Here is a 144,179-nt window from a genome sequence, read left to right on the forward strand (position 1 = left end):
TGACGAGTTGACTATATCAGGTGTCTATTTTAACCAGGTGCTGATTTGTCCAGGTGCCAATTTAACTAAGTGCCGGTTTGACTAGAATTCTTTGACAAATGTTTGAAATTATCTGAGTTTCATTAGACCTTTGATAACAGTAACAAAAAGATTATTTACTTAATATTTTGTGGTAGAAGGGGGTTAAGACTATGTGGTATCAGGTCTGTTTGTGCCCAATACATTTTCGCACCCTACACGTTCGCACATTTGCACCCAAGGTCCGTTCGCACTCTACTCATTTGCGCCCAATTTTAATTCAAATTCAAGTTGAATAATTGGAAAATCATGGTTGTTGTTTTAAATTGCTTTGGTGTAAATACTGAATGTATTTATAGCTTGGTATGAGTAAAACATTGAAGATTTTAAAGGAAAAAAACAATAGATAATTGTTTTTTTAACAGCTTGGTCCCTTTGATCTGAAACAACGAAACAATAAAACATAGAAACCAAAATATAGCAATCCACTAATATAACCAAAACATGATAAAATTTATTCAACACACAGAAACAAACATAGTAAGAATCTCACTTCATTTTGAAACAAGTCAATGAAACAAAGTTATAGCAATACACTTACCAAAACATGATGAAGAGTTATTCAACACAAAATAAAACGTTGACAAATACCACTTTATTTAGAAAGGATTATTATTATTTTTAAACATAAGCTATCCAAAACATGATTAAGATTTATTCAACACAAAAAAAAAGCTGTCTCACTTTATTTTGAGACAATGACAACAATTATACTTATAAGAAAACACTTGCTTACAGAGTTATTAAACGCAAAACCAATTAAGATTGGGTGCGAACATGTAGGGTGTGAAAGTGAACGGGGTGAAAATGAGTGGGCTCAAACGTGAATGGAAGCGAACGGACCCGGATTCAGACTATGTACCAGTGAGAAATATACAAGCCTTTCTTCGGTATTTATTTGTACAATTCAGGTAGTCTTGACCTATTCATTTGTCTTAAAAAAACCAGCCAGTTGTCACCTTCACTTCACACACACACACACACATATACGAATATCAATTATATGCTTACGATACATGTTGCATTGTTAAACAAATTACGGTATGTGAAAATCAAGACTTGCATAAAAACTATCACAATATTAGAGACAGTGGCGTCATTTTTCTTCAGAGCTTTCAGCTCTTTGATTTAAAGGAAAAGGGGGGGGGGGGTATAAAAAGAATGAAAAGCATTAGAGAAACTGATTCTTCCACTTAAAATTGTGTACGACGATATTTCTCAACTCTCAACAGTTAAATTTTAATTATTTTAAAAGCTTGGCAAGCCTTGCTCCTTAAATATTAAACTTAACTGTCTTGAGTGGAGATATATCATGACACACTTATTGCAGTGATGAGATCTATATTTAATCAATGCTTTTTGAAAAAAATGTGAATTCAAATGTCCAATCAAAAATGTTTGAAGGGCTATTGTCAATTTAAAAAAATATTTAAGGAATGACTGAAATATTTTTCTGTCTATTGTAGCGCAGGTTATTTAAAAGTGTGCACCACATGTTTTATGTTATTTCTAATAGACAGAAAAAATATTAGTCATTTCTTATAATTTATTTCTAAATTCCATTTTAAACCGAAGAAAAAAAAACATGAAAAAACGTTGATGATGTCATGGTCACATGACTAAGTTATGTCTATGGGTGGATAACAAAATAATGTCAGCCAATCAGAAGACACTTTACATCCAAAATTAAATTATTTAAATATATCAGTATTGTTCAATTTGTAGGAGGCTTTTTTATGTCAATAATAACACGAAAAGGTACTTTACAATGATATAGGAATACTTCTTATTCAATTTTAAATACATGTGTACCAATAAAGAAACGAAAATGTGAGAAAAATTGCCTGAATTTCAAACAAGCAACTGGTCCAAGGACACCGTTATCGTCCTTTGGTTTTCGTTGTCTACGAATATAGTCCCTAGTGTAAACAGTGTATAACTTGCATGTTTTATTTAATACACTTTCCCAATTTATTTCTTTATAATAAACACATGAAATATTAAGTAGGGGGATGTAATTACATGTCAAAAAAATTTGAATGCTGAAACTTTATGTTAAGTAGTGAATTGGTCCAGTTCTAAAAGGTCAAATTTTATCACGTCTGAAGCTATCAAACTGAATTTTACACCCCCTTAACACAAAAATGTCAATATTTTGAGTTAGAGGTGGTAGAAGTTTCTATAATTTTGATATTATTTGTCTCACTGGTAGTACACTACACTGTAAAAATATTTTTGAGAAAGAGCAGGTGCAATTTTTTTAATTTGAATTTATTGTCTAAAAGAAATGCACTACGAAATAACTGTTCTCGGGCCTAAGAGATGGATTCCTGAAATCTAGATTCTGTACTTTGGGAACTTTCCTGAATGATTTGCTGGTTTCAATTTGTCAAACTCAATAAAAGTAAAGGATTTACATCTTTGGTTTACAGAAATTCTGTTAAAAAGTGCCATTTTGGCATTCTACGGCTATAAGAAGCATTTTAAAGCAGTTTACATTTTATGCCTAAGAGGCATGCAGACTTTCTATCTGACAGCTTTTTTGTTCCTGATATTTGTGTTTCTATGCTTAAATCAAATTATTAATCAAATTAAATTAATCATTTGTGAACTCTGAATAAAGAGAAAAGTAGATTATCACAGAAAAAAGTGCAGTATATTTTGTATTCATGGCCCTGGTTAAATGGCCTAACTGATGTATGTAAAATGTAAAGCGCTTTGTACATCAAATCTGTAGTCCATCACAAATATTTCACTAAATCTGTAAAAAAAATATTTAACTATATTCAGTACACCTTACTCCTTTAAAGGCCACCATATTTTCCCCCCTGTATGATAGTAAGTCACGTCAAAATTTATGCCTATTGAGACTAAAACTAAATGCAAGTTTTCCATCGAAAAGTGAAAAAAATGGCCGTCAGACCATACTGTCTTTCAAAAATTTTAAATGCAAGAGTCCTTTTGCATTTAGACTTCTTGTATCATAACACCTTAGCATAAAAATGAACAAAAAGTAACACATTTTCACTTCTGATAGCTTCTGTGTGCATTTTTATATGTCAATATGGACTACCGCCTAAATTGACTCTAAATAATTCTCAGTACTACATGCTCCAAGACCATTTTATACTCATGTGGTATACTTGTTGTAACTTTTCTATACATTTAAAGTACATTTAATATATATGAAAGAATAATTTAAGCTTAAAAAACTTCAAAAACTTCAAATTGGCTGAGAAAAATGCATATTTATATAAGGCTTCCCTGAACTGGAAAATCTCTATTTTCAGGCATAGGTGCATATAAATTTGACTTTGGAATAAATACAATACATCTGATAAATAAAATGAGTATGCAAATGCTTTTAATACTTAATATCTAATATTCAAGAGCATTTAAAAAGCAAATTTTTGCATAATTTCAAGTTTTTAGGCCAAAATCTTGACAGTTGAAGATATTTAATTTATACATCAAAAATAAACATCCAAATGTCAATACTAAAATGACCATAGTTTCTGTTATATATGACATATGGCCATGAAACTTGGCAAACTATCTCATTATTGCCTAAGCTTAGGTTATGCAAAGTTTTATTATGATTGGTCAAGTCTTTCTGTCCTATTAGGTCCAAGGACACAGTTTTCGTCCTTTGGTTTTCGTAGTCTACGAATATAGTCCCTAGTGTAAACAGTGTATAACTTGCATGTTTTATTTAATACACTTTCCCAATTTATTTCTTTATAATAAATGCATGAAATATTAAGTAGGGGGATGTAATTACATGTCAAAAAAATTTGGGTGCTGAAACTTTATGTTAATAGATATAGGAAGATGTGGTGTGAGTGCCAATGAGACAACTCTCCATCCAAATAACAATTTAAAAATTAAACCATTATAGGTTAAAGTACGGCCTTCAACACGGAGCCTTGGCTCACACCGAACAACAAGCTATAAAGGGCCCCAAAATTACTAGTGTAAAACCATTCAAACGGGAAAACCAACGGTCTAATCTATATAAACAAAACGAGAAACGAGAAAGTAGTGAATTGGTCCAGTTCTAAAAGGTCAAATTTTATCATGTCTGAAGCTGTCAAACTGAATTTTACACCCCCTTAACACAGAATTGTCAATATTTTGAGTTAGAGCTGGTAAAAGTTTCTATAATTTTGATATTATTTAATTTGTCTCACTGGTAGTACACTACACTGTAAAAATATTTTTGAGAAAGAGCAGGTGCAATTTTTTTAATTTGAATTTATTGTCTAAAAGAAATGCACTACGAAATAACTGTGTTCTCGGGCCAACTGCTCTCTTTTAACATCCTGTCTTATCCAAAGAGGGGTAGTTTGAACATTATTTAAAAATAACAAAAATGAGACTTGATGCATCAATATCATATGATCAGTATATCCTGCTATGTGTGCATCACCTCCCATGAGATTAATTGAAGTAGGGAAGTGTATCAGTATAAAGAAGTTGATTTAATATAAATAAAAAAAATCAGTAAAAAGAGAGAAAAAAAACCAGTGAATAGTCACTAATTTCCAAATTTGTTTATTCAGAACATTGCTGCCAAGCCTTCTGAAAACACAAGATGATGCTGAAATTGTTGGTGACCTATTTACAGAAAGGGTAGGTATTTTAGATAAGTGTTCCATAGGAAACATCGGGAGATCATGGGACATATAATTATTGTTAATTTAAGTATTGCCTGTTTAATGTATGTGTACTCAGTCTGGGCAGTTACACTCTATTGATAAGTTTCTATAGATGTAATTTGAGTTAGAATTATTGCCCTTGATCTCCAAGATAGTGGGCAAAATAGCTGATTTGTTTATTTGACTAAAAACTATTTGACTTTAGTATGTCATATAAGAGATCCTAACTTCTTTTTACATGGAAAAACTGTTCAGAAAACAAGTTTTTATCAAGTCTAGGCGTTTGTTTAACAATTTGAATTTGGTTGATTTATAAACTGTAAAATCAATCCTGAAAAAATTCTTAAAAAATATATATTTGAATGATAAATAATTTCCTTTCAGCGTGGAAGTTTCTGTGAGTATGTACCATTTGTCTCTGACCATGACAAGGCAATGGACGATACTGACACAGATCAGTTAGCAGCATTGATGGAGGTAGGAAATTGTCAGATAATATTTACAATAAAATATATTTTTCTGACTTCATAGCAAAATAAAGACTGAATTAGTTGACTTTTAATTGATAATTAAGATATAGATTTTTTTCAATGGAGTTGAATTCTTTTCATGAAGGAGTATTGTTTGTATTTCATATTTATTTGAGGGGGTAGTTCAGGTTTGTGGCATAAATTACTTCTGTTTGCAAAATTAAAAATTTTGAATTGATGTACATTGTATCTATAAAAAAATGCAAAAAAGATATTTACACATCACTGGTTATACAATGAAAAAGTGAAATTTAATGAAGAAGTTTACTTTTAAACAGTTTAACATCAACTTGCAAAGAACTATTTAAAGATCAACCCTCTCATAAAAACATATATTAAAACAAGAATGTGTCCATAGTACACGGATGCCCCACTCTCACTATCATTTTCTATGTTAAGTGGACCATGAAATTGGGGTCAAAACTATAATTTGGCATTAGAATTAGAAAGATCATATCATGGGGAACAGATGTACTAAGTTTCAAGTTGATGTAACTTTAACTTCATCAAAAACTACCTTAACCAAAAACTTTAACCTGAAGCGAACGGACGCACAGACGGAGGGACGAACGAACGAACTGACGGACGAACAGAGACTCAGACCAGAAAACATAATGCCCCTCTACTATCTTAGGTGGGGCATAACTAGGTGTGCAGTAAGTTCTTTACTGATGGCTGTTAGATTATGTCAAATGTGACCTGTAATTAAGAGAGTGTGGTTTGTTTCAGTGTTACATATTTGGTTTTCTTTCATGTTTATGCCCACCTAGGATAGTAGAGGGGCATTATGTTTTCTGGGCTGCGTCCATTCATCTGTCCATCCAGGTTTAAGTTTTTGGTTGAGGTATAATGATTTTAAAGATACCTTTATAAATATACTATATATATATATGTGTGTGCATTAAAACATAAAATGACCAAAAATCTTTCTTAAAAGATAAAATAAAAGTAAATTAGATTACTTACCCTATTTTTCTATCCAGAGGGGGAAAACAAGTATTTGAACATATTTTTGGTCTCAAAAATATTTAAAATATATTAAAGGCATTCAGTTTACTCCTTGGAGATCCTGCTACTGCTTTTGAAGATTTGATGAACAGACCACTGGAAAGAATTCATGAATACATAGAACTTTTAAAGGTAGGAAATACATAGAATTTCTCAAGGTAGGAAGAATACATAGAACTTCTAAAGGTAGGAAGAATACATAGAAATTCTCAAGGTAGGAAATACATAGAACTTCTAAAGGTAGGAAATACATAGAATTTCTCAAGGTAGGAAGAATACATAGAACTTCTAAAGGTAGGAAGAATACATAGAAATTCTCAAGGTAGGAAATACATAGAACTTCTCAAGGTAGGAAATCCATAGAACTTCTCAAGGTAGGAAGAATACATAGAACTTCTCAAGGTAGGAAATACATAGAACTTTTAAAGGTAGGAAATACATAGAATTTCTCAAGGTAGGAAGAATACATAGAACTTCTAAAGGTAGGAAGAATACATAGAACTTCTCAAGGTAGGAAATACATAGAACTTTTCAAGGAAGAAAGAATACATAGAACTTTTCAAGGTAGGAAATACATAGAACTTCTCAAGGTAGGAAAAACATAGAACTTCTCAAGGTAGGAAATACATAGCACTTCTCAAGGTAGGAAATACATAGAACTTCTCAAGGTAGGAAAAACATAGAACTTTTCAAGGTAAGAAATACATAGAACTTCTCAAGGTAGGAAATACATAGAACTTCTCAAGGTATGAAATACATGGAACATCTTAAGGGAGAAAATACATAGAACTTCTCAAGGTAGGAAATACATAGAACTTCTCAAGGTAGGAAGAATACATAGAACTTCTCAAGGTAGGAAATACATAGAACTTCTCAAGGTAGGAAACACATAGAACTTCTCAAGGTAGGAAGAATACATAGAACTTCTCAAGGTAGGAAATACATAGAACTTCTCAAGGTAGGAAAAACATAGAACTTTTCAAGGTAAGAAATACATAGAACTTCTCAAGGTAGGAAATACATAGAACTTCTCAAGGTAGGAAATACATAGAACTTCTCAAGGTATGAAATACATGGAACATCTTAAGGGAGAAAATACATAGAACTTCTCAAGGTAGGAAATACATAGAACTTCTCAGGGTAGGAAATACATAGAACTTCTCAAGGTAGGAAGAATAACTTAGGCAAAACTGTTCTATTTAGATATGAGATACTACGCAAAAATAAGTGATTGATAGTTCTTGTCAGGAAGTGCATTGGAAAATCTAATTGAATAATCTAATATAATTTTAAATAGCATGTATATATATGATTGCAAATTTTCTCAAAATGCCTGATTTTCAAGAAATTTCTTGGGGTCAAATGAGTTAATATAATCAAGGACCATCAAAGTCTATTGAAGTGATTAAAATGTTCTAGTTATAAAGATACTTTAGTTATTAGAGATTCTGCAGTAAATAATTTTCAAAGCAGAGACCTGAAAAATATTCATCAATCTGGAAACCAAAAAACTTTTGTACTATGTTTATTATAAATGAAACTTCGGAATCCTTAAATTTCTGTCAACAGACCCTGATAAAACTGACCGCCCAGTCTGGTGGAGATTGTTCAGGGTTGATGGCTGCTGTACAGATGTTGACAGAGATCTGCAGAACTATGGAAGACATTGTCTTATTGGATAAAATTGAAGGTTACCAAGGTGATGTCAAACAACTTGGACCTGTCCTTAAACATGTAAGTTTAAAGGACTTAACTACAGTAATTTTCATGTTATTGATTATAATAAACATTACTATCATAAGTGAAAGCCTTCAGTTATCAATAAAAGTTTTAAAAAAATCAAAAAAAAATCATGGATTTTGTGGGTACAGGTTAACCATGAATTAAGATTCCAACAAATTACACATTTTCTATTTGGTTGTATGCAGACTTTTGGAAAACTTCAAAATTAAATGTCCACGGAAATGCAGATTTTCTTCAATCCACATAAACTTCAACCCACCAACAAAAAAATAAATGCACAGTAAATAAGTTATAGGTTTAATATTTTACAGTAACAAATATACTTTTGTTTCATTTAATAAATAGGAAGATGTCAAAGTCAAAGTAGACAAAGACTCTGAATCTGAAGGTCAAAGACATGTCATACTATTTCAAGACAAGATTATGGTTACCAAGCCAATGACCTCAGACCCAAAGGGCAAGCTAGAATTTGAAAAGATTATTGAGGTGAGACATTTTTTTTTATGAAAAATTATATTTAGCATGTGACCTAGATATACAGAACATCAAGTTGTTTCCCTTATACCAATTTTGATAGCAATAAGACATTGCATTGAAGTCAGTCAGCCAGTGAGTTTTAGCGATTTTCAAAACTTGGTAGGAGCCAGGACCTGTTTCTCCTCAATGGAATCAAAAAGTGAAACATTAATCAATGCTGATTCCAGTGAAAGCATCATTGTCAACAATGTATAAGTTTGTGATTAGGTTAGTTCATGGTGAACCATTTATGGAATTTCAAAGATATTTGGTATGCACTTGTAAAAATTAAAATATAAAGCACATCTCATTTCCTAGGAGACAATTTGGGAGATCCGTTTGCGCCAAAAATGCGTCCTTTTGCACCACAACTTATTTCCTCCAATGCTACATTTGCACCACCTGTTTTAAAAATTGCATGGTATCATTTGCACCAAAAATAAAACATATGATTGCACCTCTTAGAAGAAAAATAACTTCCTTCCTACTTTATTCTGCAAATGTTTTCTTTTCTGAAACATACTTTCTTCTTACTTCTGCTGCATGGGTACTTCCCAATTTAATGTATGTAGTAGCTTGTAACTTCATTTTATTGTCCAAAAAGACAAACATTTAAGGATGAAGTGCATAAAAACAGTTCATAATAATTCCTGTGGAATGCTTCTGCTCAAATACTGGTGCGTCTTGTTGTAAATAGAGATTCAGTCCATACAGATTGTATGCAAGTGGAAGGAGCACTGTGTCATAAACATATGTGGCTAAAACATAATCAGCAAAATCTTCTATTTTCTTCTCTTTTGGCATATCTTGTATTAAATATTCAGCAAAGCAATAAGTTTTCTTCTCTCTCTGTACATGGACTGTCTAATGCATTTCAAGTCATTTCACTTCAGATGCTCATCCTCAATAGCAAAAAAAAAAGTAGAAAAATTAATCATTAATATTTATGATAGGTATATATGTGTACAGGTAAATTGGCGCAATTGATACATTTAAAAACATATTTTTTTGGTGGAAATGATACCCCTGAAAAACAGTAATTGGTGCAAAAGGACTGCTGCAGATAATTTAGCCCTGTCCTTGAGTCATGGTCTATTGATTTTGATGAATGTTTTTCATAATCAACATGTTAAGTTTGGGATTAGATCAGTTTAAGATGAACCACAAATGTTAAGTCAGAGATATATGGTATGCAAGTAAATTTATATAGCCTCACTCCCTCATCATGGTTCTTTAACCTTGAAACTTTAACAAAGTTTACAAGTTAATGCATGTTTAAAGGGAAGGAGTAATGATAGGTCAATGGATTTTAGTATGCAGTTTTCTTAGCATTTGCACTTCTCATTTCTATGGTAGAGATCTGTACCTTCTGTCAAAGTAAATTAACTATGATGTTTTGCATAACTTACATGTTAAAGTATTATTATCTTTATTTCAACATTTGCATTATCAAAATAATAAAAAGGCCAGGAAACTCTGTGTAAACAGTTAATTTAAGATTGTTTTATTGATATTTAAACACTTTCCATGAAATTTATTCAATGCTTCAAACATGTTTACATATGATTCCTTTTACTGTCAACCTACTAATTTCCCCAGACACTTTATTTTCCGTTGAGTTGTTCCTAGCCCATTTAGCAGTGATTTATTTTCCTGTTTTTTTTTAAATTCACTAAATGTAATTAAATGGAGACTGATCTAAGTTTTACATGTTTATGACAATGTATATTTGTATTATTTTTCTACTCACTAAAGTCGCAAAAAATAAATCACTCGTGAAAATTTGGTGGTTTACAGTATTTCCAAAATTATTGTGTGCACTTATTCCTGCAATTGACAAACAATGGATACAAATTGGAGAAACATTATAGTAATTTAAGAAAATGCTGCATACAAATATTGGCATCCAAATTTAAGATCAAAGTTTTAATTTTTGCAAACAGATCCTGTCACATATTTGTAAGGATAAAAACATCGCAATAATTTCTGAATTTACACTTAAAAATTATTTTCTATTTTATCTCTTAAAATACCATTTACTTTTTCTCATGGTTCCTCTTAAGAAAAATTCACCATTGGATATTATTGCATAGCAATATAATATTTCCCACAGAAAGTAACCAAAAGTTAGCATGCAATAAATTCTGATATTGCACTAGTGCAATAAATCTTCAAAATTCATAAGGTTATCAACAGCAAAATCTTAGTTTAAACCAATTTTTACTTTCAAATATTGTATTGCTATACAATAAAAGGGTTATTGCATGAATATTGGGGAATATTGTCCCTCGTAGAACATATATTGCACTCGCAAGCTCGTGCAATATAAAATTCTACTCCGGACAATATTCCCCAATATTCATGCAATAACCTATATTATTTTTGTTTGAGTACTTTTGTAATTTAGAAGACAGTTTATACTGCAGCAAAAGATTATGATTTAAACTTATTGGAAAGTATATAGAATTGAGTTATCTTCCATTGAATATTTAAGAAGGTTTAACATAGCTTTTCATATATATGACTTTTTTTTTAAAACAACTAATTGTCCATTTGTTCTGAATAAAATTATTTTCTGACATTATGATAAAATATGGGTGGAAATTCTTGCGTTACAAAGAAGGAAATATATTACGAAATAAAATAAGTCAAATTTTATGGTGTTCTAATTTTCACTTTTTTCATCTATACATACATAGGCTTAAAACATGGTTACAATACAACCAAATGTGAAAAGTTGTGAACTTATTTTCTGAAAACCCAGACAAATTTTTAATTTATATTGTTTAGATTATAAGAAAAAACTGAGCACAAAAAATGTTTGTAAATTTTTAAGGTTTTGTTGAGAGATTTTTGTTTAAAATTCAGTGGCAATCATTTCTTGCACATTTAGGGGAAAAGACACTTGAAACAATTACTCTTTTATGAAGGTTTTACAAAATTGGGTTAGTTTACTTTGTTGAAGTATGCAATTTTTACTGTCACATGATAAACTATTGACCACTCATTAAGAAAATAAATGCTTTCACAAACAGGAAGCAATGGCAGTCTTCCAATTTAGTCATCAGATAAACACTTTTTTATTAACCAGACACTGGTAATCAAATAAAAATATTTATTCTCATTTCCTTTATATTTATAAATAAATGTTTATTCTTTATCTACCTTTAGCCAATCACTGTATCTGATCTCAGTTAAGATAATAAGGATTACACTGTAAACAGAAGTTTAGATAATTATGATTTTACTGTATATCAGCATTCCTTATCTCTCTTGCTCATATGCCAGAATTTCTAACAGGTATATCTTATGATTTGTGTGTGCTACTTTATCTCAGATTCTTGCTGCATGTCTTCAACTATTTCGTAAAATATTTTTGATTCCGCCTTCTTAGCGTTATTATGTCATAAAAATCTATTTTTAAACAGCTAAAAGACTTAACTGTTGGTAAACAAGAGGATACAGATGGATCGTCATCATGTACTATTGAATTGTGGGAAGACAAATCGTTGGAATTAAGTGCATCACCATCGCTAAAGCTACAAGTACAAGATATTCATGCAAAACAAGCTTGGGTGAGAGACATACGAGAGGCAAAGAAAAAACTAGGTATGTTTTATTGAGATTTATCTGATAGGGGTAACATAATCTCTGCATGTAGATTGAGGGGGTAAAGATATAAGGGATTAAAAAAGGGGGGATGAGAGATATAGAGGTAAAAAAGAGACATTGGAAAGGCAAAGAAACAACTAGGTAAGTTTATTGAAATTTTTTTGACAGAGTAACAATACACTCTTTGAATGTAGATGAAGCGGGTAAAAAAGTATAGCTAGGGGATATATAGGATTAAAAAAAGGGGGTGAGATATAGTGGTTTAAAAGCTGGATCTGAGATAAAAAAAAAAAAAAAGGAAAAAAATGGAAATTGGGGAAAAATCTAAAAATAAGCAGTTTTGGGGAAATGGGCACCTTTATGTAACCCTCTCCCTCTCTTATTAAGGGGTATATAGGCAAATCATAATTATTTTAAGTTTTGAACTAAAAATATTTTATTTTAAGATTGTTTCAATTAAAGAAATTGATGAACTACTTGTATATCAATATTTTGATAGACCACTACTATAAAAAAAATTTAAAAAAAAAATTAACCTATAACCACCTGTTGAGTGTCAACAATACTGTTTTACCCTTGACCTGTTGCATCCTCCATCTGAGTAGGCATTACTGAGAAAGTTCATTGACACTATAACATAAGACTAATAAATTGAGATCCTATAAAAACAAATTATTATTTAGAACTAAAGTACTGTTTTTGACATAGAATCCTGACATGGCTTGCATTAATATTATTGATGTGCAAAGTCTATGTTACAGTCTACATCAGTTATACCACCATTTATTCATAGGAATGTTAAGTGTAAAATCTGAAAATGCTCAGATCTAACTCTGGTGTTGTTACATCTTATAAATATTTAATTATACTTTAAACCTTATAATTTTTGGAAAGCTCTTGGGTTAAGAATTCAAACTGGACTGATTATTTTAAACTCATTATTATTTGTTGAATACCAACTTTGTGTTTTAAGTGTCTACAATTGAACCACAAATATAGTCTGCACCAAAAAATTTCCTGACAACTAGTCCAAAGACTAATACTCTGACATTTTCTTCTTAGATCTAAACAAAGTCTTGTAAATACTAACTAGTCCCTAAATTTTTTTAATAGTCTTGGGCATGGAAGTAGTAAGTAACAGACAAAACTGCAAATTTAAAATACCAACAAAGTACAAATGTTTTTAAAGGTTTGTATTAGTCTTGTATTATTTTAATTTTAGTTTCTTGTGTACAATTTGGAAATTAGTATGGCGTTCATTATCACTGAACTAGTATATATTTGTTTAGGGGCCAGCTGAAGGACGCCTCCGGGTGCGGGAATTTCTCGTTACATTGAAGACCTGTTGGTGACCTCTGCTGTTGTTTTTTCTATGGTTGGGTTGTTGTCTCTTTGACACATTCCCCATTTCCATTCTCAATTGTATTGTATGCAGAGTTTGGTAAAATAATGATATCAAATATCCACAATAATGTAAATTAATTTTTTTCAATCCACTGCAGAATTAGGTAGAAAATTGAACTGGTTTGTTGGTAGGAAATTGGTAAATGAATGTTTAATTTTGGATGTAAAAGAATGCAAATAAATATCAAACAGATACCTTCCATTATTACACACCCATAATCATTATAGAACTATTAGTTTTATGCTATGATCAGTTGGTATTAATCAAACACAACTATTAAAAACATATGGTCTAAATATTTAAAAACATATGGTCTAAATATTATGCAATTAATTTATGTGCCAATATATTCTATGTATAAACAAATCTAAGTTACATCAAGTAAAAATGAAAACAATTTTGTCTGATAGTCTTTGCAATTTATTTTGAAGTTATTAATACATTTATGATGATTACCGAAATTGAATTTTAGTTAAGCAGTAGATCTAAGATGAGTAGATTAATTGCTAAAGTAGTCTCGTCTGGTAAGATCACTCTATTGGTGTCTGAAACATAAAACTGGTTTCCTGTCAGTGGATGTCTGACTTGGAGGATTGTATCAATGGCATGCATTTTACCTAGACTAGATTAAAATCGTTAAAACGCTGCCCTATTCATAATCTACATTTTCTTCTCCCTGAAGATTTCATTGCTCATTTATTTGATCATGGATTCATGATGTATCTACCAGTGCATGTTCACAGTGACACCCATAGTCGAATGACAGAGTTGGGTCCTTTAAATTCTTAAAAATGATTGAATGCAATTAAAGTCATCTTGTTGACGCCTAATGAAATCAATAAAATGCAGAGTTTAGATCCCTTATTTGTGTCCCCAGACTCCCCAACCCCTCTTTTGAAAAAAACCTTGTTAAAAAATATAAGAGGATGAAAAATCTCAATTCAAATAAATATGGAAATCGTCACTATTTGTGAGTATCATCCCTTTTCCTTAAGATGAAATACTCAGGCAATGATGAGGGGGGATAGGAGGGGTCCTGATCCAGAAATCCCGGGCTTAAAAACACGAGATCCTGAGGTCCCGCATTTAAATAAAGTTAATCCCGACGTCCCAAAATTTAAAAAAAAGAATGTCCGAATCCCGAAAGGGTCAATCCTGAAATCCCAAGCTTAAAAACGACCGATCCTGGAGTCCCGATAAAGGTCCTATCCCCCCCTAATGATAACCGTGTCATTAATGTAGAATTTCTCCACATTTCTGTACATACATGTATGACTGGTACATGTATTTCTAGAAATAAGTATGTGATCAATCACATTATAGAAATGGAGTAGGAACAGGGTAAATGGCACAAATTGAAGGCTGTACAATGACATGTAATGCTATAATGTATTCGTCATTTGAACTCTGGTGGAATAATTAGTTGTCTCATTGGTAATCCATCATACCACATCGCCTTTTTTTATATTGAACAATTCTGTACTTATACTAGATCAAGAGATAAGACAGTATTGTTACAATGAACTGTTAGTTTCTTAAAACATACTTTATGGAAACTCCTCTAGATTTGAAATAACATAAAGATACTTGGTAATTGTTAAAGACAGCATAGTTCATACCTGCCAACTTTTCAAAATGCCCATTGGGGTTTTGGTGCAAGATGACTATCACAGTCCTATAAAACCTTCAAGTGGGCCATCAAATACTTATTTGCTTCTTCATACTTTTATATAAAGCCTATAGTCATTGTAAAATCAATTGTTTTGATTAAAATTGAGGACAAAATTGCTCTTTAAAAATTTCAATTTGGGAACCTCCATAGGGGGAAATCCCCCACAAATAGTGACAGTTGGCAGGTATGATAGTTTTTTGGCTGGGATGCACAAAGTGCAAAACTTACACCAGGTGGGTAAAAGTGGGTACCTATTTTGTGTAAAAATTCTCTTACAGTTTTCAACCCAGATTCCACTGGCGGATCCAGAAATTTTCAAAATGGGAGGCCCGATGACTGCCTAAGAGGCCTTCTCTAGACATGCTCCAGTGTTTCCTTTTATAATAAACACAAAGGGGGGTAACGTGGGGGGGGGGGACTGGGCCCCTTGCCTCCTCTCAATCCTCCTCTGGATTCCTTAAATTTACTGACAGATGGCACATATATCTTAAGTTGTGCACCGGCTACTATGGAATGGTTTTAAAAAAACAAACTTTTCCCCTACCTCCAGTGGTAAACTTTTACAAAAATCTTCCCATTTGAACATAATTTCAAAATTTGATAGATTTGTTTGAGGTAATATTATTTTGCTTAGAAGCTGTATATATCATTGACATATTACCCTCTGGGGGATCCAGGATTTTTGAAAGGGGGCATATTTGTTGATAATTGAATTTTTTCAGCAGAGCAATTCAAGTTGAAAAAAGTTCTGGATAAAAAAAAAAATGGCCATGAAGGTGTATTAAATGTAGCTTACACTCTCTTTCTCATCCGTTCCTATCGATGGAAAGTAAAAAACTCCAGGGTGATTATAGCCTATAACAGTTTAGTAAGTTTAATCTTTAAAAAAAAAATTTTTGGCAACTTTTAGTAAAATTACTAAAAGCAAATTATAACCGAAAAAAAAAACGGTTGAGAAAATGTCAAACTTTTAAACTGTGATCTTCTCATGTCATAAAATACATATACATCTATATCTAGTCAAAAAATTAGGAAAATGCTAAAATGAAGATCATTCGCTCGTTAAATTGAGATTAGGAGCTTATTCAATTAATAAAGTTATTACAAATTAAAGTTGGTCATGCATAATTCTATCTTATTATAAACTTCAAATTAGAAATAGAAATTTTCAAGTCTTTTGTCATTTCTTTTGAATGCCATTGGCATCATCAATCAATTATCTCATTGGCAGTGATACCACATCTTCTTATTTTTATGTTACCACACCTACATATTGATGTTTCATTGTTTAGGAATTTAAAAGAAATTGTGGAATTCGATCATGATGATAGATGTATCATCTGTTTCCATGGTAACTGTTTTGATATCTTTTCAGATCATTGATAAGTTCCAATATACAACTTATTATCAGTGTAAACATCAATTATATAATTTGATGTAGATGGATTTTGGTTAACCCATGGTTATAAGTGTACCTGAAGCAAACTTTGAACATAGAATCAGAATAACATTTATTGCATCAGAGTTATTAAAATTTCAAAAAGTGATTTCAGACAAAATTTTCTACATTGCATGTTTCTTTCAAAGTGTTTTTTTCTGTGTTTATTGAATTTTATTTTTTTTGAAAACGGCAATGTTTAAATTAAGGCCTTAAATGTATTCTACAGCTGAACAAAAAAAAAATACAAATTTCAATAGGAACAATGCTAAAACAAACAGTATGAACCACAAACATCTGACCCCTCAGTTAAAAAATAGACAGCAAAGACATTCACAAATTCAGACTTTGCACAGACACAAAATTAAGTGGGATTAGAACATGACAATTCTCTTACTCCAAAACTTTCCATTTTGCCTATCTAAACCTTTTTTATGTATCAAACTAAAACATAGAATATGAAAACATGCACATTGCAGTTTCAAACATGATCATATCAGATCACTAAATTGAGCAAAGAAAATAGGGCATAACTTATAAAGCAGGATCAAAATGTTCTTTCTGCATTTTGTCAAAATGATTGATTGTTTAGGTTTAGAAAAAAACCCAATAAATATGAATAATTTGAAAAATGCAACAAACACAGAATATAAATATGAGGGGGGATAGGACCTTTATCGAGACTCCGGGATCAGGTGTTTTTAAGCTCGGGATTTCGGGATTGACCCTTTCAGGATCTGGGAATTCTTTTTTTCGGATTTCGGTACGTCTGGATTTACTTTATTTAAATTTGGGACCTCAGATTTCGATTTTTTTAGTCTGGGATTTCGGGATCAGGACCCCTCCTATCCCCCCTCAAATATATGATCTATTTTGCTAATCAAATCCCCTGGTTTTATTAGCAATTAATAACACAGGGAGAAACCTTCACATCGTTGTTGTAGCGCTAAGGGACATTGTTCACAACTATTAGTGCGATAAATATTTAAAGTTGAAAAAAAGGTGAAAAAAAACCAAAAAATATACCATTGATAGATTTAGAGACTAAATTGAACCTGAATCATTGCAAGATGAAGTCAGCCATATAGAACTCAAGTGGTGAATTAATTAGGCTACTGTAACCATAATCAAATGATTCATTACATCTATTTGGGTCACATATTTTGGGAGACAAGTCATTTTAATGATTAATATGTCTAATTTAGTTACTTATAAATATTCAGGTTGTAAAAAAATCTTATAAAATGATGCATTTGATCAGATCTGACTTTGTGGAATCTCAAAATTTAGTATGACATGGCTGTATCATTGAAGCTTTATATTACTGTAAAGCGGGTTATTTTTGCGGGTGTAAAATTTAGTGATTCACATTGAATAATGATATATACGAAATATTTTGGCGGATATTATTTTGGCAGATTCAAAACATTCATCAATACATTTGCATGTTCACTTTCAAGTTGGCGGAATTCATTTTGGCCATTTTGTTATATCCACGAAATTAAGCAAAAATTTACATCCGGCTAAAATAACCTGCTATACGATATACTACATGCAAACTGAAAGTTTCAAATTCAAGTCCTGATTCAACTACTTGCTGCTGTACTTAAAAACTTTTAAGTGATGCAAAATTACTCTATGTTAAGTCACTCTTACTTGAAAAAAATAAAATTAGGGGGACATGCACATTACAAATATTTATGATGATTGTTCTGATAAATTTACATGAAAAGTTTAACCTTGAGTAACTTGTGCATATACCACATCAATTACCTAATTATCAGTGATTGTCTTAATTTAAATTATATCATGCCATAGTAATTTTTGTTATTTAAGAAATTTGAAATTTCTGCTTTAATTATTAAAAATGATAAGAACCATTATCATGTGTATGAAATTGCAAAAAATAGTAAAATAACTCAAGTCAGTGGTTGTCTTAGGCTCGTCTTAGGTCATGCCTAAATGTTTTTTTATTCAGAGGATTCTGTGTTGAAGTCAGATATCTGATAATTAAAAAGAACTGCTATTTTGTGTGTAAAATTGCAAAAATAGTAAAAATACTCAAGCTTTTCAAAATAACATTAATTCTATTGATAAATGAATGTTAAGAAGCAAAAGAATATTTACATTGAATAACCTTGACAAGGTCAAAAGAATTCCTAATCACACCTCTCTGTCTTACAAGCTACAATTAGTGATGATTACTTGTTATGATTTCTCTGATCAGCTGCTGCATGGGGCTCCATAAGGATGATTGGAAATTTATAAGTAGCACAATGTTTAATAACTTTTCATCTCATATTTAAAGATAAGAAATTAAACTAAATTACTATAATCATAGGCCAGAACTTATATTTTGAGGCATTCTTGAAATGAATGAACTTGATAGGTTTCCTCAGTGTTGGTTCTTAAAATGAATGGACTTGAGGTTTTACTCATTGTTGAAGGCTGTACAGTATAGTTGTTCATTTTCTATGTCATTTTGTCTCTTGTGGAGAGTTATCTCATTGGCAATCATACCGCACATTTTTGTTTTTATATTGCTATGTAGTTTTGCTTTGGATGAAAATTTAGTTTTGCTTTGTATGAAAAAAATGTCTTCATATAGATTCAGTAGTTGATAAATTTAAAATCAGCAATTTATAAGGAAGTTATTCATTTGACTATTAACTGCTTACTCGGTTTAATGCACATTCAGGGATCTGACATAGGACCTTTATAATGAGTTAGAATTGTAATTTAAAGGGTTTTTTGGAATACAATTCAGATACAGGGTTATAAAAATTTCATGTTTTCTGGTTACACATATAACCTTATTTGTTTTTGTTAAACCCGTACAACTTGTTTTATTTAAAAAAAAATATAAATTGAAAACTGGATAAATTTAAGAAAATTTACATTCACAATTATTTATTAATTTTTCATCTCAAAATATTCAGTTTAAGAAACTTAGAATCAATAATTTTTTTAAGAACAGCAGCTTTTAATATAATAGAAAAGAATTGTAAAGACATTCTGCTGTTCTTTTAAAAAATGCTATTAGGCAATATTTCTCGTATTTTGACTTAGGGATTAGAATTAAGTAATAGAAAGATTGCATTAAAACAGTAGCAGTTAGCTACTGATATAAGCTCTATCCTACAAAATGTATAATTCACTTTGACAATGAGGTATGATACTAATGTTAAGGTGAGCTATACATCATAGGTAACAGGTAGGTAAAGGTATCAGGTACTCTTATAGAAAACCTGTCTTCATTATTCTACATAATTCATATAGTAAGAACAGACAAACAATTGTGTTCAGCTGAGGAATAAGGAATGCAGAGAATTAAAATTCAAGGAATCTTAATTTTTAATTATTTTTTTTTGTCTTTTATATACAAGTCTGCCAAAGTGGTTCATTTCCACCCAGATTTTTTATAAAAAAAATTGTCAATTGATGTTGAATCATTTCCTGCAGAAATCATGGTTTATTGATAATTGTTGGCTGACACTCCTAGGCTTATAGTTAAAAGAAAAATAGAAGTTCTTTCCATTAGAAATAATCACAAAAAAACATGGTATTATAAATTTTTGAATTTTGAAAATATCATTTATTGGAAGTTTTAAGTTTCGTTAAAGATCACAATGCACTCAGTTTTTACATAGAAAAAATAGAAATTTTCTAGACTTAAATTTTTCTCATTTATAATGGAAAAAAGAGTGTCTATGAAAAACTTAAAAGTTATTTTTAAATTGTTCAATTTTAATGAGAATAAAATTTCACCTCATGTCCCATTGTAAATTGCTTAGAGATACCATGCTCAAAGGAGGTTGTTTTGATTTACAAGGCATTAACCTGCTGGGTAAACAGGTATCTAGGAGGACAATTAATGTCTCATTATAAATCATTAAGATGTGTAAGAGTTACCAGGATGTTATTTTGATTTACAAGACATTCACCAGCACATATTCAAGGCTTTGAACTATTTTTGGTGAAGACAATTTGTTTGTTGAAGTAGATTTTTATCTTTTCTATCTGTTGTACTGATATTCTGAAGTTTATGTCTTGATGTTTTGGCATAAACTTTGATTATGGGTGTATTGTTTTCATTCTGATGATGTACATGTTGCTATGGTTACAAAGTATTTTCCAAATTGAGATTATGATTACACAGACAGTGCAATGTAATTTGTACAGTGAAAACTCTGCTAGTCTGGTCTTCATTCATGTTTACATGTTGAGGCTCTGATAAGGGTAATTTTTAGCTATTCCCATTCATGTACGGTATAGTCAGTAATCAGAGGTTCTTAAGAGTAACTTACGCTATGGGATGTGTATAAGTATTATAGCTGTGTGTTCATGAATATGGTAAGCCCAACTGCTCTATCAAGGATTATTACACTTTTATTCTTTGAATAGAATATTTAGAAACTAACTATGAAGAAAATACAGAAATTCATATCTGAAATTGTTTTTGCTGCAGTCACGTTAGATTTTTGGTACAGTATTTGCTCATGTTTTTTTCCATATTGGACCAGCATGAAAAAACATATTAACTCTTGATTTATATTTGCAGGGCAAAGTCATCAGTACTGCACATGCTGATTTATCTGTTTATAAGGGCTGATTTATTCATATCATTTGATAAATATAAATATGAAATTTTGTTTATCTCTTTCAGAGCTACAAGAAGAAACTATAACCATGCCAGAATTCAAACAGAAACTAAAGGGGAAGAACCTAACATCCACACCAAAAAAATCCAAACTGGTAAAAAATATTGACTCAGTGGAAGTTGAATCAGACAGAAGCTCTGATGGTTGGTATTTTATTTATACTGAGTTTATTTGATCAAACTTGTAAACAAGGTTTAATTAATTGAGGGGAGACTATCCCGATTTTACTTGAGGGAGGTCTAAATCTTAAGGGAGGTCTAAATCTTGATTGAACAAAATGTCTTCAGTTATCCTTCAATATGGATAGATTAAAAAATTCATGGTTCTATAGAATTGATTGCCATGATTACTGTGAATTCATTTATTTTTAAAGAAAGCTTGCATGTTCGTTATATTTAATTTCAGGGTTAAGCCAAGCTCTGCATACAAGCCTTTGAAAAAATTATTGGTTGAACATCTAATTTCTCAGTGTTACTGTTCACAAAATCCTTGAAAAATTGATATCCAACTACAAAAAGCATATTCTGTTAAATTGGTGACTGAATTTCTGGATTTTTGGACTTTTGAAGATTTAAAATGCCTGCTGTTAGCATGAATACAGCAGAACAATGATTTAGGGTCCTTTTGGCTGCTTTTGTGCTAGCCTACTAACACAGGATTATTTGATTGAGTTTTTGTTTAATATGGACTGTTTCATTATATAATTAGAGACCTGCACCAGGATGAACCTAGTTTGAGTTTTGTGGATATAATGACTATTTATATTTTCAGATTTCAACATACTAGGGACCACAAGGAAAGACTTAGTTAGAGACTGATGTATAAAACATGTTTAACCCAGCCGCTTTTTCGGCTTGTCCTAAGTCCGAAGCCTCTGGCCTTTGTTAGTCCTGTATCATTTTAACCTTCTGCTGTTGTTTTTTCTATGGTTGGGTTGTTGTCTCTTTGAAACATTCCCCATTTCCATTCTCAATTTTAGTTTATATTTTCAGATTTCAACATACTAGGGACCACAAGAAAGGACTGTGGTAATAAAGGGACTGTTTATATTTTCAGATTTTAACATACTAGGGACCACAAGGAAGGACTGTGGTATAAAGGGACTGTTTATATTTTCAGATTTTAACATACTAGGGACCACAAGGAAGGACTGTGGTAATAAAGGGACTGTTTATATTTTTAGATTTTAACATACTAGGGACCACAAGGAAGGACTGTGGTAATAAAGGGACTATTTATATTTTCAGATTTTAACATGCTAGGGACCACAAGGAAGGACTGTGGTAATAAAGGGACTGTTTATATTTTCAGATTTTAACATACTAGGGACCACAAGGAAGGACTGTGGTAATAAAGGGACTATTTATAATTTCAGATTTTAACATACTAGGGACCACAAGGAAGGACTGTGGTAATAAAGGGACTGTTTATTTTTTCAGATTTTAACATACTAGGGACCACAAGGAAGGACTGTGGTAATAAAGGGACTGTTTATTTTTTCAGATTTTAACATACTAGGGACCACAAGGAAGGACTGTGGTAATAAAGGGACTGTTTATATTTTCAGATTTTAACATACTAGGGACCACAAGGAAGGACTGTGGTAATAAAGGGACTGTTTATATTTTCAGATTTTAACATACTAGGGACCACAAGGAAGGACTGTGGTAATAAAGGGACTATTTATATTTTCAGATTTTAACATACTAGGGACCACAAGGAAGGACTGTGGTAATAAAGGGACTATTTATATTTTCAGATTTTAACATACTAGGGACCACAAGGAAGGCCTGTGGTAATAATGGGACTATTTATATTTTCAGATTTTAACATACTAGGGACCACAAGGAAGGACTGTGGTAATAAAGGGACTATTTATATTTTCAGATTTTAACATACTAGGGACCACAAGGAAGGACTGTGGTAATAAAGGGACTATTTATATTTTCAGATTTTAACATACTAGGGACCACATGGAAGGACTGTGGTAATAAAGGGACTGTTTATATTTTCAGATTTTAACATACTAGGGACCACAAGGAAGGACTGTGGTAATAAAGGGACTGTTTATATTTTCAGATTTTAACATACTAGGGACCACAAGGAAGGACTGTGGTAATAAAGGGACTATTTATATTTTTCAGATTTTAACATACTAGGGACCACAAGGAAGGACTGTGGTAATAAAGTGACTATTTATCTTTTCAGATTTTAACATACTAGGGACCACAAGGAAGGACTGTGGTAATAAAGGGACTGTTTATCTTTTCAGATTTTAACATACTAGGGACCACAAGGAAGGACTGTGGTAATAAAGGGACTATTTATATTTTCAGATTTTAACATACTAGGGACCACAAGGAAGGACTGTGGTAATAAAGGGACTATTTATATTTTCAGATTTTAACATACTAGGGACCACAAGGAAGGCCTGTGGTAATAATGGGACTATTTATATTTTCAGATTTTAACATACTAGGGACCACAAGGAAGGACTGTGGTAATAAAGGGACTATTTATATTTTCAGATTTTAACATACTAGGGACCACAAGGAAGGACTGTGGTAATAAAGGGACTATTTATATTTTCAGATTTTAACATACTAGGGACCACAAGGAAGGACCTAGTTGGAGACAGATATGTAGCAGCTGAATTTGAGGATGGAACAACAAGACCTTTATTCAAAAGGAAACTACAAAAAACTATTGTAGAAGGTTTGTTAATTTCAGATATAAAATGAGAAGATGTGGTATGATTGTTGATGAGATTTAACTATCCAACTATAAATGAATTGGAAGGAAACAACTCTAGGTCACACAACAACCTTCAGCAATGAACAAAAACCATATCATATAATAAACTATAAATAGCACCAAATGTTAAACAAATCAAGTGAAAAAACTACCAGCCTAATTAATGATAAAAAAGAAACAACAGACAACATATTGTAAACCAAATTATTTTTCGTGACTGTGGCAAGTACTTAAACAACGTGAATTTAAATCAGTGCAAATATGAAGTTAGCTAGAAAGAATTTAACATGAAAAAATATGCATGAAAATTAGTTTGTAAATGGTATACTCTAGTTCCCTCATATGTAATTTTTGAAATTTTGTTTGGAACTATATCCATCTGCAAATAACTATTAAAATAATGTATTGTGATATTTATTAGAGCCTATTTAAAAAGATGAAAACATATCTTTTCTTCATAACAGTTTCTTAACTTTTTTTTAAAGAGATGACCATGCAGCTAAAAAGAAATAATGACCAGATATAGTCTAAAAGTTCTATAAACTGCAAATTAAGTTGATTTCTTTAGATAAACTATAATGAAATAACTGAATACATTTGTATTAAAGGAATATTTCTTTGATTTTAATCAATGGTATTTGACAATTATCATTTAACACTTTTACCATACTTTTTTATGGTTTTTGCAGAAAGCTCCACAGCGAAACTAGAATGTGAAGTAGCTGGAATACCCCAACCAAAAGTCCTCTGGTTGAAGAATAACCGACCATTGTTTGAATCAGACCATTGTAAGGTCGTATCAGATGGGGCCACACACACACTTGAGTTTACAGACATCAGGAAAGGGGACACAGGTCTATATACGGCTAGAGCTATGAATGTTAATGGGTCCACAATCAGCACAGCAGAATTATATGTTGGAGAAGGTATGTCAATTAATATATAGGAAAATAGCATGGAATGCAATCAAAACCAGTAAGTCATTGTCTTGATATAGACATCTATAATACTGAGCTTAATGATTACTTTTGCGAGTTCAAATATTCTATTACATTGCCATTGAGATGAACATTTTTCAGGTCATATTTACTATACTTGTAAACTATTTTATCAAACATTACATAAGCTAAGCATGAAATAAGATTCTATCAGTTCTTTAATAATCAAATTGATTTTAACTACAATTATAGATAAAGCAAGATAACTCCAATCTAGAAAAAAATGCGTTAGGGAGTTGCAACCTTAAATTTCCAAAATTTAGTACCTTTAATCCAACCAATATATGGAAACCATTAATTAATTTATGAACCCTGTCTTCCTGGAAAAAATAATGATGAGTTATGTTTGTACTTTTTAGTCCAACCAGCCTTGCTGAACAAATATAAAGAAGGACTATCAGACTCCAAGTACCAGACCCCAGCTTACTTCTTCCAGATGAACAGTTGTCAAGTAGAAGAAGGGCGCTTAGCTCGCTTTGATTGTCGTGTGGTAGCTTACCCTAAACCAGAAATTGTATGGTAAGAATATACTTTTTGAAAGCCATCATATTTTTTATGTTTTTCTTTATAATTCTATATGTTATCAAATTTTTTCATGAATTTTGACATTCTATTATGCTCTTTGGTCAGTTGTTGTCTCTTTGACATGATCCCCATTTCCATTGTCAAATTTGTTTATACATCCTATCACGCAAGTCCTGACAACAAATTGCTACACAAATTTATTTGTTAGAAAAATATGTTTGTCTTTAATTCAATAGAAATATTATGAAGTTTAAAGTCAAATTTGTCATATCATTATACAATTATTGTAATAAAATGAAATACACTATTGCACTATGAGAATTTTGTTATAAGCTTTGTCTATTGGGTTGAGGTAAATTGTATTTTCATGGATATTTAATTTCATTAATTTGCTAAATCTACGGACAAACCCATAGAAATTTTGTACTTTGTTAAACATTATACATGAGGTTAACTTTTTAATACCCTGGAAATCCATAAACCAGCAAATAATATTGAATCCATAGTAGAGGGAATGTAGGGGGGGGGGGTCCTGATCCCGAAATTTTAGGCTTTAAAACACCCAATCCTGAGGTCCCAAATTTAAATAAATTGAAATCCCAACACCCCCAAGGTCGAAAAAAGAATTCCTGAATCCTGAAAGGGTCAATCCCAAAATCAATAGCCTAAAAACACCTGATCCCGGAGTCCTGATAAAGGTCCTACCCATAGTATTTAACATTAGATGACATCAATATCAATATATTTTACAGGATGAAGGATGGAAAGGTAGTAGAACCAAACGACAGATACAAACTACTAAACTTTAACAATGAGATCTACTCCCTTCTGATACAGAATGTGGTCAAGGAAGACATGGGAAGATACACATGCTGGGCTCACAACAAATATGGCGAGGCCATGACAGAAGCTTATCTAAATGTTATTGGTAAGTAATTAGTATCATTGGCTGATTCTGGTCAGTGGTTCACTGTGGGTCTCATTGGGGTGTGGCGATTTTTTGTAAGTGTAAAACGTGAAAGTCAAATTATTGTGGCGTGAAAATGGGAAATGAGGTCTTGTGGGACCCGGGAAATGACAAAAAAATGAGAATTGCTTACGTACATAGTGTAAGTGGGATACGGGAATCTGACAAAACAGTAAACAGGATCCGGGATCGTAACCCCCCCCCCCCCCCCCCCCCAATGAGACCCCCTTCACTGTGCGCTCGGTATAAGTTGGCCACCACTATATAGCCAATAATGCTGTAATAGCCTTTAAGGATGTTTGCTCCTCTGTTTTTTTATTTTTTGCCAGATTTTTGGAATCCTCTGGTTTTATCAATGTATTGCCATTACAAAAATTTGCCCACTAATCCCTACTTTTCTTTTCATAATTTTATTACATATAGTTTAAAAGCCATAGTTCAAAATCTTATAAAATTCTTGTTATTTTTTCATAGTTTTTGACACAAAAAAGGTGCCAATGTTAATTGTTTGAAAACTCTAGAGAGAATTATTTCCCGCCAAATTTTATATGGCTTATATCTCGTAAACAAGCATACGGACCCTCCATTTTTTTCTGCTTTTATTGTTTCTTTAATTATACACTATCAATTCATAACAGTCTTTTAAAAAGCTTGTTATTTTAAAACAGAGTAGCGAACATAAAAATTAGAAGATGAGGTATGTTTGCCAAAGAGACAACTCTCAATCTGAAATCAACTGACATGCAAGTTAAAAGTATTGTTAGGTCATCATAGGACATTTAACAAAGTGCGAAACCCATACAGCAAAGTCAGCTATAAAAGGCCCCATGTCTATTTGATAAAAAAAATCTCAAATAAATGGTCACCTTAGAGGAAAATATCGAGTACATGTTTAAAAGGGAATTGAAGTACATGTTTGAAACGGCCATATTTTGGCAACTGCATATGAGATTTTTGCAATTAAGTGCTTAAAATGTTTCTTTTAACCATCTTTTGTTTTCTTCATTTTACAGCTTTTCATGATCAACAAGAAGAAGGTGACATTTCACCACAGTTCCTAACAAGATTTTATGACCAAACATTGACCGAAGGCGTGCCTGCCGAATTACAGTGCCTCATTGATGGTCGTCCATTTCCCACGATCAAATGGCTGTTTAATGACTGTGAAATCATACCAAATGATAATGTTCACATTTTACAAGAGAAAAACTTGATTGGTCTATGTATAAAGGAAGTGACCTCAAACGACCTTGGCACATATACTTGTAACCTGAAAAATGCCCTTGGAGAGGCCAAATGCAGCGCTGGATTAAATGTTCTCAGTGAAAAGATCAAGAATGTCCCTGTATTGCCAAAGTTTTTAAGGAAATTATCTGACCAAAATGTTAGAACCGGAGAGGGTGTAACATTTGAAGTTGTTGTGATAGGTGAACCACCACCAAAAGTGACATGGTTATTTAATCATAAGCCAATATCAGTAAGTAGAAATTTTCAAGCATATTTTTAATTCAGCCAGTTTACTGGATTGGTGAAAAATTGTAATTTTGAAGATTGCTGGTTTCATTCTTATGGCAAATTTCATCTTTGGATAAGTACATATTTTTGAAAATTGTGAAAATTACATATTTTAAAAAAAATTGGAAATGACCTATGAAACTGACTTTTTTTTTACTATTTGATATTAAATTTTTGAATATTTTTTTCATATTTCTTGTATCTGCATCAAGAAATTATAAAAGTAAGTTTTGATAAATAATATTAGAAAAATTGCTTTAAAGTCTAAAAGTATTTTCTTTAAATTCATATTTGCCATTTTGCTTCAATAAGTCATTCAAATATTGTTTGTAGGAAACTCGAAGAAGATTTAAAATAAGCCAGGACGGAGATGTCTATAGACTGACCATTGAAGATTTGATACTGGACGATGATGGTAAGATCACATGTAAAGCCGTCAACAGTGAGGGGGAAGTTTACACAAGCGGAAACCTCCTCGTTAGAGAGTCCAGAAAGGGATCGGAAAAACCAGAAGAACCAAAGTAAGTTTATGTAAGAAGTAGAAGATGTGGCATGATTGCCAATTATACAACTCTCCACAAGTGACCAAATTAACAACTTTAGATCACTGTTCATTCTTCAACAATAAGCCCATACAGAAAAGTCAGCTCAATAATAACAGCTGTTTAGTTTATTTATCAGCACAAACTAAACTTGAGATAACCTTTCTGAAATATTGTATATGACAACGTGTCTCTTTTATAAACCATTACCTAAAACATTTCCTTACTTTACTATAATAATAGATTAACTATTACTCTTACCCCTATTAATGTAAAGGGACACTTAAAGTAAAACAACGCCAGTTATATGGCTGAATATATTTTCAATTTTGAGTTTTTAAAAAGGTAATCATAGCTTTCAAATCAGAACATTAATATTGAGTAATATCTTAGAGGTGATATGATGTCATTAACAAATTAACATCTGCTGGGACTAAGACTAATAGTCCAAGACATTGCTGACAAATTTTAATTGTTTATGCAATTACCTTTATTTCCAGATTCACACAGAAAGACTTTGATGCTAAATATGGCTATTTACCAACGTTTATAAAGAAAATAGAAGATACTTCCATTCCAACAGGAAAAGATGGAAAGTTTGAATGCAGAGTGATGGGAATACCCGAACCAACAGTCACATGGTAAGCTGGGAATTATGGGATTAAATATCCAATTGGTTTTTATTGCCTCAGTGGTCATTTGGTAGGAAGTGCTGGATGTTCGATCACTGGCCATTTTAACCAAAGACTTGGTATTTGCTGTTTCTCCAGTAGGCATGCAGCATTTAGAAGTAATTGAATAGAATCTGGGAAACAACAAACTTTGACTATTCAGAGATAAATGTTAATTAAAAAAATTGAAAATATGTTTTAGAACTGTCAAAGAACCTAGTTTGATTGATTGTTGATGCTTAAGGACAGGTTTAGCAATGCCCACATTAACAGTGGTCAGTCTTAATTTGGAAAAAAATAAAGGACTCTTTCATGATGAAAATAAAGCAGTGAGGTTAGCCGGTATTATTGTGAAGATCTTATCATTGTTTTTTAAGGTGTAATAAATAAATTTGGTGTTTTTACTGTCTTCTGATTGGTTAAAATTATTAGTTTTATCTTCAATGTTGTCAGTTTTGATAGCGACACGCCCTTACGTTGTATATTCATACGCCAACACGCATGTATGTTGTTATTGTAAGTAACATAAAAAGTTCTTTGAGCCTTATTTTTTATAGAAATGTATTTATAATGAATGGCAATAATTTATTTTGATTTTATTGAACCATAAAACTAATTTTTGACTCTACACATTTTACATAATCAGATCGCGGATTATTCAATGTAAAGAGTCAAAAATTAGTTTTATGGTTCAATGAATTCAAAATAATAGCCATTCATTAAGTGAATATAGTTGAATACCTAATTATCTTATTTTAGGAAAAAAGACGGCAGAAATCTGACAAATGATGGTCATTACTTAATATCACAAGATGGTGGTACCTGTTACTTGACCATTAGGGGTGCTAAAGATCTTGACCAGGGGCTTTATACATGTATTGTTGCCAATGCTGCTGGAGAAAACACATGTACAGCTTACATGAAACTAACTGAAGGTAAATATTGCAATAAATAAACTTGTTATAGATACCAGGACTAAATTTTGTATTTTCACCAAATATATTTTTAGTAAGATCTAAATAATAAAATAATAAAAATTGTTTATCGGGTCAAGATCTATCTGCCCTGAAATTTTCAGATGAATCAGACAACCTGTTGTTGGGTTGCTGCCCCTGAATAGGTTATTTTAAGGAAATTTTGCTGTTTTAGGTTATTATCTTGAATATTATTATAGATAGAGATATAAACTGTAAACAGCAATAATGTACAGCAAAGTAAGACCCAAAATGGTCAATTGACCCCTAAGGAGTTATTGCCCTTTATATAGTCATTTTTTTTAACAATTTTCACAAAATTTTACTAACATTTTCCACTGTAACTACTGGGCCAAGTTCATTATAGATAGAGATCATTGTAAGCAGCAAGAATGTTCAGTAAAGTAAGATTTACAAACACATCACCATCACCAAACCGTAATTTTGTCTTGGATCCATCTGTGTTCTTTGTTTAGTATTCACATAGACCAAGGTGAGCGACACCGGCTCTTTAGAGCCTCTAGTTTGTTATTATCTTGAATATTATTATAAATAGAGTTTAAAATGTAAAGAGCAATAATGTTCAGTAAAATAAGATCTATAAATAAGTCAACATGACCAAAATTGTCAATTGACCCCTTAAGGAGTTATTGCCCTTTATAGTAAATTTTTTACATTTTTCATAAATTGTTTCTACTGTAATTACTGGACCAAGTTCATTATAGATAGAGATAATTGTAGCAACAAGAGTGTTCAGTAAAATAAGATCTACATACACATCACCATCACCAAAACACTATTTTGTCATGAATTTATCTGTGTCCATTGTTTAATAAGCACATCACATAGACCAAGGTGAGCAACACAGGCACTTGAGAGCCTCTAGTTTAAAATGACATTTTGTTTCATTTTGCAAGGAGATTATGTGACCCAAATTTTATAAAACTGTAAATAGCGCATTTTTTTTAATAATTTTGATAAACATGCAGCCAAAAATGACGTTTTTTTCCTCTATTCATGAACATTTGATCAATAGGAGTTATTTTTCAATAAAAATTGCATAATTTTTAATGATACTTATAAAATGCAGAAATTACCGATTATTTAACAGAAACCAATTTGTGTTTATATTTTAAAACAAAGTAGTTATGTCTTTCTTTCGAAAAAGAAAATACGGCCACAAATCTGAATTTTGAGCAAATATCCAAAATTTCGACCTCATTTTACTCAAGAAGTAGCATATAAAAGTATATTATTTATTACATAATTGATTTAAACAGGTAAAACATAGCCTATATGCAAATTTTCATCAACTTGTAAATACAGGTTCAAAACTGTATTGTATGCCCTTAAATGCTGATATTGCATTCATAAAACATGATCAATTTATGTGATTTTTTTAATTTTTAGCTTTGAAACCAGGAGAACATTTTGATAGGGAGTCATCTCTTACACCACTTATAAGAAAAGCAACAGGAGAAGGTTAGTCTATTTATAAATATTGAAATTTGGGTAGTCTATCTTTTTCCAAATGGTATTAATCAAACCAGGTATACATATGTGCATGCAGGCAATGAATTAACTTTCTTTGATTAAGATGGATTATCCATGTATGTATTAAAAATAATGCAATGATTACAAGATATTAACTGTATGAATATATTTCAAAAACATTGAAGTCCATATCTAAAAGTTAGGCTATATAACACAATCTGGAACAACACAAGTGACAGGTTCAACTTTACTCTGAATTCATGAAAATCTTAAAAAACTATCCTCTTCTCTGTCCATCAGTTTGTCCAACATGCATTCTCAAACATAAGTGAAAAATGATATATTTTGATAATTTCTGATAATTTAAAGGTTGTGTGTCTTGTGTACACCCATACCATTCCTTTCTTTACAATTGGACATTTTTATTTTCAGTTCCAACAATGCCATATGAAAAACCAACCATTAGCGATATTAGACCAGAATCCACCAGGTTGACATGGCAACCAGTATTGACATCTGCTCTCTCACCTGACAGCAAAAATATCAAATACCTCATTGAAGGGAGAGAACTGCCTGATGCTGATTGGAGGAAATTGGCCTCTGGTATCCATGGAAACACTCATCTGCTGAGAAACCTCAGACCACAGAGAGACTATGATTTCCGAGTGAGAGCTGAGAACCAGTTTGGGGTCAGTGATGCCACGACACCAGCCATGTTAGAAAGACCAAGAACAGGTATAAATAACACTAAGCTTTTTCTTGTAATTTTCATGAAAATTAAAGTACTAATAAAAGGAAAGATCATCTGAGACTGAGTGGTTTAAGTATAGATCAAAAACAAATGAACAGCACTTGCATTGGGCGGATCCAGTGGGTTCCGGGGGTTGGAACCCCCCTTATTTTGGCCGATCAATGCATTTGAATGGGGACATATAGCTGGAACCCCCCCTTTGTTCTGGGTTGGGAACCCCCTTTTTAAAATGGCTGGATCGCCTCCTGACTTGTATTGTGTTTCCTTATCTCAATTTCACAGTAAGCTTAAATCTTACAAGTCAATGATAGTTCAAGATGGCCTATAGCACCCTTCATTGAAATGTCCAAATGGCCTTTAGTATCAGATTAATCTGTACGCTAAATAATTAATACGACACCTTTTATAAAATCCTCACAATAGTTTCTAAATTTTTCAGTTATGGTCTTAATTTCATCGTAGAATAAAAAAATTCTTCCACTGCTATTTCTTGTTTTATTTCAGAAGTTGATGACTTTGCTGACAGCATGAAATCAAAGGTACCCCAGTTTAGGAGTAAGTAACATTCCAATATATCTACATACTGAGTGGCAGATTTATTTTTTCAGCTATCTTCTTTGGATATTTATATTTTGATTTTTACCGATTAGATTTAAGCATAACTAACATATTTAAAAAGAGACAGGAACCTAGCAGCACAATATAAACATAAAGCAAGATCTAATATTTCAACATGATTTAATTATTTATTGAAAAAGGTATGCCACAGCAATTGGTAATGTGTTGAAGTTTCCTCAAAATAAATATACAATTTAAGAAAATTGTTAAAAAAATGGTTGTCAAATTTGATTATTGCCAGTCTATTTTTTTTAAGCAGGATTTTACATTGAATTTAATATTTCCATGTTGGGTTAAAATACCTTTTAAACTACCAGTCTATGGAAGAAGCGTATCGATAAAAACTTTTCTTATATCAATGAGCGATATTGTCTAATATCAATTGTAAACATGCAGACATTTCATGCGGAAAATGTTGTTTTTGGCAACGAAAAATTAAGTAAATACTAACTTTTAAACTTATTGTTCAAATTTAAACAACAATTGAGTCTAAATATACATTCAGAAGTTAGCTAAACGCTAACGTTTATGTCCATGTAAAATTTGAAGTGCTGTGTTTTTCTTATATACATATATAAGCAATGCGATACTTTTAAAATATCAATGCGATATTTTTAAAATATCATAGCGGTGTTTTTGTTATATCAATATTAGCACTTATTAGTATCAATATTTGACTGCTGTACCCATATTTTTACAATTTTACCCATTATGTCTGTTTTGTTTACGCAACGTTGTAAATATGACAGAATTTGATGAGACTGTCATACACGTGAGAGGTTAAGCGCTATAAAACCAGGTTCAATCCACCATTTTCAAAATGTAAAAATGCCAGTACCAATGTGGTTTAATAAACAATATCGTAATCAAATAGCTATCAAATTATTGTTCACATACTATATAACATTAAGTTTTAGCAATTTTATAATGAACGCATCGAAATAATATATATCTGATATGCTCGCAATGCATGCATGTAAGACTTTCTTTATTGATAAAAATGAAACTAACTTGCTATAAAGATGAATCATACTGTTCTCGTTCAGATTGATTCGACAAAATCTGACCTGTACTTTTGAATCTCCTTTTTTTATACAAATTAGACCGTTGGTTTTCCTGTTTGAATGGTTTAACACTAGTATTTTTTTTTTGTTCCTATATAGCGTGGTGCTTGCTGTGAGCCAAGGCTCCGTGTTTAAGGCCCTACTTTGATCTATAATTGTTTACTTGAAACAAATCATTATACTTTGTGGAAAGTTGTCTCATTCGAACTCATGCACCATCTTCTTATATCTATAAATCTTTAAAATATCCCTTTATAAATAACTGCTCTCTAGACCTCCAAAAACGTCATTTGGGTGCTGAATCTTTTGTACAGTGCAATATAAACTAGTACACTTCTTAATCTTTAACGGTAACGACAGTTATGATGGTACAAGAACGATTACGTCAATAAAAATACCAAATAAACAGCACTGAAAGATCAAAATTTATAATTCTAGTATGACGTCGATTTGTGAACAACACTGTGACAAAATTCTCGATAGATCTAAACTTAGCGCAGACTCAGAGGTATACATAATAATTGCTGTTATGTACAATATACTTTCCGCGTAAATATACATGCATTGGAACCTATTTGCAGACCCTTTGCCGATTTTATTGTTTTAAAATGTGCAATTAAAAAAAAAATAACTATTATTCTTATTTGGATGCATAATAAAAAGAAGTAATGCAGACTCGGACTTCTCTTGAACTGAATTTTAATGTGCGTATTGTTATGCGTTTACTTTTCTACATTGGTTAGAGGTATAGGGGAGGGTTGAGATCTCACAAACATGTTTAACCCGCCGCATTTTTGCGCCTGTCCCAAGTCAGGAGCCTCTTGCCTTTGTTAGTCTTGTATTATTTTAATTTTAGTTTCTTGTGGACAATTTGGAAATTAGTATGGCGTTCATAATCACTGAACTAGTATATATTTGTTTAGGGGCCAGCTGAAGGACGCCTCCGGGTGCAGGAATTTCTCGCTACATTGAAGACCTGTTGGTGACCTTCTGCTGTTGTTTTTTTAAATGGTCGGGTTGTTGTCTCTTTGACACATTCCCCATTTCCATTCTCAATTTTACTTGTAAGAGCTCGGAGAATTATTTCTAAAATATAGAAAATACGTATACACATTTGGATTCGAGCGTCACTGATGAGTCTTTTGTAGACGAAACGCGCGTTTGGCGTTTACATCTTATCTATTTGTTTTCTAAACAAATTTTTTAGCATTCATTGTAGAAATGAATTTATAACAAGCGATACGGATTGTTATTTTGCACTAAGAAATGTAAGCGTATTTATATGATCGGTTACTAGTCAAAAACTAAGGTCAAATCTCTGGTAACAATACAGCGAATGTCCTCGCGGTTGTCGCGATGTAAAAACATTAACGGTACCAATTTTCCTGCACCAGATGCGCATTTCGACAATACACGTCTCTTCAGCGATGCTCGTAGCCAAAATATTTGAAATCCAAAGCTTATATAAAAGATGAAGAGCTATAATCCAAAAGGTTCAAAAAGTATAGCCAAATCCGTGAAAGGAATCAGAGCTTTGCATGAGGGAGATACATTCCATAATTTATAATAATTTCTAAAAATTTGCTACCGAAAATTTAAATAACACAAAAAAATCCGTATTTACATGCCAGTACCAGTACCAAGGTACTGGCTACTAGGCTGGTGATATCCCCGGGAACTAACCGTCCACCAACAAAAACATCGACCCAGTGGAAGTAATAACATTAACGGTCCCAATTTTCATGCACTAGATGCGCATTTCGACAATACAGTGTCTTTGAAGTGATGCTCGTTGCCAAAATATTTGAAATCCAAAGCTTATATAAAAGAGGGAGAGCTATAATCCAAGGTCCAAAATATATAGCTAAATTTGTAAATAAGCGTACATGGTGATAATAAATACAGTTTCTGTTTCACAAGATTTTTGATTTTCGTTCGATCTGAAGTTGTTCAATTTATAGTCTGAGGCTACTCAGTTGGTATCTTCAAAGATCGGGACAACAGCATTTGTACATTTTAATTTGTTTGGAATATTTATTTTACCATTTGAATATTCATTGCTGTATTGAATTGGATTGTTTGAATGAATGTTTTTTTTCTTTTAAGTAATGATTTTTTTTAATTTCGATGTTACCCATGTGGATAGGCTATAGGAGTGTGACCTCAAGGGCGGATTCAGCCGTTTCTAAAAGGGGGGTTTCAAACCCAGGATAAAGGGTATCAACCATATATCCCCATTCAAATGCATTGATCGGCCAAAAAAGGGGGTTTCAACCCCCGCCCCCCTCCGGATTCGCCACTGGACCTTTATTAGAATCGAATAGGTCGGTAGACTATTTACAACCGCATTCAAATTCCGCCATTGCATCATCACTTCAAATATAATTTGTCGGTTAAAGCATGTGATTGCAAAACAATAGACTGAACAGGTTGTTAACACTTTCAAATATCAATAGGGTCAAGCAACATTTTAAAAATGAAAGATCGTTTAAGTGTTAATTTTGTTACAGAAACGAAATTTTAGTGGTATTTATCATCAAACATTAAGCCGGTCATGAAATAAGTTTGTGAATTATGTTTGCGGTTCTTTTGACATGCATTGTGACGTGTCATCGTATTAATTCTATATTAGAAAACTATAGCAGTTATATTAGAAAAGTATCACATTCATAAATTTTTGATATTAAAAAAATATCGCTATGATATAAGACAAATATCGCATTGATATTTTAAAATATAGCAGTATTTTTGACTTATAGGCGATTTTGGCTTATCCAACAATTTAATTCATTTCGATTGCATTCCACATAATTTGCTACATGACATTAATTGAATTTGTACATCTACAAAATGATAAATCGTGCATTTACGTCTCATTTATTCAACAATTCAATTTTCTCGTTTAAATACATCTTGCTTGGTATAACTTTAAAATAATTCATGGAAATTATACAGCAGACGTATGTCTTGTTAAACGTCAGCCTGTTTTAAGAAAAGAATCGTTACTTTATACAGAGAAATCTTCGTTCCTTCATAAAAATGTAAACATTCGTCTGAGATTTCCCACAATGCAACTCGTTGATATAAGACAATATCGCTCATTGATATAAGAAAAGTTTTTATCGTATCGCACCTTCCATAGACTGACTACTGTAAATTCAGAAATTAATGCGAGGTTTTTATTATTGCGAAAAATGCGACTGAGTTGTAAATGCAATAATTTAAACTCGCATTTTGAAATATTTTATATGAATTTAACAAGATTTTTCTCAAAATCGTAAAAATTAAAATCGCATTTAAGTCTAAAATGACAAAATCGCAATAATAAATGCACGCAATAATTTCTGAATTTACACTATATGTGTGACCTTAAAACTTCTTGGTCATAGGTAGCCAAATATGGCACTATAAATAGATACTGTGAGTTTGATAAAATAGCAACTTTTTGTTAAATAGGGAAAACATTTTTTTTAACTCATTTATACATATTTGATTTGTAGGACCTCCAGAACTTCCAAAATCCAAACCATTGATAGCTGACTTTGGAACAGATTCAGTCAAGTTGGCATGGCAACCAGCTTATGTACCCCCTGCAATAAAGACTGCACCTCCAGTGTCATACCGACTGGAAGCCCAAGAATTACCAGCCACTGATTGGCTGCCTCTAAGTAGCAGACTAACAGACACCAGTCATTATTTATCAGACCTCCTATCGGACAGGGACTACAATATTAGGGTCCGTGCTGAGAATAAATATGGTCTCAGTGAACCTACAGACTCTATTTGGATTCCAAGGGCAAAAGGTAAGCTATGATATTGTTATGAAATATTCTTCTAAAATAAATTTTTATGCTACAGTTAATCTTCTGTAAATCAGCCAAATTGAGTGGACACTTCTTTAGTCAATTCTATTTAACTTCACAGTGCTTCTTTTTCACAATTTTGTCTCATATGTGATGTGTTTATATAAGAATAAAATATGAGTTTTACATGTTTGCAACAATTTTTATTGATTGTATTTTTCTCTCACAAAAATTAGTTGGTTGAAAGACAGTTATTATCACATGGTTGTCAAATTTTGAATGTAACAATGTTTTTTTTCACATGATGAAGAAATAAATGTACCTGGTGAGTTAAAGGATTTTGAATTCAAATAAATTGAATAAATGAACTAGAGGCATTCTACAATCACATTCATTAAAGACTTATAATACTCCATATAAACATTTCCTCTCAAAATTCAAGCAATTTCAAGATCACTAAATTTAATAATTATTTATTCAAACAGACAAAAATTTGGATCCGTCATTATTTCATTTTGCATTTTTCAATTTAAGCTTTCCCAGGTGTCCCCATTTCAAGACCAGAGATAACAGAAATTGAACCACACATGGTCAAATTACGATGGGAACGAGTTGACGTGCCATCATTCTCAGCCAATGACAAAGACCTAATGTACATGATAGAAATGCAGGCGCCACCTGTCAGGGACTGGTCCACTGTTGCAAGAGACATACCAGGAACGGTCTATGTTGTGTCAGACTTAGAACCAGGCCAGGACTATAAATTTAGGGTCAGGGCCCGTACTCCGTTGGGTAAGATGTCTGAGCCTTCACCAGTGACATCAGTATACAGAACTATTGGTAAGTTAAGAGTTGAAAATGGTCATTTATATGTTAATCTTATTTTAAGGTGTCAGCATTATCTAGGTTTTTAAAAAGTTTTAACTTTCTCAAATAAAAATTTCTAGGTTTAGAAATATAGATTTTATCACTGCAACAAGAGTGTTACAATATTTCTGCACTCCTGACAGTTAAATTTTAATATTTACAGCACGAGGCATAGTGGCCTTTTTAAAGAATTAAAATTTAACTGTTGAGAGTGGAGAAATATCGTAATACATGATCAGTTATAGTGGTGGAATCTGTTTCTCTAATTATTTTTATCCATCCTTTTCATAGATTTGAGGAAAGTTGTGTACTTTTTTAATGACGTCATCAGACATTGTCCGCTTTTTTCATGACGTAACAACAGGAAAATTCAGAAGAAAACAAAAAAAATTTAAAGACACAATTAAATTTTGATCAATCATTTGCTAAGAACAGATTTTTCACTAGTGAGGAGAAACATTTTTCCCAACTGATTAAAAAATGTGAAAATAGCGCGAAAATTAGAGAAATAACATTTTCCATTTTGAATTGCTGAAATGTAAAATAAAGAGATTCAGGATGAGAATTTGGTAAACATTTTTCTTCCTTCAGTATGCCATGAATTTGTTTTTAAAAAAAAATAGAGCAATTGCTGAGAAGAAAATTTGTATAAATGGTAACTGTACAAAAATTTTTGGGTCAAAATTTAAACAAACTGTGATACATGAAAGATGAAAATGTTGTTTTTGATACAGATAATAAAATTTGAGACTCCTGAATTTCTGTCAACGAAAAATCTTATGATAAGCATTGAAGTTATACTATAGTATTTATGATAACAATTACTTTATATCTTGTTAGATTTTTTGTGATGTTGACCGGTAAAAGGAGTAGGTCCGGTAAGGGCCAATTTTGGCCTCAAATTTCAGGTTAAGTGTCTATTTCAATTGATTTGATTTGTTTTTGTGAAAGTTTTTAACTGATTTAGTAATTAACAACGCTCCAATTCAAGCTTAAATATGAAAAATCTAGCAAATATGCCAAAAAACGTCACTTTTCAGATTGTTTTGGACAAAAATGAAAGTGGCCACATCCGTGTTCATCCTCAACCTTTATATATGTTATGTATGATTATTAAATACAATTTACATTTCAATATTATGAATGAACACGAATGTGGCCACTTTCATTTCAGACGGAAACCGTATAAAATTTAACTAAAATGCTAAAATTGTGAAGATTTCAGTAATTTAGCATGACTTAATGATGCTAGTACCCAATATATGTACACTGTATTGTCAAAAACAGCCTATATTTATGTAGCAGAAGCATTCTTCTTTCCAATAAATAGCTAAAAGATAACAATTTCATAATTTTGTAAAACTGCTATATTTTGTGGCCAAAAAGGGGTCTAACTGAACCTACTCCTTTATACCATGCATAATTATATTTCAGCAACTTCAAGGGCACCAATTGACTCATTTGAACTTGAAGACCAGGATGTTGACTTTGACGGAATACGTTTGAAATGGAACAGAGTAGAAATACCACCCTACGGTGCTGACGAACAACCTCTTCTCTATATGATCGAGATGAATGAACCACCATTGGATGAGTGGCGTCCAATCGTAAGTGGGCTACCAACTACCAGATATAGAGTGACGGACCTTATACCAGATAGAGACTATCATTTCAGGGTCCGAGCTCTCAGCTCTTATGGAGTTAGTCCACCATCATACACATTACCAGTTTCTTATCGTAGACCTCTACCAGGTAAATTAATAAGTGGTACAATTTTTTTCTATAACTTTTAATTTTTTTATTGGCTTTATGATTCCCATTTTATTTTATATGCTTGAAAGCTCTCTATAGAAAAAGGGTGTTTGTTATAGTATTTTAAAAAAAAATATTTCTTTTATTTACTAATAGCCAGTCATAATGTTTGTGTTTCTAAAAAAAACAAAACATGTTTGTTTGTAAATATCACATTCTACATCTTTTTGTAAATGTTGATGTTTCGATTATAGCAATTTTTTTTCCTCACTATCACCTAACTAATTAACATTTTGTACCTGACTAAGATTTTTTTTTCCCCATAGGTCCAAACCGTGTTTTGTCAGAATATCCACAGATTGTGTATGATGAAAGTGATGCACTACAGTTGGCATGGCAACCACCAAAGATCAGCAGTCATGAGCCAATCAGATACAGAGTTGAGCTTCAAGCTCCACCCAGTTTGGCATGGAAACCATTGGCTACTGGTATCCCTGACACTAGATATCCAATCAGAGGACTTGGACCCAGCAGGGACTACATGTTCAGAGTTGTTCCAGAAACCAGAGCAGGAACCTTGGAACCCTTGCCTCCAGTGTCTCTCACCTCCCTGCCAGGTATGTGGACTATATTCAGAAGAAAATGAGTCAGATTAACTTTTGAATACATGACTTCAAGGACGATTCTTCAATATATAAAGGAATTTAAGGTCTCAATGTTAATTTTACTTCCTGCGGCACTGTTCTACTTTTCTGTGTTATGAGCATGTACTTTTATCCTTGACAAAATTCTCTACTGTGCCTGTCATATGCAGTTTTCCATGTTTGAAGGCAAAATAACAAATACTTGTATGAAATTGGTATTTTGCCATACAGTACATTGTCCTTTTTGTGTATCCTTTAAACTAAAAATGTAGAATCTTTAAAACTGCAAACCAACTTATTTTCGCGACTTTCGCGAGTAGAAAATTAACACGAATTTAAATCATCGAGAATATGTCAAACTTAGATCATTCCTTATTAAACTATACCCAGAAATAAGAAAATCGCGAAATTAAAAAGCCTTAAAATAGTTTACAAATAGTAAAATGCAAAATAAAGTATCTGCGAAAATAAGTTGGTTTACAGTAATCAAGAAACAAGTTCTGCATACTTTTTATAAGAAATCTGAAATTATTTATATAACTAGTGCTATTGTTTAAAAAAAAAAAAAATATTGTGTTTATCTGAAGAATTGAACATTATCTTTATGCATGATCTGTTTTGAAATCCTTTGACATGAGTTGTCTCCCATCCTTTCAGCTCCTAGAACTTTCCTTCCCAGTCGACCAGAAATCCTTGATTACAAACCAGACTCTTTCATGTTGTCATGGAGACGACCTTATGTTGACACACACTTACCTGTTATGTACCGTATTGAAATGCAAGAACCTCCCAGTGTGGATTGGCGCCCTCTTGTGTCAGATGTTGCAGATACCAGATATCATGTGACAGGGTTACAACCCAGCAGAGATTATAGTTTCAGAATTGTTCCTTACTCAGGTTCTGATTACTGGGAACCACTGCCACCTGTTACACTTACCTCTATGCCAAGTAAGATCCCTGTCTATAGTGAACAAACTTCTCCCAGCAGAGGTTTTCATATGCACTTTGAAAATGAAAAATGAAAGGACTAAATTGTCAGAAATTTACAAATTGATTTTCTTATATTTTTGTCAGGAATAGAATATTAAGAATAGACAAATTTAGACAGACATCAGATGTATTCAAATACTAAGACAAAATCATTTCAGCAAAATAAATTTTTAATGGTTATGGTATCAACTTACCTTTTGAAAAGTAGACTGTAAAGTTTACCCTCTGAAATCAAGTTTAAAGAACTTTTAAATTGAAATTGTGGTTTTACAAATTGAAACTGTGATTACTAAGTCTTATTAGGATATACATGTAACAAAAGAAATTTGTAAGACCAACACATATATTTCTATTATTTATATAATATATATCTTGCAGTAAAACCAAGGTTCAGACCACATGAACCAACTATTACTCCCTTCGGAGATGACTCAATCAAGTTGTCATGGAAACCAGCAGATATCCCAATGTACCAAAGGACGCCAGTACCAATACGTTACATCGTTGACATGAGGACACTCCCAAGCTACGACTGGACCCCACTTACACGTAACATCTTGGACACATCGTACATTGTGAAGGGGCTGAGTCCACTGAAAGAGTATCAGTTTCGTGTTAGACCTCAGACTGACTATGGCATTGGGGAACCTACCATGCCTGTTACATTTTATAGGAAACCTGGTAAAGATTACAATCTGAATCAGTAAAAGTTTAAACAAACTAAGGAATAGGGAAATATTGTATTGTATCTTAAGATTTGCAAGGGTAAATTGTAGATTTAATATGACAAACTGGAATAATTATATTGTATATGATATTGCTTGCCATCAATTTTTTTTAATGAATTTGAAATAAAATCTTGCATTTGTTCATTTGGAAGTCGAAGTACCTGAAAGAAAAATATCTATAATTAAGCATTTATGTATATCTTGGTTGTTGTCTGCTCTATGGTTGGGTTGTTGTCGCTTTGACACATTCCCCATTTCCTTTCTCAATTTTAGCAAGTTTAATCGTAAGAATAACATGGCTAGAACAAATCTACCCACAGTTTTAGAAAAGTATTAAAAGTATAGACAAACTGTAACAGTATGACCTTGAAAGTTTGTTCTTGTAATAATAATAAAATTGTGCTTATCGTAGATTCTTCATTCTTCTTATTATCAGTGTCAGATTTTATAGTGAGAAAAATCAATGGTTTAAACCATCTTAAATTCAGATTTTAGATTATTTGTGAAACTTTCAAAATAACATATAAAAGGTCTTAAAATTACTTGACAAACACAAAGTGTCTATGATTTTGATAAACTAATTATTCATGCTTTACAGTGCCAATGCTTAGACGTGAGCCAATTATTTCGAACATCTATGGTGATTCTGTTTTGTTGTCATGGCAACCTGCAGAGATTCAAGGTGACTTCAAATTTCCACCAAAGGTGACTTACAGCATAGAGCTGCAAGACAGGCCAGGAGTCGGTCCATGGACTCCATTTTTGACTGGTATCACTGGAACAAATTACCAAGTGACTGGACTAAGACCTGATAGGGAGTATTTTTTCAGGGTCAGAGGTCACGTTGGTGATGTTTTCGGTGAACCATCAGCACCCGTGTACTTGACACACAGAGCTGGTAATTATTAGGATTTTCATATGTAAATATGAATTACTGTAGATTAAACACCAATTCAGTAACACCTGATTTCAAGGTCAACATTATTCCACAAAAGTTTGTCTTGTTCTGCTGTAGAAATACTTATGGAGTTTTAACCTCATTTTTTTTAATGCGAAAGATACCAGAGACACATTCAAATTTACAAGTCGAAAGAAAACTGGCAAATGGACAAAAATTGAAAAAGACAAAAAAAGTCTTATAAGGTCTGTTTTCTCTGGTCTCATTAACGTGGGCTTTACATATACACTGCAATCAATTTATCAATATTTTCAATGTTTGACCTATAAACATATAGAAAAACCAACAATATGTGGGATAAATTTAGACACATTCAGAAGAACCAAGTTTTATTATATATTAGATAGAACCTAAACTAGTATTTTCAATATTTTCCTGTTTAATGTTTGTAGGACTTTCAAAGAGGCAGATGAACCTACCTTTAATACATGAGTGATAGACCTTAAAATATTTTTTTCAATATTTTCATGTTTCATGTTTTTAGGACCACCAAAGATGCCAAATGAACAGCCCTACATATCAGAAATGAATCCTAACTCTGTCCATCTACAATGGCGAGCTGTTCAGTTACCATCAAAGATAACAGACTATGCTCCTGTCACCTACCGACTAGAAGTCCAGGAGCTCCCTCGATCTGATTGGGTAATCCTGGTCGATGGTATACCACACACTGACTTCCATGTGACAAACCTACATCCCGATCGGGAGTATAACTTCCGTGTCAGAGCCATTAACAAGTATGGTTATAGTGAGCCTACACCATTGGTACAAATCAGAAGGCGTGCTGGTAGGTGTTCTTTCATCTTGGAGGCCCCTCATGGGGGGGTCCTAGTAATCACATAATCACCATTTTTTTGCCAATATAATCACATAATCATTAAATATTTGCTTATCTTTAGTAATCAAATAATCATAAACTAAAAATACAGTCCTAGGTAATCAAATAATCATGAAATATTTGGCTTAATAATCAAATAATCATTAAAAATACGGCCAAGTAATCACATAATCAAAAACCCCATGAGGGCCCTCATCTTGTGCAACATACAACTGTTGACTGTTTTCTTTTATTGTTGATGTGTTCTTGTCCTGAACATGCATAAAATATTTGCCACCAGACATCAAGCAACCAACAATAAATAATCTATTAATATTTTATTTCATACCATATCGAAGGTTACTGTTTACTGTGGATTCATTTATTTTCGTGGGTATCAATTTTCATGGATTGATGGAAACTTCTATTTTAGTGGATATTTGATTTCGTGGTCTTGCCAATATCTATATAAAAAATCAATTGAAAAGTTGTTATTCGTTGAACATTTGAATTTGTGGTTCACCTGTACCTATGAAACCCACAAAAATTTATATCCAAGGAATATTAAAGAATCCACAGTATTTGTGTTTTCTGACACCTTACATAACATATTGTTTTGATTATGATTCATTGATGTTTGTTATCCATTGAGTACATATTCATAATGAGAACATAACACTAAAAGATCCATCCGGGATTTTCTCTAAATATGCCTCTAGGGTGGAACTAAAATTCTCAAAACAACAAAATGACAAAAATACTAAACATCAACAATTTCTTATGTTAGGACTTATTACAAAATCTAGTTTACACAGAATAAAAACAATTTGAAAAAATAAAATATTGGGAACACTGCATTATGGCTGTACGGTTACCTATAGTTGCTAATGTTTGTGTCATTTTGGTCTCTTGTGGACAGTTGTCTCATTGGCAATCATACTACATCTTCTTTTTTATATAAACTTCATTAAAACAGCAATAATACAATACAAAAGCAAATTAGACTTCAACACCAAATTCATGATTAATTTCATAAATTTTTTGATTGAAACAAAGTAAAACTTCCTCAAATTTCTTTGGACAGCTGCTTTTTCAGATAAATTTTCTTCAAAAAATAATAAGTCTATCAGCTTACAGGGGTATGCAAGGAATATGGGGTTGTAAATTGAATTAATAATACATGTCTCTCCATTCTAATTTTCTTAGTTCCACCAAGAATGCCTAAAGACGAACCAATGATCTATGACATTGGTCATGGCTCACTGATGTTGTCATGGAGACCAGCAGACGTCCCACACTACCTTAGCGAATCACCTGTGACCTACACAATCTATGTCCAGGAACCTCACTCAACAACATGGCGTCCATTATATCGTAGGATACCATACACCTCATACCATGTGACCAACCTAAATCCTGATCGGGACTACTGTTTCCGTGTACAGGCAGAAAATCAGTATGGTGTCAGTCAGCCAACTAACACAATCAGACTGACAAGATTGTCAGGTAAGTCATCACTTTACAGCAGTGACCTATTTTTTGCCCCTGCCATAGAGGTGGTGGCATTAAATTTTACACTTGTCTGTCTAATTTTTGTGGTCTCACTTTTACTGTTTTAGAGTTAGACCCCTTTACAAATAGAAAAATTCTGGAATTTTTGTTTCTGTTCAGCTATCTTCATTTTGCCTCAACAAAGTGTTATAAAACTTAATATACACGACACTTATAACCACCAAACTCAGATTAAATACATATTTGAGTAATGTCACTTTTACCTTCTTCAGTTATGTCCCTTTATAACTTGAAATGATATATAGTAAACCGACTTATTTTCGCGGATACCTTATTTCTCGTTTTACCCTTTGTAAACTATTTTGCAGCTATTTAATTTCGCTATTTTCTAATTTCTGGATAAAGTTAAATAAGGAAAGAGAGAGTTTTACATATTCGCGACGTTTTATATTGGCATTAATTTTCTACTCACGAAAGTCTCAAAAATAAATGGCTCGCGAAAATAAATCGCTCACAAAAATAAATCGCTCGCGAAAATAAGTTGGTTTTCAGTATATGCATGTGGAGGCACATTTCCCATTTATTTAACCTATCTATTAATGGTAGATTTTATCAAAAGTAATTTAGAAAAACTGATTGGCACTCATACAAGATCATCTGATTCTTATATTGATAGCCCTTGACATATGAATTGGTTTGGCACCTCTCTAATCTATGGTAAAGTCATTAGATACAAGCTGTCTCATTTACAACACCTAATGATATTTAAATGCATTATATGTTGTGAACTTCAATGCCTTGAAAAGATCTTAGTGAGGTTTTATAGAATGCTATATGTTGTGCAAATAAAATTTATGTTTTTCTTAAGTGGAGATTTCCATTCCTCATCTGTGATGTTAACCTTTGTGATTTCTTTTTCTGGGAATAGTTTAATTTTTGGAAGCCAGGCAATTTCATCCTTGGAAAAGTAACATAAAGAATTCAAGACAATATTTTTAAACTCTCTGTATTTACCATGTGTTTATCTTTACGTTTGTAGCATGGACAAATCATAATACTGTAAAATATTTCTTTTTTTTAGACTTCAGATCACCAATTGACATACCTGAAATTTCTGAGTTTGATGATACCAGATCATCTCTTATGTTGCGTTGGAAACCAAAACAAATGGCGCCATTTGCTGGCAAACCATTGAAATACCACATTGAGAGCTGGGAACCAGTCAAACGCACCTGGAGATCCCTAGCCAGGGACATACCAGATACAAGCTACCGTCTGACTGGGTTATCTCCAGAAAATGATTACATCCTTCGAGTAAGAGCACAGGCAGAAAGTGCACTGAGTGAACCTTCGTATCCAATATCTACAAGCAGATATAGAAGTGAGTGTGAATATTATTATAGTGTAAGAGGTTATACCGGTAGACAGAAAGTGCTTTGAGTGAACTTTCTACAAGTACGTATCAGGGTTTAGTGGAATTTTTATTATAAAGAAGGAAGGGTGATTTGAAGGGGATTTATACAACTTTCTGAAGATATTCTTGGCAATAATGATCTTAAATCAAAGAAAAGTTTTTTCAAGGTATTTTTCATCTAAAGATTTTCTGAAAGATAAACTTGGTCAAAATCCTATAGACATTTAAAAAGATTATTTCTTGTGGTTAGTCTATTTATAATACTGCAAATAATTTTGAAGGTTTATAAGCACCATTCCAGATTTAAACTACCGGTATGTGAATTTTATTTTGTGATTATCGTTTTAAAAAAGTGCCACATGTGTTTAAATTGTAATTGTCTGGAGACAGTTACCACTTAGGTAATGTTATACTAAAAACAAAATGATATGAATTTTCAGCAAAGACGCCTATTACTAGACCACAACTGTTTGATGTTGATTCTGACTCTGTCAGGTTGTCATGGCAACCCTATGCAGGAACCATAACTCCAAGGCGATACAGGTTAGAGCTTAGAGAATCCTCAGTACCAGACTGGCGACCAGTGACAACAGATATTTACGGCACTACACACAAAGTGACAGGACTGAAACCTAAACAAGACTATGAGTTCCGTGTTCGTGGAATCACTGAGAAAGGACCGACAGACTATGTATATTCTGTACCTCTACACAGAAGATCAGGTAAGCAGGGAGTTAAAAAATGAAAAACAAAGTCAGAACAAAAATACAGACCTCCCAATTGCTAGACTATTTAGTTATAAAAAAGAAGATGTGGTTATAATTGCCAATGGGTCAACTCTTAACTATAGACCAAATGACACAGAAGTTAACACCTATAGGTCACCATACAGCCTTCAACAATGAGCCCATACTGCATAGTCAGCTATATGAGGCCTCGAAATGACAAACGTATAATCCTTCAAACCAATAAACTAACGGCCTAATTCATGTACAAAAAAAGAACAAAAAATAAATATGTGACTCAGCCACAAAGGACATCCACGGAATTTAATACAGGCTTCTGACTTGTGACAGGCACATACATACAGAATGTGGCAAGTTTAAACATACTAGCAGGATTCAAACCCTACCCTTATCTGGGACAGTGGTATAACAGTACAAAATAAGAATGAACTATAAAAATTAGTTGAAAAAAGCTGAACTTATCAGATGTATACAAATAGAAATACATCTTACAAAATCACAGAGTGGACGTGGCTGAGTACATGTATATCTAAAGAACAAATAGACACTTAGTTCAGATTAGTTTAGTTTAAACATTTTTATTTATAGTGGATTGGGTGAGAGTACTCACAGTTACTGACAGCTAGTTCAACGCCACTAACAAATAATAGAAAATCATACATCTAAGACTTTGCATAAGTGGTATGCAAAATTCCTGGTTAAATTTCAATATGGCCATCAATTATTCAAAATTTACCATTGTGAATTTAACCTCAATGAAATAAAAAAATCTATTTTGAAAACATATTTAAACCAAAAGCAATTAAGAAACAAATGTCACCACTCAGCCAAAAACAATTATAAGCTACAGATTGGCCATTTTTAATTTTGCTTCTGCACACAGATGTAGGTATCAGATATCAGAATGTGAGTTTTATTATTGCGCTAACCCAGTCCAATTATTAGTGTAAAAAAATATTTATAATATTTCTGAATTTTCAGTACTTTCTTAACGCAATATAATTTTTTATGAAGTTTTATAATAAATATAAAAAATCTCAAATTACTGAATTTTGTAAAAATATTCATGGTCGTACCAAAATGCATTGGGATGTATTTACAATGAAATATATTTTGTTCTCTCTGTCGTTGCAGTGATTCCAAGGATGCCACTAGCAGGTGTGGATGTAGTCAATGTTGATGACGATTACGTTGACTTAAGTTGGAAAATGGTTGACATCCCTGCTTACAGTGCTGACGACAAGCCACTCGCTTTCCTGATAGAGGCTCAACAGCTTCCAAGATATGACTGGCTTCCTGTTGCTAGTGGAATATCAGACACGTCATACCGTGTGAAGAACCTACAGCGGAATCAAGATTACAACTTCAGAATCCGTGGAGAATATCCTTCTGGCCTGTCCCAACCCTCCCAACAAGTCCCTGTTTACCGCAGACCAAGTGAGTCCCATGTTTTATCCTCATATATACCTAATCGTAGCCATAGCAGTAATCGTAGCACGACTATAAGTGCACCCACTGTAGCACGATCTAGCCAGAATGTTGCACCACTTAGTACTAACAATCTTAGATCTAAACAGCAAAGTTTCTTAGATAATATACAGAATTTAGATAAGAGAAAGAATGCTTTGCTTCAACAGGTCAGGAAATTTGAAGAAGGGCTGAAAAATTTCGGAAAAGTTGATCGACCACCTCTAAGTCCTAGGTCTAGAAGAGATAAATATGTGGCAGAACAGAACAAGCCTAAAGTAGCTGTAAACAAGAAACCTGACTTTATGAGCACTTTAGAGAAGTTCCGTAAAAAAGAAACCACACCATCGCCAAAAACACCAAAATCAAATATTAGTAGTAGTATGGTAGACTTGACTAGTATAAGAAGGTACTCTGTTGGTACAAAAACATTTGAAAGAACTCCAAGCAGAGAACTTTTTGGTATCAAACCGTTAAAAGATTACTCTGCCGGTACAAAGACATTTGAAAGAACTCCAAGCAGAGAACTTTTTGGTATAAAACCATTAAAAGACTACAAATATGATTCAACCAAACCGTTAAAAGACTACAGATATGATTCACCATACACTAGTGATACACCCAGAAGATCCTCGTCCGAACTTCATCGACCAAGACCAAGCAGTTACACTCTTGATGACATAACATTGAGGTCAAGGATAAGTGATCTTGCTTCAAGCCGAAGAGAAAGTCCGTCTCCTATGAAAAGATATACAGGATCAAGTTCAATGTCAAAGTTCAGGGATCGCAAAATGTACACTAAACGAGAACCAACAGTAACTTATGAGAAGAAGCCAGTACGTAAACCATCACCACCCAAAAAACAGGAAGTACAAAGAAGGTCCTCTTCCTGGCATGGTGACTCTGACATAGGAGAAGCAGACACCTTTAAAAAGACAGACAACAAAGAATTATCACAGAGAAGTCGTTCAGACTCTCGACATAGGTCACTTTCTCAGATTGGTCAAGCAGTCTACCATGATGCAGCTTCAAGGTCATCTAGTATATCAAACAGAAGGTCAGTCAGTAGAGCTCCATCTCTACCTCCTATTGGAATATCATCAGGAATATCCAGCACCATGTCAAAGTTCATGCAGTCAGTCAACCGTAACAGAACAGGAAGTCTCTCAGACTTATCGTCAAGCAATCCACGTAGGAGTTACTCAGTTTCGACAGATATGAAGTTCCACAAACCAGGAGTGGATACCAAATCTAGCTTCAGTTCCAGATCTAGAAGTAGGTCAGTAACAGGAAGATCATCATCGTTCCAGAGAGGTTCCACCCCAGTAATGATGGATAGTATACCAGACACATCCAGACTGTACGTCCCAAAAATCAGAAGTTCGTCAGCTGCATCTGGAAGTTCTGTTCCAACACCTTCCGTCTCAAATAGAGGCTCTATTGCAGAGAGTGGACATATGGGGCGCCCAAGGAGGTCGTCAGTTCTGTCTTCTGATTCTATGCCTAAACCTAAGAAGAATGTAACTTACACAACCTATACCCCAAATACCAAGTGTTTCCGTGATATTCCTGTTCCTATGAGCAGAGGCTCTACACCAGCTCGATCCATTCCTAGAACCCCACCTTCTGCTAGAAGATCTAGTCCATCCAGGGCTACTCCTGCTAGATTTTCATCCCCTGCACGATCCAAAGCATCAAGTCCCGCTCCCTCAGAAACTTACTTTATTGTACGGGATAGAACATCATCTATCGGCAGTAGTGTCGGTACAGGACAAAATATGCCAATCAGAATGAGAACGTCATCTGTTAGTAGTGCTGGGTCAAGCAGAAACCCAATGGTTCCTGGATTTAGACAGAGGAATTCGTCAATCTCTAGTGTTGGGTCAGCTGATGTCATTCGGAAACCCTCAGATGTTTTGCAAAAGGGAACCCCTGCATGGATTAGAGCAACTGTGGACAGATTCAAAAAACATATTGCTTGATCGATTAACTAGACTGATAATATTTGAAATTGACAATCATATTTTTAATGTTAATTCATTTTGAATATGACAAAAGTTAGATAATATATGGCCAATCAAAGGTACAAACTTGTAGTAGTATATGAAAAGGATTGTGTATATCATATAAACCATAAAGAATTACTATGATGTAAGTGAATATGAAGAAGAAAGATCAAATTCATAAATATTATAACTATCATATTGCAAAATAACTATCACCTGGAACACAACAAAAAAAATCATTTGTTAAATGTTATCACAATGTTCAAAAAGATGAAGAGAATATTTTCAATGCCTTTTTTTACTAGCTTTATAGTTTTATACAGCTTTTGATAGCATTTGATACGATCATCAGTTTTCATTCTTTTCTTTCTATTTTTCTTTAATTCAAATATTAGACACATTCAATAAATATCATTCAAACTGAAACAATAGAAAATTGAAATTTGTAGAATCAATCATTTTTTTTATTGAAGTTTATTTAGTAGAAAGAACAATTATTTTACTGAAGAACTGAATATCTGAACTTACTGGAAAATCTTTAGATTTGAAATCAGAGGCATTTATTTAGTAATTTAATGACAAATGTATATATGCATGTAAATTACATTTATGCAGTTGGTGCTATGATATAAAATGTTATGCAAAGTTGGTGCTGTTATATTATACAAGTTATATTTATCATACTTTTTATGTTTCTGTGGTGTTTTTTTTTTCGTGTTTTGTAACTTGTATTTTTGAAAAATAGTCGCATTGAAAAAATCTCATAAGAGGAGATCATTCAAAACCAGATTAAATTTGTTGTTAAATGCAAATGTATTTAATAAAGGATTGTTTTGTCATGACATGAACATTTGATTTGTTTTTTGTAAATCTGAATTATAAATTCGAAAAAGGAGGCCCATTTTCAAATATTTTTTTTAAAGAAATTTGACATATTTGATGCTAAAATAATTAAGGTACAAAAATCAGACCTTGATTTAGTCATGTAAAACACATGAGAGTTTTTTGTATGGGTCTTCTTAGTGAAATTTTACACAAATATCATTTCTGTTTTAAAATTGCTTCAATGGTTTGTTAAAAGTTTTAAAATGGTTGAAGTCCAATCACCAAAGAAGCATGTGTATATTTCAATAAAACAGTTTTTTTCAGGAATGTTTTAATTACATTGGTCATTAAAAAGTGTTTGTAATGTAGGTTGTTTGGAGTTACAATGTATATTTCTTACGAGTGTAATGTGATTTTTAATTTTTTTAATTTTTTTGGTGTGTATATTTATGTGTATTTTGTTAATGATGTGTCCTACGTGTATATTTCATCCTGTTTGTGGTTGTTTAAAGTGTTTGTTATTTCATTGAAATAGGTGGAAACTGTAATTCAAATGCAACTATCAACTCGCATTTTCTGTATTTTTATCTGTTCTTTTAATTAAAATACCTTTAAAAATTTGGCAGTTAAAAAAAAGCTGACCTTGAAATGTCGTTTTATTTTGACTTACAGACTATTTTAGTCTGAGTAAGGACTTACAGGCTAAAAATATTTTTGAATTTTTGAAAAACAGAAAATTTTTGGTATTTGAAAATTGTAAAATAGTTTTGATTTATTTATAAAATTCTTCTATTTTACAGTTAAAAGCTTCCAAGTTGTTTGTTGTCTAACCTTATAGACATATGTAATGTAAACTTTCAGAAATATATGTAAAATCATACTTTTATCATGCTTGAATAAAAAAAGCACTGGCTCAAAATGTTCAACTGCCTTGTTGTTTACTAGTCCTTTAAGAGATTTTGTTTGTATATTTAAGTTTTTTTACCAAATTTATATAATTTTGTAGTGTACAGATTATTATTTATGAATAGATTTATTTATTTCTCCATATTTTTCTTTATAATTTTGTTCAGATCTTACTTTACTTTGTAAGTCTTCGTATTATTCTGATGTGTTTCTTGAACTACAGTAAAACCTTCAATATAGAAATTTGAAACCTTTTGACTCTGAGGAATTTATGGCTTAATTTTGATTGCCTACATCAAAAATACTTTAAAAAATTAGTTAATTGGCATTAAGTAGAAAGAAAAAGATAAATATAGACTTTCGTAATTTGCTTATGCAAGAAAATCTTTTGGAAAAGAGGTGATGTTTTTCAAATTATTAATAGCATATTTTGTAATGAAAAAGTTATTGAACAAGTTTTTATAAGGTTTTGCTGTAGAGAAGTGATGAGTAGATTTTAAAATTAATAAAAGTTGTAAATGGATGTTTATAAGTAGTTATACTAAGTTTCTGAGATAAAACATCAAAAGATGTTAATTCTGAAAATCTTTTGACTGTTATGAATACATTATTTAGCCAACTGTGTAAATTACGCAACAAGGATATACAGATAAATGCTGAATTCAAGAAGAATTTGATGATGTTCGAAAAAAAACAATACTAATTGGAAAAAAGCAAGAAAGGTGATTTTTTTAGGAAAAGATTTAAGAAGCATGGCAATGTTATACTAAATACTGTGATAATGTTTAAATTTAAAAAATGATGATGCAAAAAAATTTATGAGTATGAGTAAAATGTTGTTAAAAAAAGTGATTTATTAATTTTTTGTTAAATAATTACCTTTGCACGAGAATGAACTTAAACTCTGTGATACTAATATTATATTAAAAAATGGTGCTTTTTATCTATCCTGTTATTTTTACTTGTTATTTTTGTCCTATGTAATTTTTTGTTAAAAATGTCTGTACTTAACTTCTTACTATGCAAATAAGTATTTGGAATGCAATAATGTTCATATATATATATCTTATAAATAGACGAATCTAGTTTGCAAAATTATCAGTGTGGCAATAGATTGTTTGAAATAAGTAAATGCAATTTTAGTTTAAATTTGCAATATGTGCGATGCAGTATAGTTTTGTTTGCAATAAGTCTGGGAATAGTGCAATATGTTTCGTGTGTGATAACATTCAGTACAAATAGAATTGTTTGCAATTATACAATTATAGCTTTGTTTGCAATAAAAGTTGAACCCCAATTGTTGTTTTCTTAATGTTTTAATATATATCTCCATCTTTCAGGTGTTTATTTACAACTGCTGGCAGACTTAAATGGTAAAACATTTGTTCGATCATGAATTCCTGTTACAATGGCTTCTAAGTTAAAAAAAAATAATTTCTTTACTCTTTGTATTCAAGCTTATTTTTATTCAGTATTAGATTTTTTGGGATCTGGAAAACTAAATTCTAAATCATAGCAAGAGATTATAATATTAAATGGAGTGTTGACAATTTGATTTAAAATAAGCTTGAATATATTTAAGCTAACAATTTGCTATAGAAAATCACTTTCCTGATAATGTCTCTGATCTATCGTCCATTCCCTACAAAGATAGGACCACCTTTGGAAATTTTGTTTATGTCTAATATGGAGAATCTCACCTTTTTTTTTAAGAATAGAGATTCAAAATAGTGAATCCTGCAGTCTTTCTAAAAAAAAAACAGTTACCAAAATTTATTGAAATCAAATTTGCAAATCTATTTAACTCTTAAATTATGCCTTTTCAAATAAAGAAGACAAAATTATTTTGGATAGAAACAGACAAAAAAATAAATAAGGAACAAGTATATTTAAAAAAAAAGGTACACATCATTTTGGCCTTTAGAATGCTTTTTACAATACAGATGTCCTCTCCTTTGTAATATTTCTCCAATCTTTATTATGCAGGAAAGTGATTTTCTTCAATTGAAAGTATGACTATTTCAAAGCAGAAAGTAATAAAAATTGAGAAGGGGAAATACCTCTGTATATCAACTTTGAAATAGCCATATGCAATGAGTTGGATACCTATTAAGTTGTTTAATACATGACAAGTTTCTGTTTATGACTTACTTTTACAAGCATAATGAAATGATGCAAGAATTGCAGGAGGCATGTAATTCTATTCTTCCTTTTCTCTCATTTTCAATTTCTCCTCATTTTTCATATGAGCATGATTTTTTAATGAAATAGTTTACAATTTCTCATAGCCTAACAATAACGATCAATCCTAATACTGAATATTTCTACCTTATTCCTCAGTTTTTTTAAACTTCATATTTCCAAAATTTCCTGAAATATTACCTGTTTTAACATAATTTTAAATTAACTATATTTTTACTTTCCCTCTGGTGTACCCCTTGAATTAATTTAAAAAAATACATCATTCACTAATATTTCTGTTTTCAATTTTAATATGATTTGTAGTAAATAATGAAGTTTAAAAATCTTGCAAATGAATTAATTAATTTCTGTATAATAATCTTTTATTTTTTCTGATTTTTTTAAGATGTTTTTGTCTTCATAATTTTTTTTTTTTCATCATTACATATATCTTTTATTACTATTCTTTATTTAATTTAAGAAGGATAAGATATGAATGAAATTACCAAGTTAGGTATATTTAGCAAAGAGTATAATCATGGGTGATAAATGTAGCAATTTAGGTTCATCAAGGGGAGATAATTTAGCAATTGAGTTGATCATGGGGAGATAATTTATGTAAATTTTGTTCACAGTATCAAAAAAATGTTAGATAATGTCTATTAAATTAAAGTATTACAAAAAGAAATCCTACCTTTTAAGCTGATGATTGTGTTCTCCCCTTCTTTGCCTCTGTAAAGGTAGATAATGGGTAAATGTTGCCTTCTTCCTTCTTTCTTCTATCATTTCATCATATTTGTACATTTGAATTAATATAATAATGTTCTATTCTTTAAGCTAACGAAGGACCTTGACAGCACTTTTGTTGGTTATGTTTTAAGTAGTTCTTTATTAATTTGTTACATTTGTTTACATTTTCTATACTTTTCACTAAACCCAACACATGAAATTCTGTGTATTTTATTCTTTATATTTTCTATGGTTTGATATTAATATTAAGATAGCTGAATATTCATGAAGAGTATGGATAAAGAATAAGCAAGTTTTCTTAGACTTGTATGACAATATTCATGATCCTGTCCTTCAGAAGGAGCCATTTAGTAATGTGTATGGTTGTCAGTCTAACTTACGCCCATAAGGACACTTCATGGATGTGTAATACATGTAATGTAATTTTGATATGAAGGACTTTAACAAAATAATTTAAGACAAATGGTTGTTTCTGAGGTTTTACATTCTTTGTTTAAGACATAGCCTAGAAAGTTACTGTAAATTCAGAAATTATTACGTGCATTTATTATTGCGATTTTGTCATTTTAGACTTAAATGCAATTTTAATTTTTACGATTTTGAGAAAAATCCTGTGAAATTCATTTAAATATTTCAAAATGCGAGTTTAAATTACTGCCTTTACAACTCAGTTGCAATTTTCACCATAATAAAAACCTCGCATCAATTTCTGAATTTACAGTATACCGTATAGCGGGTTATTTTCGCGGGGTGCAAACTTTCGCTTATTTTCGCGGATAGAACAAAATCGCCAAAATAAGTTCCGCCAAATTAAAGGTGTACATACAAAAGTATGAATACAAGTTTTTAATCCGCCAAAATAATAACCGCCAAAATATTTCGTATACCTTGTTCAATGAAAATCGTGAAATTTTACACCTGCGAAAATAACCCGCTATACGGTATAAAAGCTTATAAAACTATGTTCATTCCAGTAAAGACCTGAATGAACCAGAAAATTAAAATCTATACAGAAATGAGGAGATGTTAGATGATAACCAATGAGACAAATATCCACCAGGGTTTAAGAGACTAGAATTTAAACAATTTAAGGTCACTTTACAGCCTACAACAACCATCTTTAAAATTTCATTACTATGAAAATCCTGCAAGAAAATAAAAATGTCTTGATTTGTTTGCCAAGAAAGATTCCCAAATCAAGACCGAGGTATTGTTTTTCTGGTTGCAAAAGTGTAAAATAAAATATTTTATTCAATCTTCACTTACAACTAATGGTTAACCAAATTTGTGTGTTTTCAGAACTTGTTGGCATCATTTTCATATTTCATTGATATTGCTTTTAAGTGTCTTGGATTAGGTCTGTATCTCTTATATAGTACATTTTAGGTTACAATATTTTGTATTTTATTTTTTGATACTAGTAGGTGCATTGTCTTTTTTTAACTGATGCCGGCCGTATTGTAAATTTCATTGAAAAACCCAGCGTATATCTTGTTTACAACGAGAAATCTGTGAGGTTATGATAGCTTAACTTATAACAAAACAGCGATAATTTTCCACGTCTATTTTTTTATTGACAAGTCCGACATCAAATATCAATTCATAGCTTTGGATCCACATACAATCATTTTATGATAGACAATTAAAAGAGACAATATGCAAATTTCAGAAATTTTGTTCTGTCAACTGTTGTTTTTGTGGTAAAGTTCAAGTAAAATCCATAAAAAGCATTTGAATTTGTAGGGTATAATTGTAGTGTAAGCGAATAACATACTTCTAATAATCCATATTGCTGAGTAATTGTAGGGAATCATAAAATCATGAAGATAGGCATTGTTACAGCATTAGCTTAATTATTGCCATTTAGAGAACCTTGCAGTTTTAAAAGAGGGAAGTTGACTGCCATCACTTCTTGTCTGTATTTTATGTGATTTTTATGCCCCACCTACGATTTTATTTCCAAAGTAAAGTTCTGACCCCAATTTTCACGGTCCACTGAACACAGAAAATGATAGTGCGAGTGGTGCATCCGTGTACTATGGACACATTCTTGTTTTTTGTGAAATAACTATCCACCATAATCTTAAGGACAAGGCTGTTTACAAATATAATTCTCACTGTAAGGCCAGCAACAACGAGCAAAATCCATATCAAAGAATAATCTATAAAGGACCCTGGTTGACCAACATTTGGCAATTTTCTGCAAGTAGTTTATTCATAACAATATGTTTTATATGTATAACTTGGTAAAGAAACAAATAAGATATTGGATTTAAAAAGTTGCTAGATATTAGCCAATATTACATGCTTGACATTTAAGGAGCATGTATGGTAAGGGCCATAATTAAATCCATGTTGAAGTCCCCTATAGTTATATCCTCATCACTAGGTCTCTGGTGGATATTTGTCTCATTTGCATTCATGCAACAAATCTTTCATTTATTTATAGAGTATTTTAATACTTTGTAAGGAATTGGTGAATGGAGTCAATATCGTTTAGGTATAAATGATGGTTTTATGATAAGGTTATTCCTTTACCATTCTATTCAAAAGAAGAATTGATTATACTAATCCATCTTAAATTTAATTAGACTGGAATTATGTTTACTTTTATATTCATTGGTTTGCTCATAATGTAGATTTTCCACATTGACCACTTCAAGCCACCCAATTAATCATTTAGTTACGATGCTGTAGCAGTAAAATACCGTGCAAAATAATGACCTTGACAGGTGAAATTCTGGATGACCTTAACAGGTTTCATTACAAAATAAATTCAGTTGAGTTCTGTTCCATGAATACTTTCAGGACATTAAACAACCAAAAATCAATCAATCTATTGAATGACAAATAAAAACCTGTTTAACAACCACCAAATTCTTTATGGACATATCCTAAGTCAGGAGCAGCTATCTTTGTTAGATCTCTGTCATAAATTGTTTCTAGTTAATTGTTTTGGCATAAATCAGGCTGTTTATTTCTAATTTTTTTTTTACAATTGTCATGGTGTTGCCTTTTACAGCTGCTAGACCAGACATATGGGTTTTACTCATTGTTGAAAGCCATATGGTGTCATATAGTTGCTTGTGTCCACATTATTTGGATTCTGGTTGATAATTGTCTCATTTGCAATCATACCACATCTGTTTTTGTTTTTATATATTCAATCTTTGATCATGCTTCTGAAAGTTTATCTTGATATTGAAACTTAGAAATTTATTAGCTGACAATTTAATTTGGAATTCCCAACAGAAGACAACACACAAATAAACATACTGTACACTACGCATATCACACAATACTACATATTTTAAGTTGATAAAAATTACATGATACATGTGCAATTGTATTCCTCACATTTGTTATGAGAAATAGGACAACTATATTTTGTATCATGATATGGGATCCTCACACATAAGTCTACATCTCTGTTAGACAAGATTTACCTGACCTCAACCTCATTTCATAGGACATTAATAATGACAAACATAAGTCATGTCTGCCAACTGTCACTATTTGCGGGGGATTTCCCCCATGGAGGTTCCCAAATTGAAATTTTGAAAGAGCAATTTTGTTCACAATTTAAACAAAACAATTAATTTCACAACGACTTGAGGCTTTTAAAACTATGGATAAACCAAAAAACAACATTAAAATGTATTTGCAGGCCCCCTTGAAGGTTTTTTAGCACTATGACAGCCATCTTGCACACAAAACCCCCATAGGCATTTTGAAAAGTTGGCAGGCATGAATTAAGTTTTTGTGGTAAAGTATATCACAGACACTTTATTAAGCAATAGGTCAACGTTATTTGGTGTGTGGAATGATTGCAAGGTGTACTGTCTGACTGGCAGGTTTTCTATGACCTTGATCTCATTTTCAAGGTCCATTGGTCAATATTAAGTTTCTGTCTGTTGGTCTGTTTCACAAAAACTATAAGGATCTATAAGTAATAGATCGGCTTTAAATATTTGTAAGGTGCACATGTCTGTTTGTCAGGTTCAGTCTAACAATGACCCTTTTTTAAATTGATCATTTGCCAATTGGATGGAAAATTTGAACTAAAATAAACTATGGTCACTATATCAAATATTGAAAAATCAGTGATGCAGTTAAAAAATTATTCTTCTGTTTTAATTTGATCAAATTTGCATGGAAACCTTTGAGTTTTATTTTCAATCACTTTGTTGATACTTAAAACTTTTGGAACTGGACAAAAATTTGACGTAAACCACTCTGAGAAAAATAAGCAGTTTTCGATAAAGGAATGCAAAGAAAAAGATTGTATTGTTTCAAAAAAGTGTCCACAGGGGCTTTAAATATTATGTGCTGCTTTGTTTTAGGCACTCAGTATATATATTTGTAAAAAACAAACTGATAAGACACAAGACTACTTCATTATATTTAGCAATTGTTTGATATTTGCTGATATAGCAATTTTTGGCATTGACTCAGTTATTTGCAAAGAACATGCTCATCTACATCTGACCAATAATGTTACACAAAAGATCAACATAACAACAGACTTACAGTCCTGACCTTGACTTATTAATCAGGATTAATTAGAGATTATCAGTATAACTATGGTCAGTTAACACCTAAACATCTGTTAATGATATGACATTTGTCCATAACATCATGTGTGTATAGGTTTGGTGCAGGGCTATTTCTGTCCAGTTTTTTGCATCCTTTTGAAATGTTTATACAGCATTGGACTTAGTTTATTAACCAGGTAAATTATTTTGACAGCAAGATATTTGACCTTGAATTTAAATAAGTGCAATTATTTTTATAATTTAGATACCATCAACAATTTTAACTGGTGAGGGTACTCAAAATAAAAAAGTGTGATACTTTTCATGGATGATTTATTTGTTTGATTTTCTTTTTGATAAAAAGCTTTAATCTGTTAGTGTACCATAACTTTACAAAATTGAGAAAAAACATATCAATTGTATACTTTAAACCAACTAAAATATTTTCGCGGATACTTTATTTCGCATTTTACCCTTTCTTGACCACTTCACGGCTATTTAATTTCGCGATTATCTGATTTACTTGATGAAGTTTATTAAGGAAAATCAAGGATTGAATATTTGCAATGATTTATATTCGCGTTATTTTTTGCTCGCAAAATTCACGAAAATAAACCGCTCGCGATAATAAGTTGGTTTACAGTATTCCAATTTGATGCATGTTTTCTTATTATCTTGGAAACTATGATGGATATGAATAAAGAGAAAAAGATCTACAGAGTGAAAATGGTTATTCCATTCCATAACAAAAGTTATTGCTCCTAAATAATGATAATTTTACACGTGTTTATATTGTCTCTTTTTTATGGGGGATGGGAATTAAGAGTTTTGATTACAAATTTTCTTCTCTAATTTCACATCCAGTTATTCTACCCTCATTTATTTCTCCTCATGTGATTAACAGACAAGATGAGACATACAGATAATTAGATATCAGCATGGGAAGTTTTCCCTTTGTCTACTGTGATGATTATATTAACATACCCTACATATATTGACATTCTTTTATGACAGGAAGATATATTATCTTAGATTTTTTTTCATGGTGGTTCAGAAGCATTACCAAATGCTCTGGTTTATTACACAATTTTGCCTTGAAACATAATCTGTAATTCTGTCATTGTCAGGTAGACATATTATCTTGGGTTTTTTTCATGGTGGTTTCGGCATGTTTAGAAGCAATCCAAAACTGCTCCAGTTACCTTACACCATTTTACCTTGAAAACATGATCTGCAAATTTTGGAAGAAACATTATTATTTCCTTAGAAGTTTTCAGATGCAAGTTACCCTATCTTTATTTGTGTTGTCTCCTCATGCCTTAAACAAACAAGATTTAACACAATAAGTATTGTCTTTCTTATGATGTAATGTTACATTTTGCATATTTAGGGTGGTTGCATTTCCGTCTCTTTTTCAGACTTTACAACTTGGAATCATTATTGACAGTTGACCTAGTGTTATTTGTATGTTTCTCCTCATGGGCTAAACAAACAAGATTGATCACAAATATTGTCTCTTTTACTTTGTAATGTTATGTTTGGTATTTTTAGGGGCGTTGAATTCCCCCTCTCTGATGCAGACTTTATTTCTTATACAACTTGGAAGAGCTCTGCTTACACATCATGATATGCCCTGTAGATATTTGGTTTCTATAATTTGAATATTTCATGTGAGATTTTATGTTTAATCATCATGGTTAACCATGTGACTTTGAGCTGACATTTGTCTTTTCTTTGCTTATGGTTTAATTTTTAAAGCAGTTTTACTTGGAGGTCATCCTCTGAATTAAATTGACAGGCAAGAAATTTAATTTTGACAGAGTTAAATTGTTTTTTGGAAGATTTGATAGTCGTCTCAAATTCCTAATGTTTCAATTGTCTTAAAATATTCTTTCAAATTTAGGCATAAGTCCTTCAAGACAGCTCTTGTGTATATATACATTGTGATTATTTAAATAAAAAACATTCTGACACCAAAACCAAGAAAGCAAAAGTAATGCTAGCTAAATATTATCTTTAAAAACAAGAAATTTGAGTTATCTACCTTGCCAGAATTTTAAAATATTCTATTTATCCAACTTTATTCTTTTTCTTAAATTAAATATCTGCATGATATGGAAGCAATATGTATGTACACCACCCAGACTTTCTATCCTTGCTACGATAGAAGTAGTTCTGTTTTTAAAATTGTTTTTAACTTTTCAAATCTTTTTAAAAAGCGAGAGAACTTCCTCTTGGGGACAATTTGATTTGGCAGCAGAACCTTTATTGATATATTTTTTTCTGTTAAAATTTATCTACTTTGCAATTAAAGTATTCAGGCTTTTCAGATTAAGGGATATTTTTTTAATTTTTTTTAAGGGGCATTTAATGCTAAAAGATATAACTATGATATTTGTATACCTATTTGGTTGGCTGATTTGATCCACAAAAATCATTCTTATATAGGTAAAAATGGAGATTATCACATTCTTTAACCTATAATATGATATTAAACAGATCTAGAAAAAAAGTTGCAATCTATTTATATCAATATTTGGTCATGTGACCAATAGCAGTCTTCGGAGTTCACCTTGATGGTGAATTAGATGGCGTCTAGGCTCAAATACACATGCAATGCTATTTGTCAACTTTGAAACATGAGAGTACTAAAAAGTAGTAAAAATTATTGACAAATGGAGAAATGTTTCCTCTGATTGAAAGAAAGATTGAAATGTTGGTACTTCATAGGGAATAATTTTTGGAAGTTTTTTACCTTTACCTTTCAGGAGACTGGTTTCATCTTTTTACGTAATTGTTTGGAGGCTTCCTGAGTAATGAAAAGAGGATAAGTGCCTTATAAATTTTCATGAATCATCCTTTTCAGTGTCCTTAGCAACAAGCCTTGTTAATTTCTTTACAAAGCCTAATAGATTAATCTGTTAATGTTTGCATGAATTGACTTATATATAATTGCAATTACCAGAAATTTGGCAAGTTCCAACACAAATACAATGTAGCAATCATGATATAAGATTTTAATGTCTCGTAAATATTTTCCATGTTATATAATCTCTCCTCTAGTCTGATGAGACTTCTCAAGGTCAGATAAGGTCAAATATGATTTATCTACATTATAATTAGTATATGATGTATTTCACATCTGTTCTGTGTAAATAATTGTATAATTACATATCTGGGATAAAGATGTTTTAGCCAAGTTATGAAACATATACCCAAATATTTAATAAATACATCTCATATTTCTTCTTTCTTTTGGTTTCTCAATTTAAACCCTGAAAGCTACCTGTAGTGGTTGGGCAGAGGTGAAGGCTACATTTGTGTGAATTAGTTGCGTTTTGGAAAATCAAACACCTCGATTAATTATTTTGGCTCGTTTAATTTTCATAGAATTATATCAAAATATTTACTTTGAACCTTTTACAAATATATAGAGAATAATACATGGCAAAATCCGTATCATATGTCGTATCATCCCGAGACATCAATATCAGCCCGAGGGCCTTTAGGCCCGAGGGATGATATTGGTCGAGGGTGATACGGCTTGTGATACGGATTTTGCCATGTATTATACGCTTTATCATATATTTCAACAGAAGAGCTTTATATTATATGAACTGTTTTCTGATCCATAGCACTGGTTTACCTTCAGTTCTGCTTTTGTCTTGTTTCAAAGCTTTAAAATGACTGCTCAATTATTTATACGAAGCACCTAGGTTACCTTACAATCTGTTGTTTTGAAAACATTTTGTTTATTATGCTATATATTTGAGTGTTTTGTATTTTTTATAGTTGCATTTAGTGTGCCAACAAACTATGTGAAAATATGTTGTAAAAACTTGTTGTTCGTGACGTAACATATCAAACAATGACGTCATTAAAAAAATTGACCTATTTTTTAAAAAAAAATTCTTAAGCAAAAAAAAAAACCCAAAAAACTGACTTTAGCTATAAAAAAAAAAAAAAAAAAAAAAAAGGTATGCGATACGGGTTTTACCATGCGATACGGGGTATGCGATACGGGTTTAGCCATGCGATACGGGTTTAGCCATGCGATACGGGGTATGCGATACAGGGTAGGTGATACAGACTGGGAAAAAGAACCTTTATTAGATATACAAAATAGTTGTATTTTGTACTAAATATATGATAAATAAACATATTAAAAAAGTTGAACCATGGAGAAGCTTAATAGTTTCTAACATAGAAAGCTATTAAAACTTCAGCCAATTTTTACAGAGTTATCTCCCTGTAGTGTTATGTAGTGTATCCCAAATTTAGTGGATTTGTAGATAGTTTCTGTTTAATTTCTTCAAATTTTTTTTACTCAAAACCAAAGTAAAGTTTTCTTTCAATTGTTGTACTGTTGGGTTGTTGTCTCATTGTCTCATGGAAATGTCTTCTTTTATTCAAAAAGATTTATTATAAAAAAATAAATAGGAAAATCAAACCTTGCTTTGTTTAAAAAAAAAGAGTAATTTTTAGCCAAAATATTTGGTTAAATTTTGATTTTTCAATTATTTAAAGTGCATTAATTATAATCTAGTAATTTGTTTGTTATATATTTTAAATAAAATAAAATGAAAAAAAAGATATGATAAGCTAGGTTTACACTAGGGGAATTAAAAAAAAGTTGAGACAAAACTTTAATCAAATAAATAAATAAAATTCATACTATTCAGAATCTTTGTAAAAATCCAAATGCAAAAGTCGTCTAAAATTGAAAACAACTGTGGTGACATAAGAGATACATTCATGTGCATATATTTTGAGAATTGGATGTGACAGTATAAGTTGATTATTTGACATAATACAAAAATCATGTTTTAATTAGCAGTAGTTATGGAATCATTACACCCCACATGAAGCCTTGGTGATTACACAATACCCCCTGTGGAGCCTCTGTATCAGATGAACTTTGTTATTACTATGGATGCACACACTTTATTTAGATGTGAAACATGTGCTACTCAGAAATATGGCTGACTTCTGATTGGGATTTGATTTTCTGAAGAATCGGTAAAAAGTGTGTGTTTCCTCCTTTTAACTTTTAAAACCTCTGATTATTTAAAAGATATTTTTAGTTTAAAAGAATATTTGAATTTATATATTTATGTTGTAGTCATAAAAAAAGCTTTTAATGAGCAAATAAAACAAGTGGACAAATGTAGAGAATCCTTTTTTAGAAGGGGGGATGTCATGTTTTATTTTTTCCTAATAGCTTATTATGTATTTTTCTACATATTTTTCATCAAATTCCTTTAATTATATAGATTAGCCTCAATGGTTCTCAAATAAGTTGTGAATCTGGGGATGGGGATTTATAAAAGTTTTTCCAAACTTGTTTCCCAATCCCATATTTGAACGTTATGTAACAATGTAATATATGTCTTTTCATTAATAAATACTGTTTAAACTAATTTTTAATCTTCTAGAGGGATGTTAGGTGATGGGATCTAGATGGCGGGGTGGAAGTATTATTTGAATGTGTAAATAGTACAACAGAATTGTTCTATATCACAGCAAGGAGTTGTATATTTATGGTGGGTTCTTAATTATTTATTATGTAGTTTATTAATTTTTTATTACACATTTTTTCATCAAATGCTTTTGGTAATAATTTCTTTCCATTTCTTTTGGTGTAATTTTAATCTCAACTCCCAAAACAAAGACCATGATTTTTTTATGAAATGCTGGCTATAATGCTAAGCATTATACTTGCAGTGTTCACAGGTTAAGGACAATTCATTAATGATGACATGATTGACCAGGTATCAATTGAAATTGCAATCCTGATATGCCACAAAATAGTTCTTGTAAAAGGGTGGAGGCATTAGTATCCAAAATTTAAGTTATTACCTAATTTTCATAAACCTCTCACTGGAAACATCTTCTGTTATTGTCAGATTGTAGTGAAATTTAGGTATTTGTGGAAACTAAATAAAAAACCTCATATTTTGAATGATAATGTGAACCAAACATTTTACGTAGAATTTAATAAACAGGGGAAGATTGATATTTTTCAGCTACTTTTGTTGTTGTAACAGGGAGATAACCCATTTTGTAGAATTTTTTGGAATTTTTGAAATAATTCAAAAATTTGACACTAAGAATTTTTTCAATGAAACATTAATTTGCCTGCTTGCTGTCTACTTAAAAATGTCATCTCCAACCATGATATTCAAGTCAAGGTCCAAGGTCGTATAATACCCTCACACCCCTGTAGTGTTTGTTATATCAACCCTATGGAGGGCATCAGGTAAAACAGTTAAGTCTGGAAGTCTTAATGAAACACACCTGTCAGTAATTATTCTTGAAGACATGCTTTTCCACATGTTTTAATTGCATCATAACAGTATCTTATGTTTCAACAAAAACAATGCTCTTTCATTTAATTGTTTTATACTTATAACTGATATACTGACAGATTGATAGCATGTTGATGGCATGTGTGTAATAGAAAACAGCTTTTGGTCACATCGTCAAGGCATAAAAGTACAAATTCAGTGTGTTTGGTCTCATTAGCCCATGGTTTATAGATTTTATGATTGGGTGATAATATTTTTTAATGCAAACTGCATGATTAATTAAGGCGGGGGAAGTGGGAGGGAGAGGTAGGAGAGGGGTTTTCATCCAATTTCCTGTGAAAAGAATAACTAGTTTTACACATCACAATATAGAATTCCAAAGATTATTTAAACCACCAATCCCAGCATCACTGAAAAAGGTCTTTTTGACTTGATTTTTGTGTTTTTGGCAATATGACCCATTAGTTTAAGGTAAATTGGTCAAGTTGTACTTTCTTTTACATCTTGTATAGCATGCTTATTGCCAATTTACCATTTGGCAGTTCAGCAAAATCTGGTTGTTTGCTATAGTTAATGGACAAATGTTATGTAACCTAAAACAGACTTTGTTGTGGAAGATAAATCTAAAACAGACCTTCTCTAAGGACATGTTACCCTATAACTGTTTATATCCCTGTCATTGGAACTCTAATTGAGAGTCTTCTCAGTGTCAATCAAAGGGGCAGATCCAGCCATTTTAAAAAAGGGGGTCCTAACCCAGGACAAATGGGGGGGGGGGGGGGGGGGGTTCCAACTACATGTACCCATTCAAATCAAATGCATTGATCGTCCAAAAAAAGGGGGGTTCCAACCCCCTGACCCCCCTTTTGGATCCGCGCCTGAAGCATATAACATCTCCTTAATATTATACTTGTTGCACTGAGTAGTTCGTCATAGAACTGATATTTCTACTACTGGACATTTCTGGTTTGGAACGGGTCAAATAAGGATAAAAATCTAATACATGTAATGTATTCATATAATTTTGTCATTGGTAGTCCCTGACAAGCACAACAGAGATTGCAATTATTTTCTTCCTGCTTGAAATAAATATTAGTATTTTGTGTAATAAATAGAATTTTCTGCTTAAAGTAAAGATTATTAGCACACAGTTATTTTATAAAAAATGTGTTGATGTTGTTCTTTCAAAGATATGCTTAATTATGTTCTAATGAAATCTTGATTGTATGTAGTTTGAATAAAATCCTTTATAACAGTGAAAATTTGAAGCAAAAACAATCTTTCTGTTTTAAATGTAGGAAAAGTCTGTTGATTCATAAAGCAAAAATGTGTATAGCCTGACTCATGATGAGTTTATTTTCAATTAAGCATACAAAAACAAGAAGGAATAAGTTATATGAAAGTTCATCAAGTTTTCGCCTTCAAAAATACTTGAATCAGAAGTTGTACTTTCTCTTAATTAAACTCATGATACTGGTTACTTTTACTATTTTTATGTATATTTTTAAGTGGGATTTTCTCACTGATTTGAAGACACATTAGTGGCCTTGGGCTGTTATCTGCTCTTTGGTTGGGTTGTTGTCTCTTTGATATTCCCAATTTCCATTCTCAATTTTAATTTCTATTATGCTTCACATTAGTCTTTTAGCCTTCCTGGCATTGTAAGCAAGAGGTTCTAATAATTGTTCTCATACATCATAGGTTTAATCAAATGTTCTATCAAAATTCTAGTGGGTAAAATGATTAAGGTGGTACCCAACACTTTAGCTAAAATTAATTTGGCTCGTTTAATTTTCTTAAAATTTTGACAAAGTATTTACTTTGACCCTTTGACAAAAATATAAAAATTTCAAAAGATTTGAACCAACCGTTTTATCAGAAAAATTACACTGGTTATATAGCAGTTTGACAAACACTTATTTTGATCATTGAGAAGCTTAATATTCCTTTTACAACACAACGTAATTAAAACGTTTAGCTGATTTTACGGAGTTATCTCCCTGTAGTGTTAGGTACAACCTTAAGTCATTATCTTTTATTATATACTCATTAAACATTGGTCTTAGTGAGTTGATCTAGTACAATGTTGTATTCCGAATGCATCGATGTCAATGACATTCTGTATTAATCCATAAAGTATTTGGCACTGGATGTTAACTATACATTTATATTTAGACTTGCTACATGTCCCTTCCTAATGTTTTTTCTTCTTTTTTTCAATTTTGCCCCTTTAATAATTTTAATGCTATAACTAGGAGATTACAATTATACTGACATCTCCAAGGGCAATCAGTAGGCTAGCACTTATCAGTAAACATATAAATTAATAAGAGAAAAAATAATAGAAAGGGAATTGTAGCAAGTCTAATTTATATTCAAAATGACATTAGCTTGTAGTCATCCTGAATATTCATGTAATATTTGACGCTGTACATAAGAATATATAAATCTTTTATTGCATATGTATTAACATGATTTAAATGACAATGGTAATACATGTAATATATTACAATAAAATATCAAAGATTTGTATGTCCAGTGTCAAATATTACATGGCAGTGGTAATAATACATGTAGTGCTTTTATACCATGTATACCTGCTTTCCTAAATGCTCTCATCTATTGAAAGTGGTTTATTGTATTTGATTGTAATTTACCCTTCTGATTGTTACTATACGATTGCACTTCAATCTATTTACCTCATCAGAGTCATCATAAGTATCAAAGATTACATTTATCTATCTCTCCCACATCAAAGTGAGTTATAAATACATGTTTAGCATATACACTGTACAACCAGTAACAATAAACATTTTGCTGATGCTGAACATGCTGACGTTGGATATTGGCAATATTGAATAGAAAATTTGACTGCATGGCCTCTTTGTCATTTCTTTTGGCATAGGACCCCCAACTATGTCAATGTATATTTTTTTGTTTTGTTTACTGGTATATATTTGAAAGTACATATTTTATCTCTACTCAGCATTTTTGTTTGCAAAAAAAAAATAAGAGAGCCTTATGATATTTTGTAGATGACATATTCAATGCTAAACTCTATGAATTATCTTTACACACAATCTTTTCATATGAAAATTCACATAAGTGGGAGCTCCTGCTTTGCAGTATCTAAATATTTTCACCTATTCAGGCGCGGATCCAGGGGGGGGGTTCCAGGGGTTGGAACCCCCTTTTTTTTGGACGATCAATGTATTTGAATGGGAACATGTGATTGGAACCCCCCCTTTGTCCTGGGTTAGGAACCCCCCTTTTTAAAATGGCTGGATCCGCCCCTGCCTATTGGTAATTAATTGAGTTATGTTTCTGGAGTAAATAGTCAGACTCTACGGGTTGTATTGCAGAGTAATGTGTATTGAAGGTAGTACATAAGTACCTGTTTATTGATAATTATCACCATATGTTCTACCTTTATCTATTGTTTTATCTGTCATACAAACTCAGGTTAACCAAATTATTGTCCTTCATGTAGTTATTCTATTTAGCTGTGTTTTTTCTTTGTTCTACATTTAGAAACTCAATTCACAAAAAATCTTACAAATGTCTTATGAATAGAAACACTTGTCTAAGTCATAAACATTTCAGCATAACATTTGTTCAAATCAAGTATAGTCATAAGATTTCTAATAAAAAAAAAACTGCAAGCTAAACACACTGAAAAATTCAAAGACATCTTGATTTTATACAAAATTTAGTCTCGGGTTTGGTGAAGTTTGGCACCTATTAAAATTTAAACTTGCTGATTTGTTACATAAATGAGGACCTTAGTCTTCTCATTTGAATTGTTTTACATTGTCCTATCGGGGCATTTTACAGTTGACTATGTGGTATGGGCTTTGCTCATTGTTGAAGGCCGTACAGTGACTTATAGTTGTTAATGTCTGTGTCATTTTGGTCTCTTGTGGACAGTTGTCTCATTGGCAATCATACCACATCTTCTTTTTCATATGATTTGTTTGCACCTGTCCTAAGTCAGGAACCTGATGTTCAGTGGTTGTCATATGTTGATGTGGTTCATAGTATTTCTCGTTTCTCATTTTATATATAAATTAGACCATGGGTTTACACTAGTCTTTTATGGGGCCTTTTTGGCTTGCTGTCAGGTGTGAGCCAAGGCTCTGTGTTGTAGGAGGTTCTTTGACCTGTAATGGTTTACTTTTGCAAATTTTGACTTGGATGTAGAGTTTTCTCATTGGCACTCATACCACATCTTCTTATATCATGTGTATTTAGCAACAGATTAGTAGACAAAAAACAACTAAAAACAGATTGACATTGTGACCTACTTACCAATGTTATGTTGGATGATCATAGAAAAAAAATGTGTAAGGGTTCCGCGGAACCCAGTGTCTCGCCTACTTTTGCTGTAAATTGCAGGCTCAACAAAAATGAGGAAAAACATCAATAAAAATATTCCTCTTGATACAATCTTTTGATTATAAGAAGCTACTTTCCAAGTTTGGTAAAAACCCAGCATAGTTAATGAATCTAACAAATGCTTTCAAAACTTTAAATGCAGACTTTACACGTATGTAATGTTAACTGGAAGAAAATCTAAGTCCATTTAAAAGTCAAATATGGAAAAAGTGGAGTTTTTTTTCTTTCAAAATTTACTTCTGGATACTATCTTATGATCATACATAAGCTTCTGTTCAATTTTGGTACAAACCCCGGATAGTTTAAGAAAGTTATTAAAATTTTAAAATCTTTAACCACAGAGTGAATGTAATGTTTCCCCGCAGAAAAACTAAGTCCATTAAAAAGTAAAATATGGAAAAAATTGATTTATTTTTTTCACAAAATTTACTTCTGGATACTATCTCATGATTATTAACAAGCTTCTGTCCAAGTTTGGAAGAAATCCAGAATAGTTTAAGAAAGTTATTAAAATTTTGAAATCTTTAACCACAGAGTGAATGTAATGTTTCCCCGCAGAAAAACTAAGTCCATTTACAAGTAAAATATGGAAAAAATGGAATTTTATTTTTACAAAATGTACTTCTGGATACTATCTTATGATCATAAACAAGCTTCTGGCCAAGTTTGGTATAAATCCAGTATAGTTTAAGAAAGTAATTAAAATTTCAAAAACTTTAACCACAGAGTGAATATTTGTGGACGCCGCCGCCGCCGACGACGGAATGTAGCATCGCTTAGTCTCGCTTTTTCGACTAAAGTCGAAGGCTCGACAAAAATGACCAATTATCGTAGCTACTAAAATGCTTTCCTTGTTTATGTTTATGACATCACAGAATGATGTTTGGTTGTACAATGTAAAAGAAAAAATATGACAGGTAGCACTAATGGAATAGGAATTGTATTGTTTGATCCTTTCAGAGCACCTGAGTTCATTCCTGGGTTTAGTGTTGCATAATTTTCTTTATAATGTTTGTTGCCAGCTGTATGTCTGTTTTGGTTACGATCATTGTCTCAATAAATAGTAGTTCAGCCCAACTGAAGTTCCACTGGAAATTCCATAATATCTGTTCCTGGTTGAACAAATAGTCTGTTAAACCCTTAGGGAGCAACCTGGTTCACCTTGCCTTGATGGGTTTCTTTTTTTTAGCATGCAATGAACAGAATTTGAAATTTAATTATTTTATATGTTCTTGCATTACTTTGTCCCACCCCCTATAACATATTGCTGAAATAATGAAAGCTGTTTAGTGTATATAATGGATACATCTAGTAACCGGACATTTCTAAGATCTGTTTTAAATTAATTTGAAAGTTAATGTGATGTTTTGGCAACAATTATGAATGAGGAAATTGAAAAGTTTAAATTATCGAGATAAAAGAAGTTTTAGCTTGATATAGTGTGTTGAAAACAAAGGTAAGTTTATCTATACTAAGATTTTGAAAAAGAATGGAATAGGAAAATATATCTTGAGTTTGAAAATGATTGACACATGTAATATATATATATGTTGTGTTCAATTTTAATTTGTACAAGTTATCAGTGTTTAATGATCTGCTGAACAAAAATGGATGATGCAAGCACACAGCCTTTTGCTTCTCATATTTCTGTCATATTTTCACATCTTCATGATACAGTCTATAAATACTGAGCATTGATGCAAAAACATTATAAGACCACACAAAGATTGTATATGTATATGAATATGGTATAAGGAAAAAAATAAAATTAGAATTTAAACCATTCCTGTACCCCCTTTTCCAGTTTGAAGACAAGGAGACCAGGACTAAATGTTAGGTTGAAATATATTTTCTTGAATTTAAAACATTACACTAGTACATTTTATAACATACACCTGTATCACCTGTTGCAAGAAGGTAGGTGTCAAAAAACTTATAACTTGTACAAAAACCATGCACAAATTATAATTTGTACAAACTTACATCTTGTACACAACATATATATATAAATAATATCTCTCTTTGCACTGAACATGTAAGTATAATGTATCTGTACTGAAAGACACTTCGTTTTCACTTTTAATCGTAATCCTGTTAATTGAGGTTTTCTTTTATCAATAATTTGCATGACAATGAAAAAGCATTTTGGCATGGGATTATTATCACAAAACAGGTTTTTTTTCAGTTGGAAAATTAGAAGGTATTACAATGTATCAGATTGGCATTTTATGTCATAGAATGCTTTTGAATGATAAAAACCTTTGATGACTTCAATATATTTAAGGTGGTACCCAACACCTTGACTAAAATTAGTTTGGCTCATTTAATTTTCATTAAATGTTGACGAAATATTAACCTTGACCCTTAAAGAAAAATATAAAAATTTCAAAAATTTAAACCAACCACTTTATCAGAAAAATTTGGTTGGTTATGACAGCAGTTTGACAAACACCAATTTTGATCATTGAGATGCTTACTATTTCCTTAACAAAACGATGTGATGAAAACGTTAAACTGATTTTCACAGAGTTTAACTCTCTGTAGTGTTAGGTACCACCTTAACTTTAGTAATTATATATATCTTTTCAATGATGTTGGGGTGCTGGTCTAATGGATATGTGTAATTTATAATTTTTGGAATGTCTTATATGTGCATTTTTAAGTTTCTTTGAATTTCTTTGATTTTAGCCTATACAAAAGCATTTTGGTTTCATATACTGACACTTTACGCAAATTTGTTGAGAATAAAATTTATACACGAAACAGTAACCTTTTACAAATTATTAAAGTAAAATGATAAGCATTTTTCTCAACAGAAACTCTTATAGAAAGAGTCCAAGAGTATCTTAAATCCTGTTGAATAATTTTCAAATTTATGTTTTGTTTCAGTTCGCCCTGGAGTACCTATTACACGACCTGAGATTATTGATGAAGACTCGACCAGTGCCAGACTACGTTGGCAGAGAGTTTACACACCACCTTATCGTCATAGTGAACCAATCAGCTACCAGATAGAGCAACAGGAAGCTCCTCACAGAAACTGGCGCCCTCTAGCAAGGGGAATAACCATGACTGAACATACAATTACAGACCTCATGCCCAAGAAGGATTACTTGTTCAGAATCAGGGCAGAGTCACAAAATGGTGACATTAGTGCACCAACGCCACCAATAGCATACTACAAATCACCAAGTAGGTTTAAGATAGTTCCTAGGCCTTTCATGTAATGGAATCACAACTGCATCAAGTACTGTGTTTTCATTCATTTCTTTTCATGGATATCTAATTGTGTGGATTTATGAAATCATACATTTTCATTGATATTTCGTTTCATGGTTTTAGTGAAGTCTATATTAATCTTTAGAAATTTTTCATTCTTGAACATATAGTTAGATGGTATCTGTCTACCCATGAAATCCACATGAACTAGTATCCAATGAATATAATGAATCTGCAGTACCTAATTAGCATCAATTATGCATTAAAATATTACGGATATCTTATAGGTTTTCCTACAGACTAAACAATTCATTTATTTGTCTTTAATCATTAAGCATGTCTTTCAACATAGCAAAATCTTCTTAAAGATACACAAAAGAATCGCATTATAATATATCAACAGATGAAATCTACAATATACATAAATAAACAGAAAAGTTACATAAATGTTGCATGGCTTCATCTACTAATGGTCGAATTTCAAAAGTGAGAAATAAAAAATCCTAGATATTTGTTTATACAAAATGCATAACAAGCATTTTCAAATTGTTCAAAAAATGTGGAGTAATAAAACAAAACATAATCTATTTGATTTTTAAAGATGTTTAGTTAAGCATTGGTGCAATATAGGTACTCCTCATTAGCATCTATTTCTTGAAGGGAAAAAAACAGGAAAATCTCACATAATTGATTGCTGACGAACGAATATAGCATTGAGTAAAAATCTATAATCGTAGATTTATTTGATAGTTCTAATTTACATACAAGGTATAAAAAAAGAAGATGTGATATGATTCTATTAAGATAACTCTTAATCACAAGAAACCAAATTACACAGAAATTAACAGCTATAGGTCACCTTGACATTCAACAATGAGCAAAGCCCATAACTTAGAGTCAACTATAAAACTGCCCCTAAATCACAAATGCAAAATAATTCAAACAAGAAAAATTGGCCTACTTAATGTACAAAAAATGAATGAAAACAAATATATAACACAGCAACAAACGACAACTGCTATAAAAAAACTAATCTTTAATGCAATTAACCGCTATAGTAGCTAATTATATAATAGTAACAATATTCTTTATTGCTTATCTAGTTGTTTGATGTTTTTATCTATCATGGCTGTTGCTTTTTATGCTTTTGTTTGATTATATTATATTCTGTTATATTTATGTATTTGTTTTCTTTCAGCAAATGAAGTCGATATTGAAAACAAAAATGTTGATTTGAATAATTTACCAATTAAATTAGAAAATGAAATATTTACTAATTTGAGAGAAAATGATGACTGCTTAGATTCAAACAAAAATGGCATTTGTGTCAAAGATGACCTTAGAACCAACAATAGTCTTGACCTTGAAAACACCAAGAGTGTTACCTCACATGACACTGATAATCAAAATAATAATGAAGCTTCTGAGACCAATATGAAAGAAGATAAAGTTAAACACAATGATGATCCAGAATTAACACATGACTATTCTTGTAACACTTACAAAAATGAAATTGACGATTCTGATACTGATGAAAATGATTTTGAAGGTAAAAAAAAACTCCCATCCTGAGTTCCTGACACCAAATCAACCCTTGATTAATCTCTGATTGATCTTTGACCTTCGACCTTGAAATTTTTAACTTTTTTCCCTGTCTATCACCATATGGATTTCTGAACTTTTGACTTCATTCACAAACTTTTTTGACCTTACAGTTCTAATGATAGATCCTAGCATTAAAGTTTATCACAGTTTCCTGTCCATTTCCAAATAAATATATGACTTTCGACCTCAATCACACTCTAAAAGTGTTTGACCTCACAGTCTCAATTATTGATAAGTGACGACCTTAACTTATTCACATGATGCACAAATTTCTCACACATAAAGATCTAGACTTGCATGAAGTTTCTTTTTTCATATCTACTTATTATTTTCAGCATCAATTTTTTTCTTCCCTTATCGCATGCTGTTTTCTTTCCTTTTGTTTATTATAGCCCAGCACAATAAGAAAAAACTTTTTAACAGATTGAAGCATCAGAAATAAATGCCTTTATACTGTTTTTTTGTTTTTATGCTACTATAGTGAGACATTTAGCAAAAAATATTAACATTGAATCCTTATTTATCAAGTTGAATTCTGATTGATATAATGTGATTTCACCTGATTTTATTATGCCCCATTTATGGGCATTATGTTTTTTGGTCTGTGCATCCTTCCGTCCGTCCGTTCGTCCCACTTCAGGTGAAAAATTTTGGTCGAGGTAGTTTTTGATGAAGTTAAGGTCCAATCAATTTGAAACTTAGTAAACATGTACCCTGTGATATGATTTTTCTAATTTTAGAGCCAAATTAGAGATTTTATCCCATTTTCATGGTCCACTGAACATAGAAAATGATAGTGCAGATGGGGCATCTGTGTACTTTGGACACATTCTTGTTTGCTATAAAAGTCACAATTTTGGTTGCATATTAATTTCTGATCATTAAAAATTTTAAAACCTTTAAAAGTAGGTAGTTTTACAAAATTTAGATTGAACTAACCAATTTGAAAAAAGTTAAGGCATGATTTGTTATTAATGCTTCTTACTTGGATGACAATGAGAGGTCATTTTTAGTAATGCTATGTCAGTTTTTTAGTGTGTGTTTAATTTATAATATTTCGACTTCCATTAATTGGTTCAGAAGCTCAAAATTGGATATAGAATTCTTAACAACAAAACTTACAAAAAATACAAAATTTTCAGAGAGCTACCATACTACCTTTCTATGAAGATGGGTGATATTGTAAACTGGGACTATTAAAGTAGTATAATAGTCCAATTTGTAAGTTATGTTATGTATACACAATTCTTAGATGGCTAATTCAATATATCAATAATCTAATTATAAATCATTGATATTTACAGCACTATCTCCCAGAATTCCCAGGAAGACTGTGGATTATAAGATGTTCGAGCAGGACTTCTCAGTACCATCAAGATGCTATGTTGATCACCTAACTACATTCAGTAAGTAAATAATAGGGGATTCAAGTGGGTCTCATTGGGGTCTGAGCAATGATGGGGGATTGCTGATATTTTTGTAAGCGTGACACGTAAAAGTCAAATTATTGTGTCGTGAAAACAAGAAATGAGGTCTAGCGGGACACAGGAAATGACAAAAAATTAGAATTGCTTACGTACATATTGTAAGCGGGATACGGGAATCTGACAAAACAGTAAGTGGGATCCTGGATCGAAACCCCCCAATGAGACCCCCATTCAAGGGGGTTCCAGAATATTATTTAACATTTTAGTAACATTATTTTTCATTAAAAATATCAACTTCATCTTGTTTCTGATTTGAACATGACCCCCTGGCTTATTAAAGTGATATATTTACACCCCAAAATTATTTAATGATTATTTTAGAAGGATTACGTGAGCACCTTATGACCACTCTTTACTTTAAATTTTTTATTGATGAGGTTATAAAAAAGAAGATGTGGTCTGATTGCCAATGAGACAACTATCCACAAAAGACCAAAATGACACAGACATTAACAACTATAGGTCACCGTACGGCCTTAACAATGAGCAAAGCCCATACCGCATAGTCAGCTATAAAAGGCCCCAATAAGACAATGTAAAACAATTCAAACGAAAAAATTAAAGGCCTTATTTATGTAAAAAAATTAACACTTTTGTAAAATAACAAAATCTTATATCCATGAAAATAAAAGTTTTCTTCGTTCCATTGGTACCAACATAAAAATAAATGAGTCCATAGTAATACACAGGGCTAAGTTAAAAGAATTGTTTGAAATTATTTTCTTGTTAATTACTTTCTAGTTCCGCCAAGATTACCTTTGGATAAACCAGATATGACTGAGGATGGCCCATCAACTGTATCCCTGCGGTGGAGACCTGCACAGGTACCAGAAAGAACCAGAGACAAGTACCCAATCACATACAGCATTGAAGTGAAGAATCCACCTAATTTTGAATGGAATGATGTCGAATCTGGTCTGACTGGTCTCTCACATACACTGAAAGATATACATCCTGATGTGGATTACATGTTCAGAATCAGGGCCCACAATGAATTTGGAAGTAGTGAGGCAACACTTCCTGTTTCTCTATACAGACCAATAGGTGAGAAATATTCTTTGTATACATGAATAAGATTGAAAAATTGCATGTTCAGAATCAGGGCCAACAATAAATTTGAAAGTAGTGAAGCAACACTTCCTGTTTCTCTGTACAGACCAATAGGTGAGAAATATTCTTTATATACATGACTAAGGGTGCATACATTACATGTTCAGAATCAGGGCCAACAATGAATTTGAAAGTAGTGAGGCAACACTTCCTGTTTCTCTATACAGACTTATAGGTGAGAAATATTCTTTATATACATGACTAGGGGTGCATACATTATATGTTCAGAAACAGGGCCCACAATATATTTGAAAGTAGTGAGGCAACACTTCCTGTTTCTATAGGTTTCGAAATATTCTTCTTATACATCATAATGGACCAAAGCAAAATATTCCTTAATGTATTTTGAAGTTGTGAACTATTCTGCTTTTGACCAGAGCAATGGGTTACCAGTACCATTTACACCATGACTAAAAATTGTTTTTTTTTTTTAAATGGACTAACTCACGGTTCTAAGATTTTCAAAAATAATGTAGAGGTCAAAATACAGCTTCAGTAGTAGACAGATGTTAGTACAAAAAAAATGTACCACATTTCAAAGGCTATAAAACAATCCTAAGTTTTGTTTAGAAATCTTCTCAAGATATAAAAGTTTTGCTTACTTATAAAGGTTTAAAAATGGAAAAACTTATTTATTTTTATTGTTTTATATGTATTTTCAGAGGTAGAACAGTATTATGATGATGAATACGACTCAGACTATGAAGTTCCCTTTGTTACCCTTGGAGATTGTGGTAAGGTCAAAGTTTACCATACTTTTGAGTCAAAAGTGCAATTGATATTACGGGTTCATGAAAAAAGATATGCATGTACATGTATATATATATTTATATAGATAAGTTTTAAAATCATCAGAATTATGAAAATCATTTTTTTTTTTTAAATTTTTGCATGCTCAATGCTACTGCTATTTGAAACTATATTTAAACGAAGAAATTAAACCCAGAATACTTGATAAATAAGGAAAATTGGTGGACAGGATAACCTTTGAGATTGATTATTTTTATGCATAGGGTCTAAAAAGAAGCCAACCATATTGGAATTTCATTTTATTGTTAAGACTCATTTTTGTGTATAAATATAATTTTTTTGCATTCATAATATATACATATATTCAATATTGTGATTTAAAAATATGTATTCTTCACCAATGCTTAAACAGTACATTATGAGGGTGTGTATGGGGTTTATAGAAAAGTCAGAGAAGAGTACATTATGAGGGTGTGTATGGGGTTTATAGAATAGTCAGAGAAGAGTACATTATGAGGGTGTGTATGGGGTTTATAGAATAGTCAGAGGAGGGGGAGAAAAGAAAATTATACGTAAAAATTTCAAATAGAGAATATTGCAGTGCTAAAATATAAAGAAAAGAGAATAATCAGCAAAACACAAAAAAGAAGAAGAATATAGAACTTTAAAAAGGTGCAAATATGATTGTTGAGGATTTGAATTATCACGCATAGAGGGTAACTGTAAATTCGTAAATTATTGTGAGGTTTTTATTAATGTGAATAATGCGACAGAGTAAATTTTTATATCTGATAAATCTCACATTTTTGTCCATTTTTAAAAAATCACATAATAAATGCTCACAATAATTTCTGAATTCACAGTATTTAATTTCTCAATTGTATTATGTCATCCTTCAGGAGTTTTGAAGAAATGACTTCTTAGATTCAAAAAAAGATTTTGAGGAATATGATGTTGCTTTATTGAATGTTAGATTGTTGCTATTTATAGACTGACAAAGATAAATACATTTTATTTCAGAAGCTCCTATTGAAGAAGGTACAGTGGTACTGACAAAGTTACCAGACTCTAAACTTTTAACAAGGCACAAAATATTTATAAAATTATCAACAAAATATTTAATTAATGTCAAGGCTGTGTTCAATTATTTATTTATCAGTTTAAAGATAAAAAGAGGAAATCAAAGATTCAAATGATTCAGGATTTTATAAAAGAAAACTATTTAGAAATATTTTTGGAACAATGTTTGTGCCTTGTTTCTGTTAATTTATATGCTATCAGATTTTCCAAAGTTCTAACATATTTGAATCAGTTTATTTCTAGTAACTTTTGGTTTTAGACAAATTAAAAAAAAAATGGGGGGAATATATGGGCAGTTGTACTAATGTTTAAAATATGATTTTCTGTTAATCTTTTTTACGTAGAAATAATTACTGATTCAAATTCAAATTGCAACTTACTTGAATTTTACACAAATTCATCCATCTGATTGGCTAATACATTGCCTCTATCTGGTAAAGCAGATCTAAATTAAAGTTCTTGCATTCTGTTTCCTGGAGATTAAAAAATCAATCATTAAAAGCTATACATGTACATAGAGATGAATAGCTAACAAAAGACTTTGATAATAATTACATAATGATTAACACATAATGGCTTTTGGATAAAACCACCTTTATGGGATTCAATAATTTGAATTCCTTTCCAAAAGCTGGCAATTGTTCATTATTGATTGATAGATTTTCAAAACTGATTATAGAATCTGCTTTACTCAGTAGAGGTGCTTCATTTCTTTACAACTATTTCAGAGCACTTTTCTAATCACAATTTGCCAGCATGGTGTGAGCCGCTAATTCTTCTATTGCAGTTTATATGGACTACTTTTTTGGAGTTAGAATAACATCGGAGCATGAATTATACTGACAAATCACATTGAAATGTGTTCTATTTATAAACAAATATCTTTCCAAATGTTCTTTTCTGTGTTGTACCTAATTTTTAAGATGATATATAAGAGGTGTTCATTGTCGTATTATCTCTGCCTTTCTGTTTTGTGTTGTTGCAGTAAACAACCTACTGTATATATCCTTTCTATATTTGTTGTATTAAAAGTTTTAAAGAATCATTGAAAACAAATAGCAAATTATCTCCCCTTTATATTTAAGGGAGACAATAAATATAAGATTTGATTAAATCATAGAAATTATAACAGTAATATTTTCACTTGGTGTAAAAGGAAAATTAAATTTTGGGATTCATACAAGTATTAAATCACTTTTGAATTCAATTAAAAATTGTACTAATAATTTATGATAGTTTTAGAAACACTTTAGATTCTATAAATAGACATAAGTAATAATTTATCATAACTATCATCATTAACCTTAATAAAGTTGATATATCAAATAATAGCAGTAATTTAAATTAATATAAAATAGAAAAGTTTGATTAACTGTTTTGACTTTTTGTAATATTGAAACTTAATCCACTAATTTTTAACAGTTTGAGACACAATTAATTTTAAATGATAGATTTTGGATTTTGTTCTTATTACTATACTTGATTGTACCAGGACGGGATTGACACTACCTAATAATATCCTATTTCATCATTGTGTCATAGGAAATAAATTACATGATAGGGAAATGGACATGTGTAAATTACATACTCACTATTAACTTAATATTTATTAATAGTTTCAATAAATGTCATTCAAACTATGTAATGAGTGATGCCAGTGTATCAATTTTGTAATCTGTCACTACAAATTTATCATAATCGCATTCATGTCATTACAGAAGGGTACAAAATAGATATGTGGTACATCCACCATTGTTTCTACTTTTAAAAAAAGACATTTAAATAGGGCTCGTGAAAATAAGTTGGTTGATAGTTTATCGAAAGGCACAATCCATAAAGAGATTTTTAAAGAATTTACCATATTATGCTACTACATGTATAACAAACAAAATATAAATGAATTAGGAGGTATCAACCATTTCAAGACATCATTTTTTTACAAAAATCATTATTGGTTAAAAAATATGAACTTCTGAGCGTGAAGATCGGTAATTAATAAAAATATTTTTAAATAAACATTTTGTGATAAAATCTGCTCTGATTTACAGTTCCACCTAAGTTACCAATGGAAACACCACGATTGACCAGCGTGACAGGGGAGAGAGCAATGCTACACTGGTTGTCTGCTAGGATACCAGCCTATGCCAAGAAAGTTCCCATCACTTACATTGTGGAGATTAAAGAAGACAATATGCCTGGTTTCTCACATTTCCAGAGTGGAATCATTGATCCCAAATTCCTCATTGAGGGACTTAATCCTAATATGGGTTACCAGTTTAGAGTGAAGGCAGAAACCCAGTTTGGTTGTAGTGATCCTACATTGGCTGTTTGCCTGGATAGAAATAAAGGTATTGTCTGCAGTCATGGCTACAATAATTATTTGTAATAAATTATGGATAGAATGTTAAAATGTTAAATTCCATGAAGAAATAACAAATTTAGATACAAAGCAGATATGCATTCAAATTTGGAAGGAATTAGTATTGTGTACACATATTTATAAAAAATGATATTGTCCTATTTTTCAAAATAAAAGTGAGTTATCTCCCATTTGTGCAACAGTTTCACCAGAGTATGTATTCAGTGGAAGTTTCCTATGAAGAAATCATATAGTTTTATATAACAATTTTTAAAATTTTTAAAATTCAACAAATGCTAGAAATAGAGCTAAATTAACCATAGACCTGAGTAGCCCAAACAACTGATGGTTAATTAAGCATTTATAAAAAATATCAAAAGTTGTATGAACTAGAATTTTGATCATCATCATTACTTAAGGTTAAATAAGAAACCTGGTGGATAAATAGAGGGTATACCAACGACCATATTGGTAACATATGTGTTGTACTTTTGTTTACCTCAAAAATACCATCTGTGAAATTTATGAAAATAAACAACAATAAAAAAGATACAAATATTTGAGCCTATCTATGTTTACAGAGGAGGAGGAATCTGAGTTAAAACTTGAGGATGTAAGAAATCTTATACAAACAATGCAGGGTATGTAATGTGTCCCTTTCTATATCCATGGTATCAATACAATTCTTGCACTCCTTGAACACAACAGGTGATGACTTCTTATGCATTGTTTCCTTCCAAGAGCACTTTCCTTTGTTTTTTTATTGCCAACACTGTCAGAAAATCCACATTTCCACTTCCTTGATGCCCTTGCAGAGCCAAAGTGTTTTGACACAGTGTTAAACCTGAATCAATCAATCAACCCCTCTTTGTCCTCATATATCCCAGGTACGTCTACACAGTGTTAAACCTGAATCAATTAATCAACCCCTCTTTGTCCTCATATATCCTAGGTAAGTCTACACAGTGTTAAACCATTATCTAACAAATATTATCGTACAGATGTGGCCTGTTTCTAATTTTGACATGAAGAGATATTGGTCTAATTTCTGTGCTATTTTCACTTTTTTTTTTATAGTTGTGAGATAAAATATTTATCTTCACTGGTAAAATATCTGTTCTCAGCATTTGATTGGTCAAAATTTAATTAATCAAGTTCTCTTGGTTTCTTTATGAATTTTCCTATTGAGACTTTAAATAATATAATTTAACTGCCATAATTACATGGCAAAATCAAATAACAAAATGCATCAAAAATAAATGGACAAGAACTGTCATATTCCTGACTTGGTACAGGAATTTTCAAATGTAGAAAATGGTTGATTAAACCTGGTTCTATAACACTAACCCTCTCACGTTAATGACAGTCTCATCAAATTCCGTTATATTTACATTGATGCGTTAAATAAACAGACACAAGAAATAAAATAGTCAAAATATGGGTACATTAGTCATTGTAACACACTGCATGTAGCAAGTTGCAGTTATGGAATCTATATGTCATGCATTTCTCCAGTACTAATGAACAGAAATACTTCATACTCTCTACTTATGTAGACACATTTCGTGTAGGTGATGTTTTATGAGATACACCCAGGTCAGATTCCACAAGGCATGGCTAAAGAACTTATTTTTATAGTTTAAAATTTGGTTTTGATATTTTGCAGACAAAGTAAAAAGACCACTTATAGACTTAAAAAGAGAGGACCTTGAAATTCCACAGGCGAAAATGAGAGATGCTGCTCCTAAAGGAGGTTAGTATTAAGGTCAAAGAGTAGTTCAAGTAAAGGTTAATGGTCAGAGGTCACACATAGTAAGGGCTTACCATTAAAAGTTATTTAAAGCTTATTTACCTTGATTATATGATGAGTTTTGAGGTGGGTTCATTAATGCATGAGTGGCTTTGATCTATTGTATTTTTTAAGGAAATGAATATTGAATATTTTGAAAATGTAGCTGGTGTTTAATTATTAGGCTAAAACCTATAAATTAAATGTAAATAACTGAAATGTAGAATGTCAAACTGTTTCTAATGATGTTTTCCCTTTGTCAGTACCACCTAGGATGTCATCGTCACGACCTCTAATTACCAACCACTATGGAGGAAACTTGTTGTTGACGTGGGGTCCAGCACGTGTGCCATCCTATGTCAAAGGATCTTCATTGAAATACACGGTAGAAAAACGTGAGCCACCACATTCCATGTGGACGGTTCTGGCTGATAACATAGAAGATAATGAATATGATGTGACTGGATTAAATCCAGAAAGAGATTACATGTTTAGAATCAGAGCTAAGAACCAGTTTGGTGCTAGTGATCCCACAATGCCTTGCAGTGTTATCAATGTCAGAGGTATGCTGTGTACATGTGTGATTTATTTTTGCAGAATTTTTTAATTTAAATAATTATTTACAAAAACAAATTGTTTTTTCTCATCAAAGAAGAAATATATTCCACCATTGATTTATGCAAGGCAATGTACCATTGCATTACTCACTTAATGGTATTTGGCGCTGAAATATTTTACAGGATATTTTTAAAAATATCTTTGTCAAATGAATACATTGCTTTAGAAATACATACAAATTTTAACTTATAAGCAAAGTCAAGATTGTATTGGAAGTATTGTCTATAAAATTTGTAACAAAAATTAAATATTTTTAAAAATGAAAATAAAATGCTTTTTCAACTTTTTATGTCATGTCGAGGAAATACGATTTTGGGATGTACCATATCCTTTAATTCTGTCCATTAGATGAATAAAAATTATAAAGTTGTAATGAGAATTTTCCTTGATTTTCTAGATGACTATGTACCTCCAGTATTTAGCAGATCACAGTCCAGGGACAGTGGAACACCAAGGATGTCCCGACGATCTTCTATAGAGAGTCCACTTGTCCTCAGTAGACAGATATCACTGGATGAAAGTGATGACATGTATAGAAGTGGTATGTATCAATCACAATCTAAAATAACCAGTTAAACACATAATTTCTCCCTTTTGTATAGTTTTTTTTTTAGCTATTTTGACTTTATTTAATGAAAAGTAGGCAATTCAAAATCACATAGTAAAGATTGCCTAAGGCTATGAATCCTCACCAGGTACAACTTTTAATCATGTTTTAGACCTCTCTTTGCCAGCTTTTTCCAATTTAATTGTATAAACTTTTTCAAACTTTAAATTCTATACAGTGTTTATGGTACTTGGAATTTGGGAAGTTTTAATTTTACCTCTGCAATATTTTAATGATTTTAATGAGTATTATATATATTTTTTTAACACAAAAAGAAATGCAATATCACCTATAGAAGCCTGTTGATTACTTAATTGTTATTTTCACAGGTATGCCCCCAGAATTCAAATCAACAGTTGAGGAGTTACAGTATGGTGTATTAGGGAAAACAGTCAGAATCAACCTAGCTGTCAGGGGTTTCCCTCTTCCTGTTATAGAATGGACATTCAAGGGAGATAACTTGTCTGATAAAACTAAATATAAATCTATCATCACACCAAGTGGAGTTATCACCCTTGATATATTTAACCTCTGTTTGGATGACATTGGAGAATATAAATGTACAGCAGAAAATGACAATGGGATTAAAATTATAATTGTACAATTAGAATATGCAGGTTAGTGAAGTTATGCAAAAAAAATATAGGAAAGAAAGGTTTATTGATATATTTATTATATATAGAAGCAAAATAACATATCTGTGAATAATCATCTCCTGATCAATTCTAATATACAAAAGAATAATATAACAAGTGATAATTGCATCGATTAAGTCCAATTAACAAGGTTAACCTCTTAAGGTAAATTGATCAATTGGTGTAAACAATCAAAATACCGGTTATATTTCACCTGAAATTTTATACCACACAGAAAATATTTAACAAGTAGTTTAAAATTTTAGCACCAAAATTATACCTCTGTGCTATGGCTAATTGACCCATGCTAAAAAAGTATACCAACGGGGATCTGCAGTCCTTTAAGGGCGTGGGATGAACACTGGATTATTAGATAAATTAAAGAAATGATCCGTGTGTTTGTGTGCCATTGGGATATCACTTAAACAATTAATTTTTTTACCCATTTTCAACACAATACAAAAAAATGGTATCTAACTAATACTATTAGATTTAAAGTATTCTATATGTTTAACTTTGTTTTTAGATGCACCTACATTTATTGAACCGACAGAAGACATGTATCTGGACAGCCACAAGAGTGGTAGGTTTGAATGTAAAGTAGATGGTATTCCTTATCCTAAGATACGATGGATGAAAGATACACGACCAATCACTGAAACCAGCCGATTGAAGATACAACACACCAAACCAAACCAATGGTCGCTAAGTCTGAATGATGTCATTTCATTGGATAGTGGCTTGTACACATGTGTGGCTGAAAATGTGGCGGGAAAATCCATCTCTTCTTCAAATCTGTTTGTTGATGGTAGGTAAAATAAAGGGCCTTAACTCTCTAAAAAATCTATGGCTACATTTTTCAGCTGGCTACTTTACATGTATGTTTAAGTTTATGGTTCCAAAACTCTTAGACCTATGGATATATTTTAGTGGTCTACTGAATGAAAATGTGAATAATGTTCACCCTTGAAAATAAACTGGTTCCAACATAAGAAAATTAATATATATAAAAAATTAAAAGATGCAATGCTAATCAATTGTTTAAATTATTTTTTTCTACTAAAAATAAAACTATTAGTCAAAGTGGTAGTATTAGAATAATTTGATCATGAATAATGATTAATGTTTTTATCAAGTAGAACTAACCATAAAGTTTGATTATTTTACAACTTTGTTACATACACCAGAAATATTGAAAATCCTAGTTATTGTCTGGCTAGTAACAGATTTATTTACTGACAAAATTGTAATTATTAAAATTTTCAGATGATAGTGATAATGAAGGTAAACTTCCTGTAGAAGAAAATCAGTTTCCATAGAAACATCCCTCTTCCATAATGACCTCATTCTGTGTGCCAGCATGTTAATACCATATCATTTTTTAAATCATATTCACAATCCATTTTACTCACACTCAAATATTTTGTATTCCCCTTTAGAAAATCTCTTCATATTTCTTTATTTTCCATTTAAGTTATGCTGGGTAAAATTATTTCCCTTATCATATCACACACCATATTAGTCTTGACCATTTTTTCTGCAAGTTTAATTTAATTTTATTGTGCAATAGCTATTAGATATTAAAATCAGTATTGTGCATTTGGGTAGCAGGAATTATGTGAAATTGCATTTTTTAATTATTATTACACCTTTTACTTAAATTTAAAAAGGTTGCGGCAACTTGCAGAAAATTTGGTTGGCACATGAAATGGTCTCAGTTGTATATTATTTTCAATAATTATCTAGAAATGGTCACTTGAAAAGTATATTTCTAACTAATGTTTGATATATTTGATTTTTATTCCAGTGAATTCAGTATTATTCCTTGTTTATTTGGGAGAGATCCGTTTGCGCCAAAAATGCGTCCTTTTGCGCCACAACTTTTATTCTCATATGCTACGTTTGTGCCACATGTTTTAAAATTAGATGGTATCATTTGCGCCAAAAATAAAACATACGATTGCGCTAGTTAAAAGAAAAATTACTTCCTTTCTCCTTTATTTGGACTTGGAACCGGCAGTGTAACACGGCACATGTTTCCTTTTCTGAAACATGTGTTTTTCTTACTGCTGCTGCATGGGTACTTCCCAATTTAATGTATGTAGTAGCTTTAAACTTCTATGTAATGTCCAAAAACACAAACATTGAAGGATGAAATCCATAAAATACTATTTCATAATAATAATAAAGCCCATACGCATGATGAACAAAGCTCTGTGTCATCAACATATGTGGCTTAAACATAAAGAGCAAACACTTAAATTCTATTTTCTTTGTTAAGCAAAGCAATAAGTTTTATTCTTTCTCTGTACATTGACTGTCTAATGCTGCTTAAGTCATTTGATTCTCTTCAGAAACTCATCTTTATGGTGAAATATCTCCTATCAAATGATACCTTTTTAGGCAAAAATAAGAATAAATATACAGTAATCATTAATATTTATGATAAATATGTTTACAGGTAAATTGGCGCAAATGAGTTCCGAATATTGGTGCAATTGATACATTTTGAAAATAAAATTTGGCGCAAATGATACCCCTAAAAATCAGTAATTGGCGCAAAAGGACTGCTGCCGTTTATTTGTTGAGTCCTAATAATTTTTCTAGTTTTAGCTATAAAAACAACATCATTAATACTTACATTTTTCATTCAATGTTATAGTCATATGTAGATACTTCCATAGACACTTTAAACACATTACATGTACTGACCGTTTTGAAACTCATAGAAAACAATTAATAAAAAAAGGAAATAGCCTCATAACCTTTCTTCATGAAAGGGAGTCCATTTTTCTGACCTTTAAAATAAAATGTTTCTTACTATATAATTTGACAATTTTAAAGTGATCAGTCTTGAAGAATGAGAGAAACAATATCAAAGAGAGGCAGAAGCTATCAATGTGACATTCAAACTCATAAGTCGAAAATAAACTGGCAACACCATGGCTAAAAAAGAAAGGACAACCAGACCAACAACAGTACACAAAACACAACATAGAAAACTGAGGAGTACAAAGGGTACTTTCAAAAGTCATAAGTTCAACAACAAAAGGCAACACTATTGACAAAAAGAAAATTTGGCATTCTTTAATGATTAGATTTATTTAAATGTTGATACAATGTAAAAAAAATTATACCGGTACTTCAAAATGTAAAGAGTAAAATGAAATATCCATATTAAAAAGTATATGTTTACCCTCAGGAGATTCTAGTGTTGATAGCTTTCTTTCCGTTCATAAAAAATGTTATTCAGCAAATCTGATTACAATTTGTCTCGGAGTTGAAAATCATACTGTAGAGAGAGAGATCTCCAGTTTTGCAGGTTTTAAAGTTGCCACCTAATTGATCCCTATTTATTTTTCTATTTTTTTTAATGATAAGCTGAAGTTTAAAGGTTAAATTACCTAAATTACTAAACCACAGAGACTAATGGTGTCTAATTTATACTTTTACTTTGTAGAACTTGAGACCACAACTAAACAAATATCTTTCCGTGAGTCTGTGTTTGAAGATTATTACTATCCACTTGAGGAGTTAGGCAGAGGTCGACATGGAATCGTCAGAAGAGTTATACAGAAATCTACCGGCAAGGAATATGCTGCTAAAATGATCCCAGCATGCAATGAGGAACTGAAATTTTTCTTCGGACATGAATTGAACAATATGCGACGTATTAATAACCAACGTGTTCCATCGGTCATTGATGCGTTCCAGTCAGAGAGACAGTTGGTCATTGTAATGGAACTGTATCCTATGATCTGCATGAATGGTTTTAGATTGCATGGTTGAATGATTTATGCATGAACTAACATTGATTGATTGATTGATTGTTGATTGCTTTACGTTGCATCATCACAAAAAGATTATATGAACTTTGAAGATGCAGAATAGATTTGAAAAGGTAAATATTGGTTAAATACTAATAATTATTTTCTGTATATACACAGCTACAGTACTTTTTCTGTACTTAAAATCTGTAGTCCTGGAAATTTACTTTTAATATTTAGTACTATTTTGTTACTTTAAAATTAATGTAATATATAGGTACTTGTATTTTCCAGTACTTGATTTGTACCTAAAATATTGATACAAAAATAATACCAATAATGATCACAGAATTCTATGTTGGAACATCATAACTTTATGTGATTTGAAAAAGACAAACTTTCAAAATGCTGAAAATGTAGCCGTGTAACCAAAAATCTGTAGTTCTTAAATTTCAAGTACAAATAAAGTACTATGAAATACAGGTACCTAAATATTACAATCATTTTAATGTAACAAAATAGTACTGAATATTAAAAGTAGACTTCCAGTACTACAGATTTTTGGTACAGAAATAGTACCTATGCATCAAGGAAATTGACTTAATAAAGATGTATTTTCTGTTGATAGGTTTAGGTGATGTAATTCTCAAAAAAAATAATTTCAGATTAGAATCTTTTTTATTTAAGGGGGTAGGTATTATATCATGTGCAATTATGTTTTATTGATTTTTCTTAAATCAAAATTTGTGTTTTTATTGCAGCTAAATGCATGACATTTACAATGGTAGTACAGAAGCATGATGTGTGTAGTATTACAAGTACTGGAGTGTGTAGAACTACTTGTAATAAAATGTGTAGTATCCTATCCTAGGTTATGATGTGTGAAGTATCCTCACCAAAACTAACAATTTATATTTTATGTCTAATTTTTTTGTTTGATTGTAATAAATCATTTTATACACCAGATGAGTATAAATGCTTTCTTCTGTCTTCTTAAAAAAAAATCAGGTGCACTCACCAGAAAAGATTTAGTTTTAAATGAGTTTTCAAAATAGAGATTAATGAACAAAATCTTGAGAATTAAAAAAAGGGGAAAGATGAGAAAAAAATAGGCAAATAAGATCAAGATAGAGGTAAATTGAAATCTTAGATATTTCCTTAACCAGTTTAATCAGTGTCAAAGGGAGATCACTGGTAGACCACATCTTGTCCCAGGAAAAATGGACTGAAATTGAGGCTGTGAAGTATGTCAAACAACTCTTGGAAATACTCAGAAATATCCATGCATCAAGTATTGCTCATCTTGATATCAAGGTAATAATTTTCTTTAAATAGTGTGTATTGGTCATTTTTAGCTCACCTGGCCTAAAAGGCCAAGTGAGCTTTTCTCATCACTTTGCGTCCGTCGTCCGTCGTCGTCGTCCATCGTCGTTAACTTTTACAAAAATCTTCTCCTCTGAAACTACTGGGCCAAACTGAACCAAACTTGGCTACAATCATCATTGATGTATTTAGTTTAAAAAATGTGTGGCCTGACCCGGCCAACCAACCAAGATGGCCGCCATGGCTAAAAATAGAACATAGGGGTAAAATGCAGTTTTTGGCTAATAACTCAAAAACCAAAGCATTTATAGCAAATCTGACAGGGGTAAAATTGTTCATCAGGTCAAGATCTATCTGCCCTGAAGTTTTCAGATGAATCCGACAACCTGTTGTTGGGTTGCTGCCCCCGAAATTGGTAATTTTAGGGAAATTTTGCTGTTTTTGGTTATTATCTTGATAGTTATTATAGATATAGATAAACTGTAAGCAGCAATAATGTTCAGCAAAGTAAGATTTACAAATAAGTCAACAGGACCAAAATGGTCAGTTGACCCATTTAGGAGTTATTGCCCTTTATAGTCAATTTTTAACCATTTTTCGTAAATCTTAGTTATCTTTTACAAAAATCTTCTCCTCTGAAACTACTTGGCCAAATTAAACCAGACTTGGCTACAATCATCATTGGGATATCTAGTTTAAAAAATTTGTGGCGTGACCTGGCCAACCAACCAAGATGGCCACCATGGCTAAAAATAGAACATAGGGGTAAAATGCAGTTTTTGGCTTATAACTCAAAAACCAAAGCATTTAGAGCAAATCTGACATGGGGTAAAATTGTTCATCAGGTCAAGATCTATCTGCCCTGAAGTTTTCAGATGAATCCGACAACCTGTTGTTGGGTTGCTGCCCCTGAATTGGTAATTTTAAGGAAATTTTGCTGTTTTTGGTTATTATCTTGATTATTATTATAGATAGAGGTAAACTGTAAACAGCAATAATGTTCATCAAAATAAGACCTAAAAATAAGTCAACATGACCAAAATGGTCAACTGACCCCCTAAGGAGTTATTGTCCTTTATAGTCAATTTTTAACAATTTGTCATGAATCCATCTGCGTCCTTTGTTTAATATTCACATAGACCAAGGTGAGCAACACAGGCTCTTTAGAGCCTCTAGTTAAAATTTCTACCAATAACAAAGTAAATATAAGAAAATTTCCTGATAAATAGAGTATCACTATATAAATATTTTGTTTTATTTAATATTTTTTAAGTTTTGCAGCTGATTTTGTTGTTTTCATTATTTTTAAGGATGAAGACAGAGTAAGACCATTTATTCATTTTAGACTTTAATTTACATTAAAAGTCTTGAATTTACATTAAAAAAAAATTATTATATTTTTTCCAGCCTTCAAATATTTTCCTGTCAAGCCCAGATTCAGATCAGATCAGACTGATTGACTTTGGACTCTCTCGTCACGTGTCTATGGATTACGATGTCAAGTTAAACTACGGCACAGAAGAATTTACCTCCCCTGAACAGATTAAGAATGAACCTGTCTCCTCAGCCTCAGATATGTGGAGTGTTGGCATTCTCACTTATATTTTGTAAGTATAGTTAAAAATCATATTAACAATCAAGATTTGGACACCTTTAAATATCTGTCCTTGCATTATATTGAGATGCAAAATTTTGACTTGTATTTTCTAGGTACGGTTATCTCCCCTTAATAATTCAAAGTGATTTTGTCCCCTGATGAAGAATATTGCTGCAACTTCAGCATAGAATTACTTGGAATATAAAGCCTCTTTTTTGTTCATTGTTAACATTGTTATATCTTAATAGTTCAGAGTATAAAACTTACCCTCCCTTCACAGCTGAACGTTTGACCTGTAGCTTCTACTTCTGAAAGAAAGGATCCAAATATTTTGTGAAGATATACATATTTATTTGAAAGGACTCAGGATTAGACTCCTTTAACCTTTCTTATGAAAATTCACGAGTAATTCAAGGGGGCTGAAATATATTGTGATTTTACCACGGGTTGTCCCTATATGCCAAATATTTTACCTTGAGCAATAGCGAGGGGTAAATATCGGCATAAAGGGACAACCTGTGGTAAAATCACGATACATTCAAGCCATTTCCATTCTAATAGGACAAAAACAGGTATTCTTTTAGATCAAAGCACTCTAGGTGAAGGCAAATATTTTCTTTTCCAAAAAATAAACTCACTATTAAGTTGATGTAAAAGAACAGAGAAAACTGAATTAGTGACATGCTTAAACTATTTACAATAAAGTATTTAGATTGGTTTTGATGAATTTAAATGATAAGTTTACTAATATGTCTTATAAAAAAAAAATGGCTTAAAACACATTTTAGCATCGTTTGTTTAAGTTTCCTTGTTGTGGTGATTTTTCGGTTTCACAAGCATGTATTTTCCCATAATATGCTTATATTCTGACGTCATCGTTCTAAGACGTCGGGTAGCTCATTCATAAAAAAATACATATGAGGTGGGAGTATGATCTGAACAACTCTAACAATATATTCATATTTTACCACGGGTGTGTACTCAAAGCATTTGAAGGACGTCATGTTAGAATGGTAGATAATCCATAACTTTCTATGTCACTGTTATAAATATAAATGAAGATTTAAATTAATGAAAGTCTAATTATGTTCATTTCAGATTTAGTGGTGTATCTCCATTAAGGGGAGAAAACAACTCTGAAACATTGAAGAAAGTGATGGAAGGTAAAATTAACCCATTGGAGGAGAATTTCAAACATGTGTCAGAAGATGCTATAGACTTTCTGGCAGAACTTTTAGTAGTTGATCCATGGTAATTAAAGTTATAATAATAAGTGATTTGAGAGTGAGATCAGCTTTCCTTCTTATTAAACAATTATTTTTATAGTTACTTTTTATCATGTTTAGCCCTTTCCAGCCATGTTTGGGGCTATATTATTTTCTAAATTTTTATATATATTCGTATAAGCTTAACATATTCAAAATGATTTTTAGTCACATTTTTTTTGTAAAAGACATGTAAAGGAGTTGCACATGAAAATTACCAATCAGTGAACTTGTGAGCAATATTTATTCTGCATTTTTAGAAAAATTCTTTATATGATCACAGGTCAGTGCATGCGTTATTAGTTCAACTATTAAATTAGGATTAAAAACTTTTATGTTTGTCCACTAGGCATAAGAATCACCATTGCAAATGATGCTTTGGAATATTTAAGAATTTACTGAACAATAATTTAATTTTGGATGTACAGTGTAACATGTTTTCTGATTTGCTGATTATTTTGTTATGAGCCTATAGACATAATTTAGTCATGTGACCGTGACGTCATCAATGTTTTTTCATGGTTTTCTACGGTTTAAAATGGAATTTAGAATTAAATCATAAAAAATTACTAATATTTTTTTCTGTCTATTTGAAATAACATGAAAAAATGTGGTGCACACTGTTTAATAACCTGCTACGCACGTTATTAAGTGTGCACCAAATTTTTTATGTTATTTCTTCATAGACAGAAAAAATATTACAGTCATTCCTTAAAAAGATTTGGTGGCCAAGAGTAAATTCTAGTTAGGTTAATGTTCAATCACAGTTGAAAATATGAATAATATTTCTAAAAATGGTGTAATAAAATATTTCCCCTGTTTATAGTGATAGATTATCAGCTGCTGAATGTTTAATACATCCTTGGATAAAAGAGTCAGCAGATAAGAGCAACAGTCCACTTGATCTTGGTCCACTTGTATCATTCCAAGCTAGAGATTTAGCACAGGTATGTATGGTCAATAGTACAATGAATCTCTCTTTGACACATCCCCTATTTCTATTCTCAGTTTCATCAAAATTCAACTAAATCATGGTTAAAAGGTTTCATTTGCTGCTAGATAAGTTTCACAAAAAACTTCATTAATGTTAAGGACAAAGTTAAACAGAATATTCCTTTTAAAAGATTAATGGGATTTGTAGTTTTCTGTAGAAATTGTGCTTAGCCATCACATGATGATTTGAAAAAAAATTCATAAAGGCAGCACAATGGTGTATTTTTTGAAAATGCAACTATTTATGTTAGAAATGCTGTATCTTTGTTAACTTATCTACTGAGATATTAAACACATAAGAGAACAAAAGACAGAAGAGTTAATTAGCCACTGGCAGGGGCGGCTCCAGCCATTTTAAAAGGGGGGGGTCCCAACCCAGGATAAAGGGGGGGTTCCAGCTATATGTCCCCATTCAAATGCATTGATCGGCAAAAAAAAAATGACTGCTTAAATACACTGTTACTTATATTGCAAAACTCGTATTGCAAATAAAAAATAGTAGATAACTGACATATTTGATCATATATAGTGTTTTTGTTTGTTTGTTCATTCATGTGAATTAGGAAAATAATTGAAAAACAACTCACCATAAAACATAATGTAACAGTACATGCTTTACCTATTTGTAGAGAAAAGCATCAAGTTTAAGAAGCATAGCACAATTACACTGTCTGACATCTGTTCTGGAGCAAACAGTTCCTGTAACGCCATTCACAACAGCCAGAGATAATGAATCTGGAAATCAAACGTACCCTGATTGTGAATACTTTGGTGAATATCTTGATGAAGAATCCTGGTATGACTGGCAAAACAGATACCACAGAGGTCCAGGGGCAAAAGTTGTGCCACTGACTGATGCTGAGTACCTTTCAAGAGTCCCTGGATTGAGGACAACACGGAGGATGACAGATGTGGATGATGAAGATGTGGAGACAATAGTTAGACGGAAGATGTCAGTGATGGAAGCAGATAAGGATATCCACGAAGATCCCTGTTTACGGAAAGAGTTACAATATGGGGTAGTCGCTGATGATGTCAAGCAGAGGAAGAAGGCATCAAAAGATTTGTTTCCTAAAGATGAGTCAAAAGGTATGAATGCTTTTTAATTGGTTGTTTTCTAAATAGTTGACAATTTCTGTAAACAATTTAAGAACTCTCAGATAACTTAATATTTTAGAGAAATATTTAACTCATAGAATTAGAATAGAGAAAAAAAATACTCCGTCCTTTTTTTTCAGTTTAAATTGTTTTACCACTGCTTCAGATATGTACACTTAATACACATGTCTGTCAAGTTTTCCCTAGCAATTAAAAATCAAAGCTTATTGAAATTTTTCATCTAGCTTTATCTAGCAGTGCCACATCCTATGAAAAATTGCAAACAAAAAGCATACACTTGGAAACATAAAATGAAATTGAAGTTACTATTGTGGATTCATTATTATTCGCTGGTTTTTCCAAAAATGCACGAAAATTGATACCCACAAAAATAAATGAATTCACAGTATTTGATAAAGTAAATTGCATATGGGTATATTTTCCTGCTCACAATGTTAGTGTACTGAGAGTCCAACTGATATTTTAAACTTTAAAATATTGATATTGAATGAAATTTGATTTCAGATGAAAATCCACAGATTGTGTCCAAGTTCCATGATCTTGCCTTTACTCCTGGAGAAAACATTGTCCTACGGTGCATTTTGGATATTGATGAATCTCCAGCAGTCACATGGTACAGGAATGAAGAGCTAGTCTCTGAGAGTAGTCGTATTTACGTAAAAGTGACAGACAATGGTACTGTGCTTACAGTTGTCTCTGCCAAACCATACAATGCTGGAATATACAAATGTATTGTGAGGAGTAAAGGAGGAAAAGCTACTGCAGCAGCTAGAGTCTTGGTGGGAGGTAATTTTAATGAAATTCTTTAGAATGAACTGTACTTATTTTGAGAGGGGCAATAGTAATATTTTGCCATTTTAATTGTAACTATAAACAAAATGTACATACATTTTATTCATTAATCTCACACTTTTGTACCTGTCATTTTTTAAAATTAAAAAAAAAATATATTAGAATTGTCGTATGAAAATAAAATCTGTCACTTCTTATATATACTTATGGGTAACTTTTATCAGTTTTCAAAGACATATAAAAACTGTTCTAAATGGATTTGAGAACTCTTGTTGATTTTATCAAATTGATACTATGAAATACAGATTTGTGTTACATGAACCTTATTTTTCTTATATTAGTTGTTCCATTGATGAAGCACTTTTTAAAACAACATGTTTTTTTATAAGAATTTTTATTTATGATACCTTTTCTTTTAAGATGTTCCAAGTCAGCCCAGCAGACCAGTGGCAACACAAGTATCATCAACACAAGCTTTGTTGCTATGGGAACCACCAACAACCAATGGAAACTCTTACATCACAGGATACAGAGTTGACTGCAGAAAAACAAGTAATTTTATTAAATCACTAAAATAGGGTGTGTAAAGTGATCTCTCTTTGGTAAACATGTTGGGAAAATCCCACATTTATAATTATAATATGCATTATGTGTAACCATTAAAACATTCATAATGCATCGCAAGTATTGTCTGCAATCTGTTGAGCAGAAAAAGTTTGAATATTGAGTTTCCATGGAAAAAATAAGATCTTATTTTTGTTTGGGACTTGTATTGAATTAGCCCTTGCTATCATTTGCAAAATTCTGAATTTATCGCATTCTGTGTTGTTATCACGTATACTCTTTAAATTATGTACCTATCGTAAATTTTAAAAGTTTTGGTTCACCATAGATAGTCTTAGCTTAGAAATCTATAGAAAAGTTCATTTTCATAACCTTTATTTGAACTTTGTAGCATGTTTTAATATTTTACATTTGTTTTCTTTACAGATGGAAATTCTTGGTTGACTGTTGCACACCCCATTGATGAGTGTACAATTGTACAAGATCTGGCACCCAATGCATCTTACAGATTCAGAGTTTGTGCTGTAAACCAGTTTGGTTTCAGTGCTTACAGTGTTGCCTCCCCTGAAATTGTGACAACTGAAGGTAAATTATCCATAAATTAATTTTACCTGCATTCAGTTCAATTCCAATTTGAAAATATTAGAATACAGAAGTTTATAGATATATCATTTTAAGGAGGTGTTTTAGCAAAAAATACCAGGTGAAACAAGATAAGATTTCCAAAGCCACCAGTTAAAAGAAATTTTATTACAAAACTGGTATTTTTAAAGTACAGCTCCGAAACATGATATACGTGTTTAATTACAATTGATATGAAAAAAATTAAGGTTTCTAAACATTCAAAATCAAAGCAAAAAACAGACATATTTTTAACATAAAGTAAACAAAAGTGATGATTATAAAGCGCAAATACTTTAAAGAAAATAATATACCAGAAAACTCAATAAGAATATTAAGTATGAATAACCCAGTGGTGGTGAAATATGACTGAAATAGTCATTTTAATTCAGTTGATCAGTTCAATTTAAATATGTATTGAAATTAATTTTGCCTAAGTTAAACGGGGAGTTTTATGTAAGTAAATACTCATCAAAGATACCTGACTTTGAGTTGCAGACCCATGTTTTGTCCTTATAAGACTCATCAATGGCTCTTGAAAAAAACCCATTAGTAATGCCTAATAAAGTACAAGATTGTGGAGCATTTATAGTAACTCTTCCATAGATTCAAACAATTTCAACCTGATTTCTTTTAATATCAATTTTTTTTTTAATAAAATAAGGTTGTCTTAAAAATTGTATTTACCAATACTGATAGTGTTGATTGAACATTGTCTAAATTTTCAGATGGGGACAAAATTGTATTAGATGAGTACACCAGTGCTATTCTTGCAAGACAGAGTGGTGTGCATCTAATGTCATCACCGCCATCTAGTGGTCCAGTACAACTGACTGAAGGAGCCTTTAGTGAAAAATACAACCTTACAGAAACAGTTTATAGGTAATACTGTAATGCACACGTGATAATGCATCACATTAGATAAGTAAAATCACAAAAATACAGAACTCTGAGTAAAATTTAAAACCGAAAGTCCCTAATCAAATGGCAAAACCAAAAGCTCAAACACATAAAACTAATGGATAACTACAGTCATATTCCTGATTTGTTGCAGGCATTTTCTTATGTAGAAATGAATTGTTTGATATGGTCTGAAAAGAAATACATAAACAGACATCAGAGAGAAAACTAGGGGGTAACAACATTCGTTGCATATTAACTTGTTGGCTTATTATTTTCACTTGCCATCACTTTAAGTAAATCATTCAAACACGGAATTGAAATCTTAACACATTCTTGATTTTCGTGACGTCACCACAAGATTCAATATGGCCGAATTAAATAGGTGGAGAATGTATACAAATGGAAATAATTAGATAATAGTGTTAAGGAAATGAATATTCAAACATCAATAGGTACGTCATATCTAGAAAGATATCTAACGAAACGAATTAGATATATTGACAAGCTTGGCAAACATTATAAAGAATATTTTTTTGGGAAATAAGTGCGACCTGAACCTGGGTCGCAATTCCGCAAGTTTTGAAATAGGAAAAATCTGTAGCTCTATGGTCCGCAAATAGTAAAAAAATAACATAAGGACCTATGAGCTACGGTTCCCCAGCTAATTGAACACTTACTGTGATTTTAAAACCACAATAACCAGGATTAAAAAGTCAAATTTGCAGTGCATGGGATAGAAATTTTTCACAACGTTGCTTAATGCTAAACTCATACAGTGTGTTTGATTTTCTTTTCATTTCAGTGGGAAATTCTCTGAAATTAAAATTGCCGAGAATACTTCAACAAAGAGATCCTATGCTGCCAAAATAATTCCATGTGACAAAGACAAAAAATCAACAGAATTTGAAATCTTGAAATTAATGAACCATGAAAAAGTCATCAGACTATATGATGGATTCTTATTCAGTGAGAAGCTTTATATCATTACTGAATATTTGTGTGGAGTAAACGTTTTGCAGCATTTTGCTTTCAAGTCAAAATATTCAGAAGACATGGTTGCCATAGTGATACGACAGATCTTGGAAGGTGTACAATATTTACATCACGTGGGTGTGGTCCATTTGAACTTACAACCAAGCAGTGTGGTAATGAGGAGCAGACGACACTTGGATGTGAAGATATGTGGATTCAGTCATGCGAGGAAATTGTCTGGCAATGGAGAAGTGGTTCCTTGTGAAGGATATCCTGATTTTATTGGTAAATAATTCAAATAGTTAGAAGGGGGTTTCAGATTATCAAGGTTGGTTGTATAAATGCCTCATTTTGGAAAAATTAAAGCTTTTTGTGTTATCCACATTTAAGTTAGATACTCTTATGATAATTTCAAAAATGCTATTACAGGAAAAACATTCATATCAAAATATCTAAAGAAAGATCACTTCTTTTAAGAGAAAACCTGTCATAACACTTTTCCAATTTTTTCCGCCAATGTAAAAAAGTGCCAGTTTTTTCTGGTACTTTTTAAACAGGGTCGACTATAATTGGACATATATGATCATCAAATGCAGTGTTTAAAGTATAGCTAGATACGTGTAATATTTTCAAGTGAGTAACAGATAAGGTATATTTTCTTTATTACTATTTTTAGCTCCTGAGATTGTGACAAGTAAGACAACTTCATATTCAGCTGATACATGGACTGTTGGTGTCCTCAGTTTTCTTCTGTAAGTATGGTACAAATTAGCATGGTCTAACTGATGTTGGAATAAATTTTATAATACTTCAAATTTTCCATTTGTCTTATGTAATAAAACTGAGAATGGAAAATGGGAATATGTCAAAGAGACAAGAACCAGATAAAAGAGCAGAAAACAGCCCAAGACCACAAATGGGTCTTCAACAATACAAGAAAATCTGGCAAATGGAGTGAGCCCATCAATAAAAATTTGTTCAAATGTGTTACACATCAAATAAGAATATATCCTTTTCATTTGACATTCGAAAATTTGTATTCTTGGCAGGAGAATGATATCTGAACATTTAAATTTTAAAACATTATAAGTACATTGTAACTTAGATATATACATGTTGGTGTAAGTTCCAAAGTGGATTATATCTATTTTTTAACAACAACAATTATAAAAGCTCCATTGACTCTTGTCTAACATTATAATGTTGAATTCCCCTCATTTGCAATATTTATTTATTTGTGCTTTTTAAGTCAATTTGGCCGTACATGACCTATAATGGTTTACTTTTATAAATTGTTATTTGGATGGAGAGTTGTCTCATTGGCACTCACACCACATCTTCCTATATCACATTAACATCAACCTAAGTAAATAAATTTGAATTTTGTTTTGTTTTATTTCAGATTGAGTGGAGACTCACCGTTCAGAGCCTCAAGTGTAGAAGAGACATATTTCAACATAGCATACAGTCGATATGACGCCCATTCACTCTATGATAACATAACAAGAGATGCTCTTAGATTTATGAACAGGATAATGAAAAGAATACCAAGGTAAGACTGATAAAAAAAAAAACATAAACCCCTATGAAGAATGATTTTGTCCTAAAATATCAAAGGAGTAGGTTCAGTAAGACCCCTTTGTGGCCCCAAAATATAGCAGTTTTACAAAATTGTTAAAATGTAAACTCTTAGTTATTTATTGGATAGCAGAATGGTTCTGCTACATAAAAATGGGCTGTTTTTGACAATACAATGCACATATATTGTGTACTACCAGTACAAAGTCATGCTAAATTAAAAAAATCTTCATTCCAGCATTTTAGTTAAATTTTAGACGGTTTTCGGGTAAAACGAAAGTGGCCGCATTCGTGTTCATCCAAAATATTGAAATGGAAGTTGTATTTGATGATAATACATAATATATATAAAGATTGAGGATGAACACGGATGGGTCACTTTCGTTTTTGACAAAAACCATCTGAAAAGTGACTTTTTTTCGCATATTTAGTAGATTTTTCATATTTGAGCTTGAATCGGACGGTTTTTAATGACTAAATCAGTTAAAATCTTTCACATAAATTAATTGAATCATATGAAATAGACACTTAAGTGTTTAAAAAGTGGTCAAAATCTTTCGTCAGATGAAACTGAAATTTCAGGCCAAAATCGGTCCTTACCAGACCTACTCCTTTGTTTATCTTTTGACCATCAAAGTTATAGATCAGACTTTTCGATCTATTTATCTCTTATGGTAAAGTTGATTGTAAATTTGTGTTAAACAGTTATATGTATTGACAGTTTTGTGATAACTAGAAAAAATATGACAAAACTGATTCATTGATGTCCATATAGCTAGTTTAACAGTTGAATTGACTGTAATAATTTGATTGTTAACAAAATAAAAGGACCCATTTTTTAAGCCCCTTTTAAAAACCAAGAAGATGTTACCCACCCTTTAGTTTTACTTATTGACAATAGAAGTCATTCAGTCTACTCTATATGACATGATATCATTCATAAGACCAGGCATGCTTGTAAGATAAGTTCTGTTATTAAACAAGTGGCTGATTGGTTTATTGATTTATTTACAGTAATCGTGTGTCAGTAGAAGATTGTTTGGAAGACAAATGGTTACTGGTTGCAGATACAACAGTTAAGGCTAGACAGGAAGCCATCTTTACCACTGCTAAATTGAGGTCATTTGCTGACCTTTACAGAGAAAGAGGAATTCTGGGAGTATGGATGCCAGAGGAGATACCAGAAACAGAAACAGAAAGTGATGAAAATACAGACAAAAAAGAAAAGGTGCATACTTTTTATGGATAAATTCCTTTGTGTGATTACCTGTGTTAAAGCAGGAAGGAAGAATAAAAAAATTATTTGATAAATATTATTTTTATATTTTTGCCCTCTGAAAAAAATCTGTACTTTGATTATAAAAAAGAAGACATTTTGGGGTTTTAGGACCGCCTTTAATTTCCAATCAAAGACAAAGCATTAAAGTAAATGGCAATTTACAGACATTGTCAAGTCCTCTTTTTATCATTTATAATTTCTGGTATTAAGGGATAATTAACAGAAACCTCAAACATGTTTCTTTTTTTTAACGTTTGAATGGCATGAATGATAGGTCTTGCCACCATTTGTGATTTATATGAAGATTGGCTTTTAATTTAACACTTACTTTCTTCTGTGTTATAATTTTGTAGAAAACAGAAGTACCTACAAAGACTGAAACAGAGCAAACATTAGAGGCTAAGGAAAATATTGAAACTGCAAAACCAAAAGACGATAACCAAGTGATATCACAAAAGGACAGTAACCCTGTGACAACACAAAAAGGTGATGACATTGTTGAGTCACAACAAAATGTTATTGATAAAGTAGCTGAAACTGTTGTTACAGATGCTATGGAAGATGCATTTAAAAGCAAAGAATTAAACTAAAAGAACTACTGACAAGAGATATTGACATTAAAGTGTATTAGAATAAATGGTTGTAATGTGTAAGTTCTCATCTCTGCAAATTTACTGCGTAAGAAAAATGATTTAAAATTAATTAAATGCTTTGTAAGATAAATTTTGCCATTTAAGAAAGGTTAATCTGAGATGTTATGTTAATCGCAAGTAAATTCAATTGGCTTGTTTATAATAAGATTTGTCCAATAGACTGTAGTTTTTTGTTTGCAGGGGTGAGAAATGCAAATTTTAAACTCATGTTGGCAAATAGGTACTCCAGGGCGAATTTTTTATTTTTTTTGTCGACTTCTTAGAATCGTTTAAGTCTTTTGATGAGTTTATTTACATACATTCAACAATATGACTGTATGTATTGATACTGTTAGATATAAAAACATTTATGAAAGTATTCTAGTTGAATACTGTATATTACGTTTGCAAGGGAAATTTAAAGTGTTTAGGAGTGAAGGGGTTATTTATAGATTTGTATTTCATGTCCTGGATCATGTGATCAGATAAGGTATAAATTCCTTAATACCCTGCTTTTTTAGAAGTTTGTTGTAGAAACTTTTTAGGCTCATTCTTTTCATAATATACATACATTACACTTAGCCTGAATATTATGACGTAGAAATTAGTTTCTTAGACCCATCCATGTCATGACAATATCACCCCATTTATTACTTTTCATGTATTTCTATCTTTGTGAGATGCTTACATTTTGTTTCTCTTAAAATTGCCCTATTATTATAGTTTCCTCTTGCTGATGGAAGAGAGGGAATGCAAATTAAAAAGAAGACATGAAGTAGGAAAATCTTCCAAGTAAATTAAGAGCAAAATATGGTTTTAATTTACCAGTATTCACTTGGCAAATTATTAAAACAAATGTTATTGGTTCAACGGATAACTATAAAGAGTAATAAGGAAAGTTCATAATTCTTAAATTAGGTTATTTTTATTATGATTAATATAAAATTGTATGATTGGTTGTTTTAAGTATTTATTATTACAACTGTTTCTTATTAAATACACATTTTACGATTTTTTACTGTGATTTCTTATTCTGTCATTGGAATTTGGAAAGTTTTGTCTGTGATCGTTGATTTTAAAAAGACTTAATTTATATTTATAATCCATATATGTGTGTATTTTAAAATGTATATAACTTAATTATTTATCAATTATTTATTGTAACGAATTAGTTAGTGTAATGGTTATTTATTATTAGATAATTTGCAAAACAAATTCATACAAGATTATTGTTTGTTTTGTTTCACCAATATTTTTTGGGTTACATAATTGCATGATATGACAGTCGTGCCTTTTGTGCGGCATTATTGAACAGGGACAAATTACACCAGCGTCTTTGTGGAAATAAACATATATGTGTCTGTAGTGTCTTATCATTACTATGGACAAAAATTCAGGACTCTCAGTCATAAAACTTTCCTGCATAATTTTGTGCTCGAAACACGAAGTCCAATAATTTGATTGGTTGATATCAGAGGACGAGTACAATAATTGTGCTTTAAAATTTTATGACTACAATTCCTGATGTAACATCAGTGTTGGCAATTTAACTGGACTGTCCATGTTAATTACATTATTTATGTTACATAATTGTATGAATTTTAACATCATTTCAGAAAGGTTACTTTACAGTGTTAAAAGTGTTATCCCCAAAAATGTTAATACTTTTTGTCCTGTTTTGCTTGTACTACCTTGAATTGACTTGAAGTGTAAAACAACATAAAGATTTTCTCATGACTTTATAAAGAGAAGGACATGACAGGAACCATATTTTTAAATGTATGAAAAAGCATCTAAAAAAGTCTGAAAGACAATCTGCCCAAGAACAATCTAATGGTACTTGATATTGTGTGAAATTTATGTAAAATTATGTTTTATGGTCTAGAATTTTTTAAAAGACTTAAGATCTGATTGTTCTGTCTTAACTACCGCTCACAGTATTTTAACAATGAAAGTTCACTTTTACCATGACAGATAAATTGTGGCATCTCATAAGTTGGAGCTCTGTAAAACAATTAAAAATAGAAACAAGTAAAATTGCACATGTTATACTGAGATCAAAAAATTAACATCTGTATGTCCTTCTCTAAACATTGTAGTATCGCTTCCACCACCATATTTCTTTGATTATCATGTTTGTTTTAATTAGTGATCAGTATTATTTATTAAAACATAACCAAGCCATAGTCTTCTTGCTTTCTTTTTTCTCATTATTTCCATGGTAACTGAACAGTTTTTATATAATAAAAATATTTTTCCTACAGCAGTCATAGTATAAACACCTTTTAGGTATGAAACCACTCATTCATATCCCATTGCACTACAAACAGTTCAGAGTCTGAAAAGACCATAGCTTGTGCACAACCAGTTCGAAGTTTTATTACTGCTCCTTTAGAAACGTCATTCTGTGTGAAAGTTGTGTTTGAAAACCTCTTCAAATTCTTAATTTATTTGGCCTTTTAAACAATTTTTGTTCGAGCGTCAATGATGAGTCTTTTGTAGACAAAACGCACGTAAGTATAAAATTAAGAGTCCTTGTATCTTTGACTTGAGGTATCATTGATATGTTCATAATAATAAATTAACTGTTAATAAAACTTAGAATTTTGAAATACGAAGGCTTTTCTACCTCAGGGGTAGATAACCTTAGCTGTATTTTGACAAAACATGTAGGAATTTTTGGTCCTCAATGCTCTTCAAATTCGTAATTTATTTGGCCTTTTAAACAATTTTTCGAGCGTCACTAATGAGTCTTTTGTAGACGAAACGCACGTAAGTATAAAATTAAGAGTCCTTGTATCTTTGATGAGTTTATTTGTAGCTATATGTATACGTCGTAGTACTAGTAACAAATACTGACTTATATACAACGGGATAAGGTCGCCATTAATTTATTGACTGTTTGAGATAGCATATTTAAATGCTTGTGCGCACACAACTGTGTCTACTAGATGGTTCCTGCATGTTGCTTATCGTGGACACAAGCAATGAGTTAGTATGTTGAGGTGGGAATGTGAAAACACCTAGTGTAGTCTCTGATTTATTTTTTCTTCATTGTTTGTTGTTTGAAAGTCATCGAACTTTCGGCTAAAATGGTTCTTCTTGGTCTTGCAGATTTAAAGTTGTTGTTAAGTTCAAAAGCAGGAATAGTATATAAACCACTTGAAACTGTTACAGCTTTCCTGAAGATTTTGCAGTGTCCTGGGTGTCATTTATGTGACATAAAAAGAGTGACGGTAAAAGTACAGTTCTTTGTGGGACTTCCGAATCTACATTTATGGTTCTCTTTCTACTACAACCTCCACATTCTACCGTGCCAGTTGTTTAGTTGTTCCTGAATTCCATTCTCTCCAATTTGTGATAGTAGGTTGTGGTACAGTACTACATCAAAAGCTTATGGAAATAATGTATAACTATGTCAGTTTGTAGACCTCATTTAGTCATGAAAGGCGACTAATATATTTCAAATTAAACCAATGCCAACTGACAGCTATCATTTCGAATAATGATCATCAAACTATACAGACCAGTTTGCTTTGGAAACGTTGAAACCGAGAGACGATCATGTATAAAAAATTCGTTTGCGAACCAATGTATCAATTAATTTAGGTAATAAAGCAGTTCAATCAAAATGAACCTACTTACTTACTTTAAAGGTCTGTTTCTATCATCCCTCGATACGTCATCACGTTTACTTATACCACACATATTGTGACTTTAAACTACAGACTTTTTTTGTAGGATCTCAATATTGACGTAAAAACTATACCTCATGTGCTTGTTCCCTATCCATATATAATACGACTTGGTATGTTGTTACTAGTAAATTCACCACTACGCAACGTGTAAAGACCTAAATAATGTGAGCCAAAATCAATAAATTGGAAACACAATTTAAAAATACTAATAGATGATTCCCACGGGTATTATGTCAGACAATGAGGAACACGTGGAACAAAAGACCATATTGAATTGCTCAGTCTGCAACTGCTCCGCAAAGTCAAAGCCAGCAAAGTCAGTCTTCAGAGCCACTGTGAAACTATCTACGGTTGTGAAAAAGAGGTGGATACTGAAAATTTACAAAAACATCTTTATCTTGAAGTCATTATAGATCAAAGTACAGTGTTCATACCGAATAGCAAGCTTTAAACTGCAATCAGCTATTTTACTATACAGATAAAGCTATACGTATAAACGTTAGCTTTATACGTCAATGACCTCAACTAACCTATAAGCCCCGCCTCCTTACCGGAACTACTGTATTTCATTAAGAACGTCACGTCACGACCATGACAACGTTATGTAACAATGGTCAAACTTTCATGAAATTAAACTTTTATCAATTTTTATGTCTTCAAATTGGTTTTTATATACCATGTTTATCAAATGTTATTAATTAAGTTCATTTTCCCTTTCTGATTCCTTAATAAGTCAATGTCTTACCGCCTGGACCTTGCTCAAAGGGAAATACCCCAAAATGGTACCCCAAGAGGGAAATTCCAAACACTTTTTTCAACAATTTTTGTTACATATTTATTTTCATTCTTAATTTTTTTTCGATTTCAGTATAAAAACAATATACGTATAGTATCTTGAAATATGAAATTTATTTGTATTCGGCACGAAATGGGAATCCCGTTTCTAAGCCTCATACAAATAAATTTCATATTTCAAGACATCATACGTATATTGTCTAATTAAAGGGCCACAACAACTACTAGTGTAACATCATTTAAACGGGAAAACCCACAGTATAATCTATATAAAAAACGAGAAACGAGAAACACTTATGAACCATATCAACAAACGACAACTTCTGAACATCGGATTCCTGACTTTGTTCAGGTGCAAACAATTGCAGCGGGTTTAATTAGTTATCAAAAGTACCAGGATAATAATTTTAAACGCCAGACGCGCGTTTCGTCTACATAAGACTCATCAGTGACGCTCAGATCAAAATAGTTAAAAAGCCAAACAAATACAAAGTTGAAGAGCATAGAGGACCCGAAATTCCAAAAAGTTGTGCCAAATACGGCTAAGGTAATCTACTCCTGGGGTAAGAAAATCCTTAGTTTTTCGAAAAAATTAAAGTTTTGTAAACAGAAAATTTATTAAAATGACCATATAATTGATATTCATGTCAACTCCGAAGTGCTGACTACTGGGCTGGTGATACCCTCGGGGACGAAACGTCCACCAGCACTAGCATCGACCCAGTGGTGTAAATAGTTATCAAAAGTACCAGGATTATAATTATAAACGCCAGACTTAAAATGTTTTAATGGTGCCAAACATTCACCCTTATCTGAAACAATAGTGTAACATCTCAATAGAGAAAGACACGCTATAAAAAATCAATATACTCTAGTTAAAACTGAAACTTGAAATTTCCAAAAAGTTTGTTGAATTAAAAAATGCCGGTTAAAGATGGAACTAGGAATTTCTGAACCATAGCTCTTGGTTCCATATGATATATTGCGGATGGTCTGCAAGTAGTAAAAAAATAATAAGGACCCAAGAGCTACGGTTCTGCAGCTAGTCCACTGTGTGCTTTTGTTACTTGGACCAAATGGAAAAAAATATGTTTTTTATTAGCCTACCCTCCCTATTTTTGAAGCTAAAAATTTTTCTGATATGGATCAGATGTGTAAAGTCCATTTCAATAGGAATGATTTTCAGTTAATTTGTTGTACTGTAACAACGTTGTCCCAGGTTAGGGTTGGGGTCTTCTGCTAATATGTTTAACCCCGACATATTCTGTGTGTGCCTGTCTTAAGTCAGAAACCTGTAATTTAATTGATGTCGTTAGTTGCTGTATATCATATTTGTTTTTTGATCATTATTTTGTACATACATTTAGCCATTAGTTTTTCTAGTTTGAATTGTTTAACATTTGTTATTTCGGGACCTGTTATGGCTGACTATGCGGTATCAGTTTGGCTCATTGTTAAAGGCCGTACAGGAACCAGAATTTGTACAATTCGGTGTCTTTGGTCTTATCATGATGATAAATATGAATTTACCGGTATATAAAACATTCATATAATTTAGAACACCGTCGTTATAGTTATTAAAGGTACCAGGATTATAATTTAGTACGCCAGACGCGTCTCTCGTCTACATAAGACTTATCAGTGACGCTCAGATCAAAATAGTTATAAAGCCAATCAAGTAAAAAGTTGAAGAGTATTGAGGACCCAATATTCCAAAAAGTTGTGCCAAATACGGTTTATGTAATATATTCCTCCGTTAAGAAAATTCTTAGTTTTTCGAAAAGTTTTATGTTTTGTTAACAAGAAATTCATTAAAATGACCACATTCAAGTCAACTCTGAGGTGCTGACTTCTTGGCTGGTGTTACCCTCGGGGACGAATGTTTACCAGCAGTAGCATCGACCCAGTGGTGTTAATAAGTATTTTAATTGTTATTCTTTTTTAATTTCGCTAACTTTTATTGCATTACATCATAAATGAATTGAATGTTCCCGCCATTCTTTAATAGGTATAAAACTTTAACGCTTGGTAAAAAGTGTTCCGGAAAAAATACGAAAAGTGATAATAAATAATCGAAATATCAAGGTCGTTCACTAAGTTTTATAGATGATATGTACAAGGCATTTTCTTAACTAACTTTAAAATAACATATTTTGACTTTTTATTCACAGCCAAAAGGTGAATTTAAAGTCCAATTAATCAATTCATATAATATATGTATTGGTTGTGTGCTATTACAGGATCTCCACTTTGTGATTGTCTCCCACACAAAAGATGTATGAATCAATTTTGTATTTCAACATCCTGCACATGTGTGGCACCGTTAAAGTCCACAATTCCTCTAAGTCCACAACACCGCTAAAGTCCACAACGCCGCTAAAGTCCACAAAATGACCTCCGCTAAAGTCCACAAGAAAACGCCGTTAAAGTCCACAACAACAAGTTCCGCTAAAGTCCACAAAAAAGCACCGTTAAAGTCCAAACATTTTTTTTATTATAAAAAAATCAATTTGGTTCTTTTTTTTACTCCCGATAGTATTGATCTAATAAAAAGAATGGATTTTTGTTCTTGTAAAGCATTTCTTATCAGCTTGAATTATATTTTTGATAAATATAAAGATTACAGTTCCTGATTTTGATCCCAACAAATCTGATCTTTGTATTGCGATTTCCTAACAATCAAACAGACAACATTTCGTAAAAGTTATCTAGCTATGGTGCGCTTTTCGTATTCTTTAGTAAACATATGTACATCCACAAGAAACTCCAATATAGCGTCTTTTTATTTATCTTCTGCAGACACTGAAATATCTTGGAGCCTATATTTGGGGTCGTACTAAAGCGTCCAGGTGAAGAAAAAGCGCACGGGGAAGAAAAAAAACGCCCGGGAAAAAGAAAAGGCGCCCGGGGAACATATATAGATATTATATTGGCATGAAACAACTTTGTGTCGATGAAATAAGTTATGCACATTTATTTTTTTTATGATTTTAGACAAGTATTTTACTAATTCAGATAAAAGACATTTGTTTGTAATAAAGCACAAAAACAAGTATGAATATTTCAATTTTAACAACAATATATGAAAATTATTTCGAAAGACATATAATAATGGATCACGGTTAATGCTAAAGATTTTATTAAATGTTAGACATCAAAAGACATGTTTCTCAAAAGCGATATCAAAATGAAAAATGCAAAAACAACACAGATAGATATTAATTTTATCCGCTAAATTCTAGATACTATTTTATGATCATGAACAAGCTTCTGTCCAAATTTGGTACAAATCCAGGATAATTTAAGAAAAATATTAAAATTTTAAACACTTTAAACACAGAATGAATGTAAAGTTTCCTTGTAAAAAAACTTACTCCATTTATAAGTAAAATACGGTGAAAAAGGATTTTTATACAAATTTACTTCTAAATACCAATTTAATATCATCATAAACAAGTTTGGTACAAATCAAAGTCTTCTCGTTTGAACTGTTTTACACTTTTATAGCTGACTTACGCGGTGACATTGAAATTTTCTTTACAAATATATGAAACATAAAAAAGAAATCTATGCAGTGTCTGTTAGGCTCCACAGCAGCCAAAATGGTCTGTAAATCTAAAAAAATAGACTTTGAACCATAATGTTCTTGTTTGAAATCAACATAATAATAAAACATTCCACACATTCATGCATTTTGTAGTGCTAAGCAGATTTCCATCACTCATTGGTTGCATGTTTGTTTTGTTTTCTAAAAGGAAAATGTATTTTTTTCAAAATGCGTTGAAGATGAATTGAGTATAAAATTATACTCGAATGCGGTTCTGTACTGCTTATTACCTATGATGAGTACACGTATTAAAGATTTTATTGAACAATGCTATATGTATATATGTTCCAGATAATATGTGCACGCGTACGGTCCAGACCGTATAGGTATACGCGAACGTATGCTCGGCCCGTATGAGTATACTCGTACGGTCTAGGTACGAGCTCGACCATACACGTGTATTTGGATCATATCGGTTGATTTGTTAAATTAATCAATAGTTAGAAAATGAAATAAAAACTTTAACTGAATACATACATTTAAGTGACGCTTATCAGTAAAGCTCCTGTATTAGATTTAAAATTTGAGTTCAAATGCTCACTGAATATTCAGAACCTTAATTAATATAGAAAAAAGTCAATCCAATAAACAGTCAGAAGGATGTGTAACCTACAATGTGTTGTTATATGTATATATCATCATTGTATGATTAATTATAAAGGAAAGAGTAAATTAATGTAAAAATCATCCAAATAAAGCGATCGCAAGGCGGTCTACCAAAATGTCATGTAGCATCGCTAATTTGACGTTAACTATATAATATTATAGGCAACATAACTATTTTTGTGTTATGGTCATTTTGAAACGCTTCTATTTTACGGAGAGAATACAATATGAATTTATATTTATATAATAGTTTTTCAAGAACTATTATTTTTATTTCATTGAGAAACCATGTGTACTACATATATGTATTTGTTTTCGAGACAAAAAATATACATACAATAGTTGTTTAACTTGGTAAAGTGTTTTTAATCACATGCAAAATTACACAAAGATTAATATGTATAAACTGACAAAACGCTAAATCTGTTCTACATTAACCAATAAATGTGATGATACAAAATGCATGAATGTGTGGAATTCTTTATCATTATGTTGATTTCAAACAAGAACATTATGGTTCAAAGTCTATTTTTGATATTTACAGACCATTTTGGCTGCTGTGGAGCCTAACAGACACTGCATGGATTTCTTTTTTATGTTTCATATATTTATAAAGAAAATTTCAATGTCACCGCGTAAGTCAGCTATAAAAGGCCCCAAAATGAAAGTGTAAAACAATTCAAACGAGACTTTGATTTGTACCAAACTTGGACAGAAGCTTGTTTATGATAATATTAAATTGGTATCCAGAAGTAAATTTTGTAAAAAAAAAATCCATTTTCCCCGTATTTTACTTATAAATGGAGTTAGGTTTTCTACAAGGAAACATTACATTCACTCTGTGGTAAAAGTGTTTAAACTTTTAATATTTTTCTTAAACTGTCCTGGATTTGTACCAAATTTGGACAGAAGCTTGTTCATGATCATAAAATAGTATCTAGAATTTAGCGGATAAAAATAAAATCTATCTGTGTTGTTTTGCATTTTTCGTTTTGATATTGCTTTCGGGAAACATGTCTTTCGATGTCTAACATTTAAAAAAATCTTCAGCATTAACTTTGATCCATTATTATATGTCTTTCGAAATAGTTTTCATATATTGATGTTAAAATTGAAACATTCATACTTGTTTTTGTGCTTTATTACAAACAAATGTCTTTTATCTGAATTAGTAAAATACTTGTCTAAAATCATAAAAAAAAATGTGCATAACATATAATCGACACAAAGTTGTTTCATGCCAACATAATATCTATAGATGTTCCCCGGGCGCTTTTTCTTCACCAGGGGAGATCAGGGGCGCTTTTTAGTAGGATCCAAATATAGGCTCCAATATATGTCAGTGTCTCTAGCATATAAATAAAAAGAACGCTATATTGGAGTTTCTTGTGGATGTACAAATGTTTACTAAAGAATACGAAAAGCGCACCATAGCTAGATAACTTTTACGAAATGTTGTCTGTTTGATTGATAGGAAATCGCAATACAATATTCAAATTTGTGGGGATCAAAATCAGGAACTGTAATCTTTATATTTATCAAAAATATAATTCAAGCTGATAAGAAATGCTTTACAAGAACAAAAATCCATTCTTGTTTTTTTAGATCTATACTATCGGGAGTAAAAAAAAGAAACGAATTGATTTTTTATAATAAAAAAATTTGTTTGGACTTTAACGGTGATATTTTGTGGACTTTAGCGGAACTTGTTGTTGTGGACTTTAACGGCGTTTTCTTGTGGACTTTAGCGGAGGTCATTTTGTGGACTTTAGCGGAGAGTTTGTGGACTTTAGCGGCATTGTGGACTTTAGCGGAAATTTGTTGTGGACTTTAGCGGTGTTGTGGACTTTAGAGGAATTGTGGACTTTAACGGTGCCACAATCCTGGTTTGTTGCTACGTGTAATATCAACAAATAGTATTTCCAGATATAAATGAATTGAAGGTTCTGAAGGTAAATATTAACACGTATAGTTATTGTTTTTACAAAATACCTAAAGCTTGTATATATATATATATTACGTATGTTGCACAAAGGGTTGGTTTTTAGTTACAATTGCTTTAGTTCTTCGTTAGCATAAATATTATTAAAGTATTTATACTTTCTTTGTATTCCAATAATTTGTTTGAATTGTTACTATGTAAAACAATGGTTACTTTCCCCACAAATGATCTGATCTGAATCAAAGGGGACAATACAAAATTCGTAAGGGAGTTAGATTTTTATGTAAATTAGATTTGCTTCAAACATGTGGCATTGTTTGCTGGAAACTTGCCGCAAATGTTTCCTGTAAACTTGCGTCAGTATACTTGCAGGGACTACACATATACCAATATCATGTGTGTAGACGCATTCAATTCATCTCTTTCGAATTACACATACAGTTTTTGAAAGAATATTTGCAAACTTGTGACATTATAAGATAACACATACGTGCATTTTATTCTTGATAAAGGGAAAGGAGGGGTCACTCTCAAACGATATCATATACCGGTATTTAGAAATAAAAAAAAAAGGACAAATCTGAAATGAGTTTTGAGCATAAAGCAGCCATGAGAGCCCAACTTTTCTCTATTAACTTATCCTTGAACTATATTTGGGATTGCTATACTCAATTGACCTTAAGGCGTGGACTCCGACTTCCTTTTATCATGTTCTGTGCTAGACATTTGCATTTTCATATAATGTATAATAATATATATGTCTGATATTTTCCAATAAAAATTATGATTTATTTTTTAGCTCAGCTTAATTCTGTTTGTAAGAGGCACATAACGAATGATTAATTTACATATCTAATTTGTCTTGCTATCAATTACACATACTTACATTTTAAACAGTTTATATGTTTTACGTTTGAAAATACATGTACACATGAATTGATATAACAGGAAAATACAAAAAGAGGTCTAATCAAATAGTATATTTATATTTATCAACCGTTGTACTTTGTTAAATGATTATACCTCTTTATAAAGGTTTACTTTCATTTCCAATTTGTAGTTTCCATACTCGGTCATCAAATATGAATTACACAGGACAACAATCTATGATGTTATCACCGATGTTTGTGTTATACCTACCTCCACACATTTGTTTTGTAGGTCGTTTACAAGAACGAGTCTGAATGATTAACATTTGTTATGTGTAACGTAGAAGCGCCTCGCTCGCCCATCAGAATACCTCCCCCGTTTGATAGCTCAAGATCTGGTAGTGACGATGAATTGTCGACTGACTCAATGGAAGATTTAGAAAAGTTAACAAGTCGGGAGAAAAAGTTAGCCTCACCTTTCAATGAACCAAATATCACGTTGGTTTTGGTACAAGTAAGCTGTATGTACAAAGGGATCATCTTATAGGCGTTTCGCCTGTGTTTGAAGCAATGTTCAGGTCTAAATTTCTGGAAGGATCTTTAAAAGCAATACCTTTACCTGGTAAAAAACGCCATTTTGTTCAGTTCCTACGTTATCTGTCTCCAGGATTCGAAGATCAACTAACAGGTAAAAACGAGTAGATTATCAAAAAATGGTAAACAACACGTTTAATAATTTGTTGCGTCCTAAGCTTTTTTCTGGATTTACCCACATCAGGAACGCTCAAAGCCAAACATTTGAAATCCGAAGATGGATAAGTACCGAAAATCGATTTGCTCAATTTGCTAGCCTGGAACATATATACTTAGCAAAAATAAAAGCAATCACTTGGTTCTTACAACCAGTTGTAGTTTTATCAAAGTAAAGAATATGGCGGTTATCGTTAGCAAAAAAACGAATCAGAATCAATAAAATGTCTGTGCATGTGATTAAACTTTCTCTAAGAGCTTGACATTAAGTCTTGTCTTTTATACAAACTCTATGTTGTCTAGGAGATTATTTAAATAATTTGTGTCGACGGGTTTCTTTGTATGATTTGCGTATGCTCGACAGATCTTCCTTAATCATATCGTTTTCACAATAACATTTTTATAGGTTCTTTTTTTAGGATAAAAAGTTCAAAAATATTGTTTCATCATTCTTTCAAATACGAGTATTGTAATGATGAAGTCTGTTTGCCATAATTACATTTAGTCACTCTCTTTATTATCGTTTCAGAAGACACTGTTCATCATATGTTGCCTTTAGCTGATGAATACCAAACTGATCATTTAAAGAAAAGGATTGAAAAGTTCCTTATTAATGGTGTTATGTCAAAATCAGATTCGATCACATCAGTACAAATTATCATAAATATTCTTGAAGCAGAGAAGTACAAATTAAACGGCTACCTGAATGCATGCATTGCTTTTGCATCTCGTAAAACGTTTACGAGATTGACAAGCACTCCCAAATTTGAAGAAATATCTGAAAATACACAGCTTAAAATTAGCCTTAAAAGGTGGGAAGATATAGATAATATTTATCAAAAGTCTATAAGAACAAACCCAGGGTCCGTATTAAACAGTGAAGACCAGAACGAATTATTTCAACCACTTATAAAAAGGAAATATCCAATCTATATCAAAGATGTCGATAAAGACTTAAAACCACACATGCAAGAAAACTAATGCAAGTTGTGTTTGATGATAATACATAACATACATGAGGATGAACACGGATGCGGCCACTTTCATTTTCGACAAAAAACATCTGTGAAGTGATAGTTTTTGGCATATTTCATAGATTTTTCATGTTAAAGCTAGAATCGGAGCGTTTTTAATGAGTAAATCAGTTAAAATATTTCAAATGAAATAATTGAATCAACTGAAATAGACACTTAAGTGTTTAAAAAGTGTCCAAAATCTTTCGTCAGATGAACTTGAAATTTAAGGCCACAATCGGCCCTTACCGGACCTACTCCTTTGTCGATTTTTGATTTTTTTTTTATAATAAAACTTCGACAAAACACATTTGATATATTTGTTTGTGTTTACGATTAATACTTTCTCCATCAATTGTTTACAGGCCTACAATTGATACATAAAAGAGGGAAGAAAGATACCAGTCAAACTCATAAATCGAAAATAAACTGACAACGACAAGGCTAAAATGAAAAGGACAAACAGACAAACAATTGTACACATCACACAACATAGAAATTTAAAGAATAAACAACACGAACCCCGCAAAAAACTAGGTGTGATCTCAGGTGCTCCGGAAGGGTAAACAGATCTTGCTCCACATGTGGCACCCGTCGTGTTGCTTATGAAATAACAAATCCGGTAAATAGTCTAATTCGGTAGGTCACATTTATAAAAGAAAAGGGGATTGTAGTTACGACTTAAGGAACATATCCGATATCATTTGTGAAACGGTTATTCCATAACGGTCAACCAACTCGTGATGGCGTCCGTAAAATTTACAAAGGGATGATTTCAACTTCACTAACTGGAACTCTTGATTTAATAGATTCCTTGTGAGCAAAACCCTCTATCAAGAAAATCATGATAGGAAATGCAAGCACTGGAATATCGTATCAATTGGTATATATATATATATACCGTATGCAGGTGCTGCTTGAATGTTGCTACTTAGAAATGGAAAGTTCACAATGGGAAAGCTGAAATAAATGTTGTCACCATCGGTGGAAAAACATGAAATACAATTAGTTCTTTTCATCTGGAAAATTAAAAACATTAATAAGAAGAGAATCAAAACGTTGTTCCATGAAAAGATGGAAAGACCTGATTATCAAATTAACAGATGTCATGATGTAAAAAGGTAAATTTAAATCATTTTAACACCGTTGTTCAAAGTCGATAAATCAGAAACCTCTTGGTTATTCAATTCGTAAAATGCCATTGTTATTTGGTTTTCAGCATAACACTATTCTTTTTTTATTTTCTTTAAGTCTTGAGGATTTGTAATTTGAAATAAATCTGTGCGATTATATCTTTTTTTCAATAGATTTTTTTTTCCTATACACATTCTATGCAATTGTTTTGTATGAGAAAATAGTCATTGTTCTATTGTAACTGCGAAAATATCCATTCCAAACAAAATATGTTATATTGTAGAATGTAATTGTGTACGACCCTTTCTAGGTTTTTTATCTTTGGAAATTTATTCCTCAGAAGTATTAAAAAACATACCGTACTCCAAGGTAAATTAAAAACGGATAAGGTCCATTAAATATGATACAAAATTGCTATCAAATTATTTTTAATTATCTATTGGTAATTTTACATCCTTAAAAACAACAAAGATTTGCAAGTAAAAATACTTTTGTTTTCTATTTCAAATACTATATATACATCTTTACTTTACACATTTTTCTGTATTCTTAATTCGGCAAACCATTATTGATTTTGGTGTGAGTTATGTTGCTCTGTCTTTAGCTTTCTACAGAGTCTTGTGTTCACTTGTTTGTCTTAATGATACTCCCGTTTGGCCGTTTGTTTATGATGTCTGTCCTAACTGTACTAATGAATTCTTTTTTCTCTCACTTACTATTGACAGATATATTTTTTTATCAAACAATTGCGAGAAGTTGGTATGCTGTTTCCGGTGTCGGCGTCAACAATGTATTAGTTTGTGATCAGGTCTATGGTGAACCATTAGAGGTAAGTCAAAGATATTTTGTATGCAGTTGTATTAGTATTTAAATATTTCAGTACCATGGAGATTATTTGGTCCCGCTTCCTCAGTTATGGTCTATTGACTTTAAAACGTTTGCTTAGTTTTCATGTTTGAGTTTGTGATTATGTCAGTTTACGGGGAACCACTAGTGGTAAATTAATGATAATTGGTATGCAGTTGTATAAGCATTGGCATATCTCATATTAGTTTGTGATCAGGTCTATGGTGAACCATTAGAGGTAAGTCAAAGATATTTTGTATGCAGTTGTATTAGTATTGAAATATTTCAGTACCATGGAGATTATTTGGTCCCGCTCCCTCAGTTATGGTTTATTGACTTTAAAACGTTTGCTTAGTTTTCATGTTTAAGTTTGTGATTATGTCAGTTTACGGGGAACCACTAGTGGTAAATTAATGATAATTGGTATGCAGTTGTATAAGCATTGGCATATCTCATTTCCATGGAGATTATTTAGGCCCACCCCATCAGTCATGGTGTATTGACTTTGAAACATTTGCTTAGTTTTTATGTATTAGTTTGTGATAGGTCGGTTTATGGGGAACCCCTAGTAGTAGGTCAATGATATATGGTATGCAGTTGTATAAGCATTGGCACATCTCATTACCATGGAGATTATTTGACCCATCCCCCTGAGTTATGGATTATTGACTGAAATTTTGCCTAGTTTACATGACTTAGTTTTTGTTTAGGTTTGTTTAAAGGGAACAATAAGTCAATAGTATTTGGTATGCATTATATAAGCATGGGCACATCTCATTTCCATGGAGATTGTTTAGCCAAGTATCTTCAGTCATGGTTCATTGATTTTGAATATTTGAAATATTACATGTTAAAGTGTTGCTATTTTAAATTTCAACATTTGCATTATCGAAATCTATACCAAAAAGCGAGACATATCTCTGTGATAACAGTTTATTAGAATGAAGCTTCCGCTCTTCATACAAAATGAACTAAATAAATTTACAAAAAGTAGCATTTAATTCTTTAAAAAAATTTGAACTTACAAAAAACTTTAACATGTTTTATACCTTTACCCTTAAAAAAGCCAACGTGTGTCTTTTTATAAAGAAAATTCTTTTATAGTATCAAAATCTGCATTAATATACCAATATTGAATTCTCGACTTCCCAGACACTACTGAATTCGCCGACATTTTCCAGTATGCAGTGACCTTAACATTGAGACCTCTTGAGATATCTTCGGCCACCGCACAATAAAGGTGCGAGGAGAAAGCTGTGATGAATGAATGTAAACACACCTGCTCTTGATGGTAAATAGAAATAACAATAACTTAAAGAACAAATTAAATACAACCTGTCAACAAATAGTTATAAATAACAAATGGTAAAGCAAGGAAACAATATAAACAAAAATTATGGCTCTATCAAGTTACAACTCAAGTTGTTTCTATGGAATAATTAAATAAAGGTAATGTGAAGTAATTTGTAGTAACGAAATCCATATTTTAATAATTTACCAGTCTTACATTTGGATATGATGTATTAAGCTCACTAAAATCAAAACGTCATAACAGACACTGTCGTAGCGAACAAGTTGTGATATATAAACACCATAAGACCATGCGATAGGAACATCAGCGTCATAAAAAGGAAGATTATCAATCGGAAAGAAAATTCGTCCCTTTTGTGGTAAAAAGTAAAATCACAAAAATACTGAACTCCGAGGAAAATTGAAAACTGAAAGTTCCTATTCAAATGGCACGGTCAAAAGCTCAAACACATCAAATGAATGGATGGCATCATGTGGTGAATGTTTGTGTCGCGTTTCTCGTGTAAAGCTGAACTATGTTAATCTAGGAAAGAACAATTATTTGAGTAAATATATGATTTATTTAAAGTTAGTTCCTGTTGGTAAATGCCAGTAGTATAGTTAGAAAATTCTTCATTATTTAACGATCAAATATCATCAAGATAAGAATATTTCCCGATGATATCAATGAAGCGTTACATACATTAGTGAAGTCTATAATTTTCTTTTGTTTAATATTTTTCATTTCCCCCCAGGCAGAAATTTTCAAAGTGTTCATCCTATTTTTACCTACGTTTTATTGAGGACAACTATTTGGAAAGCTTTTTAAATATTAATCAGTAATTATTTCCTGGTGTATCATACATTCTAGCGTCGATGAGATAGTTTAAATTTCTAATTTCCTTTATTTACAATTAATAACAGAAACACAAAACTTTATTACAAAGCATCAGGAAATGTTCTGAAATAACCTGAAATTATTATTCCTATAAATACATTGTGAATCAGCAATTTTAAAAGTACCTAGTTTGAATAAATTTAAAAAAATACTTAGTCAGCTAATTTCTCAAACTGTCGTATATAAAGGCAACAGTAGTATATCGCTGTTCAAAACTCACAAATCCATGGACAAAAAACAAAATCGGGGTAACAAACTAAAACCGAGGGAAACGCATTAAATATATCAGATAAAACAATACGTCATATTTGCCAAATGAATCTTTTCATCATAATTAAATTTCAAAAATCTAATACTAGAAAAGAATATATTTTTTAAAACAAAGCCTCTTCACATTGCCAACCTCTACTGGGACCCCTGGCTTCCATTACTAGAATAACTTAGACTTTACCCTATGTAATGTTATTGTGTATATTGTTTTATCCTTCTCCACACCAACATATATGTTTTTATATAATATACTGTTTTATGTTGTTTTTTTATCTTGTTTTGTGCCTAAAATAGCATATACATTCTTGAATATCTGTTTTGTGTTCGTATGAATTATTTACAATGGAAAACCAAATTTGACAAATTTATTTAATGTAGTCTCTTAAGAAAAAAATACTGCTGCCAAATATCAAATTTAAAGGACTTTTTTTCTCTAGTTTTTTTTGTTTGTTTTTCTTTTGCATTTGTGTTTTATTTATTTGTTATTTTCTCTTCTCTTCTCACTTTCTCTCTTAAATAAATTCTCTCTTAATTGATCAATATTTAAATAATGAATACACAATAATATATTGTATATATTTTATAATTTTGAATACTAATAATTATTAAAAAAAAATCTAAATATACAATATAATGTTTAACGAGGCCGGGATAAAGTACCGGTACTTTCTGTTACAAACTAACAAAAGTGAAAGTTTTCAATAATGCGGGGTTCACACATTGCAGATTGTTGCTCCCGTTTGAGATCAGACAGCGATATGACACGAAAAGTGAAAAAGTCGGATTACTATCCCCAATTATCTGGAATGTCCTATCATTGTCTGAACGCAGTCGTTTAAGTTCGTAACAGATTCCTAAGAATCGGAAAGGATTCGAATAGTTCGGCGAAGCACCCCGACAGTTAGGTGCGTCCCGTAACATTCGGGGAAACTCAGCCGATTTTGTTTAGTCGGATTACAATCGTGCCTATGTCGTGACGGATTCTGCTGTATCGGATCAAAATCCTAACAATGTTCTGTGTATTCTGGACGGTGTCCTGTAGAACGGGAATGATCTGGAGAAATTTTACATTGCTGTTTTCTGCCGATTGAGTCCAGATTGCATCCAGATCTTGTCGATTGCGAACCGTTTTTGCTGAAACCGTTCCGGAACAGTCCCGTTATTAATACGAAATTCGTCAATGATACCCACGTCAGTGTCCAGACAATTACAGAATGCAATACGACTGAGACCAGACAAAGCCGTTTGCAATGCGATAGAGCGGACCGTAATAGGATTACGTTCCGATAGTACCTGCTCATCCCGAGTATGCCGACAGTTTTCGAACGGATAACTTCCGTCAGCGTCAGTTCGTCACTGATTGGTCACTGTCTGATCTCTGTCGGATTACATTCGGTAGAATCGGGACGCAGTCCTGACAGACTCGGTCGAATTTTACCAGGCCAATTATACAAATTCGATAAGAAGCAGATTGAGAACGGGATTATCGGGATAAATTCGCTTAAAAACGGTTGAATGTCGACGCTTCCTGAACAATATCTGATTGTTGTCGTGATTAAATTATTTGTTTCACAAATTTTAATTAAAGTTTGAATTTCCATCCCCGTTTCACAGGATCTTGATCAGACTTTTGACAAATTTTAATCGGGAATGATCCTGTCAAGGACGGCAGTAAAAATCGTGAATGTGTGACCCTAGCTAAAAGTATGTATAATTTAAAAAAAAAAAAAAAAAAAAAAAAAAAATCAAAGGACGCGATATTCATTAAGACGCACTCATGTATTAACGCGACTAACTTCAGTTTCTAAATCTTCAAATATCACCCTTACTCAGTGAGTTAGTCTTTAATATTTACTTTTAATACTGAAATAGTCAACAGCCGAAACTTTTAGAATTTAGAAAGAAAAACTAGAACAGCTTATTCAAGTAAAATTTTTGAGATGGCCAATTTTAATCTTGTTTCCTATAATTCAAAATGTTATTATTTTATATTTATATTCCAGATCAAAATAAATTTTTCATGCCATATTTTTTTCTATTTAACTAAAAATCTAGGTGTAAATAGTTATCAAAGGTACCAGGATTATAATTTAGTACGCCAGACGCGCGTTTCGTCTACATAATGGTAACTATTCTACCACCAACTTGACATGTCATAAATGTTTAAAGCCGCTTGATAATTAGTTTGATGTTAGCGACCAAATATACATTGAATTGGGTTCACGAAAAAGCATAACCACAATATTGAACAGAGAATCCAGTACTCAAACGCTACTCAACACTGGTATCTATAGTTATCAAAGGTACCAGGCTTTCAATATTTGATACGACAGACGCGCGTTTCGTCTACATAAGACTCATCAGTGACACTCAGATAAAAAAAAGTAAGAAAGCCAAACAAGTATAAAGTTGAAGAGCATTGAGGACCCACAATCCCAGAAGGTTGTGCTAAATACGGCTTATGTAATCTTTGACTGGGATGAGAAAATCCTTAGTATTTGGAGTAGTTTATACTTTTGCAAAAATGACCATATTAGCCGTTTATTGTATTCAAATTTTGCGATGTTTTATTTTACTTCCTGTTGAAGTTGATTTATACTTCTTCGAAAGGTTATCTAATCTGTTGTAGGACAATCTGGTACTCGGTCAAGTAATAGCGATTAAAAGAAGAAGATCCACGAATACAATTGGTGCAATTAAATGAATACTTACGTTTCCATATGATTTTGTCGTGAATGAATAAATAAAAATATACAAAAAACGGAAAACAAAATTAAACACATGAAAATGATTGTTCTATTCCTGACTGGTATAAGTGTCTTGATGTGGTTCAATTTTTCTCCGATGTACCCGAATCCTCAGTTGTTTTTCCTCACCTGGATATTTTCAAAGCAAGTGGGAAGGCAAATGAAGATATTGTTATTTCTGCAGCATGTAAGGATCTACCTGTTTGGTGTATGTCTATAGTGACATCTTGTGGAAGAGTGTTTCCCTGTTTGGTAATTTTTTAAGTGTTCCTTCTAGTAGACATCAATGTAAAATAAGAAGATGTGGTATGATTGCCAATTAGATAACTCACCACTGGAGACCAAATGACATAGAAGGTAAGCAACTATAAGTCATTGTAAGGCCTTCAACAATAAGCAAAACCTATACTGCATATCAATCTATAAAAGTCAACGAAATGACACTTGAAATCAATTCAAACAAGAAATAAACGTCCTGATTAATGTCAAAACCGATAAACGAACAAAAAATACGATATACATCAACAAACGACAACCACTGAATTACAATCTACTAAACTGGGAGTTAAACATATGTGCCTAACCCCCTGCAAAGCCTAAGACTATAGACAATGTATTGTATATTGTTTGCTGTCATCATAGTTGAGTGTCTAAATGGTGGAGGGGGCTTCGATTCTGAAGTCTTTTGTTTTTTAAGCGTTTTTATTTCTCTATTCTTTATCAATTTTGCCGATTATTCTTTATATTTCAGCACACCATGATTTTCTATTCTTTTTTTCTATTAGGAGGGGAGTTCTGTTGTATTGAAAAATTATAATCTATGCTGTTAACCTCACCAAGGCACTCGTTTATGTTAGGGAAGAGTCGAGAGGGCCTAGTATAAGTAATGATAATTACTTCTTTTATCTTATTGCTTGATTTATTGCATTCAATCATTATATAATAAAAAGAGAGGCGAAAGATACCAGAGGGACATTCAAACTAATAAGTCGAAAATAAACTTATAATGCCATCAATAAAATAGAAAAAAAGACCAACTGACAACTAATAGTTCATTAAACACAACATCGAAAAGTTAAGACTGGGCAACACGAAAACCACCAAAAAATAGGGGTGATCTCAGGTGCTCCTGAAAGGTAAGTAGACCCTGAGCAACATGTGCCACCTTTCGTGTTGTTCATATTAGTTCAAAACTGGTAATAATTCTATTAGGTAGGTCACATTGGGGAAAGAGGGACGGAGATGTAGCTTCGACATAGAAACTTATCTGCTGTTTTTTTTGCAAGTGTCTTTTGTAGTCTATAGTTTCTACATCTCATTGGTAAGATGGTCATTTGATTAATAATGCGAGAATGTAGAAATATTGAAGTACTTCAGGTTGAATTACAGTATAATATGATGCCTTGTGCAGCGATGCTGCTTCGCTTTCTATCCGTTAAAGGACCCTTTTGAATGGAAAATTTCTTTAGATGTATCAATTCTATTAATTGATCTCCCTTGACTTTATTTACACACTTTGCCCGGCCTATCTTTCTATTTCATTTGTAAATGTTATTTTTCTCGCTTTAAAAATATGTAAACTATTTGAGATGGGACGTAAAACATCGATCACTTTATCAAATCATCGGCTGTTGCAAGGTTGGAATTTGAACGTATACATTGCTTTTCATCTCATTTGAGACCGTTTTATATTATGTGGATACCAAAAGTATCAGAAAAACACAAATCATCCAGACCTTCATGTTTGAAATGATTCATAAGGGTTTGGATGGGTTTACAAAAAAAAGTAAAATCCCCAAAATACTAAACTCCGAGGAAAATTCAAAACGGAAAGTCCCCTATCAGGTGGCAAAATCAAATTCTCAAACACATCAAACGAATGGATAACTACTGTCATATTCCTGACTTGGTACAGCCATTTTCTTATGTAGAAAATGGTGGATAAAACCTGGTTTTATAGCTAGTTAAACCTCTTACTTGTATGACAGTCGCAGCACATTTTATTATATTGACAACGATGTGTGAACATAACAAACAAAAATAATAGGTAAAAATGTCAAAAATGGGGGTACAGCAGTCAACATTGTGTTATAATCTCAATCAATATAAAAGCAATCAAATAATAAACAAAAAAACACAAAAGGGCATATGGACAAAGCACATTAGCAAAAATTAACGACAGAATACAACAAATTTACTATAGAACAATGAAAAAGATAAAGACTAGACAAAAGGGCAGAAGAAGGGACAAAAAAATAAAGAGAAAAGATAGGCCATAAATATGATAATAGAGGAAAATTGCTTTATAAGGTAAGGAATAAAGCATTGAAAGACACCCGTTCAGTCTCTGATACAAAATGAAAGACAAATAGTCAATATGACATCGAGTTACCCTGTAATAAAACATAAAATACTAAAAACAATGGTCCGACAAAATTACTATTGATTATGATAAAACCTCAAAGATAGTTTCCAATTACCGTAAGTTAATTAATAATGCAAATTTTAAACCTTTCTCTACATCATGTTATACTGTAGGTATATCCTTGTTAATTATATCCTCTATTATATCGATTTAACAAACTATTCAATTATTAACGCAAATGAATTTAAAATATATTTACATGCAACATTAGATTCCTCATCAAACAATCCTTTTATACGTACCACATCTCTTTATTGTTTTAAACAAAAGCAAACGGTAAAATGTGAATTTGAAAAAAAAAGAATAGAGAGCAGTTAAAATGGCTTTCGAGGTGTGTTTAACTATCAGTGGTGTGGTTTTGTAGAATTAAGTGATTAAAATATATCTCCTTAATTAAACATAGCGAATTATTTAATCCGAAAATGCTAAACCCCTATGAAAAAAAGTTAAATCACAAAAAACTGAACTCCGACGAAAATTATTAACGGAAAGTCCTAAATCAAACGGCAAAATCAAAAGCACAAACACATCAAACGACTGGACATCAATTGTCATATTTCTGACTTGGTACAGGCATTTTCTTATGTAGAAAATGGTTGATTGAACCTGTCTTTATAGCGCTAAACCTCTCACTCGTCTGGTTTGACAGTCGCATCAAATCATATCATATTGACAACGATGCGTGAATGAAATAAACAGACATAATACCAGTAGGTAAAAATTTCAATATAGGGGTGCAGCACTCAACACCGTGTCACAATCTTTATCACAACAAAAACAAAAAAATATTTAACGAAGAAGCACCAAAAAAGCATATATCACATTTAACAACATCGTTCATTGCTTACATTTTTTATATTGTATTTATGTATGCAAAATCAACCCACCAATGATCGAGAGATTTTAAGCACTGGGACCGAATAGTAATTTTAACATTTACTCTGGCGTTTAATCACGAGTTTGGTGTCAGAAGGTAAACATCACACTGGTAGAGGTATAAAATACTTTTGTTGTTCAAAGTTTGCAAAAATTAATGGAACAATAACACAATGGCGGGATGTTTTAAGTTCAGAGACAAGTCATATGTATCAAAGAAAAAAAGGCACACGGACAAAGCACAAGGTAAAAATGAAAAATATCACAAACAACACAAGACGGGATGCATAAGTATAGAGCCACGTCAAATGTATGTCACCAAAAACAGACCAAACAGTAAAAGTAACAAAAAAATGTTTTAGCAAAGTTAAAAGCAGATTTCGATGGAGAGTTGTCTCAATGACACTCATACCACATCTTCCTAAACTGGAAGCCAAGTTTTGACTAGTAGTTTTATTGGCTTGACTTTTGAAACCTGGGAATATACATAACAGTCAGAATTCTACTTCGTCAAAATTATCTCCCCATAACGCCAGTTCATTTTTTACATTTGCAGAAAAATTCATAAACATTAAAAAAAAATCTAATTTAATATTTCGTGGAAGGGCAGACTAAAAAAATTCAGTGGTTGAAGATAATAAACCCTTATTATAACACACAAAAAAAGAAGTGTTTTCGAAGATATTCATTTTTATCATCCAACTTAAAATTCTGTTGTCAAGTACTTTAAGTAAAAATAAGCTATTCGAACACACCTACTCTGTTTTTGTGATTCATTAGAAAGGTATTTCACTTGACCCATATATTTCATCTTTTAGTATTGTGAATTTTTGATGTTATAAAGTCAACTTGTAGCCTTGATATATAAAAATGATAGAATCTGAAGCGAGATGATGTATCAGATACTCTTGCTTAATTAAGGTAATCAAACATTCGACACGAATGTGGAAAAAGTTATGTAACCAAAGCATGCATATACATTCACCTAATTCCTATGCACGTGTTTAACGTTTAAGTGCCAGTCTGCTTAACTATATATGTAATAGATAAATTGAAAAACTGTGCACATGGTGTTTTTAAAATGAAATACTTCGTAATTGAGTTGAAGATTGTCATTTCATTTGTGTCTATTAGCTTTTAATTAAAAAAAGTGTTACTATCGTAAACATTACAGTAAGCATTTATCGCCTTCTCTAACACAGAGCTTAGATTCTTTTATTCTATTGCAACCGGGTTTCCGCCTGATAAATAATTAGGGTTTTACAATGTTTAATGAATGACAACAGTACTTATGAACGTTGGATGTTTGAATATTGTAAAATTGTTAATTTTTTTTGGGCCCTTTTTTTTTATATCGATAGTAAAGTACAATAGCAATTCGTGATAGATACCAACATAAATTATGTATTAAATAGATACAGCGTTTAATTACTGTAATACAACAGAGGTAAAAACAGAAAGCTATCTCGTAGTTTATATACTTTCTTCATAGACTTAAATTCCTAAAAGTCGTACTTTTAATTTGATAATTGTCATAACGATTTATATTAATTCGTTAATATCTTGTGTGTTTGTGTATAACACCTTTTTTTTTTTTTGAAACAATTAAATCATCTTTATTGCACTAAATGCTGTTTAACAATTTACCTAGCTTACAGTATTAGGCTAAGTATCCCTGTATATCAATTATTATACATCCAGGGAGAATATATAATAAAATATTATAGTAATGTTAGTATTTTACAATTAAACATAATACATTATGTAAATAAACATCAATACAAATAGATTCATCCATTTTTATTTGTTTGTTTGTCTGTGTCTATTTACAAATCGGGAAAAGTTACGGTTCTACGCCGTACCGTTTTGTTATTATATTATGTGTGTTTACTTTCTCACAGGTAACCTGTGTATTAATAGTGTATTGGAGTTAGCCTAACTTATTCTTTTATATTGTGATATTAAGGATTTATTTTTTCTAGCTTACATTCTTGATCATGTTTATTTATGAAAATAAACATATAGGTAAGTGCATAATTATGTTAAACTCAAATCAAAAGGTTATTTGCGATGCGTTTTTTTTTTGTGGCACCTCGTGGTATATTATTTAGACTAGGCCAAGGAAATTAGCATATGTTAATTTGTCAACCAGTAATACTTTTACTTACAGGTTACAATATGTTGACGTCTTTATTAACATTTTCCCGGTTTCAATGTTTTTTTATCGCATTTAATTTTATTATGTCGTTTATTTCCTTTTTGAAAATTTTATAGATTTCTATCTTTGTTTCTTTTTTGTTTGAAACAAAATGTGCCTTATATATGGAGAAAAATATAACTGTTATCAGGGTGTTTATATCAGGGTGTTTATATCAGAATATTTTATATCTGCTATTGTATAGCCAGTTATTAAATTTTTCTATCTTTAAAGTAATAGTTTTTTATTTCTTGCCAATAGTTATTATTATACGGGCATGTAATAAAAAAATGTTTATAGTTGTCAATTTCTTTGCAAAAATTACAAGAATTTTTTTCTAATACTTTCCACTGAACTAGCAATTCATTGCATGGAAGGATGAAGTGGAGTAATTTCCATTTAAACATTTTAAATTTGTTGTTATCTAGGTAATTAAATATAAAATGCAGAGTGCTTTTAAATATTATATTTAAATTTTCTTCAAAGATTCTTTCCCACTTTAGAAAACCTACAGGTTTTTCTTGTTTATGGGGGACAAATAGTATTGAATATATTTCTTTATCGCTATTTTGTGCATTTTTCCTTTGATCTTTTTTTGTGATAATATTCATATCATGCTTCTCGCTTGAGATGAAAAAATTATCGCTAGAAACTAAGGAGGCCACGTGGCGTTGCTAACGAAATTGACATGAAATTGACAACGTCGTCATAGGTAAAATAGCGATAAACAGATTATCATTGGTCATCTCAACTCGATTGCTTTTCTCACTTTCGCTGTACCAGCTCAATCGAGAAAATCAATCTCGTTGAGATGATCAACGATAATCTATAATTATTACTCATTTCTGGATGAATATTATGATTGAGAAGTATTTGCAGATTTTTTGTATTCTTTATATTTACTTTTGTTTTAAATGAGCTTTTTTGCTTTAAAATATTCTGCCAATGTTTTGGAAAAGCTTTCTTTAATAAGGATAATTCTCGAATCCAATCACGTTTATCTTTTATTTTGGTTAATATTTTTTTTTTCTGATATATAACCTTTTTCATCAAGTATGTCATTTACATACAAAATATTCTGTTCAATCCATTTAGTAAATAATAAGTATTTTCCTTTTGTTTGTATGTTATGATTACCCCATAAAATCTGCTTTCTTATGTCTAGAAATGTTTGTGGGGTCTTTGTCTGCCCCCCTTAACATTAATCCAAGTTTTAATCAATTGCTGATAGAACTCAGGAAGGGATTTAAATATTTTAAAAAACAGCTTTAAATGGTTCCAAAATCCTTCCTTTACATTAACATTTACAGGAAATGAGTTTTGTGATTATTGTGTGATATTAACATTTTTAATGTTCATTTGAAATATCAAAAGGTTTTTACCAAATTTGTTTAAGTAAACTTGGGGTATGATTGACCAATTTTCACCAGAATTTTGTTTAAGTTTTAAAATCCAGCGTAATTGAAGTGCTTTGAGATACAAATCTATATCGATCATTTTTAACCCACCTTATAAATAGTCTTTACAAAGGGTTGCACGTTTAATTTTATCTTTTTTTCCATTCCATATAAAATTATATACTAGAGTTTTAAACTTTTGTATTATTTCCTTTGGGATGTACATATTTGATGCAATTTAAGTTAAATTTTGAAGAATTAGTGATTTTACTACTATTATTTTACTTATTAATGTTAAATTTCTTTTCATCCAATTTGATATAATTTTTTCACATTTTTTAAGCTGTTTGTCAGTGTTTAGTTTTTGACAGTCTTGATTGTTATAACCAAAGTGAAAGCCAAGACTTTTAATGTTATCTGTTTTCCAATTTATGCTTTCAAATTTATCTCTGCTATGTTTAAGTTTTCCAAACCAAAATCCTTCTGTTTTATTTCGGTTAAGTTGTAATCCTGATAAACTTCCAAAAGTTTCAATTATGTTCATTGCTAAACTTACATCTTTTGGTGATTAAAGAAATAGTGTTGTATCATCTGCAAGTTGACATATTTTTAGTGAGCAGTTTCTACCATTTAATTTCACCTCTAAGCCTTTGAGATTATTATCTTGTCTTAGTCATTGTTAGTTTAATTGCCATAATTTCAACTACTAATACAAAGGCTAACGAAGAAATTGGACATCCTTGTCGAATTCCGCGAAAAATATTAAAACTGCTGGACACCCATCCATTGTTGAGTATACAACCTTTTATGTCCGTGTACATTGTTTGAATCCATCTTATAAAACTACTTTTAAAGCCAAATTTTACTAAAGTTTCTGACATAAAGTTCCATTCAAGGGAGTCAAATGCCTTGGAAAAATCAACAAAAAGTATGGCTCCATCTACTTTAAATTTCTCTGAGTAATCAATTATATCTTGTACTTGTCTAATATTGAAACCTATGTATCTATTTTTTATATAACCTTTTTGGTCAGTATGAATTATTTTTGGTAAAACTTGTTTTAATCTTTGAGCAAGTGCATACGCTAACAATTTTACATCATAATTTAACAGAGTTATTGGACGATAATTATTTAAAGAAAGTGGATCATCTTTTTTATATATGATTGATATTGCTCCGATTTTTTGTGAAGTTGACAATTCTCCTTTTTTATGGCAAAAGTTGAATACTGATACAATAAAATCTTTTATTTTTTCCCAAAATTTTCTGTAAAATTCAACATTAAGTCCATCTAGACCAGGAGCTTTATTTAGTTTCATTTTGAATATTGCATCTGTGCATTCCTGCACTGTGATTTTTCCTTCACATATATCACTTTCACTATCACTTAATTTTGGACATTTTTTAATATCGTTAAAGTACTTTATGGTATCTTCCCTATCTGGTTTAGTAGAGGAATATAAATTTTTATAATAGTTAACTTCAAGGTTAAGTATTTTTTTTTTATCAGTAATTATATTTATAGATTATCGTTGATTATCTCAACGAGATTGATTTTATCGCTTGAGCTGGTACAGCGAAAGTGAGAAAAGCAATCGAGTTGAGATGACCAATGATAATCTGTTTATCGCTATTTTACCTATGACGACGTTGTCAATTTCAATGTCAATTTCGTTAGCAACCGGCCACGTGGCCTCCTTAGTTTCTAGCGATAATTTTTCCATCTCAAGCGAGAAACATGATATGAAAATTATCACAAAAAAGGATCAAAGGAAAAATGCACAAAATAGCGATAATATTGTTTACATCATATAATCTAGTAATGGGTTTTTTGCACTGCCTTGCTTTTTCAAGACCTAAGAAGTAAGAAGTATTTTTTCTCCCTCTTTAATCCATTTTACCCTTGATCTAATTTGATTGCCTTTTACTTTTTCATTATATAAATTTACTAACTCTTGTTCTACTTTCTCTCTTTTTTTCAATCAAGTAGGTATTTGTTTCATTAACTCTGATGTTATTTTTATGAATTTCATTGTTTAGTTGTATAAGTTGATTTTCTAATACATTGATTGAATCTTTTTTGTTTAAGGCTTTCAATTTACAGAACTGAATTGTACAGTCTCGAACCTCTATTTTAAAAGTGTCCCATAAAAGAGCTAGATTTTTTTAATCACTTGCTTTAATTTTATAGTTGTTAATGAGATTGTATATTATTTTTAGGTAAATTTCATCATTTAGTACACTACTGTTTAATTTCCAGTATCCACGTCCTTTATTATTTCTTGATATTTGTAATTTTAAAGATACACTATTATGGTCAGTGTATTGAATAACAATTGGTCTGATATCACAAGAGGAGCATTTTTTTTAAATTTCAGTACTAACAAGCAAGTAATCAATTCTTGTGGGCTCTGTTTTATTTCTTGTTTAACACAACGCACATATTTAATGTCGTTTTCTGAATCCAATGTGTGGTTGCCACAGTTGTAGAAAAAAAATCATGCATCACAGTTTGCTTGCAACAGATACGGAAAAACAGACATCATACAATTTTGTTCGCAAAGGATACGAAAAAGGCACCATACATTACAGTGTGCTTTCCACGGATTCGGTAAAAATGTCATACATCATAATGGAGTGCTTCTTATCTTGGAAGTCTGAACTGAATATATCTTATTTTCAACATCGTCTCCCCTTTGATTTTCTTGGCGATCTTATCACATTAGACAACATAATTTGAAAACTTTCAATAGGTTGTCCCTTCTTAGCTGTTCTACATTTATATGTACAAATCACATCATAGCATGCGTATGATACAAAAGGCTATCACAGCAGTACACATGCATGAGTCTTCCTATGCACACTTTGTTATAATCCGAGATAATGCAAGACTCGGATAAATCATAAATTTGAAGATGACCCAGATACAGAAACAATATCATGCGTAAAAGTGCGCTTGCCATAGATACTAAATAACATACATCATAAATATTTGGTTGTCACAAATACGGAAAAATACCATATATTACAGTTTGCTTGCTACAATTACGAAAATATCATACATCATACATTTGTGCTTTCCACTGATACGGGAAGAAATGTCATACATCATAATGGAGTGCTTGTTATCTAGGATGTCTGAACTGAATATATATTATTTTCAACATTGTCTCCCCTTTGATTTTCTTGTCGGTCTTTACGCATTAAACAACATGATTTGAGAACTTTTAATAGTTTCTGTCTAAAACGTACGTCAAAGAAGGCATATATAAATGGATTTGCAACATGGTTTAGAATATACGATCTTTCCACTATCTTCATAACACTAAATTCTATTGGACTAAGTTCAGGTTCATATATAACTTTAGAAAGTAGTTCATTGATATAAAGAGGTAAGTAGCTTACAACAAAAACAATGCTAACAGCAAAAGAAATCTTTGTCATTTTATTTGACAGACCACATGGCATTGACGTAACGTTCATTCCCGAGTTTTGTTTTGTTCCGAAAATACGCCGAACGATAATTTTTCTTCCTATCCGACCATAAATTACAAACAAAATGACAGCATAAGTAAGAAACAAACCTGTGAGACAGAAATTGTACACCTTCCAGTAAAATGGCGAATGTTTCCAAGTCACGGCGCAAATAGTTCCTGTAATATTTTTTCTAAGTTGTATTTCTTCCAGAGGTTGTAAAACTGCAATCTGAAAAGTCGCTACGGCTATTCCTATAACAAAACAGCACACGATGAAGTATTTGACATTATGAGTGTTTATTTGTGGTTTAAACATCATGAAGAGTTGTCTGTATCTATGGAAAGCAATAAGCATCAACAAATGCGTGGAATACATAATGCCAAAATCAAGAACTCCTGCTAATATTTGGCAGATCCATGTTATTTTGAATGTATAGTAAAATAAAATTCTACAAATGTTAAATGGTATTCCAATCAGACAAAATAACAAATCTATGATTGCTATATTCAAAATTATTGTCCTGTAAACATTGTTTTTGTACGTCCGAAAAATAACTATGACAAAGAAGTTACCTGGAATTCCAATTATTGTAAGTATAAGAAGATAGCATAATGGAGCTAACAGGTTTATCCTTATTTCATAATTAAATTCATCTAAAGTTTTTATTGTTTCATTTTCCATCTATTTCACCAGGGCTTTTTCACATTGAACACTTTAATTGATACATTTGATACATATACGTCTTTTTATAAATAAAAACAAACTTTTCCCCACAAGTAAAAGACAACAACTGTTGAAACATTTTGTTTAAAATGAAAATATAAATGCCGTACGTTTTCTAAGCTTTTATATTTACAGTGACGTTAAGGTGTTGTTGAATTATTCAGATTGAATATTCTATCAGTAAGCCATTATAACACATATGTATTGAGTATCGAATTGTATTCTACCTATTATTTACGTGAAATAGCAATCATTAAAGTAACCATTCATGTGTTGAAGGATTATAATAGAACAAAGGATGATTCCGATAACTTTGTCTCCGGTCCCTAATTGATTTGATGAATTGACTATTGTAACTGGAAACCAACTGTTGTCTGCTTTACGATTGCAGTTATTATTAAAAAAAAAGATTTGTGCACGTCATGAATCATGAAAACGTACCACATTTTCATATCTATTTATTAGAATAGTTATCAAAGGGACGCAATATGAGGTATGGTCATTCATAGCTTTCGCAACCAGGCAAAATAGTAAAAATAATTCAGTTACTTCAAGTATTTAATGGGCATTAGCTACGAGATCTATAAAAAGGTGATTTTTTTTCATTAAAAGTGAAACGAGGGTAAACCTTTGATTGACTGATTCGATCCACAAAACTTATTCTGATACAGGTAAAAACGATGATTAACATATTTTTAAACGTATAATATAAAATCAAACAGACATAGAAATCCAATTCCAAGAGTTGATTTTCAATTTGTATCTTTATCTATGTTTTATTAGGTTATATACTACCGTCGGCTGTCTTCGGAGGTCACCTCGATGGTTAACATAACTGATTAGGCGTCTAGGCTAAAATACAAAATGTTGAAACATATTAACGAACACTTTAATTTCAAACTTTTTTTATGATTTGAATATACATTTTATGATTTGAAAATGTTATAAATGAAACATAAGAATTTAACTCAAATCTGTGAACATGAATTTGACAGAAAGTGCACCTATCATATTCATTTCAAGTCAATAATATGCCATTTCGGATTGGTATGATTAAAATTTAAGCAACAGTGGTTCATCGATTTTCAAATATCGTAAATGGATTAAACAGATACATATCAAGGGTAACAAACAAGAACTCAGCGATTCGCATAAAATCCAAAAGGAACAAAACCAAGTTCAGCGTCTCCTACTATGTATGTATCACCCGCCATGCGAGTTCAAACTCCGCTATAATGTCACAACCGGGGAATTAACAGATCAGACAACGAAAACATGTTGTTTGCGAGTTTACCGAGACACTGACACATCGTATCGTTCACCCAATTCTTCATGATGACTGAAAAGTTGATTTGTGTCTATTTTAGGTGTTCTTCCTTATATCTCTGCTCGACCTTTTTTTTGTCTTAGGAGCAACCCGTGTTAACAAAGTGTGTATTAGGTATATAAGAGGGACGAAAGATACCAGAGGGACAGTCAAACTCATAAATCGAAAATAAACTGACAACGCCATGGCTAAAATAGTACACATGACACAACAAAGAAAACTAACGAATAAGCAACACGAACCCACCAAAAACTAGGGGTGATCTCAAGTGCTCCGGGGGGGGGGGGGGGGGGGGGGGTAAACAGATCCTGCTCCACACGTGGCACTAGTCGTGTTGCTTATGTGATAACAAATCCGGTAAATAGTCTAATTCGGTAGGTCACATTCATGAAAGGGAACGGCATTGTAGTAACGACGTAAGGAACATATCCGATATCATTTGTGAAACGGTTATGACATAACGGTCAACCAACTCGTGATGGCGTCCGTAAAATTTACGAAGGGATGATTTCAACCTCAACGTTTGGAACTCTTGGCTTAATAGCTTTCTTGTGAGCAGCAACCCTCTATCAAGAAAATCATGATAGGAAATGCAAGCACGGGAATATCGTATCAATTGGGAGATATATACCCCGTATGCAGGTGCTGCTGGAATTTTGCTACTTAAAAATGGAAAGCTGAAATAATCTCTTTTGTCGTAAAGTTTTGTTTTCAACCGACCCTCATGGTCAATTTCTACATGTAAGTCAAGATATGAGGCCGACTTACCTGTATCTGTAGGATCCGTTATTTCTAGTTTGATGTGATAGACGCGTTCAACCTAGTCACCAAATTTTGAATTATTTAGTGAAAGAACATCATCTATATATCGGAAAGTAGATTTATAGGATATTGCTAACTTCTTGTCTTTCTTTCTAAGAAGTTCCTATATGACGTCAGCCTCATTATAATAAAGAACTCCCATTGGAATGCCGACAGCTTGTTGAAAAACACGTCCTCCGAACGTAACAAATATGTTGTCAATTAAGAAATCAAGCATCTTGATAATGTCAGTTTCAGAGAATTGTTTATTTGAATCGGAGTGATCCTTTACAAAGTAGGATTTATCCCTCCCTAAGACAAGATACTTGTATCTACGTTGGCCATTCTTTTTTATGAAACAAAGCAATACCAACTCTTTTAATTTGTCTTTTAGTTTGGAATGTGGAATACTTGTGTATAGTGTAGAAAAGTCAAATGTTTTAATACTAGAACAAGATGAAAGAGAGTTATATTGTATGTACTCTAAAAGATCTTTGGAATTTTTAAGTATCCACATCTGATTCACGCCACCTCTAGAATAGGCAGTGTTACAATAACTTTGAAGCCCGTCTTTAAATGCTGGTAAAATAGATGTTAATAATTTGGAAAGAGGTTTCGTGGAGCACTTGGAAGACCCAGCAATATACCGTTGTTTGTAAGGACACTTATGTAGTTTAGGTATCTAATACAGTGATGGAAGATCCAGTTCTTCATCTTTGGTTGAAATTCCAAAGGAACATAGAACAGACCTTTGATTATCCAGGATTTCCTCTTTTGTAAGTGTCGTGAGAGTATATGTTGAGTTTCCAAGTGAATTGTCAATACCTAATTCGTTTATCAAGCAGTTAATGTAATGAGTTTTACACACAAAAACGATGTTGTTTGGGGCTTTATCTGCGGGGACAACAACATATTTGTCATGGAGGTAGGAGAAGTGTTTCGCAACATTTGGGTCTTTAAAGATTATAACATGTAAACACAATGTGATGAGAAAGGTGTATACTAATTCTGAGAAACGGAAAATTGAGAATTTGAAAACTGAAAAAGTCAGGCTGTCATAGATTCTAGTTTGAAATCGCGCTGTCTATGTTAATATCATGGAAGATATGAATATACAAAGCATACATTTTAGTTATAGTAGCATGTTTCATCTCAAGTTCACTGGGATATATGAGATACAAGTACTAAATTGAAAAAAACGCCAAAAGATTGAACTTGTCAACAGAAAGTATAATTTTAAGCAGATCAACAATGTATATGTTAGACTCTGAAGTGCGATGGGGACGCTTAAGTACAATGGTCACGCTAAAGTGCGATGGTCTGCGATAAATTCCGATGCCTCCATACGCTAAAGTGCGATGGTCTGCGAAAGTATAGACGTACGAAACGTAGTTGGATTATGACGTTAACAGTCGTTTATACAAACCAAAATATATATTACAACTTATAAACCAAGCAGCCGGAAACCAAGTGTCCATGACTTAATTAATTCAAACCTAACCGTGCTTTGTCGGCTGAAGCAAATGTGTGGGTTTTTTTTGGGGGGTGCTGGAAGGATAACTTGTATCTGTTTACTCATGTTACTTTATAGATACAAAATAGTATACGCACTAGTTTGTACATTGTAGGAAGTATAACATGTATTTGTACTCTCTACGAAAATGAAGAAAACCCTGACAGCATCTCCTTTCTCTAGCATTTGAATTAAAACTTATGCACTTCATTGTTAGACATCCGAAAATGAACGAATTTTGTATTTGTTATTTACAATAACGACTGTAAGGAGATGTGTTCACATAATCACATAATTGAAAGACAGTGTAAGTTACGCTAATAATCCAAATACTTGATACGCCCGAATTGTTAAAAAATCATTTCCAGGAAATATAGTATTGTGTGATACCTACATTACCTTTTTGAAAATAAAAATGTGGTCGGTCTTTTAATTTAAGAAACACTCACTTGAGCCCATCGGTAAATTATAAAGCCTATTACATATTTAGACCTCATCTTACTAGCTCTTGCAAAAAGATTTTTTTTAACATCCATATACTTTCACATTTTAGCCCTATATATAATCTTATCCGTTTGGCCCATCGCACTTTAGCGTGATATGCCATCGTAATTTAGCAAACAAACAACCATTGAACTTTAGCGTAAGACACCATCGTATACTTTAGCGTGGACCAACGCACTTTAGCGTGACCATCGCACTTTAGAGTCCTACATATATACAAAACATTATGACTTTGCAGAATAAAGTGGAATATTGGGAATAAAACAGTGGAACACTATTTTGTCATTCTCAAACCATAACTACCCTTATTAATTAGGTTTTGGATATTAAAAAAGTAAAATCACAAAAATACTTAACTCAGAGGAAATTCAATCGGAAAGTCCATAATCACATGGCAAAATCAAATGACAAAACACACCAAAAACGAATGGACAAGAACTGTCATTAATATATTGTTATAGTTACTATAATTCAATTATTGCGAAAAAGTTCATTAAATTTTGCAATTTGATAAGAGACTTTTCTATTTGAATTTTCCTTGGAGTTCGGTAATTTTGTTACCTTACTTTCTCCCTATCGCAGAATAAATTTAAATGTAATCAAAATCGAAAAACGGTAACATCTAATTTTCCCCAGTATGTTTAATGAAAATGAGATATATAATAATGAACAATAAGGATATGTTTATTTTAATATCCTAAGAAAACAAGGACGACATAGGGACCTGGACTATCGGCTGGAAATACTACAAGTCCAGCAATGACAGTAACAGTACCAAAATGTAAAATAACAAAAATACTGAACTCCAAGGAAAATTCAAAACGGAAAGTCCCTAATGAAATGGCAAAATCAAAAGCTCAAACACATCAAACGAATGGATAGCAACGGCCATATTCGTGAATTCCGGCTAGGAATCAAAGTTTTGCTTAACGGAGATATCACCATTAATTTAGAATGATTTCCTCAATTTGAAACAATAATATCAATATTATACATTTCATAATGACCAAACCTTTTAAACTCTACTTAAGACCTACTTTGCTAAGGATATACAAATCATCATATCTGTCAAGTTGTTATTGGTTGTAATTGTTCTTTGTTTCAAAATTATATCCTATCATACCCCTTGTTGCTGCTTTTTCATCAGAACCAAAGTAACTGTCAACAGGCAACTGGTGATAGGTAGAAATTGAAAAAATGACCAGACTGTTTGGTTTCAGGTTACTGAATCGAGTGGGTATAAAATAATTATAGGGTCACAGACTTCGTTTTTGATTAGATAGCCAACCAGTTACATAGTTCGAGGTGAAAAATATCAAATATCGACGTTTTATTCCAAACAACACGACATAAACGAAGTCATCGATGTTTTGGGGTATTCTTTCACTTAGAAAACAATTTTAAATGATGGTTACCATTAAAAAGAAAGTAGGTGAACCCGATATGATTATTCTTAATCATTAAAACATAGATTTGTGTACCTACAAAATAAAGTTTGGTAAGGAAAATAAAGTTACTTGAAAATGGATGTTAAATAGTTTTAATACAAAGTGTTATATAACGTGTTGTTTTCAATTTTGTACATCATTGGGTCGATACCTCTGCTGGTGTACTATCCTATCGGTCCCCGAATGTATCATTAGCTCAATAGTCGGTACTGACATAAAACCTTTCTAAAATTTACCGTTTATAACTTTTGAAATTATAAAGAAACTAAGGTTTCAACTCCCTCAGGCAAAGTTGACCTTAGATGAATTTGGATATTTGTTTTAGGTGTTTTTGTCATAAAGCTATTCAACTGATTCGGTACTTATACCAGGCATGGGGTAATGCACATTTGTAATTGTAATGCATGGTAATGCATTACATTTTTCCAATTAATTGCTTGTTATGTGTAATGCAGCAATGTTTGCATTAAAATTGAGAATGGAAATGGGGAATGTGCCAAAGAGACAACAACCCGACCATGGAACAGATAACAGCAGAAGGTCACCAACAGGTGTAATTGTAATTTAATTCATTACTTGAGAACACAGAGATAATACCTTAAAACTCTCATGATGTTAAAGTTGTATTGAATAGACTTTGTACTTAATACTTAAATTTCAGATGTATATGGAACAGTTTTTGCATATGCTAGAATCGTTTGTGACCTCATGTTGTTTTTTAAAATGTTTGATTTTTTTTAACTTAATAATAACATTTACAAATGTAAAGTGTAATTCAATGCATTACTTTGCAAAAGTAATTGTAATATAATGCATAACTTTGATAAATGCATGTAATTTAATGCATGGTTTTGTTAAAGTAATTGTAATGTAGTGCATTACTTTGCAATGTTATTCGACCCATGCATGACTTATACATCCTCGGATTTCAAATGTTTGGCCTTGAGTGTTCCTGATGGACGTAAATCCAGAAAAGCGCTTCGGACGCATTTAATTATTAAACGTGCTTACATCACTGGGTCGATACCTCTGCTGGTGGACTATCAGACCCCGAGGGTATCATCAGCTCAATAGTCAGTACTTAGGTAGAATTTGGCTATTTATTTTAGGTATTTTGTTACATAGCTCTTAACTCAACTGTTTCGGTACTAAAACATCATCAGATTTCAAATGTATGGATTTTAACGTTCCTGATGAAGGTATATCCATCGTTCGTATACTTCGGACGCATTAAATTATTAAATTTGTTGTTTTCAATTTTTGAAGATCGTTTTCGCCAATTTTATTTGTTTTCTTTACACATTTTCATATACTTTGAAAGAATTTCAGAAAGAGAATAATGCATTATTTTTTCGATTTTTGGTTAAAGTTCAACGGCAATAGATGTATTCCAAATTTAACCAAAATCTGTGACTAGTTACTTCCATTTACTTAATTTCAACTCTGGTAGATAGTGTTGTCTAAATAACAACTACAATCTAATACATCGTTTCCATTCGGGCCGTAATTAAGATTGCATAGCGATTTGATTAATCATAACATATATTTTCAAAATGCTTTGTACTCGCGCTCACTGACGTCAATAAAGAACCGTTTATCAGTGAAAAACTAAAACTTCAATTTAAAGCTTATCAAATATCAATTCGTGTGTACTTTAGTATTTGTTTACATTATGTTCATATTCCGAGTAGATTTGTATTCCATTTAAATCTTTATAACTGACTGTGTAGATTTCGTGGATATATCGAATTAATTGAAACATGAAGCTGAATTTAGTTTTTTATGGTATTTCCTAAATTTGGATAAAAAAAATACGGATTTTGTGTAATTAGAATTTGGTTTTACTAAACTTTTGAAATAATATGATCTATTGAAACATGAAGCTGAATATAACTTTTATGGTATTTCCTAAATTGGAAAGAATACAGATTTTGTGCAATAAGAATTTGCTGTTACCAAAATTTTGAATTTGTTTAAATCAAGGAATACATCTCCCTCGTGCAAAGTTAATATTCCTTGTCTGACTATGGGTAAACGTATTTGTCCTCTTTAAAAGCTCTTTACTTTTTTCCATAAGCTTTGGTTTTTCATTTTTTTTGGCATCGCGCATCACTGAAGATATTATTCAGGGTCGAAATATGCATCTGGTGTAGAAAAAAGGGTACCGTTAATATCATTTGAATTGGTGACAATTAAAAGTTTACCGAATACATATATGTTTAGAACTTACTGTTGTTGTTTATCAATTTTCATCTGCCCTCGATCACAGTCATAAAAGGCCTTCACTGCATACATCATTTTAGTTTCTTGTGTACAATTTGGAAATTAGTATGGCGTTCATTATCACTGAACTAGTATATATTTGTTTAGGGACCAGCTGAAGGACGCCTCCGGGTGCGGAAATTTCTCGCTACATTGAAGACCTGTTGGTGACCTTCTGCTGTATTTTTTTTCTACGGTCGGGTTGTTGTCTCTTTGACACATTCCCCATTTCCATTCTCAATTTTATCATTTGAATAGGATTTGCAGTTTAATACTCTTTAACTTTGTATTTGATAAGTTCT

The 144,179-nt window shown here is 31.7% G+C and overlaps 1 protein-coding gene across 2 annotated transcripts; it reads left to right on the forward strand.

Annotated features, from left to right (window-relative positions):
* The first annotated feature begins 8,362 nt into the window (after positions 1-8,362).
* On the forward strand, positions 8,363-106,648 carry LOC134695450 (twitchin-like). Of its 2 annotated transcripts, none has more exons than XM_063556703.1 (55): positions 8,363-8,503; positions 11,962-12,142; positions 21,327-21,464; positions 23,914-24,036; positions 24,765-25,001; positions 25,433-25,592; positions 26,351-26,526; positions 27,579-28,042; positions 28,414-28,601; positions 29,123-29,263; positions 30,053-30,228; positions 31,678-31,749; positions 32,194-32,496; positions 33,017-33,067; positions 37,695-37,997; positions 38,532-38,837; positions 40,299-40,616; positions 40,943-41,233; positions 41,918-42,208; positions 42,629-42,931; positions 43,577-43,876; positions 44,421-44,723; positions 45,960-46,259; positions 47,347-47,646; positions 48,120-48,401; positions 49,560-49,862; positions 54,970-55,002; positions 74,688-74,990; positions 77,927-78,028; positions 78,851-79,153; positions 79,882-79,953; positions 80,990-81,007; positions 83,098-83,397; positions 83,990-84,049; positions 85,075-85,161; positions 85,461-85,760; positions 86,213-86,356; positions 86,752-87,039; positions 87,584-87,865; positions 88,324-88,341; positions 90,518-90,803; positions 92,000-92,138; positions 93,555-93,754; positions 94,843-94,995; positions 95,836-95,956; positions 96,632-97,091; positions 97,626-97,907; positions 98,334-98,465; positions 98,904-99,062; positions 99,827-99,980; positions 100,804-101,258; positions 101,650-101,725; positions 102,376-102,525; positions 103,566-103,779; positions 104,184-106,648. In XM_063556703.1, the coding sequence occupies exons 1-55, from the start codon at positions 8,441-8,443 to the stop codon at positions 104,418-104,420; spliced, it is 11,601 nt and encodes a 3,866-aa protein (XP_063412773.1). In that variant the 5' UTR covers positions 8,363-8,440; the 3' UTR covers positions 104,421-106,648. The 2 variants fall into 2 exon arrangements, with proteins under 2 accessions (XP_063412773.1, XP_063412772.1); XM_063556702.1 differs by lacking the exon at positions 54,970-55,002 and adding an exon at positions 76,216-76,566.
* Positions 106,649-144,179: the final 37,531 nt, after the last annotated feature.

This window comes from Mytilus trossulus, chromosome 13 (assembly GCF_036588685.1).
Source record: "Mytilus trossulus isolate FHL-02 chromosome 13, PNRI_Mtr1.1.1.hap1, whole genome shotgun sequence".
Lineage (NCBI taxonomy): Eukaryota > Metazoa > Mollusca > Bivalvia > Mytilida > Mytilidae > Mytilus > Mytilus trossulus.

Bases quoted from the DNA above. Each gene is read 5' to 3' on its own strand.
- LOC134695450 (XM_063556702.1), top strand. From the start codon at position 8,441: ATGGTTACCAAGCCAATGACCTCAGACCCAAAGGGCAAGCTAGAATTT. The intron at 24,037-24,764 runs GTTTGTTAATTT...TGGTTTTTGCAG, and splicing joins ACAAAAAACTATTGTAGAAG to AAAGCTCCACAGCGAAACTA. The intron at 92,139-93,554 runs GTAATAATTTTC...TATTTTTTCCAG, and splicing joins TTGCTCATCTTGATATCAAG to CCTTCAAATATTTTCCTGTC.